Consider the following 140,601-nt stretch of genomic DNA (forward strand, 5'->3'; position numbering starts at 1 on the left):
TGAGGCGGCCATGTTTAGTCTGCCGCACGTTCGCCCGTGAAGCGTCTCAACATGAAAACGGGACATCCGACCGCCTCGCCGCGCTTCAAAATCTCATCGTGCTGCTTTAGGACGCAAATATTTCAGCATGAAATTGAAATACTTGGATTGATTTGTATCTGATTGTTGTTGTTCTAGTTTGGAATGAAAATGTGACATCTGATCCAATTCCGCAAAAATGTCATTCCGCCACAACTTGGACCTGCTTTCAGCAGCCGGCAAATTTTGTCAGTCCAGCATGATGCCAGATTCACAAACACGCCCAACTAGACTCGCACCTGCTCGGAAACAATATTTACACGTGTGCACGGCCTGCAAAAATGGAACCCGATATGAAAAAGATATTTTGCTTTCTAAGTCATTCAGCTGCAATATTATGCCGCTACAAAAGAAAAGAAAAGAAAAGAAAAACACAACAAAGCCGTTGCCCATTTGAGCCGTTTTTTTATTATTATTAAGAAACATGAATGATGCCATCACATTGACAAGAAGAAGAAACAATATATTATAAGGACACACAGTTAAAAACAAAAGTAGTTTGTGAAAAGAAGAAGCAAGCACGTATCTTAAATATGACATTTTCTCTGAGCGTTTTTCATCCTTCACTTTATTGATAAGCGATCAGTGGAGAGAGGAAAAGTCACTTTTGGACCGCAATGTGACACTTTTGCTTCAACTGGGAGCCAACACAAAACCGCCCCCCCCCCCCCCCCCCATCAGGATTGTAACGCACACACGCACATACACACACTATCAGCCCACCTGGCTAGTAGGAAATCCATAGTGCAAAGCACTGTATGTAAATTGCCCATAGTGCCCCCCCCCCTTTTAGTGACTTGCTTCACGCACGCACGCACGACCGCTCAATAAATGTTGTGGTCCGAGCCAGCTCGCTCTTAACCGGTAACAAGGCGAAAAGAAATGCGCAACTTTGTTGTTTTAAAGTCGACCGCAGTTTACGTTGCTTCCTTCCCCCAAACGTTTGACACGACAACATTTTCTTCCTTCACATTCCTCATTCCAGAATATTCCCACCCCAGAACATTTTGCCTGTCCCATAATGTTGCTTAGGCCCAAATAGTTCCAAGTTCTAATCAGGAACGGCACTTTTGCAGGACATCCGCATATTCCAAAGAGATTTCTCTTCTCAAACGTTCGTCATTCCACAATATTCCTATTCTGGAACACAACCATCCGAAGAAATTACTCGTACCAGAATGCGCTCGCGTTCCGGAACGTTTCTATTGCCAAATATTCCTTCGTATTTCAGAGCACTTCAAATTTTTCCATCCCAGAACATTCCCGTCCCCTTACATTTCCTTATTCTAGAACATTCCCAAATTCCAGTCCACTTATTCCCAAAGAATTCTTATCCCAGGACACTAAAATTCCAGAACATTCCAATGACACAACTTTTCCATGCCCCATAACATTCCTTCTTCCAGAATATTCATTTATTCCAGAACAAATTCCAGAACGTTCCTATTCTGAAAACTTCCCTGCATGCCAGAACACCCGCATATCCCATAACATCATATTCCATCCTTCCCTTATTCCAGAATAAAGCCAAAAGGGTGGCAAATGCAATGAACGTTTTTTTTGTAACATGAAGCGTGAAAACGTAACAACTGAAGCACACGTTTGCGTTTGTAACGGTTTGGACAAAGCAGAATATAAGATATATTAAATTTCATTCCCTTCATAAATAAATGCAAGTTCCCCTTTTATGCACTCACGCACGCACATTGCCGCTATTTACACTTTGTACATCGTCGTTATCATCTTCATCAAAGCGTGTAACCAGAAAGTCTCCATAGGGGGAAAGGAAAACGTGCGCTCCTTCAAAAGCATCGGCGCATTTATTCCAGATCCTTGAGAGTCCGTGCACTAGTATGCCGCACTAGTAGCCTTGGCACAAGATATGGAATAAATACTCAAAATGCTAAATACTCGTTTATTCCACACCCTCGCTAAGGAGTCGAAGGTCAACCTGTACAAATGTGATTCGAGTAGTAGAGGAAGGATTAAAAGAAAACCCGAGTGATGCCAAAGAACGTACTAGTACACAGACATGAAAATGGACGTCAAGGAGACGCGATACGGGCTCGGACGGCTTTTGCGTGGCAGTTGGCCATTTTGGGAAAGCATCCATCTTGTGTTCGATTAGGATGCGTTGAGCACGGAGCGGCTGTAGAGAGTCTGGTAGTAGGCACCAGAGTCCACGGCCGCCGGTCCGGGACTGTCGTAGATCTGCTTGGCGGCCACGGGCGAGCCGCTGGAGGCGTAGCCGTTGTACGCCATCACCTGGTCCTGGTAAGACTTGAGGTCCATCTTCTGCTCGTTGGACATGAGGTTGGTGATGGAGAAGGGGTGGTTGAAGTTGTAGTGGGGGTCCAGGGACTTGAGGGCGTCGCTCTGCAGGTCCATGTGCTGCCCCATGGTGCCGGGGAGGAGGTGGGCGGACTGGGAGTGGAAGATGGCGGCGGAGGAGGTGGGCGGGGGAGGCGGGGCGGCTGGCGGTGGCGGGCAGTCGAGTGGCACGAGCGCGGCGGTCCGGCGGGCCAGCGACTGGTCGTCGGACGAACCCGGGTGGGAGTTGTCCGAGTGGGCCGAGTCTGCTTCGTCCGAGCCGCCGCCTGCCGGGCTGCGCTCGCCCAAGGCCTCGCCCCCCTTGCCGCCCTCCTTCCCCGCCTTCCTGGACAGCTTATCGTCGATTTTGAAGCGTTTCTGGCGCCGGAGGTAGCAGCCGTTCTCAAACATGTTGCCCGACTGCGGGTGCAGAGTCCAGTAGGAGCCTTTTCCCGGTTTGTCGGGCGAGCGGGCCACCTTGACGAAGCAGTCGTTGAAGGACAGCGAGTGGCGGATGGAGTTCTGCCAACGCTGCTGGTTCTCCCGGTAGTATGGGAACAAGTCCATGATCCACTGGTAGATCTCGTTGAGCGTGAGCATCTTGCTGCCGCTCTGCTGGATGGCCATCGTGATGAGCGAAATGTACGAGTAGGGCGGCTTGGCGTGGGTCAGCGAGCGGCGGTACGGCTTGGGCGGGATCTCCTTGGGCCCGGCGCGGCTCAGGGAGGCGCCCGAGGGGTACCCCAGCTGGCTCATGGACTGGCCCATGTTGCCGTAGTGGGACAGGGAGCCCGGCGGGGCGCCGGGGCCCAGCTGGGTGAGCGAGCCCGAGCCCAGGGAGGGCGCTACCGGCGACAGCGGCATGTGGGCCGGACCCGAGCCCATGGAAGCCAGCGGGGATGTGCTGAGGCCCGAGCCGGCGTAGGCCATGTTCAGGCCGCCGCCGCCCGCCGGGTTGAGGTTGACGTAACTGTTGATGGGCCCCATGGAGCTCACGGAGGCCAGGGCCGAGTTGATGCTGCTGGGCGAGGAAAACATCTGGAAGGCAAAAACAACAGCGCTCCGTTAACCGCTCTGACATCCGTTTGCGCTTTTCCTCATGACGGACGCAAGCGCGCTCCAGCCGATGCCGGCTGGCTTCTTGACGCCAATCGGGGCACGTGCAAGCAAACAAGCAATTAAGACGGCTTTTGAAATGTACTGGACTGGTCACCAGCCCGTTTCTCGGCACAGAAAGACAATCGACTGGTCATCAGAACATCTCCTGATATGCTGATCAAACACTAGCTAAAAGAATGACAATTTATTAAACTACTTGATCTCTTTACATTTGATTTTGTTATGTTTCATGTTTTTATGTTTACATTGAATAACATGCTGCTACATTATTAACGCATTTGCTGCCCAAAGTTTATAAATCGGTTTTATTTTCAATGTTTGAAGTGCCCCTAAGATGTACAAAATGTTTGTTTTTTTGAGGATATTTTATGCTCGAGCATACAAAAGGCTTTGATGCAGCCTCTCAACTGCAAAGAACGGTTGCAGAAATGGTAGTTATTACACAAACGGAAAGCAGGTGGCAGCAGAGTATAAGAGATCAACCAGGGCCATGTTGCAACAAGCTCTTTTCCCCACTGTTTTCACCAGGAATTGTGAAAACTGATGAAAGTTAACTATATTCTAATGCTAATAATGCTAACAGAAAGAAATCTACTTTTTTTTCCGGATGAAAGAAGTGACTTGAATCTTTCTTTTGGTACGTTCCATGTTTTTAATAGAGCACAATATTGTGTGGGCCTTGCAAAATCAGCCAAAATCCAGTAAAACAGCCGGGAACGAAAGTGGGTTGCTTCAGTGAAAATAGCGGCGAGTGAATGAGTTAAGACTGTTTATGTGGGGGGGGGGGCTACCCTTCGACCCCCCCTTGCGTACCACTGTATTAAACCTTCTAGCTGCTAAAATAAAAGAAAAAAATGCATTTGATGTTTTGTGATCACTGCAATATTCGTGTGTTGGATATGTGCCTTCAATGAAGGGGGCGTGGTCTTGTAGGCGACGGCGTCAGGTTCAGCAGTTCTTGTTTTCTATTTTGCTTTCTTTGATTTCCCCAACTCCAATTCAGCCAATTCAAATGAAATATTTTATCAATTGAACGTGTGTCAAGTTGGAGTTCTTGTTGTTGTAAGTTGGGTCTTTTGGTGAGTGGCTGAATTCTCCTTCTTCTGCTTTTGCTTCTTGTCAATGCACAATGAAGCTCTCAGTGCGGCTGAATTCACACTCACTCGTCAACGTCAAAGTGCGTAAAAGCGCGTCACGCAGACTCTTTTCTTCCTTTTTCCTCACCGTGCACGGGAAAAAAAGCACTTTTTCCAAATGGGATTTGCAAAAAAAGAAAAGAAATGTGGCGATGAAATAATCGCTTCAAGGTGAGGAAATTTGAGCCTTCGGGTTAACTATTAGCAAGGTGGTAATTTCATCAGCAGTTGATGACATTAACATTAATTTCATTATCACCTCAACGTGAAGCTCTTATGCATCGGAAATGCGTTTTTGGGGTTCTGGAAATCCAACGGCGGTGACGTCACCAAATGTCCATTGGACTTCAAACAATTCTAATGTTTAATTTGTCTTTTGAAAAAAAAAATCATATCAAACACAGACTCAATTGCTCTTTTTGACGGATGAAATATTATTTGTCTTTTTGAGGGCCTGTAAAGTGAACGCATTTATTGGAGGTTCTTTCGACCTTTAAAAGATGTCAAGTCAAATGTATTCATCACAAAAAAAAGATATTGTGTAATGTTTGGCCAGTGAAATATATATTACGTATTTTATGTTTTTTGCCTTTATAGTATAAAAAAAAATACACATTTAATTGTGTGTTATGTATTTTTTTCCCTTTCTGCATATAAATACGCATTTTTATTTTTAGCCTGTGAATATGCACATTTAATTATTTTATTTGGCATGTAATGTTTCTGTTGTTTTCTGCTTTTATAACCGTATTTTAAATGGTTGAATGTGTTGTTTTGGTTTATAAAATATATGTTGAATTGAGCCTTTTTTTTTTGAATGATCTCTTTTTAGCCTTTATAATAAAATAATTTGGCTCTTATCTTGCTTTCGTAAATTTGACTACATTTTCTGATAATGAATCTATTTATTACATAAATTAGATAAGATAATATGATTTATTTATTTTTTTCCCTTAAAAAACGTAGCCTGGAATTTGCTTGACTGCGTGGAGAATAATAACAAATGTGTATGGAACCTCTCGCTGTTTCTTTTGCATTTGCGTCTTTGTTACCTCGCTGGCCTCGCTGTAGAAATTATTCCACTCAGGTAGGTCGTGCGCTTCCATCTTCACACAGCTCAACATCCCCACAAAGAAACACTTTGAGGAACCGGACGAGCTACTCGCGCCTTCGCACTTTTTCCTCCTTTGCACTTTTTCCCCTTCTTGAAAAACAAAAAACAAAAACAAAAGCAATTACAATCCTCGGTGGCACGTAAAAAAAAAAAGCTCCGTTGTGGTGAAAAGTTGTCAAGTCAGTGAACGTTCATTGGTCCATTGTTTGCCAGCTGCTTGCAGACGTGGAGGCCCGTTAACGTAACGTGACGTGACGTAACGTGACGTGACGTGACGCGAGGGCCGAGAAGGACGCAGCGCGTGTCAGGCGGACGTGAAGCGAGCGCAGGACGGATTGTGGGGACTGCCCGTGGCACCCTTTTATAAGATGCAGCCCGGACCCCGCCCACGCCCAAAGCCCCGCCCCCTTCCCAACTCCCTGCACATTTCAATATGGAGCCATCAGGAAGGAGTCTCGCGCCAAAAAGGCCAATGTGGCCCCCTGGCGTGCTGTTTATTGGCCCGGTCGGACCGGCGGCCACCCCGGCTGCGTCGAGACCCCCAAATGCCCCCCAGACTCCAAACAGAAACCACATTAACAGTTCAGATGGCACATTTACGCGCATGACATCTGAAATGAAGATAAAAAGTGAAGGGGGCGGGGCTCTGTCAGTTGGCAGCCGGAATTTTATTATTATTCTTTTTTTTAGGTCAGCTTGGAATTGTTTTCATTTCTCTTTTCTTTTTTTTAGGCCAGGTTGTAATTCATTCCCGCGGCTGGCACCTCCATGGAACCTTCAACACATTTCTTTCTTCTTTTTTTTTATGTTGTAAATTCTCCTTATAAGCGCCAGAAAATCAACAAAAGTCAGTCATGCGCGTGAATATGATTCACATTTTTGATGACGTTGACATGACTCAAATCTTAATGAACATAAAACACGCTACAGACCAATTCATGCATCGACAAACACAACCTAATAATAATAATAATAAAACCCAAAGTATTTCAAATAAAAATAAAATATAAGTGAGTGGTTTATTTCAAACTGCACATGAAAAAATTAACAATTTCGAAAAATGCAACAATTCCAATGCCGACTAAAAGCAATAAAATATATTTTTTTATTGTTTTGGGCCTGCATATATACACATGTAATGATGTTTAATTTTGTTTTGTTTTGTCTTGCTTTATATATAGTTAACTTTTTTTTCACATTTGTTTTGTTATTTTGGGTCTGTAAATATATCATTTAACAACTTTGAAATTGTTGTTTTGCTTCTTTTTAGCCTGCAACATCTGTATTGAATTATTTTTGTATTCTTTTTGCGATTTGGGGGGAAAAAAATATTCAATTGTTTTCTGTTCACTTTTGGCCTTTGAATTGAATTTCTTTTCTGATGCATATGTTGCAGTACAAATGGAATATAAATTGAAGACTGCCGCTTATCAAGGATAATCAATCAATCAATCAATCACTTCTTTCTCCCAGCATAATTCTGTCAATGCTCCGTAATATAATATCGTCGAATGTAACGTGACGTGGTCTGGTGACTTGTAACTTGTAACTTGTAACTTGTAACGTGAATGCGCATGCAGGGCCGGAATACACAAGACGGCCTGCATGCCGGCAGGCGTGTGCATGTCAATGGCTGCCAGTTGAAATGCTCAATGCTCATGTAATGAGGTCGGCGGCGGGGATTAATGTGGGGGGTCACACGCGCACACCTGCATCGAGGATCAGGGATGTGCATAATGATGTCTTTCTTTTTTTTAAAGCTGACTTCACGTAAGCCACATGGGGTCTCCCAGGCGGAGGAACGAACCCGCGCCAACCGGCACAAAAGGCACATAGTGCCGGCGTGGGTCTTCTCCGGGTACTCCGTCCGGTCTCCTCCCACGTTCCAAAAACATGCAAGGCAGGTTCATTGGGCGCTCCGAATTGTCCCGTCGGTGTGCTTTGTTTGTTCGTCTCTGTGTGCCCTGTGATTGGCTGGCACCAGTTCAGGGTGTCCTCCGCCTACTGCCCAGAGCCAGCTGAGATAGGCGCCAGCAGCCCCCGCGACCCTTGTGAGGAATAAGCGGTCAAGAAAATGGATGGATTAAATAGAAACGGGAAAAGACAAAAAATACAAACCTGTAAAAGAATAAAAGAAGTAACAAAAAATATGTAAAAAGAAAAAAAGATCGAATTTCAAAAGGTCCTCTGCGGTGAATGTAGTTTTGGCGCCCTCTTGTGGTCACGTACGTCAACAGGCCAAATTGAACTGCCACTCTCCGACTGTCAGTTATCGACAGCACGTCACAAAATGGCGAGAACGCACGTAAATGTAGTACAAAATACGTGGCAGCAAAACGGATGAGTACGTTTATTATAAAGAAGTTAAAAAACAAAAAACACCAAGACAAGCGTGACTTTTTCATCTGTTTTATTGCCACTGGGTGGTTTTGTACAAGAAGCGGCAGTCAAAAGACGAGAGAGCAGATTGGTCGTCGCCATGGCGACGCCGCGAGGAGGCGGGACACTTCTGCACAAGGCACTTAACTTGTCTTACACCGTTAGCATTAGCATATAGCCGTATAGATTGTATACACATACATTGGCTTTGGTTTGGTTCATCTGTGTGAAGAACATTCAAAGAACTTTCTGGTTCTGAGAAAAACACACACACAAAAAGCTCCAAAAACACTACAAAAGGACTTTCATTGGAAAAGAAACAAAACAAAACTAGTTTTCAAAACAAACTTGTCAGGTCTTATGAAATGACGTGTAACCGTTTTCAGTGACAGCTTGTAAAATGGAGGATTGCAATTGAAACAACCAAAAACTTTCAACATGGAGAAACACATTTGTCTTGACTGGCAGGCAGGTCACATGACACAGGTCATTTTGCATGTGTGTGCGCGCACGTGTATGTCAGTCCATTGGATCTTTGATTGTGTTCTTGTTTTTATATGTTACTGTGGCACTCGCCTTGTCATCCCTTTTTCTTTTTTGGCATTTCTTTGAAAGGACATTTTGATTGGTCATGGTGCCAAGGGGCTTCCTGGAAGTGAGTTGAGGGGCTTCATTGAAGTGCTTTGCATCTTCCAGGCAATTCGAAACCTTTTTGGGAGGGCATCAACTAATTGCAGGTGGGACGCTCATCAGCCAATTGTGGGGACGCGATTCTCATCTTTCGAACTTTGTGTGGCACATTTGTTGACATTCATTTTTTATTCGGGGGACATTTTTCCTTGTGGCATTGTGGCTGATCCAATCTGGAAAATGTTGTCGTGCTGTTCTACATTTGTGGCAACACCCTCGACATTCAACATAAGGAAACCGTGTTTGTGTTTTTTCACGTCTTTCAATCTTTGTGTGGCACCAAAATTGAGTAACTGTTCTTGTATTGTTCGTGTGGCACGACAATTTTCGTACTACACACATTTTGACTGATCCACACAAGAAAAACGTTCTTGTCGTTCTGCCACACAAACACAATTATGTGCTCATCCTATGTGTACGCTTCATAAACACATACCAAGAGATTATAAAGAGTAGTAAAAACGTGTGTCCCGCCTGCCTGCCTTTGTTCCAGGTTGCCACGGAAACCGCCATCACGTCTCCCGCTCCTTCTTGACGGCGACATCGCCGTTGGCGCCGCCGCCGGGCCCCCCGGGTCCATTGGCCCCCGCTCCGGGTGGGGCGGCCGACGGGGCGCCCGCCACGCCCGTGCCCAAGATGGTGGACACCTCACCCTGCATGAAGGCCCAGGGGGGGCTGTTGACCGACGTGTCCAGCGGGCAGCGCTCGCCGCTGGGGCAGTAAACGTCGCCGTCACCCCGCCGGCTCTGGATGTACACTCTGGTGCACGGGAAGCAGAACCTGTCCGTATATACAAGCACACATTATAGCTCGACGTAATACTCTTGCGGGCCTCATTACAATACACGAATCGATACGCAGGCGTCAGAACTGATATTGCTGATTAATTCTAAATCGGCAGTTAACGATGTGTTGCTTGCGCAGGAACAGAAGACTCTTGCAAGTGAAGGAGGAGACACGATCTCTTTACAGCTTGCATTGTACTACTTATTTAAAAAAAAAAAAAAACTCACAGCCATCTTTGAAGTTAATTGCCTTCAATTAGTGCACATGTAGGCAAAGAAAGAGACATGAGTGCCTTCGTTTGCATTGTACTTAGTATATATATATAAAAAGAAAATGTGTATGGGTGAGAAGTCTGTTTTAGAAATAGCTCACTAGTGATGGGACACTGTGTCTTGCTACGAAAAATTAAAACAGAAAGAAAATCAACATTTATTTACTTATAAAGTTAACACAGTACATGTTCCTTAACTCTTTGACTGCCAAAGACGTTTCATGCGTTTCGGTGAGTCTGTGAAAGCTTGAGTGCATACTTAGACCAGGCATGCAACCAGAAGAGCTGCTGACAAAACACATTTTTGCATCATGATACGTTTCATACATATATATATATATAATATATATATATGAATATGAATAAATCAACATTATCAACAACACTGTTGAACTTTTTCACTGAACTTAATCTAAGTTTCTGTGAATAAAAAGAAGAGGAGGAGGAGGAGGGTACCGACCTGTGTCCCGGCACAGACGGACACTGAACAAAGTGCGTGTCCTCCAGCCTCTCGTGGCACAGCGTGCACGACAAAGTGCTTCCGCTCAGGCTGCTGCTGCTGCTCGCCGAGGTGGAGCCCAACTCGGACGCCCCGCTGTGGGGCAGCGCGGCCGAGGAGGGGGTGGCGGCCTCGGACGAGCTGCCCGACGACAGCGGCTCCCCTCCGGCGCGGGCGGCGAGGGCCCGCGGCTGCCTGGCCGGCGACGACGCGGGCTTGGGGCTCGTCTGACTGACCGCGGCCGAGGCCGATGACGATGACGAGGGCGGGCCGGCGCTCTTGCCGGGGCCGGCGTGGCCCTGGGGCTGCGACTTGGGCTGGGACGAGCTGAGCTCGCGCTCGAGCTCCGGCGTGATGAAGGGCCCGATGCCCATGCTGATGCCCAGCTGGCGGCGGTTCATCTCGGCCAGCACCGGCGCCGGGAAGATCATCGGGCCGCTCATGGGGGCCGTGCGAGCGGTCAGGCCGGCCGGCATGCCCGCCAGCAAGCCGTGGGGGATCCCCGCTATGCTCTGAGTCACTAGATTCGGGGGTATGGCCGCCCCGATCATGGGTCTCCGGCCGCCGCTGGGACTGTGGCGGTTCACCTCTGGCGGCGGCTGCCCGTCGCGGTGCAGCCCGTTGGGCGGCACGCGAGCGGCGGCCACGCCGCCGCGGTCGAAGCGCTCGCCGTGCGGCCGAGCGCCGTCCGTCGCCGGCGCGGCGTGTTTGTGGGGCGAGGGTCCCGGTCCCGGTCCCGGCCCCGGCCCCGGTCCCGGCGAGCGAACATTTCCGTCCTGCATGCCGTGGCTGCGCTTCAGCTGCCGCGCGCTCGCGATCAGGAACTCGATCTGGTTGGCGCCCTCGTAGTTGACGCAGCCGCGGCACACCACCTCGCTGAAGTCCCACACGACCGTCCACGGCATCTTGGGCAGGTCGCACAGGTAACACCACTGGCGCCGCGACGACGAGGAAGGCGACGACATGACGGCCGGAGCCGGACTGCGAGCCAGCTAGCCGGCTAACCCGAGCTAGCACACCTCAGCTAACTTAAGCTATTTCTCTTAAAAGTGGCGTCAAGAGCGCTATTCGCTAACTAGCTTCACCTTCGGCTTCCTCAGGCCCGTTTGGGAGCAACCGCGAACACACCAACAATAGAAAGCGATTCAAAACTTTGGTGATTTTGGCGACGTCCCCCACAAATTCTGCTCATTTGTTTACCCACTTTGGCCTGCTCAGCCCCTGACTGCTGTCAACCCGCTCTCGCAAACAACGGTGGAGCGTTACTTAACTAGTTCAAGTGCATTATGGGCGATGTAGTTTGTTTTGTCGGACTTGGTCTAGTCATACCAATGCACCACGTATGCTCGTTGGACTACAAACAGAGTTGCCACAGCGAGCGACGCGACCAAGTGCTGTCATCCGTTCCCGCGATATTTTCGTGGCAGTTAACCCCCTTCGCGAAAACCCGCTGTAACCTTATGTAACCTGACGCTTGGAATTCTGGGTCATGTAGTTTATTTGTAGAACTCTGTCAAAACAAACCAACACACTGCGTCTGGTTGTTGAACTACAAACAAGGCCGACGCAGGAAGTACGCTACCCAAATCTCACTGTTCATTCGTGGTCATACGCACACGTGGATTTTACCTTTTCAAACAAAACGTTTAACGTACAGTTTTGAACGACTTTTAGGTAATCTTTCAACAATATTAAAATGCCTCGAGATGTTTCGTCCTCATCGAGCGAGGACGAAGCGGAAAGCTCCCTCGCGGAAACGTCGTTAAGGCCAAAGGAAATCGGTAAGTTGATCAACTTGATTATGTTTCTATCTCGAATGTAAAAACGATATGAATATATCTACTTTACTGTATTTGTTCCCGCATGCTGTTTTGGCAGAGAAGAGCAGCAAGTTTCAGTGTCCCGATGACTTTGTGTGCTTCAGCCACAAGCCTTGCAGGAGCACGTTGACTGAGAGCCTGAAGAGCAGCAAGAGCGAACTGTGGCTTATTAAAGCGCCTGCCAGCTTTGATCCACGATGGTCTGTCATTCATTTTTGGCCTACTTTGAACTCACGTTTAGGTCTAATTAAAGCTTCAAGAAAGCCTTTGTCACTGGTCCGCCATGATATCATATCTGACGTTTGGTGGCTTTGGTGGAAACGAGACACTCTCAGGACTTAAAGTGAAAGTGTTCTGGACATGCCTTTTGCCCCCTTCAAGATATTCAACACAACCGAACCGTCATATAATATTCGTCAATGGGTTTAGCTAGAATGCTCGGCAAAATAACACAAACTGACAGGACATCACACATGGACAAAGATTTGCACACTATCAATTTATGCCATTCATTCATTCATTCATTCAAATGACTGTTTGACTTGACTAAGGCTCGACCCCCCATGTTGACTACTATGAAGCATAACTGGTGTTTTTTTTGCCTTCACAGTTTGCGCGGCGCAAGCGTGAATCTTTCCGGCTTTCAAACGCTGCAACTTTGTTCTGCCGCGGGCGACGGGCGCAGCCAGCGGGTCTACAACATCTTGGCGTCCAATCACGGCATCGCCGACCTCCGCTTGCTCACCACTGATTCGTCGTCCCCGGCGTTGGGGCCCGCCTTCTCTGGCCTACTGAGCGTGGGCGAGAGTTACGGCGGCGTCTGCATGCGGCCCCGCGTCGTCCGCTCGGCCTCCGCGCCCGCCATCCCGCCCGGTCTCAAACAGAGATTCCAGCCCTTCGGAAGCAAGACGCCCACCGCCATCACCGCCACCACGGAGGCGACGCAGGACGAGGACGGGACGAGGAAAAAGAAAAAAAAGAAAGACAAGCATATTAAAAGAGAGGAGGAGGAAGTGACGATCAAACAGGAAGTTGGGCAACCCGTGCAGGAGTGTAGCAGGAAGAAGAGGAAAAAGGACAGGGAGGAGGCGGCCATTGTGGAAGTGAAACAGGAAGTGATGAGTGAAGTGGACGTGGACACTCCGCACAAAGATGTCAACTTGGCAAAGAAGAAGAAAAAGAAGAAGAAAAGCAAAACAGATGAGTAAATGTCATCAAATCACACTGAACTTTTTTTTTTTTTTTTTTTTTTTTTTTTGGATGAGCCCAAAACAAACGAACATTTTCCATCGTCTTGTCCTCATAAACAAGCATTTTTGGAATGTGGGAGAGAAAAAATAACATTCAAGCTCGACACAGGAATTGAACCCAGAACCTCTTGACCGTGAGGCACACGTGCTATATGGTAATCAGCGGTTCCAAAATGAAATGTGATAGTAGTAATAATAATAATAAAAAAGTTTGTCATATTAGCACGTCTGTGTCCTTTCTGTTAGTTCTAAATATTTGTTAAAATTATGAAACTAATATCACATTCGCAGTCAGTGTTTCCATGACTTTTGTCCTTCCAAGTTTTATTCATATACACACACACACACATATATATATATATATACAGGACTGTCTCAGAAAATGAGAATATTGTGATAAAGTCCATTATTTTCTGTAATGCAATTAAATAAGCAAAAATTCATACATTCTGCATTCATTTCAAATCAACTGAAATATTGCAAGCCTTTTATTGTTTTAATATTGCTGATTATGGCATTTAATTTGCCTTGGTCTGAGGAAATATTCCAATATTTTGAGATAGGATATTTTCTTAAGCCGTAAATCATAATCATAATATCTATAAAAACATTGGTTAACAACATTGTTTTAACGGATTTAGGACAATTTTGATGTGCAGTATAATATTGGTTTTGCTCAGTCAGACGAACTTTTTGAACTTTGGCCACATCTGTTTTTGCTATTCTGTATTTAAGTACTTTTATCAATGTCTTAATGTTTATAAAATTTGATAAACTGGAAAAGAGTCTTAAAAGAATAAAAATTTAAAAAAAACTCAGATGAGAAATATTAACAAAAATCAGTCGATGTCACAAAAGTTTACTCATACTTGTCGAATAATAATACGTGTACGTGTCCGCCCATTAACCCGTCCTGGTGTGTCCAGCAGGTGGCGCCACACTCCGCGTTTCCCCCAAGGCGGCGCTGCAGCTTCACAGCTCACAACCTTCTAGTTGACCTGGAATTCCATGAAAACAATCGTTTTGTTCACTTCTTCTTTTGATATTTCCCAAGTCAGAGTGTGTTTTTTTCTTCCCTGTGTGTTTTCAGGTGTTAAGTGGACGAGAAGATATTTGTGCCTCTCCTCTCCATCCTCCCGCCGCTTCTTGGTCGTGGCCACGTGGGCGCATCTGCAGTCTGCACCAGAGTGTCGTCCTGACTCCTAATGAGCTTCAGCATCTCCTCTTGTTCACACGGAGACCAACAGCAAACATCGACAATACGCAATACGACGCGCAGGTCAGCAACTTCTCATTGTTATGTTGCCGCCTTTTATGTCTCGTTCATAACATCTCCATCATGGTGAAGAGGTTTGTTTGGGAACTAAGGAGACCAAGAGAAAAATTGTCTCAATAAAAAAAATCACCCCAGAAGCCAGTTTGACGTTTGAACAGGAATTCAACGTGGCCATTTTGCACATTTTGGCCATTTGCAAAAGCAGAAAAGTTTGTCTCGCCATAGAAAGATGAATTCTACTGACCTGGAGTGCTTGTTTTGCGTCCCCCTTTCCGACTTTTTGTGTGTGCGTGTGCATATAGAGATGAAGGATGAATAATAAATGTCGCTTGGAAGTTTGGCTGCAACGTGTTCAGACTGCTGAGCAGACGTTGAGGCCTTTGCTGGGCTCAGCTGATGCTTGTGATGGGATGCGAGGGGGGGGGGGGGTCGTTCTCGAGGTAATGAATTGGAGAGCCCCCCCCCCCCCCCCCCCCAATCTCTTCAACCCTTGCTTCCTCCCCCATCTCCCATTCCTCCCCCTCACTTTCTTTTATTTCCAACATCGCTCCAGCTAGCCTGCGGCAACGGGAGCGTTGCTATGGCAACGAGGACCTGCCAAGGAAGGCTGATGGTGCATTTGAAAGAGGCGCTTCGGTAAACCCTAATTGGACCAAAAATCAGTATGCAGTGGATCAATATGTGCACGGATGAAGACAAACTCAAATTGTTTTCACTTTCTTGTACAAAACACAAGACACACGCAGTACTCGGTTTGTGTGTGTGTGTTTAAGCGCGAGACTGCGGCAGACATCAATAGCCGATCCTTGATGCCCCCCCCACTCTCCTCTTTATGTCTGGACACCCCCAAGACACTCACTTACTGCCTGTAATTAATATGGTCAACCAGGACACGCTTGAACACGCACGCACACGCAAAGAGGAAAAAAAGCTTACTAACGATATGGAAGATATAATAAACGTGGTCTGATGAGAAATGGTGCAAAAACCAGGACTAGGACTGGTAAATGGACCAGGATGAGGTTCTGGACAGAAATCAACACAAGATGAAGAACGGGACTCGCCTAGGAAATGGCTCAGGGGAAAGACCTGGACTAGGACATGGACCCGCATCAGGACGAGGGCCAAGATTAAGAATCCGGAAATGAAAATGGACCGGGTCAGAATACGGTTCACGAGCAGACTCAGCAAATTGACCTCGTTGTGGATCGTGACCAGGATGAGGACCCACGAGGCTCAGGACTGGAAGTGGGTCAGAATCAGAAATATTAACAGACGGCGACGAGGACAAGACCAAGAAAATGAACCGATATCAGGAATGAGGAAATTCTCTAGAAGCGCGAAATCCAAATGGACCGGGACTCTGAAGTGGCCCATGATCAAGTCCAAGACCACGTTGAGCATCAAAAATAGATGAGTGCATGTGCAAGACCAAGACCCGGATGAGGATCAGGAGTGAGTCACGTATTGCTTGCATGCAGGACTTCAGCAAGTCCTGAGGCCAAAAGAAGGAATTAAAGCCTTCAACATTTGTGATTGGCTGCACAAAAACAAAAACAAAACAAAAACCGCGTTGCCAGGTTGTGTGTGTGTGTGAATGATCAGTCAAGAGTGACATATGTTCTCCAAGCAGTTCTTTTTGCAGCTTGCTGCTGTTGCCATGGAAACCACATCCTCACCACCACCACCCCCCCCATTGTGTGTGTGTGTGTTTGTGTGTGTGTGTGTGTCCCCTTCACGTGTCCTTCATCGCAGACGCATCCGAGCAAGACTGAAGCATCTTTCATCACATTCACAGGTGCAATGAAGGTCGGCCGTCGAAGGGCTTTTCATGGGGGTCTTTGTATGCATGTATTGCACGTGTTTTCATCCACTCAGACATGCTCCTTCCTCATATTCTATATTTAATGAGCTCATTGAAACAAAGCATCACCAGTTTTGTCATTTTTTTCAAGTCAACACAATTTTCATAGATCGATCAGATGTGGTCGGATAGATAGACGTCAATCTCCTGAGAGTAATTGTAGAGACTAGTTTGGTTCACATGAAACAATACAGTCTTTGATTTTGTTTGGTTTGAATTAAAACGCATTTGCTTTAGTCTGTGTTCAAATCAAGCCAGCTTTGATTTAGGTTTCAACAGTCGCATCTTTGTTTTCGTCTAGTATACGTGAAACTTAAAACGAGGGTTCGTCATACTGTACTGTACACAGGAAAGATGTCAGATTAGATAAAGAAGAACATTTTAGACTGCCAATAATTCCATTTCGATGAATTGACCGGCCATTCAAATCATATAACGTGAGTAGAATTTTCCGAGCTGCTCCTGAACGCACCAATCACTGGCGCGCATGCACCGAAGTGTTGCTGAAGCTAGCGACACAATCGGCGCTCATTTGATGTTTTCTTCTGTCTTTGGTTTATTGTGTCCTCAGTTTAGTACCGCAGTTTAAGTAAGTCTGTCTACTTTGAGTCCACAGTATTTTACGTGGTAAACTTTCACCCGTTCATCCTACTTTAGTGTAGTTTAGGTTGAGCAACTTCAGCCTGTCTTTCATTAATCCTACTCGTGTTTTAGGTTGAGACTTCCTGCCGTGTTTTGTCCTGTTACTTTAGTCCCCGTCCCGTTTTAGGCTCTTAGGTTTAGTCCGTTTTTATGTTTTGTACGTTTAGTTTATTTTAGATTTGGACTCCTATAGTCCTGTTTTAGGTTGACTTTGTCTTGTGTTAATTCCAGGTCCCGTTTCTAGGTTTAGTCTTTCTGTCTTATATGTTTAGTCCATCTCATGTTCAGTCGTAGCCCTGTTTTAAGTTTTGTCATTTGTACTTTTACGTTTATTCTGTTTTAAATATACTCTCATATACTTTAGGTTTGCCCTACTTGTGTCTTAAGTCTAGTAACAAAATCTTGAACAAACTAGAGTCTATTTTTGTTCAAGGTTTTGTCCGTGTCCTGTCTTAGGTTTAGTCTCTTACATTTAGTTTTGAGTTGAATCTTGTCCTGTTTAAGTTTTATTCTGTAAAAGTGGAGTCAGCTTTAGCTTCATTGACATAGCATGTTGCTATCGCGCCTTCATTCAGGTCACATGACTTATTCAATGTTGATGTTATTGCTTGACGACTCCTCGGGTTGCACATGCCACCAAAGGGGGCGCCATTGTTTAACTCGGCATCATCTTACCTTCCTTCAGCACTTCTGTTTGCTGCTGCTGCTGTTGGTCTCGCCTGCATGAAGCACCCACTGGAAAAAAATATTTGATTTTTATTCTTTATTATAACAAACATTTATTAGTACATTTTTTAACCAAAAATCACAAACATTCTCACAAACTTTATTTCTTATTTTACACAACTTTAAGATCACTTTGTGAGCTTCGGTTTTAGCTGCCAATATTGATTTTATTTACAAAGGCCACCATTCAGTTTAATTTAAACATATTGCTTTTTTTTGGGGGGGGGGGTATTAAAATATCAGCATCATATCTAGTAAAAAGTGCTACACACACACAAACAGTTTTTTCAATGGTCATAACTGAATTTCTTGTGTGTTCTTTTTTGGTGGGTAGCACAAAAGTCAAGTGGCTAGCTAGCATTACTGTCTCACAGTTTTTAGGTTCAGGTAGGGTTCAAATCTTTGATTTGTCCTTCCTGTGAGTTTCCATAGCTTCGGAATTTTCCACTAGTGCGAACGTGAGTGTGAATGCTTGTCTATATGTCATTTGGCTGACGACCAGTTCAGGGTGTACCCCAGTTTTCTCGTCCGAAGTCCACTGGAATAGTTTTATTGAGATGTGAATTTGTGAACACATTTTGAACACGTTAGATCGACTTTTCAAGCCAATTGATCCCTCTTGCGCTTCGCCTCCCAGGGGCGTTTATAGGAATTCCGGCGAGCGTCTCGTCATCCTCCCTGCACGGTCTATTCTTGCAGCCTCTTAAAGGTTGGAGTCCAATCAATTTGCGTCCCCAAGCCGCTAATGGCGCTAGCAGCTGCTGGGCCCGCGTTGACAAAGTCAGATAAGCAGACGTAAAGGACGCGCTTGCACGCTTGGGAAGACCAGGCTTTAAGCTAAAGATAGTTGCCCGCAGCGCCGGGGTGACATCCGAGCGCCCCACTTTTGTGATGGGCTGCTGCTCTTCTGCAGCAAAACATTTGCTGATATAAACATTCATCTGTTTTCTGAAGTCTTTATCCTCATTCGCCTCACCGGTGAGCTGTCCTGACTATTGTTGAGAGAAGCTCGTTGGCTTGTTGCTAGTAAATGTCAAGGCACATACCGACAAAAAAAACATCAAGCTTGCGTGAATGTTTGCAGATTCAAACCCTGAAATAGGCTGTGAGGCAGATGCGCTAACCACCATTTGACTGTGTTATCCCTTTTCTTGTCAAAATGACAAAATTAGCATTAATGTGCTTGCAGAGTCAAGAAGAAGTCCAAGACCAATTCTGGAAGCAGAAACCACTCCCATGATGCACTTCAGCAGACTTTCCTGGAAAAATGTCGTTTTGGGACCAGATGAAAATAGGACCTGAAAATGCATCGCACCTCACTGTGAGTGTCAAAGAATTATTTTGCTTGTTCTTTGGCTTTTTGGTGGCACCAGTTGAGACACGTTCAAAACAGTTGAAGTACTGCATGAGCGGCGACCTTGTCACTTGTTACCAAACTTGAGATGTTAGACTGAAAACTGTTGGAACGCTTTAGTCGTTTACTATCATCAGTGATGATCTTGTATTCACTCTTGTATCTTTGTGGTTTGGCCAAAAGCAGAAGTGAAAAGTCAGTGTGTGTTCATGACGGTGTCTTGAACTATTTGTGTTGCAATGAATGCATTAGTGCTGGAAGTTACAATCTGGGAAGAAAAACTGTTTGGTGACTCGGCATCATCGTTGAAAATAAACCACTAAAACTTTTTTTGTTGTTGTTAGTCATCAGTGCATGCAATGTGAGACGAGCCCCCCACCTCTCATTTCTGGGTAAGAAAAAAAAAAAAAAAAAGTTATTTACCTAAACGTTTTGAATGAATTCATTATAGAGCTGGAATTGCAATACCATGAAACCGCAATTTACCAGCAGATGGTTAACGAATGGATGACTATCAACTTGATTAGAGAGCTTCATCAGTGGTCTAGACTTGTCCTTTTATTAGCAGAATTTCTTTTTTTAATTATTATTTATTACGCCATCCCATGAGGGCATATTGAAAACTTAAATGATCTAATAATCCCTCAAGACACTTTTTGATTTATGACAAACTTATTTTTTGCAGTGCCATCTTGATGTTTTTTTTTATTATTATTAACTTTAACCCCAAACGATCTTATTAAGATCAAAGTCAACCACCACACATTCAACCAAAAGCTGTGCCGAGCGACCTCCCTCATGCAAGGCTGGAGACAATTAGATGAAAATTGTGCAAGAATTTGTGTGACATGTTTGCCATCGGCTTATGAGCTAGACTTTGATCCTTTGGCACATCCAAAGCCATGAAGCCAAAGAACTTACTTAGCAAATATTGCCTGTTTTAGTGCTGATTTATACACGTGAGACACTCAAATGCAAGTGTTGCCTTCAATCTGTAACAAAGGCTGTGTCCACTTCATCCTCATGGACAATAACTTTGAAAATGCTATTTGCTAAAATGTTGAATACCAAAATGGCCTCTGTTAGGACGTGGTTACATTCTACAAGCGCGCCTTGTCGCCGGAGGAGCTTCTTTATCTGGCGGATGAGGAGGAAGGAGGAAGAGTGTGGGAGGAGGAAAGTGACAGGAGGTTGGTCAGACCATGCTGTGAATGAGGACTCCGTTTCCCAGGAGGCTTTGCGACAACCGCCGGAAAGAAGCCGCTCGGCCGATGGCATGGAGAGGAGGCGGAGGTGCCCGCAGGAACCCGGCGTGTTGTGGAGTCATGGCGGATGTGGCGGTGTTGGCTGATCGGATGGCTCTGGTGCACAAGGACGATTGTGGGGAGATGGATATGTGAAGAGAACAGACGGACGGACCCTTCTGCACTGATGCGTCCCCATGAGACCACCTCCACTCCACTTACCTGTGGTCACATGACTAAAGATGGCGATTTTGCTTCAATGGTTTATTGGACCATGTACAAATCAACAAAACTTGACAGCTTTGCATGGTCACACATTAGCATTCATTGGTCCACGAGCGGTCGCTGGACGGACGTCACAGAAAAAGGGTACCTTCATCATTAACGTCCAGCCCCACAGTTGCATTGCACAGCCTCACAGTCACATGCAATGGTTTCAACACAAAAAGTACATGAGCTCACGTCACAGACAAAGTAAGCGGAAAAGTTCATGGTCGGGTGACAAAGAAGCGTCCGCTCGCTTCCTCTGTCGCTTTGACATTCTTTCCACAGCGTTGTTGGTCTCGTTTTGGGTTGTAAACATTAAGTTAGTAGCGTCTCTCTGCGGAGAATCGATGCTATCAATTGACGGCTGGTTGTGAGAAAAGGGTGGACTGGTCTTTGGGTTTGGTCGGGAGGAGACACGCTAAAATAGTTTTGAACGAACTACGACACCCTGAGAATCGCCTCTGACTTGGTCTTCCTTCCTCCTGGCCTCTACCGGCGGCTGGTTGCCGTGCAACTGACTCCGCTGCCGTTGGCATGGAAACGGGTTAAGGTGGACCTCGTCGAGGAGGATGCGGCACATACACGAATATGAACACTAGTGTCGTCTGCAGCTCCGGGGGAGGACAACGCCGAACCCTGACACCTTTCCACCAAGCAGTTTAGCTTCCAATTCGGAAGAGAAACATTCTGTCTTGTGTTTCTAGGCAGGCTTTAATGACCTAAGTATCCCTAACGCAAGTCATGGTGATGGCAGCGTTCTGAGCAGGGTAACTTTGACTTCCCCTTGACCTCCTGGGGTGTTTCCAACCTCGCTGAGCGACAATTCCCTCCGGCATGTCTTAGATCTTCCCTGCGTCCTGGCAGGATATGCCTCACCTGGTAGATGACGATGAAGCATCCCAAAATAAAGCCTGATCCAGATGACCCTAACCCTCTGGAGGAGCCTCATTGCAGTCACTTGTCATTATGTCTGTGGTCTGTCCCGAGGTCTCCTCCTGGAACTCGCCACCAGCTGGGCCAGCTTTAGGGATAAATGCTTGATCTAACCCAACTGGCTCATCCCTCCCCGGATGCCCTGAAATACCTTACCACGGAAGCTAACAATAGCCACGCCAAATAAAGGCCTGATCCAAACGATCAAGGCTCACTTCGATCTTGTCTTTTTTTGGTCCCCATTCAAAGCTGGTGACCATAAGTGAGGGTTGGAACATGCACTCAATGGAGACTTTTGCCTTTTGGCTTCGCTCTTGCTTCATGACTGCACGCTACAGTGACCGCGTCACTTCCATCCATCGCAACCCGTCATCATCCGTCCCTTACTCCAGAATACGAAGTCGAGATACTAAGCCCGCATTCACACTTCTTACGTTTGGTCCCGTTAAAATGAATTCTGGTGCGATTGCTGTGCCAGCTGATGGTGTGCAGGTCACATGATCAATCCCAGACACACCTTGTATCTTTGAATACTTTGTAACTACAACTCCTCCACCTGAGGTAGGAGTAGGTGGTTTCTAACCTGCCATGAACCTCGCGGGGGCCATATCGGGGTCCGGTCTCTCGTTGCCAAATGCAGTTATTGGGACACGGATACTTTGTACTACTACACTGCTCAGTGGAAAGTCAAAACGTTGCAGTATGTAATCTTGACGTTAGTTTGCATCATCGGATACCTTGAAAGTCATCAATTGATCCGATTGTTGTCCTGAAAAGGACATAACTTGGGGCAAACTGTTGTACTTTGAGGGACTGATTGTTGTCCTTAAGGGTTATATATGGAGCTGATTGTTGTTTTCCTTTCAGGGAAATACAGACAGAGGTGATTGTTGTCCATTAAAAGGACATATACAGAGGTGATTGTTAAGTCCCGTAAAGGGACATGAATGAAAATGATTGTTGTACATTGAGACATTTTAAAGGACATACCGAACATAGAGCTGATTGTTGTCCTTAAAGGGATGTAAACGGAAGTGATATTTGTCTGTAAAGGAGCTCAGAGGCGTTTGTTGTTCTTAAAGGGGAGCTCGATCAAGCCAATTGTTGTCCTTGAATGGGCTGTACGCACGCTCTTCCCCAGACCTGCAGACACGTGAGCGCATATGGTGCCACTAGTTCTACAGTAGTATGTTATCAATGGAGAACATCACATGGTGTGCAGCAGCAGCAGCAGTGGAGGAGGACAGTGATTGGTTGATTTGGATTTGGTCAGGTGACTTGAAAGGTGGTGCGGCGGCGGTGGTGGTTGGTGGGTTGGGGGTTTTGGGGGCGGGGTTATGGACAGTCAGCTGAGTCAGATCACATGATGGTCACATGGTTGGCAGCTATAACGACGTCAGGAGCTTCCATGAGGAGATATGGAAGCCTGACTGGTTTTAGCTTGTTGGTGGACACTAAGACACGACATCCATCCATCCATGCATTCATTCATTCATTCATTCATTCATTCATTCATTCAACCCGCCTTACTTGCACACGCACACACGCTCAGCCCCTGATGTGTTAAAGTGTGATGATGCAGAGTGTGGTGGAAGGTGAAGAATAAGACAACAGAAGACAGGTGATGCTAAAATGAACATTTATAATGACTGCTGTTGCTGTGGCAAAATAAGAATCCTTAGAAAATGACCTCATATATCATTATGATAATAATAGTAGTAGTTATTATTAATATTATTGTTAGCACTAGATGGCCTTCACTTCACTGGTAATCCACAAGTCAACAAACACAAAACTCACTAGATTGTTTTTTTTTGTTTTTTGTCTCTTTACAAACACAATGCTACAGTTACATTTAATATTCAATACTTTTGTTTTTGTTTTTTGTTTTACGTCAGCTCATCAACGATGTTAAAAAGCAACCACTACTTGATACTTAAAAAAAAAAAAAAATCCAAATATTTTATCTTCCAGTCATTCCCTTTTGACTCATTTGTCATTTTTAATGAGTTAGGAAATAAATAGCTCGTATGTGTGTGAAAATGGGGCGACGGGCAGCATAAAATCAGGGGGGTGGAAGTCAGAGAGAGCCATGCGGTGAAATGAAAAATTATCATCATCACGGGCGGCGTTATTAATACTTTTGATCATGTGATGGCGTGGAGGAGGAAGATATGTGCTGATGGCTGGCTGGAAACCCGACAGTATTGCACAAAGTTAGCAGCGCCGTGAGCCAGCGAAAAACAAAACAAAACAAAAGGAGTGACGTGATATGTCTGACGATAACTGACGGGGGACTTACTAAACGAGGGGGGGATACAGCAGCTACGACCAACACCACTAACAAGAGCACAGCTAAACTCTTTATGCTGCCCCGCCCTGTACAAAAAAAGATTATTTACAATGACAACACAAAAGGTGAAGAAACAACTTTTTTGTGTTTAAATTTCCCTTCTTTTTTTTTTCTTTTTTTTGTCCCCGATGATGAGCCACAAAAATTACAGAGCTCCAGACATGACATGGGGAAAAATGTTTTCATTGTAGTCACAATGGGGAAAAATGTGGACACAAATTGCTCATTTGTGGCCACAAAGTTTGTATTACATGCGTGCAAAATACAAATTTAGTGGTCACAATTTTGCGGATACAAGTTAGCACGTTGTGCGCACTAAATACCAATCTGTGCCCACAACGTATGTATAACATGCAAACAAAAACAAAAGAATAATTAGTACAAGATTAATTTTGTGGCCACATTATTTTGTGATCACAAATGAGTATATAGTGGTTCACAATTTTGGATTTTGTGGCTATAAAAATTTGTATGTTGTGGCCACAATTGAGTCATTTGTGACCAGAATTTAGTATTTGGTGGCACCAAGTTCATATTTTGTGGCCCCATTTTAGTAATTTGTGGCCACAAATTAACATTTTGTGCGCCCGTTGTATCGATAGCAAGCCACAATCGAACCATTTGCCCCCCATGTCATGTCTGGGGTTCCATAATCAAGAAAAGAAACCAAGAAAAAACAAACAAAAAAGAGAATCATATCAGCGAGCATTGCACAGTCTCACAGAGGTGTTTTTTTTTGTTTTTTTTTGTTTTTGTTTTTGACTTATGGAATGGAGAGTTATTGTCCCGACAGCTGGAGATGAACACAGGAGGAGGAAGAGGAGGAGGAAGATCAATAATAAAGTTCATGAGCGAGCAAGGGGTGGTGGCGTGGAGGAGGAGGAGGAGGAGGAGGAGGAGGAGGTGAAAATCGGCTCCAAAAACGTCTTCGTCGTTAGGAAAAATGGGGAGTTTTCAATCTTTTTTTTTTTTTTTTTTTTTCAACAAATGGAGCGAGAGAGGAGACAGAGAGAAAGGGTGAGGAAGGGGTGACAGGTGCCCCCCGACACTATGGCACACGATCAATGAGGAGCTCCACAGCTGAAGAACAACATGAGAAGAGTTAGGAAGCAGCTGGCGGGGATGGGCAGCGACTTGGCCAGGGACGGACGGACGGACGGACGGACGGGAGTGTTAATCCTGCTGGAGGAGGAGGAGGAGGAGGTGCAAGGGTGGTGGTGGTAAAAGTTGTCATGTGATGAAAGGGGGGGGGGGGGCATGCTGGCTTCACCGGCTGTCCCGACACAAGAGCGACGCGAAGCTCGGAATGATCGGTGGCGCCCGTTTTGGGGGTGGGTGAGGATGTGTGTGGGGGCGTCCTCCGGAAGTTTGGCACTGGTGAGGAGGAAGGGGAGCAAAGTGTGCGTGTGGGCAGTGAAGTGCAAAAAAAAAAAAAGAGGGCATGGATAATGTCCCTTTCACACCAACTTTTCACTCCCCCTGCTTGCCGACTGAAAGGTAGCGACACGGAATGGAGGGCCAAAGGCAATCTGCACATTTGCGAGTCACTTTACCTGTTACTGTTGTGCCAATATACCCCTTTCACACTGCTTAGCAACGCAGTGTGTGCGCCCTCTCGATGCAGAGCATGGATGTGAGGTGGAGCTGCAAATGACCCTTTCACACTGCCTGTCAAAGCTAGCTTTTTTGTGATAAAAGGTACCAATACGGAATGGGGGTGTTGGAAGTTGACCTCCAAATTTGCCGGCTTCTCTCGCCAAAATTCAGAGCAAATCCTAAGTATCCCCTTGCACAGTGCTCATCACAGCAAACTTTTCTTGGCTTCCTGTGTGAAAGGTACCGTTACGGAAAAGGGCTGTTTCTCTCAAGTTGCCAATTTGATGGCTTCCTAAAGAGTATCTTAGTACGATGAGGAAAAAGATTTCACTTGTAATGTCCCCGATGCTTATCAAAGCAGCTTTGTGTGAAAGGTACTGACACGGAATGCGGGGTGTAAATCAACCCTCAAATTTTGTCGGCATGCTGTGTGTAAGAGGACAGCGGGAAGTTGTTGGGAGCGAGGAAAATGTTGACGAAATTGACACTAATTTTGTGAAAACTTTGTGTGAAAGGGACTTCCATATGTGTGTTTTGGTGGTAAACTGGATACACACACTCACACAAATGGCTTCTTGTTGTCAGTTAGTCGGGACACAAGTGAGCAAAATAAACCACAGAAGAAGAAACATGAAACAGTGATATGACAAATGCAATTGACACTTGCTGGTGTTTCAAAGTGGTACTTTTGAGAGGGGTGATTGAAGGCGAGTGGGGGAAGGGGATGGGGCAGATAAGGGTCCCATAATGTGTGGTGAGAGTAGAAAGTAAAAGTTGTTTTTGTCCAAGAAACGTCACAAACATTTAGTTAGCATATTAGCATGCTAGCGACAAGGTTTAGCAAGTGACTGTTGCTGGGCGCTCACGAGAGTTGTCGGTGGGAAAAAATGGCATGAAAAAAGCGAGTGGACAGAGCATGCACTACACAAACCCCGGCAACCGCTCCCCAAGCCCCCAACTCGGACCCTTGCCACACGACATTTAGTGCAAACGTCTTTTTTGTTCAAATTCGACAGGAAAAGGATACTTCATCGCAACTTCAATAACGCTTTGAATAAAAGTTTCTTGTGGTTTGATGATTTGTCAAGGCTCGCTAACCTGTGGGAAAGTTGCTGACATGGAATTGGGGGTTGAAGTTGACCACTAATTTGCCGTCATAGGCATTTGTTCTTTTCGTTTGGTTTTGGCAAATGTAAAAAGACAGTTATTGTGCCTGAAATACTGATTTAATTAAAAAAAAAAAAAAAAAGGGAAATAAGAAAAGAGGAAGCGTGTCATAGGGACGTACCGGTGGGCTGAGCGTTAAGGGATGTTAGCTTCCATGTTAGCGAACACATTTAAAAAAAAAAAAAAAAAAAAAAAAAAGCCGTGATTTGGCCCTTTTGGGGTGTGTTGTCGGGTTTTGTTCGATGCTTTCATTGATAATGAAGGACACAGTCTAAAATGTGTTTTTTTTTTTTTTTTTTTTTTTGTCCACACTTGACGTCATGCAATATATACGTGCAAAAAGGTTAATATCTATTCCCACAAAATACATCTTCACTAGAAAAAGGTTTAAGAATGCTATGGAGTCACATTATTTTTCCTCTCAGTCTTCCAGCATGGTAGCGCTAAGCTATCGCTATGTTTTATTGATTCCCTCTACTGTTGCATTGTGGGAGTGTCCAGGCTAACGCTGATGAAACGCTTCCACGCTTTTTGATAGAAAGGATATGGAATACGCTTCATTCATTTGGCACTTTTTCACATTTTTACTGGTATAAAATTACTGTACGCCTGCGATATCAAATCAAAAAAATTTGGCACAGCTTTCGACTAACTTACAAGTTTGAGAAGTATTTTTTTTCTTTAAACTTGCGCTCGATATGTTGTTGTTTTTTTTTTTCAGTTAGCATTTCTTAGCAGCAGCATTTTCCACCAATACAAGAGCAATGAAACAACCAAACTACGATTAGTCAAGGGAAAAAAGCGTTGCGACGGGAAAACGGACGGGACGAGAACACGTAATCGTTTCCGCTGCTCATCATCATGAAATCAACTCAAGGAGAAGAAGAAGAAGAAGAATGTTGTCTTCCCGCTGTGGCTAAACAACACTGCCCCCACAGGAAGTCCCCAATGTTGCATGCTAACCTGTCAAAATGCTGATCTAGCCACCACTCTGCCAAGATGGCGTCAATACAGTGAAAGGTTTATAATTGTCAAAAGATGCCACAAGATTTGTGGTAACATGCTTTTTTTTTTTTTTTGTCTAAATGTAACCTCAACTTCCTTCAACATACTTTTTTGACACCAAGATGGCAGCAAAACACTAAGTGAAACTCCTGGATGCGCTTCAACATAGTTCCTTGACACCAAAGTGTCACAAGATGGCAACAAAGCACTATTAGAGTGTAAACGGAGCTCCTCAACTCACTTCAATGAAATTGCTTTGGCCTGAGCACAAAACAAGCAAATAACAGGCTTTCATCTACAAATAGCCGAACCTGTGAATATGCATTGGTTCACCGTATTCCTACTTGGTGCATCCAAGCTAGTGGAGGCGTCCCATGGTCGCCATGACAGCAACTACAAAAAGAAGAGTGGGACCTCCCGCTTGACTCCGCAAAGATCCTCACCAGCAGCAGCAGCACAAGAAGAAGAAGAAGAAGACAACGACGACGACGAGAAGAGGAGGCATGCATCATGGCCGCCGCCCGTGGAGCGATGTGGTAGGGGACGTGGGGAGGGCGGCGTCGGGATGGGGGTTGTTTTGTGGGGGGGGTGCGTGAGGATGGCGTTAAAGATGGAGTAAAGAAGCCTCCTTACCAGAGAGCCTCGCCGGCCCAGCGACGCCTCCGAAAGACAAACTAGTGAAGAGGAAGGAGAGGAGTCCCCAGTCGGGCACGCTCGCCAGGGTGAATGAATCCAACGCACCCCCGCTGCTGACTTTTTACATTCACTTTTTTCTGAAGGTTTGTAAACAATAAGCGCCAGCGTGCTTCCGGGTGGCAGAAAAGCGAGTGGCAATTTCCCTCTTGGAAGATCATAAATGAAGCAAACATCCTCATTGAGCCACATTTGCGTGTCAAAAGAACGTCTTTACCGTTCATGACAAACAGATTCGAATAAGATGGCGGCGCTTTGGATTTTACAGCCGCAAAACTTGTAAATAGAAGATAAAGATTAAGCGTCGAATCTCGTCGGTAACGATGGCAAAAAATGCGCTGGAAAATGGACACGTTGACACACCACACACTCAAGCAGCGTTTGCATATCTATGGTATAAATAGTGTCGCGTTTTTGAGAAAAGATGTCGCAGTTCATGTAGTGAATGATAAATGCATGTGTAAAAAAAAAAAAAGCTGCTGCCAACGCATCAAGTAGCGTAAAACGGACCCTTGATCACGTTCGCTATCCCTGGAAACGAACACGTTCTACTGCTGATTATTAAAGAATGGAAAAAGCTAGAGCAAACTTTTTTTTTTTTTTCTAGTGAAAGAAGACAATCTCTTTTGTTTAGTAAGATCAATATTTTGTGGGACTTTTCAAATTCAGACAAAAAGGCGGGAGTTCTGCTTCGGAAACGGGTTACGGCGAATCAATTAATGAACCAGTCCCTCGATAGTGATATGTCTTCATTTCATTTTTCCTTACGTAACATTTTTTCTTCTTTTTTCCCCAATGGACACTTGACACATTCAAAGTGTTTCATGAAGTCAACACCGTCTTTTGCCACCCGAAAGTACGTGTGACGTCATTGGGCAAGCAAATGTCCTATTGATGAAGGGAAAATATACCCCCCCCCCCCCCCCCCCCCCCCCTCCCTCCCGGCGCTCTCACCGGACGTCCCGTCCTTTCCCAAGGACCTTCGTCTATTGACGACCGGCTCTCCGTACGCCTTTCAATGCAGAATATTCACATATATATATATATATATATATATATGTATGTATAATCATTGATATTTGATATTCGTTAGTGTTCCCTGCCATACAAAAAAGTCGTCCAGTTGCGTCCCCTCGCTTCACAGTGCATTAAACAACAATTCAGTGTACTCTGACTGTAAAAAAGCCAACAAAACAACAAAAACAGCACAACGGAACACACAAAAAGAGCACGCCAGAAACCTCTGCCAACCTCGCCGCCTCTTTTCAGTAGTTAGTCCCAAGTGCTTGTAGCCAGCAGGGACTCCATTTTATGGTTTAGCGAGCGCCAGGGAGGATAAGCCGGGTCAAAATAAGAGGTTGGGTTGTTACGCTAACGAGGAGACCTCTAACATAGGTGGCCCCTCCCCCCTGGCTTAAATAAGACATATATTACACTATGAGGCGTTAGCATTCATCTGCAGTCCAAAAACATTAAATTAAAACATTTACATTCAACTCCTCTGGATAAGAATAAATAGTGATGATGTCATCACGCCGCGCAGCACAGTATCGCTCGCTGCGTGAGGTCATCAACGTGGGACGGGAGATTTGGGGCGGAGGGAGGGGGGGGGTCAGGTATTTGGGGTTAGTGCGGTGCGTTTGTTCTGTCAGACGCACACCTTTGCAGTCACAACCCTCACAAGGGGGGCAAAAGAGGGGAAGAAAGTGGCAAATTGAACCAAGACAAACCCTGCAGGATTGGCGGGGGCGCCTCCCCTCCCTTCCCCTACTTCCTGCCATTCAGCGTGTCCACAGTACACAAACAAAACAAACATCTTAATTTACGCAACAAAAAGGAATTAAAAAGTCCATAAAGACGTTACGTAATAAAACGTATTTACATTTTACATGTTTTTTTTTCGTCATCTCAGCACTTTTTTCAGTGGGTGGGTGGGTGGGGGGGTCTGGGGTTACTGAGAAGACTACGCAGATGGGGTGGGGAAAAAAGCAAGCAAAAACCCAACGCTCTCCTCTCCTCTTCCCTCTTGCGATTCCTGGTGGGCGCGGCGGAGGGGTTAGCCCACCTTCTGGGGGTTGGTGGCGCGCACCCCCTGCTCGTAGGTGATCCTCTGGCTGATCAGGTACTGCGCCGCCTGGGTGGCCGCCTGCGATCCCGTGATGGTCACCTTCCGGTTCCGGGTTCCCGGGATGAACTCGCCCTTCTTGGAGATCTGGATGCGAGCGCCGGTCAGCTCCTGGTACTCCACCAGCGTCTTGCCGCCCTTGCCCAGGATGGCGCCCACCAGGTTCTCGGGCACGGCGATCTCCACCACCTCCTTGGCGCCCTCCGCCAGTTTCTCGGTCGCCAGCAGCGAGGACGCCACCAGGGGCGAGGCGGCGCTCAGGTAACCGTTGGTGGCGCCGGTGGCGGCGGCCAGCGACCCCAAGGAGAAGCCGCCGAGCCCCGCCGCCTGGTGGGCGGCGCTGGTGGAGGCGTCGCCGGTGTAGGACGCCAGCAAGTTGGCGGCGGCGGCGGCGGCGGGATTGGAGTTGGCGGCCACGGCGGCGAGGACCCCCGAGGCGGCGGCCGGGTTGAGCCCCAGTCCCAGAGAGTTGGTGTTGTAGCCGTAGCTGGCCAGCGTGTTGAGGGCGGACGTGATGGTGAGCAGGTCGTTGCCCGACAGGCTGGACATGGTCGTGGGGAAGGCGCCCACGCCCGCCAGCCCCGCCTGGCCCAGGAGCGAGGAGGCGGTCGCCGCCGCCGCCGCCGCCGCCGCCGGCATGACCTCGGCCGAGTTGGCGTACGGCGAGCCGGTGGGGTTGGAGTTGGCCACGGGCCCGGTGATGTTGGAGTAGGAGATGTTGAGGCAGGACGAGCTCTGCGGGTCCTCTTGGATCTTCTGCACGATGATCTCCACCGCCTTGCGGTTTTGCTCGGGCTCGCCGCTGATGGTGACCACGCGCTCCTGCAGGTTGATGCCTTCGGGCTTCTGCGACAGCTGCACCCACGCTCCCGACTGCTCCATCACCGCTTTGACGGTGGCGCCGCCCTTGCCGATGATCAGGCCCGCCGTGCTGTTGGGCACGATCAACTTGGCCTGCCGAACAGGACCACAAGCAAACATGACACGCTTGACATATGACAGGCTTTTTCTTTTTTTTTACGATCAGGGATTAGAAATGAGAAATTCTATATAATGCAAAGTTGCCATCATTTATTTATTTTTTGGAAAACATCACTACTCTTTTCTGTCTTTTTCAACTAAGCAAGTTTGTCTGACAGCCTCGAAGGCGCCTGCCACACGTGAAGTGACGTTTGAATGCAACGAGCAAGCGTGTGCGACATCGCCGAGAGTGCGCGGAGGAGATGTGGAGGACGATGCGGCGTCGCCATGGCAACAAGGTGGAAAACAAAACACTGATGATAGAGAGCAGAGGACACTGCTGAGTTGAGGGAGGGGCTTGTAAAAAGCTGCTTCAGAGCAAAAAAAAAAAAAAAAGATTCAGGGGGTCAGTGTTGCCATGGAAACAGCTCCAGTACCATATTGAGACTAGTGGCTGGTGAAAGGCAGCCGGCGTACACACACACACAAACACGCACACACATCACATTGCTTTGAGTGGAAGTGCAGTCCAGTTAATTTGAAAGGAAAATAAAATACAAGTATATAGATGACTTGAGTTTTTCAACATTCATATTTTTCTTCAAATATTTGTTCAAAAATATTTTCATTGATTTTCTTAAACAATTTTTTCATATCACATTTCTTTCTTAGTTTTTTTTTCTTTGAATTATTTTTCGGCAGAAAGTACATGTAGGCCATTATTTTTTCTTTACAATTATTATTAGTAATTCTCTGTTTAAAAATAAACAGGCAAACATTACCGTGTTTTTTTCTTTTCTTACAACTGCACATATTTTCATTTCATTTATTATACAGGTATGTGAATTTTTATAAATAAAAATATTTTTAGATACATTTTGGTTCTTCCATTTTCCCAATTTTTGAACCTGAAAAGTGTGCACATTCTTGTAATCAAGCGAGTGTGGGAGTGTCGACCTTTGCATCAACAACTTCAGCTTTGAATTGAATCAAAAGATGCCGTGCAAATGAAAAGACTTTTGGCCTTGTTGGAGGTGGAGGAGGGAGAAGAGAGGGGGCGGGGTTATCATGAGGAGAAAGGAGGCCATGGCCTTAAACTAGTGACATCTAGTGGACACAAGTGGAACATAACTTGTTTTTGACGCAACTGTGTCACATTAAGCTAAAAATGATTACTTGCATGAAAAATGTATATAAATTAAAAAAACTGTTAATTAAAATTGAAATGAATGAAAGTTTTTTTTCTGGAGTGTGGAGGACAAAGAAGCAAATGATTAAAGCAAAAAAATAATTTGAAAAAAGGCACCGAGGGAGGCTCGTGGAAAAGATTGTATCCATCCGCCTTTTTCTCCCACGCGGAAGAATAAACAGAAGTCGTGCCTGATCCCTCAGTAAGGATCAAATCCACCATCTTTGATTTGGTGCTGGTGTTCTGCGCTAATGAGCTGAGTCCTTTTTTACATCCAACTCAAAAGTTCAACCAGTGGTGGGCGCTGGATTTGCCAGCTGGGAGGATTAACGCAACCGTATCCACCTCTGAATACCATCAGCATCATCATGATGCATTTATACAGTTCTTCCATACTATACAAAACGTGCGTCTATGCCACATACATTATATATATATTCATATTTATTTGATAACATAACTTCAACATAAGTGGTAAAAAAAAATTCATCACACTCGTCTCATCTCGTTTTTATATTTGTCGTCAAGAAAAGCACACGTCTGCATCTAACGTGAGTCTGACATTTTGTGGACTTCCTGCCAGGAGAAGCAATAACAGGAAGTAGGAAACAGGTGTCCAAGGCTGAGGTCAAAGGTTATACTAACAGGAAATAGACACAGGAAGTGACCAGAGTGCAGTCTACACTTGGCTTGTGTATGTGTGTGCGTTTTAAGACTTCACAGCCAAAAATAGCCAACGTGGAAATCAGAAGCGTCAGACGCTAGTAGCTTGCCGCTAAACAACTCGCATGTTTTGGTCTACAAGTACTTCAAGGGAACAGATTATGGAAAATGGACTTTTGATGCCACTATTCAAATAGTTGTCTGCCTTTGTCCACCCTTCAAATGTGAAATGAAACAACCAAGTCGATCTATTGTTATCTGACGCGTCGAGAAAATAAATACTCATTTACATAATCCCGCCCACACACGTTTCTCACTTAAGGACTTGTAATGGAGGATGAAGCCTATTTATTCAAAATGTGGAACATAAAGTACACCTTTTTAACATGATTACACTTTCTCTACTTTGACAAGCTAATACTGTAGCTCTGCTAGTTAGCTACACGAGTCAGCAATTTGGAGCTTTTTATAGAGGGAGAAGCCTCTTGTCATTCTTGGTAATATTTGGCCCCAACGTGTGCATAATCAAATAGACATTCCTTGTCACTCGAGGTGATACGTATTTAGGCAAAACGTGTATTATAAACGACTCAACTTTAATGTTGCAAGACTTTTTTTGTTGTTGTTTACATTAGCGAGCTAATAGCTCCTCTTGTAAGCTATCGTGTGGCTTGGCACAAAAAGCAGAAGCTTATTGTCACTGGGGACTAATTGTCCATAAAGTCTCAAATGAGCGAGACTATTTTAATGTTGTTGGAAGACAGTTCGAGAGCTAATAGCTAGGCTAGTTTGTACCATTTCGCTTGTAATGGCAGGTGAAGTTCTTGTCAGTCTTGGTGCTATTTACTTACAGATCAACTGCACCATGTTAACACTAGTGTAGAACTTTTTTTTTCTCTTTCGCTGCAATATTTAGCCTGCAATGGAGGGAGAAGCCTCCTGTCACTCTAGAGACAAAAAAAAAACACTCTTGCACGCACGCACGCACGAATAATAGCGTGTGTTGAGTCTCTATCAAGTGGCGGCTCAAGTTGCTTCTCGTTCACGTCGATGCGGCGAGACGAAAGCAAAGGCGGACACTTTTTTTCCTGATGATTGACAGGCGGCGGCCGCTCTAGTTAGCCGCCAGCGTGACCAGCAGTTGGTGTTAAGTGACGTGATTTGCGAGCTGCACAAATTCCTTCACCTTGACTGCAGGGGAACAAATTGTTGACATGCGTATAAATGTAATCCAGGTGGTGTACATGTGTTTAATTGTTAGCATGTAGTTTCTCTGACGAGTTATGTTCAAACCATCGACAAACTCATTAGCTGTTAGCATGTAGTTGTGTATTTACGTTTGGTGACGTGTCTGCATGGATTCACGACACTAATTGACAAAGTGTCATTGCTAGCAGGGAAAACGCATTCCAATTATCCAATTTATGGTGAAATGAGCAAGTGGTGGCTTGGGTGTGAACATCCCCGGTGGGAGTCTCAGCGTATCCATTAACATCACAAAATGTAGCCGGATTTGTTCGAATCCAGTTAGCATCATTAGCCTCCAACCGCTAAACTGGCCTTTTAATTCTACACATGGCGTTTTTGCGAGTGTGCCTTTGGCAGACCTGACCTGTCAATAGACATTATTAGCGCCAAACTCGACTCGTCGATAAGCAGCAATCATCAAGAGAGAGAGCTAATGGTCAAGTTAGCGATCAATGAGAGTAATTGCTAACTTGAGCAGGGGCCATTTTTGTGCGTGCGTCTTGTTTTTCTGCCTCATCCTCAATCTCCTCCCTTTACAATCACTTCCTGCTTTTCCCGCCAGATTTTAGGTTTCACCCGACACACTATTTGTGGGGACAAACGGATTAGACAACACTGAAGTGGTACAGATGCAAGAGACGTAGAGCATGACAACACATTTGACTCGATCGTACACGAAGGAACAGAATCATCTCGAATAAAGCACAACGCAGTTGACTAGACAGCAGGACAATGAGATGGTCGGCCTGGCACAAACCTGTTTGATGCGGTCAGGGTTGACGGTGGTCTGCGGCTGTAAGATGCTGACGGGTTCCGACTTCTGGCTGCTTTGCGGCATCTCTCGCACTTTCTCGGCGATGAAGTCGTGGACGCCATTGAGCGCCTCCACCGTGCCCTGAACCAGACACACCCGCTCCGTGGTGCCTGCGCACACAAACGCAACAAAGACACCTTCACTGGTTTTCATGCAAAATTGGTTTGAGGCTCTAAAAAAAAAAAAATCAAAGTAGGGGCCGGTGATTCAAAAATATGAAGAATAATTAACAAAAAAAAAAAATAGGCCCCCAAAACCAGACTTAGCAACATCAATGCCCAAAAAGACACATGACGGCTGCCATTTTGGTTTGAAGCAGTTATTTTAAGCACATTTTCCAGGGTTCTTTTCAAAGACCAACTTGTCCTGTGAACGACTTGTTAGTGTGACGAAAAGGTGGTGAAGCTCATTTGTGTTGAGGATGGACGGACGGACGGACGGACGGACGGATGGACGGATGCTTCGACGGACGGAAAAAGGCCAGGCTAAAAATGAAAGCTGGAGCCGCCGCATTATTTTGGTTTCCGTCTACCTGCCGGCTTGTCGCTTCACACGACGTCAACAAACATGCGTCACCGTTTCACACGTTTCACTGACATGGCGGCCGCTGTATGTGCGTGCGTGCGTGCGTGCGTGTGTGAGGAAACTGGGCCTGGCCTCTACCCGCCAGCTGGTGCCCTCTGGGTAATCTGCTCTCGTCCAATCAGGAGCAAGGATTAGCAGGCCATTGTCTTGGCACGAGTATGCGCGGACCCTGTCGGGGGATTTGGACGCCAGCAGGCTTCAGCACAGCACAGCCGCCTGCCGCATCTTCATGCCGAAACCGAACAGCCACTAAACAAATCAAGTCATTCACATCACTACATTCAATCAATACCGAATGATTCAATCAGGTTTCGTGGCTGGATTGGCCACTGGGGGGCGCTACCTACAGACTGACACGCGCTCAAAACGTAACGCGCTTAATACGGCAACGTTGCCTTGATTTACAAGTTCAATTCAGTCGCAGTTCACTTGTATGTTGAATTCATTTTTGGGGTGCGTTATCTTCTGCTGCGTGCTCCTTGCGAGTGTTCTCATTTTTGAGAGTCACGTCGTGCGCACGGTGACCATGCGGAACATTCATCATCATCATCATCATCATCAAGGCTGCTTTTTATGAAAAACGCTTGCTCATATGACTCAGTCCTTCCTCCTCCTCCTCTTCACCTCCCCGATGACCCGAAAGCTTCACCGCTGATTGTATGGAGCGCTAATGTAATATGCTAGCACGCTAATAATAGTGAAACGCGATGCTTGATTTCGTCGTCGTTCTTATTTCAAAAAAATGTCAAGCGAGTTCTGTTTCAGGGTACAAACTGTGAGCATCGTCAAACGTTTATTAATTGCTTAGGCAAATATTTCAAGTGGCACAAAAGAAAAAAAAAAGCAAAATGAAACAAAACGACTTCATCTCGGATTAGGTAAACATTCGCGTTTGCGATTTTTCGGCTTTTTGCTAACCATGTTTCTAATCACTAACAAAAACTGGTCAAGTGGCCCACGGCAGGCAAACAACTTACAAAAAACAAACCAAAAGAGGCGCAAGCATTCCCAGCAGAAGATCCATTCAAGAACAAATTGTTTTAAGCAGCGTTGATCATTCATTATTCCTATTTATGGTTTGCGAGCACAAATCTTCATCAAAATAACAAATGTCCACGCAAGTAAGCAACGATGGCGCTAAAGAGGCGTCCGTGCCTTTAATTAAGCTCATTAATGTCGTCTCCTCAAGTGGAGGATTAGCCGGCGTTAGTTGGTTACCTTTGATGGCATCTGATGGATTAGCCGGCTGTTAGCGACGCCCGCCTGCCGCTAAACTCCGCCTCCTCCTTTCCTCGTTGCTGCCGAAAGGCTTCCCAAGATTCAGCGTGCGCGTTTGTAAATGTGAACGTCACCTTGGCTTGACGTACGTGCGAGTACGAAAGTCAACATTTCGGTTGGATGTTTCGTGCTGCTCGTCTACTTTTGCATTCGTTACATTTGGATTTTCAAGAAAAACGGAAGATTTATGAGAATGAATTGATTTCTTCCTATTTCTTGAACTATGCAAACCCATTTTCAAAATAGTGCTTTTTTTAAAAGTAATCATTTTTCTAATATTTTTCTTTTTAAAAAAAAAAAGTTTTCTGGGGTTGAATCTATATTTCCCTGTACATTTTTCCCTGAAATAAGCAAATCTTAAAAAAAAAAGAAAAAAAAAAACTTAGTTTGTTGGATTTACAGTATGTTTTTCTAATAATTTTATTTTGAAAGTTATCTACCGGCTGGGATAGGCTCCAGCACCCCCGCGACCCTTGTGAGGAGTAAAAGGTTCAGAAAATGGATGGATGGATATGACTTGTTTCTAAAAAATTATAATAATAATAATAATAATAATCCTACAAAATAAACAACTAACATCACTTATTTTTTGAAAATATGTTCACGTGCAACTTTTCTTATATACAACTTCTAGAAATCTAGAAATTATTTATTTGTTCAAGATTATATAACATTTTGATTAAAACAGACTTCGAAAGATTTGTTGTAAAATAAGAGAATTTGATAGAAAATATACACATTGAGCCATTTTCAGCAGTTCATAATTTGTCAATAATTAATGTGGTAGCTTCATTATTTTTCATGTAGAATTTAAAAAGTCATTGTTTCTACTTGCTGTCGACTGATGATGACATCACCTGTGCTAACGACCAATCATGGCTCAGTTTGCTGACCAAACCCAGAAAACAGGAATTCATCAATTGTACATGAAAAATAATGAAGTTATCACATTCATTCTGGACAAAATATGAACTTTTCACTGCTGAAATTGTTCAAGGAGTCGTGTCCCTTTAAGCAAGTCATGACATCACATGATACATGAAACCTGATTGGCCGGAGGCCGTCTGCTGCTGTAACCTTGGCGACAATGCTCAAACTGTGTCAATGTACAAATTGCGCTCGCACACACGATTTTATGCAGCTGCTGGTGATGTCATAAGAGTGCGCGTGTGCGTGCGTGCGCGATCATGTGCTGATGTAATCATGAGCAGGAAGGAAAGTTGGACGTGTTCTCGCTCAAGATGAAAATGTGATGGTTGCCTTGGAACACACACACACACACACACACACACACTTGTGGGTGGAGCTCAGGGGTCCAAATGAGGGCCAATTAGGAAAAGGCCAAAGAAAAAGTGACGTCATTTTGGTGCGAAGACGAGAGGAAGTGAAATCGTTGTTGTGCACCTGACAGCTTCCACACGTGCAATCAAGCACCCCCACTTTAGCCCCGCCCCTTCGGCTTGAATGTAAAGAATAAAGGGCAACAAAAGCAAGTGGACGAAAAGGAGAGAATTCCTCCCCACTGATGTCACCTTTGCTTCATTTGCTGCAGCTGCTGCCTCGAAAAATAAATTCACTCTCAGATACGCCAGCGACAGTACGAGAGCCCGAAAGTAGCACAAGGACCTTGGAAAACAACAGTTAACACTTGAATGGTGCCTTCATAACAATAAAGCAGATATGATGACAATAAATCAGTGAGTTCGTTCATAGTTTGTCAAGAATATCGATATCTGATATGAAGCTTTCTATTCCAGGAACAACAAATGGAATGTCATCGCAACTTTTCCCAGATGTGATATTTGCACGATTGTTTCTTTTTTTTTCCCTGCAAAAATGTGACCGACAATATTATGTTGGCAGCAGATACAATTCTGATTCCGCCACTTTCTGCTGACGCTTCCTGTCAAAGTAATCCTAAAACAACGACATATTTTGTATTTCAAAAGTGGCAAAAGTCCACAAAAGGAGGACAGATTTTGAAATGTGAATATATTTGTTATGAAACTTCAACTTGTCTCAGTCGGATGTTGACTTGTAGCGTGAGACGGTTTCCTCACTCAAGCTCCTCCTTTTCCTCACTCAAGCTCCTCCTCCTCCTCCCCGTTTGGCATCACACTCTCACAATCTCCCATGATTCCCTTGTGCTCTTTTCTTTTGGAAGGAGGATGTCTGCTGTTGCCCCGAGCAAACAACTGGAAGCCCCTCCCACTTCTTCGACTCGCCGTCACTTTCATGAAGCAACACTTGATGACCATGTTTTTGAAATATTTTGAAAGTTATTTTGAGATGTACATTTTGTATATTTGAGGGGAAACTTTGTTAAAAAAAAAAAATCCAAAACACATGTCTCTTCTTTTTTGGAATTTACTGTATCTTGCATGCCTGAAACAAAGTGAAAAGTTTGCGCTTTTCCATGCGAGTGATTTGAACGCCGCTTCAAAGACACGTTTGCTCTTTTCTTTCCCGCTCGTCCACGTTTGCTTGTTGCCGACCTTTGGCCGTTTGTGTCATCGCGTAATCCGAGTGGCTGTCTGCAGCTCGTTGAGCGTTTTCTCCCTCGTTGGTGTCGAGTGTGGCGCAACTGTAATAATGGCCTGACACCTGTCGTTCCACATGCCGACATACGTCCGTCCGTCCGTCCGTCCGTCCGTCTTGCAGCGTCTACGCTCGGGATGTCAAGCTGGACGTTCTCTTCACGTCCCTCCAAGCTGATGTGGAACGCGTGCATGCGCGTCCGTCCGTCTATCTTTGGACAGACGGACGTTTGTGGTCACATGCGCTTTTGGTGCAGACTTGGATTTGCTCCGATTGCCGTCTGGAAGGTCCCGATCGGGGATTAAAACAGCTGACGCACGCACCAACCAGCAAAGAGGAATGTTCCATTATTGACTAACCAAAACGACTTTTTTCAAAGTTGCGTTATCACATGATCATGATTGTATTTGCATGATTTATTTTCTGTGTTTTGTGTTTGTCGTTTTTCTATTCAGTATTTAAAACATGTCCAAATTCATGAATGAGCGTCCATAATTGTAATGACGTGACGCAGCATGAAATGGTTTTCATGTTGGTGTGGGAAATATGTGCCCCGCCCACAAACAACAGGCCAACTGCCTAATGAACTTATTGAAGCACTTAATGACTCCAAACTAAATATAACAAGGATCAAATATCTGGCGCACACAAACAACATTTGAACAAGTTGACACCCGTTTGAACCCGGCCGGGCCCTCCGCTGGAGCCTCGCTCCCCTAAACCGCGACATCGCGCTTTTTTACCACGTGTTGCTTCTGACAGTTTGTTAGCATTTGGCTAACATGTCAACACCGTGTGACAGACGACAGTCAATCCTTTTTTTTCCCCCTTTCTTCATTTTTTCTGTTTTCTTTTTGATACAAATTTGGAATAAGGCTGGAACATAAAATGTGTAAACAGTGAAACACTGAATTTATGTGCATATATAAAAAAGTGAGAATTTTGTTTATTTAAAAAAAAAACATTTAGTACATTTGACAAAAAATAAAGAAATAAATATTTACAGGTAAGGAAATTCTATAATTTTATGTTAAAGGCAATTTTAATACACTTTCTAAACACTTTGTTACTCTCGTAATCAGATTTTGGACAATTTTCAATTTTGCGGAATTCTTTTTCTTTAATTTAACCATTTTTATTTGAATAAAAGTTGTACATTTTGAATATATTTTTAAGAAACATTTTTTTAACCACTTCTGTTTTGACTTTCTTTTTTTTCAAATGAAACCCCTTGAATTCAAAAAATATTTTTGAAGAATACTCACGTTTTTTATTTGAATCTATTTGACAAATAATGCTTATATTTAGATGAAATCAAACAATGACACAAACACAGGCAGGCTCAAGAAAAAGCAGCAAATGGCGAAAACGAGCCGTTTCTCGTGTCTTTGTCGCTCGCTCGGCTGCTTCGACGACGTCGCAACATTTCCTCAACACGCTTTTCATGTTTGCTCCTTGACGTCATCCTGGCCAACAATCTGCTCCACATTTGGCACACGCGAGCGAGCGCGAGCATCCAACGCATAACATCACATGACCTCTCACACGTGATCTCATGTGCACCACGATTGGTTTTTGGCAAATACACAACCGAATCATTCTGAAATGCTCTCGCACGCAAAATATTGAAACTCAGGTTACGGAAATGCTTTCACACGAAAACTGCTGCTCACACATACGACGCACACAAATGAAACATTAACGAGCAGCACAACTGAAAAGCTGTCACGCACTCAAATTATTACATGGCTGCTCTCACACATTACCGAAAAACTCAAAATGCTCTTACACACTTTATGCTACAAAAAATGTCACTCAAGTCAACTACTGAAACAACTCGCACATAACTGAAACACAATCACTACCAAAAAGCTCCCACACACACTCTACTAAAATGCTCTCACATTTGCAAATACTCTCACATTGAGTAACTGAAATGCTCTCACACATAACTGAAGCACACACTCACTACCAAACGGCTCTCCACACGCTCTACGGAAATTGCTCTCACACTCACTCATGAAACACTCTCACACATACAATAACTGCACTGCTCTCACACACTACTGAAACCCTCTCATGCTTGTTAAATGCACTACAGAATTGTGTTTTGCTCACGTCCTCGACTAAACACAAAGTTGAATATGAAGCAGGTGAGAGTTTTCCTGTCATTTGTGGGAGAGCTTCTCGGTTGTAAAAGAGATCATCGTAAATGACTGGACGTCCTGCTGGCTCTTGGCGTGTGCGTGCGTGCGCGCGCGTGCTCGCGACGTGTGCGGCAGCTGCGACATTGACACACACACACTCAATGTCACAACATGCTCGCTGCTTCTTCCCTTCCAAAAAAAAAAAAAAAAAAGAAGAAAAAAAATCAAGTTGGACACGACATTGTCAATTCCAAAGCAAGAAAAACAAACAAAGTCTTTTTGCCATATTGTTTCACTTTGAGCGAGCGGACGTCGCCAGCGCAACTTTTTGGGGGATGATGTCATCGCTGCAACTCCCAACATGGACGGACGGACGCTTGTTATGATATTTTTCACATGGACTGCATGCGGCCTCGCTTCACTTGTGACGAGTTTTCATTTTCCTTGTAAATGTGTAAAAAAGTGCATCGGGGGCTGCGGCTCTCCTTGCCCACATGTGAAGGCATTTCTGTACCTTCATTGCTCCCTTTTTATTTGCAGAGTTTGACATACGCCGATTTGTAACTGGAAAAACGTGTATTTTAATAATCACTTGACAACTAACCGGTTAGCAAATTCCAACAACGGTTTGTTTTCATAATCGTCATTTTTCCAGGCATTCAAATTGAACAAATTGTCAGACTTTTGCCTCTCTGATTTCTTCATGAAATCAAATCTGTGTTTACTCAAAACCGCATTTGTACACATCTGTTTTGATTTTGGAAAACAAACGAGCAAATGAGTTATTAAATCAACGTTGGAAAGCATATCATTGTTTTTAATGACTAAACAATAGCACATATGTGATTTATGTGTTTCGAAACAGGGAAAATCTGGTTCTGTAAAAGTTATTCAATGATTCCATAAATTGATGACATAATCGATGTATGGACGTCCATTATGCAGCGGTGAAGGCCAAAGCCGACATTTCAACATCATCCATCCATCCATTTTTATATTGTATTTTCAATATGGAATACATGCTGACTGTATGTTCTATATTGAAACGTGTCTGCTGATCCCAAAAAATACCCCCCGAATGAAGATTTCCAACATGGCGCCCGCCTCGGCGACATGAGCTCACCCTGAGAATGTGCGTGCGTGAGATCATCGCTATGAATGAAAAGCACATGGAAGACGATGACGATGATTTATGTCAAGACAAACAACAACACACACAAAATAACAGACGGAAAATACTTGAAGATGTCAGCAGAAAAAAATGACTCAAAGAGGTCAACGAATGCACGTGAAGAAAACAAACAGGAAAAGGAAGGAAGAGATGAAGAAACAAATGAAGAACGGAGGAAGGGAAAGAAAAACGTCAAATGAAAAATTGAGGAAAGGATGAAAAAAAGGACAAAAGGATGGAAAGAACGAGACAAGACGATCAAATGAGTGCAAGTCAGAACCAAAGAAAGAAAATAAGACTCGTGACACAAGTGTTAAATCCCCAATGTCCTTAAACACATCACAGACACGCACACACACAATTAAAGGGACAGTCGAGTGGTCGTGACAGCTGACGGCTTTGTGGGACCCCAGACTAAAAAGTGAGGGGGGGGGGGGATTAATAAGCATGCAATTTGGTGGCTGCTGGAAGGTTTGAGCGGCTTTCACTAGGGGAGGATTACAAATAATGGAAGGAGAAGTGGGAGGGGCAGCTGTGGAAGGAGCACTATTGTCGTCTGTGTGAGTGCTAAAGGGGGTCCCCCCCCCCCCCCCAACCCCCACCACAGACGAAAAAGCATCATCAATACACCTCTTTGTTTGCCACACTCACCTTCTACTTCTCCTTCCTCCACGCTGTAAAAAGAAACAGAAAGAAAACAAAAAAAAAAAGGACCCGCTGCCCCTTTAAGAGCGCACATCTGTGGCGGGCGAGCGAGCGCAAGAGAGAAAGTCCAAAGAAGAAGAAGAAACATTACAGCCCATTTGGACCTTTTAAATGGGACCCCTTTTGTGCCAGCCGGGGGAGGTTGCCATGGCGACCGGCGACGCCGCGTGTCATTGTTGTCGAGGGCCAATCAGGACGCGGCAAATACACTCTGATGTGTGTGTGCGTGCGTGTGTGTTGGGATCGTTTTCAACATGCTGTTTTCATTTCAGTTTTTGGATCGCAGCCTTTTTCTCACACACAAACACACCAAAAGTATTTGATTGTGTTGCATTCACTTCACAGGAGAAAAAACGACGTTTGCGTTGTTTTCATCATTGCAATTACATACAAAATTATGTCGTCACGTCGTTTTTTTTGTTTGTTTGTTTTTTGACTGCACTTTTAATTTGGAGGAGCTGATGTCTTGTTCAGCAGCTGCACGTCACGCGGGGGAGGGGCTGCGGAGGGGGAGGGGCTGCGGAAGGGGGAGGGGCTGCGGAAGGCGAGCGTCTGTGGACGCGGACCAAGACGTGAAGAAAGACGTCTTTTTCTTACACCTGCTCGGGGGCTCGCGTGGGGGGGGCAGTTGGGCGATTGCTGCACGCCGGTTGTCACTTTGATTCCCGTCACCACGGCGATGGGCGTCCCACAATCCTCCGCTTTGTCCAACTGAGGCCAATGCGAGCGAGCGAGCGAGCGTCGCTGCGGAAAATCAACGCACGTCTGCGATTTACAGGAAGCTGACGTGCGCGTGAGGAAGACGCGCACGTCAGCTTGGCCAGCAGTAACGTCCGGCGCGGTCATGAGAAGTGACACATGGCGGCGGCCATCACTTGAAACTCCGCTGACTCCACGTGGCTGCACTTTTTCGCAGAGGGAGGGGGTCAGGGGTCGTTGGGGGTCGTGGAGGGTTCACGATAGCGTTTGTCACCGGGATTGAGCACGTGTACAACACATGCTTAAGAATGATCTCGTTTGAGGTTTGGATATGATGTGACTCTGGAAATCAAAATGGCCGACTTCCTGTCTCTTTTCTGTCATGGCTTCTTGAGGCTTTTTTTTTTTTTTTTTTGGGGGGGGGGGTGAGTCCACTCATAATTGACTTATTGCAAATGTCATGTTGCCAAAAAAATAAATAAATATTGAATTCCCTGGAAATGAATTTTAAAGTGATTGCTCCCAACCAAAATGATGGAAAAACGCCAGACTTCCTGTTTCTGTTCCATCATGGCTTCTTCTTCTTGAGACTTTTTTTGTGGGGCGACTCGTGACAGAGCAGCCTCCCAAATTTCAAACTATCATGTTCTCATCTTTCTTATTTGCTGTTGTGAAGCAGAATTGGAGTCTGTTGTATTGGAAGAGACTTTCTCGGTTGCACCACAGCAGATGGGGATCGCGACCCCGCCTCCTCATGACCGGGGTCAAAGGCGCTATTGTCATACGGGCAGCCCCGCCCCCTCTATTGTCCACCACAGCTGGTGGCCATTGAAGCGCCCGCAAACCTCTGCACATTCAACTTTCCTCTTTTTTTTTGCCCTTGCTGCTTCCACTGGCCGTTGCTCCTCCTCCTCATCATCATCATCATCATCATCATCATCATCATCACATGCACAGCTGGACACGAATGACGAAAAACAAAACGTGTTCATCGGCGAGTGAGAGCAGCAAAAGATACAAAACCGATTTCAACATCCAATATTCACTTTATGTTGTTTTATTTATTATATATTTTGTTATTTAATCGTCTGATTAATTGTTTATCACAATTTCTCACTGCGAACAGACAGCAACTAGTTTACAAAATGAAAGTTAGCGTTGCACAGTTTAGTGACTTTTCTGACGTCTCTGCCTCCTATTTTTATTTTATTTATTTTTTATCCAAAAAGCGACAATCAACATTCATTTCCACTGAGAAACAGACAACGTGCAAAAAATGTGAATCGAACAGTGACAGTATCGTAACAAGCGCACTGCTGATTTTTTATTTTTTTTTCTTCTGAATATCGAGCAAAAATTTTGAAATGAACACGTTGCATATGGCGACTGTAAAGAGTTCAATAGGATTTGTTGTTGCGCATTCAGCACAAGAACATCTTTTCATTTGTTTTGGATCCTTCAAACATTTGCTGGATTTTGGACTGCTGACGACGACGACGACGTGTTAAGTCCTGATCCTCACGCACACGCACACAATGCAATATGTATTTATTTGATGATTGGGTTTGGAGACGTGTGGAGAGGCGGGCTGATGTTGCATCATTCACGATTGGATCAAAGTTTTGGGCAATGATATTTAGGACATTTTTGCGACCCCGATTCCAAAAAGAAGAAAACGAGAGACAGAAAGTGAATGCAGTAAGATTATTATATTACTGTTATGGCGTTATTAAAATCTGCCAGTTTTTTTTCTACTGATAAGTGAAACCTACTCAAAGGATTGGCAACGTTTTTTTTACATATGCTAATTTGACATATTGGCATATTACTCCATCAGGCAAAGATAGGATATTATTTATAAAGAATTTAGCAGAGATTTTTTTTTAATCTCTCTTGTAAAGTTAAATAAATACTATCCAGCAAATTATTGTGAAACACTGAAATGTTCTGCCTGTAATGAAAAAAAAAATCTTTATTGCTATAAGTATTGGCAAGAGACCAAAAAAATCTATTATTCTTTTAAATTATAGATATTTTTATTAATGAACCGGTCAAAAAAAAAAAAATCAGTTGAATCTGAATTTTATTCTCCCAAATATCTAAATCAGTATCGGCCTAAAAAAAAAAAAAATCCATATAAGTCGGACCCTAATTACATTAATTATATTGCAGCAAACGGACACTTAAAAGTGTCTTTTTTTTGTTGTTGTCGTTTATTTTTAATGTGCTAATGCGCTAAAGTTGTTTTTGTCGTTTTTTTTTTTTTTAGATTTTTGCATTATTTTGTCAATTTCTGAGGATGAAGACTTGATTTTGTTTGTAAACTTATATGTTTATGCGTCAATCATTTATAATTGTTTAAAATGAGCATTTTAAAGGAAAAAAAAGTCATCATATATATTTTTTTGTTCCTCTAAATTCTCAAACGGGCTAATTTGACCTGCAGCATAACAAAAGAGTAGACTTTTTTTTTTTTTATGTATTTATTTTTTTTAAGATGAATCCAAAAACCTTTCAAGCGACTTTTAAGGACCAATTTTCAACTTGTCTTTCAGAATGAAAGTATTTTTTTCACACTTTGTTTAGTGGTTGTGGTTTTTAACAATTTCAGTTTGCCTTGGCTCAAAATCAGCGGAGATGATTTCCATGATTTCCTTCTGGGGAAATATGCGGTTTGCATACACATTGAACGTTGACAGATTCCATTTGCGCGAAATCGTGAGCGATGCATCGTGCAAGCTGCGAGTCTTCAACACGATCACGCTGCAGCTCGTCAATCGTCGTCGTCAGCTCCAACTTGCGCGTGCGTTTACGTTTGGACTTTTATTTCCAACATGTGTTGCGCTTTTCATGTGTGGCGTCGAGGACGCCCGCCGACATTTGGACGCACGCGCAGGCCAAGTTGAGCAGCGCCAGACTCGCTTTTACAGCATTACATGACACACGTTGGGCTTTTTTTGACGTCTTCATTAAAATCTTTCTGACGTTGTGTCAAAACATGCAAAGGATGAGAAGTTTTGTGGGGGCGGTTCTGTCTGGCACAAATTCAGAGATTGGCTTTTGTTAGCGTGACGATTGGTTGCAATCTGAAGAAAAACGCAAGCTGGCACCCAAATGAAGATTTTCACCGGTTGTAGCAGCACTTCATCAGCAAGCCACCCAATCGAAGTTGCTTGCTTATGTGGAAGATGCAGCGAACTCGACAGCAAGCACAAAAGCACATTGGCAACTTTGAAGTGTGTCGCTAATCGCAAGCTACATCGACAAGCTTTCAACTATTTTCATCAAGCTTGAAAGTGGCTCTGAATTATGTCAGAAATGTGGCGATCAAAATGATTATTACCACATTTGCCACTTCCAGAGCAAAACAATCTCAATCACAAAAGTTCTTTTTCAATCAACATATCCACCGAAAAGAAGCGTTATTCATTTCCATCACAATTTAAAACAACATTCTGCTGACAAATCTACAAAGGATAATGAAGATCTCTAATCAGCCATTTTCACTGCTGAAGGCGGAACTTCATGATCAAAGCATCCAATCACGTGACGCCAACACAAAATGCAACTTCGACAACTTTGACGATCCTTTCAGTCGGTGTGCCACCGAACAGAAGCGAAATTTGCAGCTCTGCTTAGCTTTACGGGTGACACCCCAAAAAAATCCGTGTTTCAGTGGTGCATGAGACGTTCAGAAATGAAGAAGAACGTTTCATTCGTATTTGAGAGGCTTTTTGTAGTGTGTGTTCATGTTTCAGTAGTGTACATTTAATAATAAACTTTTTAGTCGGGAGTATGTCAGTCGTCTTTCTGACAGTTTCAGTCGTGTGTGCGCTGTGGGGGTGATGAGAAAGGTCGGATTGCACTGGAAGACGACACGACACGCACGCACGCACACACGCACACACGCACTTCTGCAGCAGTCTCGCCGTCCGTTTACGCTCGGGCCCCTCCGGGACCCTCAACACTTCCTCATTAAAAGGCCAAACGCAACGAGCACCGAGTGGCATCCGTCATCCTTCGGCGCTCGGCTCGTCAGTCCTGAAATTTGCGACGGCGACGTGACGGTTGCGGAAGAGGAAGAGGAGGAGGAGGAAGAGGAGGAGGAAGAGGAAGAGGAGGGGCGTCCGGTCGCGACCCCGTCGGGGAGGCAGATGCTGCGCGCCGATCGATTAGTCGGGCCTGTCAGGGCGGCGCTGACTGATGTGCCTCGTCAATAAGGAGGCGCGCACCTGTCGGACATGTGGAAAGCGTGCGTGCAAAATACGTCAAAGATTCAACATTAACCACCATCGACAGTCAAGTCAATTCAAAGCATTTGCAGATCGATTCGATACCGATGGAGAGAAACAACGATATGAGACTGAAAAGATGAAAATGATTGGAGAAAGCCGACCAATCAGCTTGCGAGGCACACGACAGGGCCAGGCCAACGGCGGCCATGTTTGCTTCGCTCCGTGATGTTTTTGCGGCGCCGTAAGAAGCTTACGGAGCTGAAAAGAGCGCGTGTGCGTGTCAGGTGTGTGCGTCACGATGTTGCCGTGTGTTTGTGTTGCAATCCTGGGCGGGATTAGCGGCAATGCTCGAAAATGGCGACTGCGGCGGGAGAGAACATTTGAGCTGGTCAAAAGAACAGAAAAATTCATCTTCAAACGTTGATCACATTTGGAGGCCTTCAAATTTCAACATTTGTCACAAGTGTTATTTTTGAAGTTGGGCGCCATCTTTAATTGCTATTGCAGTATTCGGCCACAGGTGGCGATGTATCAGAAACAGCTTCAAATTCAACTGTCAAAGAAGAGCCACAAATGACACGACGTTAGTTTTCGTTCACGTGCGCAAAAATATGAAGTAGGATTTGTTTAGCAGCATTTTGATAAACTAGATGAATATTGATTGATTGTTGATCGGGAGACAAGAATAGACGTGCATCTTAAAGCCCTTCTTCAATTTGCTGGTCGACAAAGAATTAAAAAAATAAATAAAAACAAAATTCTTTGAGGGAGAACCCGTCTTATGAGTTGAAGAAGGGACAAAAATAGAACAGAAGCCGATGCAGCAAATAGAGACGACATATGGACACACAGACAAATATAGAGAATCAGACAAACGGATTGATTGATTGATTGATTGATTGATGGAACAATCAGTGAGTTGTGAGGAAAAAGCGCAATGTCAGACTGTCCCTGAAGGCAACATCAGACATCATTGCCAAATGGACACATCCGACATGTATGGAAAGATGGATGTTTTCATGTTTTTCATGTTTTCATGTTTTCATGTTTTTCATAAAGACTCGAGTGATCATCCAAATGTTTTGATGACTTAACGACATCGAGTTCAGCTCTTAAATTAAGCTGCAGCCATAAAGTATGTGCGTGCGTGTGCGCGTGTGTGTATTGGCGGGCCGTCGATACGAATTCGTTTGCTGCTTTTAGTTGCAGTTTATGACTTTGCCTCTGCATGTGTGTGCGTACAAGCACGTGTGTGGCCAATATCGGAGGAAGACGCAAGCGGTCGATTGTAATTAAAAAGGAAACAGGTGGAAGAAATAAATATTTCAAGCGGAGAGACTTCGGCTTCATTTGCGCAAAGCGATGAAGCGGCAAACGTTGCAACAAAAGGGAGAAAAATGACAAAATATGTAAAAAAAAAGAAGAAAAGATTTGCTCCTCATGCGAGTCCTGGTTCCGTTCACACGTTTGTTGCGTTTCCCAATTGTGACTGCGGTTTGTCCTTTGAGACGTTGAGACGTTACATTTGGACCAGCATCAACTCACACTCATAAAACTGTCATAAAAACGTCATAATGTGCGTGCGTGCGCGCGCGCGTGAGGATGAATGGCGGCACATCTCATGCGCTCGCACTGACGCCTTCTAATTGGACAAAGTGCTGCTGCGACACTTTTCTCCTCAAAGACGTCACGTGATGGATGAGCACGGGAAGCGGAGAAGGAAGGAAGGAAGGAAGGAAAGAAAAGAGAAGGAGCTGCAGGACGCAAGGAAGAAGATGAGGCCGAAGAATCAAAATTGGGTCTGAGGGAAGGATGGAAGAAGGTCAGGAGGGAAAAGAGGGAAAGACAGTTCAAATGGTGGTAGAAAGAGAAGGAAGGAAGGAAGGAAGAATAAAAAGCAGAGAAGGATGCCAGTCTAAAAAAAAAAAGTGTCTTTATTGAAGGAAGGCAGGAAGGATGGGAGGGAACAAAAGAAGGCTAAAAAAGCAGGACTGACGGAAGGTAAGGACAGAAGCGTATAAACGTGTCTGAGGGAAGGAAGGAAGGAAGTAATGCAAAAATGGAAAGAAAAAAAACAGAAGAGCGAATATGAGAAGGCAGGAAAATGCGTTGCAAGCAGGTGTATAAAAGTAAGCGTTGCCGTGGTAACAACACATGCGCCTCTCCTCATTGGAAGACGAGCTTATTTTCATGCTTCAACGTCTCGTTCACATCGCAGAAAAAAAAAAAAAAAAGTGGGGAAAGGAGGGAGGAGGGGGGATGTGTGTGCGTGAACGCGAGTGGGGGAGGAAAGTGACTAATGTCTTCCGAGGATCGAGAGAGGACCGAAATGAGACGCTGCCGCCGGCCAGCACGTTGCAGTCAATGCGTCCATACATTGAAGATGGATTCCATACATGTCAGATTGCAGATGAATATATGCAAAATGGCTGCAACGCTTTTGAGGGCTTGAGCGAGTGAAGGGGAGGAAGGACGACAACGTGAAAGAAAGAAAGAAAGAAACGTTTGTACGCTCGTCCCGTCTCCACTGAAGTTGCTCTGCGTGCGTGCGCGCGCGGTCACTGCTGAAGGGGGCATCTGTATGCAAATGAGGCCGAGTCCTTCCTGGGTGACAAATCAAAAGGCCCACCTGCTGCGACCGCACGCGCACACGCATCTGCCGTCGCTGGCGAGACGAATCTTGCGCGCAACAACAACGGCGCCTTGTTTGCTGCGACCAATCCATCGGCAATAACAAACAAAATGGCTGCCTACGCAAATAGCGACGTGTGTTAGCATGATGCTACGTAAAAGAGTTGCACGTGTAAACACAAACGCAAAGTCGGCTCGCCTGCGATTTGTCGACAAACGGCAGTTGCGGCACACGCCGTTGCCACGGCAACACTGCAGTGGAATCGCATGCGGCAGGAATTTGAAGCAAGGCGCAGCGAGCTCGCATTTAGTCACAAACAAACCCTGCTGTCATTTATGATCCCACTAAACGCTCATTTGAAATCATCTGAAAATTCAATATCGTTCGTCCACAAGTTCCAGAAAACTCATTTGAGCATCCGTCCATCCATCAGTTCATTATGCGTCCGTCATCTCGCTATCCAACCATCTCCTGAACCGCTTGTTCCTCACAAGGTTCGCGGGGGTGCTGGAGCCTATCTCAGCCGGCAGTAGGCGGCGACACCCTCAACTGGTCGCAGGCTATTCAAGCGTCAATCCATAATTTCAAGATGCGGTCGCTATCGAGCGTCCACAATTGCGGTTTCCCGGCAAGCATTGAAGCCGCCGAGCAAAGGCGGTTTGTTACCGGGATAGAAGTCTTTGGACTTGGAGAGTTTGATGGTGGCTCCGGTCTCCTTCTGCAGCTGGACGATGGTCTGCCCGCCCTTGCCGATGATGGAGCCCGCCGCGTAGCTGGGGATCAAAACCTTCAGGAAGTACTCGCCTTCCTCTGTGGCGGGAAAACAGGAAACAGGAAGTTAGGAGGAGGGAAACTTTCCCTTCAAGCGCTAAGCTAATTGGACAGGAGTCTGTTTGTACCTTTGTCCTCATGCCAGACAGTTTCGTTCTTGTTTTTTTTTTCAACATTAGGGATTTTTAAACTCAAATAGTATGTATTGTTTTAAGCAGTTTATTTTACAAAATTGCATGCCTTCAGTGCAGTACCATCTTGTGCCACAACATGCTTGGCAGCACTGAGCTCTACTGGAAGAGATGCAGCGTCATTAAAACACACAAAGAAGCAGAAAAGGTGAATTGTTTTCGTAGGGCGGAGAGTTCAAGCCAATTGCGTATTGCGTGTTTTGAGTAACAGCCCCGCTATTTTGGTGATTCTGTTTGTATAGTTAATATAACGGCATTGTGGCTCGTGTTTATTTTGGGTGTAATTCCACTGCCAGCCTCTAGATGGTGGCAAACTATTGTGTGACATTGTAAATTTGAAAGAAGAGTGAAAACGGGTCACAGTGTTTCCTCGCTATAATGCGGTTCACTTTTCACAGTCTTGCTGTATTGCGGATTTCTTTTTTTTGTGCAATTCTTTTTTCAAGATTTTGACAGTAATGTACCTATTATATGAAATTGATGGTTTGGACATTGAGAATGTTTAAACTAGAGAGGAATGTGAGAAAAAGTAAATGCCTCAATGAGAAAAGTGTATAAAGTGTGTGATGAGGAGTTTTAAAACATTTATGGTGAAACATAAATCTAGTCACTTTGCGGATTTCATTTATTGCGGGTATTTTTTAGAACCTAACCCCAGCGGAAAACGAGGGAACACTGCATTTCAACGGGTAATTTCAAGCTCAGCCTTGTTTTTGCTGAAGAGTACTGAATGCAAAACACTTTTCAATCCTGCTTTTTATGCCTACGGAAAGTGACAGTTGTGGGCTCATTTTATAACGCCGATCTTTTTGGCATGATGTATTTTGTGAGACGATAAATGAAATGAAGTTTGTTTGGCGAAAACAGGATTTGTTTACCATAATGTATCCACATAAATGGGAACGGTACCAAAGTTTTTGTCTTGTCAGTCGTGCCAATTTTCACTCATTGCAGGTGAAAACGGATTTTCACCAATCACAAGAAACCGTGCAGCCTGTTTGTACCTTATTCCACATGCCTGACTCTTTTTTTTTTTTTTTTTTTGTTCATCCCAATTCCATTTGATGGAAATCGAATTGCAGCAAGCTCCCGTTTGTGTGGAGAAGTCAAACGATGACCGATGGCCACCACAAGTCATTATTTCCATAATGCGAGGATTCCCCGCCGGCGTTATTACTCGCGTTTCCCGCGAAGCCTTTGAAGGCGGCGGCCTCCGCGTCGGCCCTGATCTCATTTGGGCGTCGGGCCCGAAGAATCTGGTCCTCGTCAGAGCGTTGGCACGGCGACAAGGAGCCGAGGACGAGGAGTGAGCTTCTCATCGGAGAGCTGGACGGACGGACGGACGGACGGACGACGCGTAGCTCCACGGGATCGCGCGCGTTTTGCCGTGGGAGGGTCGTCCCCCCCCCCCAAAAAAAAAACAAAACAAACAAATATTTTGTGTGGTGCCTGCAATGCAGAACGTGAGCGTGTTTGTGTTCGGCGTTGGGACAATTACAGATTTACATAAAAAACGTCTGCGAGCTGGAACTTTTGGGGGAGAAAAATGAGACTTGGAGATGATCTCGGAACGGAAACAAAACACATAAATATTTAAATAAATACATCAATTGATAAATAAACGAAGACACATGTACTTCTCTCAGCTAGTTCTTGCTTCCTTTTGACCAAAAGGATGCAAAAGTCAAGACAATTTCAGACATCATCATAATATTCAAAGAAATGAAGTTTCTCCTTTATTTAATTGGGCCAAACAAACATTTACACACTTATTAAGAGTGCTGGAATATTTGCAGCATTGATTTTGCCTAAAATGAGTTGACTTCATTTTGGATGATTCTTTCCTTTCTTTATCTCAATGAACAAGAGTAAAGTTTCAAATAATAGTACAAATAATAACATTTTTAAAAATGCAAATAATGGCAATGAAACTGTTAGGCCAACAATTTGTCTCGTTGATTGAAATTCCATTTTGTCTTTGGCCTTTTGTTCCTTGAAATTTGTCCTATAGTTTTCCACCTCGTAAATATGAATCGGCAACATAATATTACGCAACGGGGAAGTTCACACAGCAGGTGTGAAAGGAAACCCTCGAGTGGAAAAACACTCAGCTACTAAGTCATGTTGAATTGTTATTTCATATTTTGGAAAAAGATGAAGAAGCGTATCCAGTGGTGACGAAAGAGTGTTGAGGTCAGCGAGCGAGCGAGCGAGCGTATCACGTCAGATTTGAGTCCGTGTGCCATCCTCATGTTTGATAATCCGGGACACGTAACCTCGGGGGGGAGCAGATTAAAATAGGATTATGATTTCAGGGCCACACTTCCACGCAAAGGCGGGGCCGCTCTGCTCTTCCCAGTGGAGATTAACAAAAATATTCATACAGGAAGGACGTCAATGTTCAATCGTTGGCAAATGTCACGAGCGATACCTCCAAAAACGCTGAGCCATATTGTTATTTTTATCATTATCTGTCAAACCAGAAATCCTGACCTGTTCCACTCCAAGCCTGTAGGTGGCGATAATGTTTTTACAAGGTCATTTGTGGCTGAGGAAGGAGGAATTTACAAATGACTTTTTTTTTTTTTTTTTAACTACCATTTGTTTATATTATTTCATATTGTTACAACAAGGTTGCGTAATTTGTGTACTATTCTTTTTATTTCGTCTTCATATTTATTTTGTTACTTTTGAATTTGACTTATATTATACCTTTTTTTTTGTATTTTTACAATCTTAGTATGTTTTTTTGTTTTACATTTTTAAAGAATTAAGTACAAAAACATTTATTTAATTCTTAAATATTTTTTTCAAATAGTATACTTTTTTTATTTGTGTAATGCTAGACCAAAGTGTAATATTTTTCAATTTTATTTTTCAGATGTTTATGTATTTTTTTCCACTAACATTTTCCATTTTTCCCAAGTATTTTAGTATTTTTCCCAATATCAGTCTATTTTTCTTTTATATTTTTGACGAACATAATTTGCATTTTTTGTCCAACAGAACAAACTTGAATGTCATTTTGTTGTAAGTAATGTGAAAACCAAAAAGGTGGAGGTGACCAAAGTCCAGCACGGGACTTTTCTTAATTGTCCTACGACATATTGTAAAAATAAAGTCTCGTTTAATCCTGCCAGAAGCGAGACAGGACTTCAGATAGCAACTTCCTGTCTCGCCAACAAATCCGTGTGGTGACCGCTGGACAGAAATAAACAAAAGCCGGCGGCGTTCCATCGTACTGACTGCATATTAAAAAAAAAAAAAAAAAGAAAGAAACAGGCATCATTGTTTCACATACTCGATTTGACGAGCCAAACAAACGACGTGTCAACGAGCTTCTCGAGTTGCGTCAGGTCACATGAGGCAGGAAACAAGTTACGCCCCGACCGTTTTTTTTTTCCTCGACGCTCACTGACGGCGACGAAAGACAAAGAGCAGCGAGTGCATACGTGCATCACACACCGTTTGCTTTGCTTTTCTTCCACAGTCGGACTTCATTGACGCCAACATTATGCTAACATTTTCTTTCAAGTCATCTTTTAAAATGAAATATATATCGCTAAAGGCTTTTTAGCTTGAATTGATCACATTTTGAACTCAGCAAGTTTAGGAGCAAATTGTTCTGTGATGATTTTCCACACCAACAACGGGGCTATGTTGCTAATTAGCAGCTTTGTTTGTTTTTGTGTCACACTGTGACCTAATTTTTTGACGTTTAGCTGTAGCCTGATTTAAAAAAAACAAAAACAAAAAAACCTGCCGTCTTCTTACCCCCCAAACACGATGATTAGCATTTTCCCAACATTAGCGACAATTGGGCTACGTTGATAAGTAGCTGCTCGTCGTCCTGTTGGACGTCCTTCGCAAGTGTGCAAAGCAAATGACAACATGTTGGAGTCTTTGTGTCGGATGCGCGGCAGACGAGCTTGTTTTCCAAGATTGAAGCTAATACACTATTTAACTTTTGAACAGTTTTATCTGGAGACGATCATGTTTTTGAGTTGATGTTCTTCTTCACAAAATAAACAACTGTAGACCAGTTCTTTCTAATTAGCTTCTACGGCTAATGAAATCTTAGCATCCTGGACTTGTTTATGAAGCCGATTATTATTATTATTATTATTTTTTCCCACAAAAGTGATATTCGCAGGACACAAGCTTGTGTGGAGGCATTTCACCTTTTCACAACATTAGCAACAAGGCTGTATTGCTAATTAGCTGCTAACACCAGAACGGAGACGTCCCCTACATAAGTTGACTAAATGCTAACTAAATAGAAGCATGTCAGACTCTTAACGTGAAGTCAATCCTTTTTGATTTTCAGCAGATGAATTGAAATTAGCAACAACTGGTCTATGTTGCTAGTTAGCAACTCGCACCAAGACCGACTACAGCGCCTCAAAATGTCATGCCAACTTCTACACGCTTTTGGTAGTGTTGTTGAATGACTTATGTAAGAAATTCATGCGTGTTTCAAATTGCGTTTCCCATCATGCACTTGATCCTCGTCTTCTCATCGCATTGACCCACTTGTGTGCGGCGCTGACCTGCTTTCGATGGAGGTTAGTTAATTATAACCAGCCGGGGCAAACAAGGCAGGGGAAACTGGTCAATCGGAAAAAAAATACATAAATCATGCTTCCATAAAAATGTAACAATCCACTGAAACACAACTTTATTTTGACGACAAATTCCGTGTCATTTTGTGGCATTTTAATGCTCTCTCCAATCTCAAGTTATTTCTTGTCATTTTCTGACTTTATTCCTATTATTTTATGATTACAACATGTGACTTGTAATTCCAGGATTTCCTACTTGGAATGTTATGACTCGATTCTCGTTGCGTTTTGACTTTTTTTTTTTTTTTTTTGTTAATTCCAGCACTTCATTCTTGCAATTGTACGACTTGATTGTTGTATTTTATGACTTCTTTTTGGGGGACGCGCGCCGTTTGCCAGTTAAAAGCACTCGCGGCTTTCAGAGCTCGTAAATTCTGCCGCTGAGAGCTTTTCATGACAAACAAATCTTGCGTCTCAAATGGCCGCGCTCTTCTTTCCAAAACGAGCTCAATCCCGCCGCACGTGCGTTTGGCTGAAGGTCAGAACAAGGTCGTCCGGGCCCGTTAGCCTCTCGCTAACTCAAAAGTTCTGCACAAGCGGCTGCTTGACAAAAGAAAAGAGAAGCCTCCGGAATAAAGAAAAAGTGGATTTTACTTACGATATATTTTAGTCATTTATTTCTTTATTTCTTTTATTGGCAATCCCACATCTTAATTCTTGAAATGTTATTACTTTATTGTTGTCATTTTAAGACTTAGGGTTGTAAAATTATATATTTTTATCATTATACTTTCTTTGTATTAATTTGTTTTTGTTCTTATAATTTTATACTGTAACTTCATACTTGTAGTTTGTTTTTTTATTATTTTTGGAATACCATAAATTAAATATTTTTGTCTCCTATTGCAAAATTATTCTCCCTTTTCTGAACATTTTATGACTATATTTTGGTAAAATATAAATATTCTTATTTTTAATACTTTTTTGCTCATAATTTTATTATTTTTTTAGATTGTCGATTCTTTCAGACTTGATGTGTGTCTTTTCAGGACTATTCCTATAATTTTATAACATTTTTTTTTTTTTTAATTATCCTTTTCACACAAACTGAAAGCCACTCCATTAGGGGGCGCTACAGTTGGCTGCAGATGCTGAAACTCAACACCAGAACACCAGAACCTTACTCAGATTAAGGGGAAGATCCTGTATTTAAAAGTATTTGAAAAAGATGTTTTTGGCTGACGTTTGTCGCACCAAAGTCAAGATTTTGTGCCTTACGGCAGGTCAACGTATCCCCGCTGTGACGATCGTGTGCTATTTGCAGGTTTTCAACATGTGCGGGTGCTCCATCATAAATAATACGCGGTGACGGTGCGAGTAAACATTGCGATCTGTTGCTAAGGCCCCAGCGGGCCCAGAATAGGCGCCGCGTGCTGCAGGATGGAGCGCTTAAATCCCGGGGATGGATCTTGTGTCCCCGCCCGGGCCAGAGGAAGAGCGGCTCCTCTTTCTCAGAGTGGCTCCGACGCGATCGTGCTCGCGCACAAATTACAAACTTGAAGACCCTCTGAAGTGCATTCGGATAGTCCTTGTTGAATACATTTGACATGTTTATAGATCATTTATGGAAACGTGTAAAGATTGCGAACTATGTCGTGATCAGTGGTATCGGGATGATTTCAACTGTTTCCCCACCATTTTGTGATTTCTTTATTTATGTATTTCCATCTGACATATTTGGGCCCGGGTGCGAGTCGCCCCTCAACCACGACATAAGAACTAACTAGCTAGCTAGCGAGCTATGCCATCCATTTCCCAACCCAAAATGCATCATTCCTTCGAAATGTACACTGCCGTTACATCTTTAGAGCGCCACGTTGTCAACCAAGTGCATGCGCACGGAAGAGACAGAAGGCAGAAGAGCGAGGTGCTTTTTATTGATTTTTTTTTTTTTATAAGTCCAATGTGCTGTTTTAGCTTAGAAAAGAAAAGCGAGAAAATGTTGCGGTTTGAGCGCCGTAATGTCGACGGGGTTCTCGGATTACAACCGGATTAAACGTGCGCTCGTAACGCGCAAAAGCAGACGGGACAGCGCCCGTTTTATGAGCTCGTTAATGCTCGCCGCTTTGATCGGCTTTCTTAAACGCCAGTTTGGAAGTCTTGCGATATATTCGTCAACATCGCTAAGTTTAAAAAAAAACACGCACACGTTTGTCTTTGTGCGTACGTTTCGGCTGGACAACGGTGGGGGATTCTCGGGTGTGTGCGTGGCCTCTGGGGAATTCAAATATTCATCTCCTTTAAGGGAGAGGGAAGGGGGGGGGGGCGTGCTTTGTCTAACACCCCCCTGCTCCTGGGGGTCTTTTGTTGGGGGGTTGCCCACAGAGACACACAAACACGCACGCACACAAAGTGCGGTGAGGTTCCGCCAGCTGTCGACGCTCAGAAAGACGCCAAAATACACTCGAGAGCTTTTGGGAGGATTGTTTGGTGGCACGTGTGCGTTTGTCCAACTTTTGACGTGTGGACGACAATCATCGTTGTTGGGCAATCGTGCGTATATGACGGACATACATGACACATTTTGCCAATGACGTTTTCTTGTCCAGCTGAATGAAGGTTGGCTGCACACCAAAACAACAAAAGTGAACGAACGGGACAATTGCAAACTTCACGTGTTCTGATGCGCTAACAACTGAAAATCCGCATACAAAAAAAATAAACTGTACTGTATCATTTTTTCCCATTGAAGCACAAAGCATGGCACGCTTGTCAAGGAAAAAGCTCTTCAAGATATTTTTGCTATTAATTCAAATGATTTCAAGCAATGAAACACGTCATCAGACGTGGTAGAAGCTGCTATGCTAACAATGCTAACGGCCTCACGCTCTGTAGTGTGTGTGGGGGAGGTGCAAATTGCTCTTCTTTGCTTGGCTCAGCCTTTTTTTAATCGTCTCCTCTCATCTATATTCATCGCCAACCTGAACAACCAATCACGCGGCTCGCTCAGCCGCAAAGTCCCCGCCTCTTGACTTTTTTTTTTTTTTTTTTTTTTACTTTGAATGCAGTATTTTAAAAAATAAAGTAAGGTGTAGGAGGAGGAGAGGTCGAAGCGATTGGCTTCACCGCCCTGCCTGGTCGATTGGCGGCGATTGCCGGCCGATGGAGGAGGACGACGAAGAGGAGGAGGAGGGCGTGAGGGTCTGGAGCACTGCCTGATTAGAATGCATGAGGAGGACGAAGTGAAGGAGAACACAGGCCGGGAACGTCGTGTTCTCCAACGATCGCGTACGACGTTGGGCGCACCGACTCGAACGTACGCTTCTTGTTTGCCTCTTTGCAATACCAAAAAAAAAGAAAACGCTTCTCTGATTCTACTCGATGTGTGTGCGTGTATTCCTTGTCTTGACCTTCCGGGTGAGGGAAAAAATAAATAAAAAAAATGCTGCGTCAGTCCAACAATTTACAGATTGAACTGGAAGACGTCGCACGGCCGAGAGTGGAAAGTCAAGGAAAAAAAGAAAAGAAAAAGAGAAGACAAAGGGATTAAGAATGAAAAAAAAAGACATGGAAGAAAGGACAATAAATGGAAAACGGAAAGAAAGGGGCTGGAAATAACTGAAGAAGATGAAAGACAGGGAATAGAAAATGAGGGAATGAAATGTGTGAGAAAGAAAAGAAAAAGGGAAAAGGAAATGTTTGGAAGGAAAAGGCTAATAAGAGAGAGAAATAAATGTTAAAGACAGAGAATAAGAAAGAAAAAGAAAGCGACTGCTAGTGATGAAGTAAGAGAAGAAAAAACATTGAGTCAAAGAACAAATGAAAGCAAATGTAGAAAGAAATATGTAACGATACTTAGAAAAAAAAAGAAATGCTGAGAAAGTCATTGAAAAAATAAAACTGATAAAAATAAAAGATGCTCAGAAAGGTTAACGTGAAAGAAATGGAAAAGGGATTTTTTTTTTTTACAAAAAAAGGAGAAAAGGAAAATGAGTAATGAAACAAAGAAAAATGTGCAGAAAATCAAAATGCAAAGGATGAATGTAAACGGGAAGGGGAGCAAAATAGAGCTGTGATCCACTTTTGGTTGCCGTGGCAACTGAAAGTTCAGACCTTCCTCTGGAGGCCATCTTTGCTCCTCCACCGCATGCACACGAGCGAGAACAAAAACAAGAACAAGAAAAAGCCGCCTCCGCCTCATCCTCATCCTCATCATCATCATCATCATCATCATCATGGTAGCGCTTGCTAACTTGTCCAACGGCCACGACTGAGCACGCTCGCTAATGGCCGACACGCTCGTTAGCATCTCCACCGTTAGCGCAAATGTCAATCGCTCGTTGATGTCATCTTTGAACTTTAAACTTGTGCAGCTGCCCAATTGGAATCCGTCCATGATGCACTTCAGTTTGAAACAAATGCTGATTATTATTATGATTATGAATTGCGTCATGATTTAAAGGCGCCTGTTTGAAGCTAACGCCACTTTAGCTGCGTCTTGAATTGCTGTTGTGAAGAATTTGGTGAGTTTGCTTGGAGATGCATCGACAGGAAGAAATCGGAGCTGGCTTAGGACACAAGCACTTGGTGGCACATACCAAATTAATGTTAGTAGTCGCTTAAAATTATTATTATTTTTTTTTTTTTAAGTCGTAAGAGTGACTAAAAATCGCGAGGAAAATGCTAAGTTGTCACCACTGACTGCACTTTTGTAAACGAGCTGTCGGTCTCGTTTGTTCGTGTCGTCAGAGCACATCAGTGGGAAGCCGCGTTCAACGATGGAAGGATTTTGAAAATCAATCAATCAATCAATAAATAGTCTTAAGATATCCATGAATTCCAAGCCCGAGTTAGCAGCTAATTTGACGTCCTTTGGCCTCAAATGTGCCAAATGGCGTGTAAGCAAAACATTTTCAATTCCTGCTTTCCTCAGCTCGACGTGACGGTGAGTTCAGGGTCTGTGGATTAAAGCCGTGTTGGGGGGGGGGGGGGGGGGGGGGGGGTCTTGACGTGACGCGACGTGACGTGACGTGACGTTCTTGGAACGGCGGCTCCTCATTGATCTTTTCATCTTCAAGACCTTCACCTGTTTATGTGACGTTTGTCGTGATTTATGAGCTGCAGGCGGCCATTTGGATCTCGCACAAGACCACCTGACAGCGGACGAGCGCACACACGCGTTTACATACATAAGCGCACACGCACACACGTGTACAGTGACTTCATATTCCTCTCGCGTTCTCATTGAGTCTCACATAGGACTTGTTGACTTTTATGCTTTTAGTGAAGGCTGGCCAAGCATTTTTTTACTATTTCCGTCCACTGCAACTATCAAAGAAATGTTTAATATGACATATTATGAGCTTTTTTTAATTTATTATTTGGGGGATTTTTTTTTTTTTTTTTTATAACAGTTGTTTTGAAGTTTTCGTTGTGGGTTGCATATCAGCCATAATAGATCATCCATAGATCACTGATTACCATGCACTGACTTATCATTTTGTAGTTGTTTTGACAAACCTGCTTCACACTCTGAAATCGCAAAATTGTTCGGCTGCGATTAACTTTTTTTTTCTCCCCTTTTCTTTATAATTGCTAGACTTTTAACACATAACATACAGCAAGCATAATGACATTCAAAGAAAAAACAAATCAAACCAATTCATTATTTTTGGAAAGAAGAAAAAAAAAAAAAAAAGTCCTGACCATGAAATAGTCTTGAAAGATTAGCTTTAAATATGTTTCGACTTTAATATTTGAAACTTCTAACCCACATTAAAGATTTTGTAACGCGTCAGTGTACTTTCAATTCTTCACTAATTTCTTTTTTTCCAATTTAATGTTTTTTTTTCTCCTTCTTTCCACATTTTATTGATGTATTTATTTATTATATATATATATTTTTTTTTTTTATGGCTATCTTCCATGAAACCCAAAACAAAAACAAGCCTAAATGATGGCATGGCTGGCATGAGTTCAAAGGTCATGAATACTCACCAGCTTGGCAGTGTGGAGAAAAGAAACATGCATGGAATTAAAAGAAAAGAAAATGGATGTCATGGGTACAAGAGAAAGCACATTACATGCCTTGGTATGGCGTGTGTGTGTGCGTGCGTGCGTGCGTGCGTGCGTGTCTGAATCAAGTTTTGGTATCGGTAGAAAGAAGCAGTCTTACCATGGCTCTCAGTGTCTTGGTGTGGGAAAACAATGCCTTCGCTTTCAAAAAGGGGCTGCAGGAAGGCCACTACAGAGAGAGGAAGCAGAAGGGGGGGCGGGTGGCATTTTTGGTGGCGTCAACTAATTTGTTCACAGAAATCAGCAAAGAGGATGACGGCTAAGCTAAAGGCTAAAACACGGACGTTAGTCATTGCACTCCATTTAGCATTAGCATCGGACTGCGGTTGGTTGGAAAAAGGTCAACAATAAAACGACAATCTTTTGCTTTCAGTCTGCTGGCTGAGGTGGCCAAGTGGCTCCTCATCCTCCTCTTCGTCCTGCTCTTCATCATCATCACAACCTTTTCATTTGTCCAAATGGACGAGCTGCTTGCCTGCCGCATCCCCGGGGAGGGGGGAGGGGCTTTTACAGGCTGCACTCAAACGTCACCGCTTTTAAGTCCGTCGTCAAAACATCACTGATTTAAGTCTGAATATTATCAACGGTGTTACGCAATCGTCAAAAATCACAAGCAACCGATTGACCTTACCAAACACAATATCAACTTTCACTGCTACAATATTACAGATTCATTTTACTCATCAAAACATCACCGATTTACGTCCATCATCAAAACAAAACTCATTTCAATCAAGAATCCAAATATTATGGACTGATTTGACTCGCTCGGATTTAAGTCAATAATAATTTGAAAGATCGGCAAAATATTACATTTAACTCACTCAACAACACAATTTGAAGTCACTAATCCAAACATTCATTTGAACCCGATTAACAAAAGTGACTTGAGTCACTTATCAAATCATCCGAGAGTGAAGTCAGTCAAAATATGGCTGACTTGACTCCATCACTGATTGGTCAAAAAACACGTTCATCAAAACGTCACAATTCCAAATATGAATTCAACTCAACTGATTTAAGTCACTTGTCAAAATGACTTTATTCCATCGCAGCAAAGTCAAAACATCACAAACATCAAAATGAACCTTCATCACGTCACGGTTCACTATTTCAAAAAAACAAAAAACAACTTCAAACTTAACTCGCTCATCATAAATGCTAGAATCGACTTCATCGGCGCTGACGAAAACGTCACAGATTTCACTCGCACCGACTTCAATAATAAGCACTTTAAACTTCAACATCAACTGACTTAACTCGCTGACTCAAAACCTGAGCGCGTCAAATGTGCCAAACGTGGCCTCCCTCCATGAGGTTTTCGGCAAGTAGGTCACGCAGACCTTCTCGGCAAATGTTTTGATGCGGCGCAGATTTAGCGGATTTGAGACGATTTAAAGTTTGTTTGTTTTGTTTTTAAATCACAGGCCAATATAGTTTTGCCTGAAGATCTCTTCAGCCAACTGCATTAGAAAGTGCAGTACAATTTGGACTCAATAATGCTGACTTGGCAACAATCCGGAACCTTCCACTGACCTATTAACAAGCTCCCACTCGTATTTTGAGGCTCATCGTTCAAAAGGATTCGTTGAAGTGTCTGCATTAGTTGTTGTGTTTTTGTCAGTATAAACATTGCAGCAGAAACAGATTTGCACCTTTCTCACTTTCTTAGCCATACTTCAAAACACATTTGGACTCAACTGCTGACATTTTCTGACACTTGATTTCTTTCTGTTCTTAGCCGTGATTTGCATATTGTGCTTCTAGTGTCAAATGTGATCGGAAATGTGTGACTGCATGATGGTTGCTTGGAATGCTGTGATGGGATGCATGACAGCATGTAAACACAAAACCAAAACAAGAATGGAGATTGCCATGGCGACGTGCTGGCCATCTGAATAGTCTTCATCATCATCATCATAAGAGGCACTCACTGACGCACTTGCTTGTTAAATGTGGCGATGGCGGCTGATGTGTGAGATTATCTCACTCGCAAGGTCATGATGCGTTCACGCACCAGCCGCATCCGGATTTCACTTGTTTACGTCCCACTCGTTCCTAAAACTCGAGCCCGCCCGGGTGAAGGCGAGGCTGCCTCCGCATCCCCCCCACCGCCCACCGCTCGTGCCTCATTGTCTCAATTCCCGTCACGCGGCCAATAAAACGCTCCGTTAATCATAATAATAAGAATCAACGGCATGAGCATAAAGCGGCGCCATTCCGAGGGCCAGACGACAAGCGAGCCCGCGCGCGCGCATCTCTTACCTCCCGTGTTGGTGCGTTTGGTGCTGCTGGCTTCGGTGGGGGTCTCCAGGGGTCTTTTGCGCGAGTCCGGCGGGTCGGCCTCCATGTGCGGCTGCTGGCCGTGATGGTGCGGGGTGGCGAAGAGGCCGTTCTGCTGCACTGCTCCGCCGGCCATCATGTTTGCGCTCGCTCGCTCGGATGTCGCCTCGCTCCGCTTCAGTCCCCCCCGTCCCCCCTCCTCGCTTTTTTTTTTTTTTTTTCGCACCCTTTCTCTTCTTGACGCAGCGTGGCCGCGCGGGCGAGTCCTCGGGAGGGTGACGCGCGCGCGCGCGTGTCCGCACTCGACAAAAAAAAGCGGTGCGGGGCTCTCGCGCACGCGCGTAGGAGAGATGCTGCGCGCGAGGGAGTGGGTCGGAGAAGGTGGACAAGGGAGGGGAGGGGGGGAGGAGAAGAAGATTCCAGGAGAGGCTGCTGAAGCGCGTTCACGTCAGTCTTCCATCACGCGCGTGTCATTGCGACGAAACGGGTCGAATCCGCGCGAAAAAAGACAAAAAAAAGGTGGCAAAAGCTGCAGGGCATGCGCAGTGGGAAAAGAGGAGCGATCCGACGTGTGCGTGCGCGCGCGCGTGACGTCGGGAGCGCGCAGGCGGAGGAAAACGAGCGACTTGCTGCTGCTGTGCGTCGTCTCGGCCGAAGATGCTGCAGTCACTCTCGCGTTCGGAGAGCATCCCTACTCTCGCTCGAGGCGAAGAGAGGAGGGGGCGGGGCGGGGAAGGGAAGGGAAGGGAAGAAGGGGCGGTGACGTCACAGGCCCTCGCGGTGCCTTCACAGGCTCCCCGTAAACTCGGCTTTCAGGAGGAGGAACATCTTTGGGATGTTTTGACGCTTAGAATATAAGAGACATTTAAATTCGCAAATATTTTCATTAACATTACTGTATTGCATCATGAATTTATTAGATTGATCAAATATGAGTGAAATTAACACTTTTCCATTTACAGTGCTTTAACATTTAAAAAAAAATGGTGAAATGATTTATTATCCATCTGGAATCTCAGCCCCGAAACCAACCACCATCCATCCATTCGGTCGGTGAGCGAGTGGTTAGCTCGTCCGCCTCCCAGTTCTGAGGACTCGGGTTCGAGTCCAGGCTCCGCCCTTCCTGGGTGGAGTTTGCATGTTCTCCCCTGCCTGTGCCTGCGTGGGTCTTCTCCGGGTACTCCGTCCGGTCTCCTCCCACTAATTGGGTGCTCTGAATTGTCCCTGGATGGTTGTTTGTCTCTGTGTGCCCTGCGATTGGCTGGCGACCAGTCCAGGGTGTCCCCCGCCTACTGACCAAAGCCAGCTGAGATAGGCTCCAGCACCCCCGCGACCTTGTGAGGAATATGCGGTCAAGAAAATGGATGGATGAAAAATATGTGTAAAATAAACCATTTAACGTAACAGTCAATCGCGGCTCACCTGTTTTCTGCAGCTGAGCCGTGATTGGTTGTTACCTGAGCAGCTGTGATATTATTTTCAGTTGACAGCAAGTGACAAAATGGCCGCCTCTTGAGATGGAGTGGGGGGGTTGCTTCATCGTCAATATGAATCAGATGCATGTGTCGATTAGTGGGAGATTGTAAAGGAAACTGCAATTTGTCTTTACGAACACATAAGTTGAATATTGAACAAACTTTTTGTTTTTTAAATCATCTTTATGCATAATAGTCACGTTTGATTGACCCTATCAGTGAGGTATCCGTTTAGCTGTTCCTAATATTTTGAATTCATTGCAGTGACTTCGAGTTCCTTTTCACAATTTCAACCGCGCAGCTTCTCAAAACCTCAAAAACAAACATTTCCACCTGTGCAAGCTCGTACAACACGAAACACATTTGGACAGCTCAAAAGTAAAAATGAATTCCATTTGTATATTGAAGCGCATTCTATGCGCACAAATGAAAAGAAATATTGCAATCTCCATTCTTGTTGACCCGAGCAGATGTTTTGACGGACGCGGAACTTTCTGGAAGTTCCCCAAGATGTTTCTTGAGCAATGAAGCAGGATGTGATGCGACGACATGAGACGGACGTCATGTGACTTGGTCACGTGACCCACCTGAGTGCGTTGACATGTCGGCGCCGCTGTGAAGAAAAGGTGAATCTCCGGTCGCTGCTCCAATCTTCTCCTCGCTCGTCCTCGCCGTTGCTGTTTGTCAGACAGACGTCTGTCCAGCGCACGCACGCACGCACCCTCGCCGCCTCCTGTAGCTTGTAGTCAAGGTGACATTGCCTGTTTGCACACACCGACGACATAGAAGATTATATGGAGATGGGTTTTTTTGTTAACATTTTTTAATGTATATATACAGTCCCAATTCAGAGTTGCACACTTTGAGTGTTGTACCACATTTTGCCACAACATTCAGGGCAGCGCTGAGTTCTGTTGGAAGATATTGCAACGTAATTAAGAAGAAGAAGAAGAGGCGGAGCTTGTCCCCAACTACGGCGGCTCCCCCAAAACGGAGAGAAACGCAATATTCCTGTGAGTATTATTGCAATGCTGTGTTTGTATATATTGCTGCTCCATGTTTATTAAAACAGCAGTTGTTTGAACGTTAGCTATGCTAATTTGTTAGCCAGTCATATGGCACAAATGTCGCCCCCATTTTGGAAGGGGATGACTCAGCCCTGCCATGGACAGTGAAACGACATTAAAAAAAAAAAAAAGTATTTAACTAACTATTGATGCCACATGATGTTATCAAAGGACTACTTTTGTCAAAATGAAGCTCCTCAAGTCACTTTAACGTGGATCCTTGGCAGCAGTTTGCAACGAGATGGTGACGATTGACAACTTTTGTCTAAATGAAAATCCTCCATTTACTTCAAAATAGCTCCTTAGCACCAAGATGGTGGCAAGGCACTACTTTTGTCTAAACGAAGCTTCTCAACTCACACTAATTATGCTGGCAAAGTGCTGCTCCTTTCTAAATGAAGCACTTCAAGTCACTCCACCATTTTGCACCAAGATGGCACTGAAAGAACTTCTATCACTTGCTTGCATAAAAACAGCAAATTTGTGAAGCTTTCCAGAAAATAATGTAGGATGGGTTCCCAAAACTAAAATCTGCAAATAGGTCACTTTGCAGATAGCAACCCGTGAATATGCACGAGTTAGCATTAAGCTAGTGGATTTAAAAAATAAAGAAATAAATTACATATATGGTTTGGTTGACTGTTGTTTGAATAAAACATTTATTATCTTTTTGCTTGATGTGTCAGATTTACAGTAAAGTTAATTAAAAGTGACATACAGGTTGAAGCAAGCATGCTTGGCCTGTTTTATTTTTTGGGGAAAACTGCAAGCCAGAGTCTTCACTTTCTCAAAGTAATGTGATCGTCTCACATTTGACCAAAAAAATGTGTTTTATGAAGTGACTTCATTGTGATTGCGTAGTCAAACTATTGCAAAACATGTTTTGTTTTGACATGGTTTTGAGATTTCCCATGTCCAGGAAAGAATAGAAGGGACCACGTGGCAGCCGATTCGGGGCCGGCCTGGCCAATGGGCGCCATTCATTCACGTTCGTTCCCAAGCTCCGTCCAGATGTTTCAGCAGACGCTCCTGCCAGCCAACGTCGCCGCCGTGTGGAAAAAGTCAAGCCATAAAAACACACGCCGGCCAGGCCGGGCCAGACCAGGAAGTGTTTTGGGCTATTTACAAGCAGATGTGCTGCTTTTTGTCAGCTCATGTGTGACACTTGTGACGTAAAGTGAGTCCGAAAAGCACATCACTACACGAAAAATGTATTTTTTTTTTAGTGGAAATGCAAGACAGAATGTGACAAGAAGTGTTTTCATTTGGACTGGAAAAACATCTGTGCAGGTAATGTTCACTTGAAGTCTCTCTGTACTGAAGAGACTCCACTTGCATCCTTCATCCTTCCATTCATCCTCTGGCGCCATCTGTAGGTAGCGAGGCGCAACAGCAGCACTTCAGTATGGCGGTCCTCAGTTGAGAGTTTTAGCGACATAATACGAACTTTTTTTTCCCAGTTTTTCAATATTTGTGTGTTTGTCATATATATATATATATATATACACACACACATACACATTCAACCTTTAAACAACATAAAATTTTTGCATTCAAGACAGATTTTTTTTCCAATATTTTTCAACTAATATTTATTTTTTTATTTTTGTGTATTTTGTATCTCACACTTTTACATGCATTTTTTTTTTTACCATTTTTAAATATGTGGGTAATCTTTTTAAATATAGTACTGTATTATATACTGGCTTTCAAGATATTAATTGTTGTTTGTTTTCAAAAATGTTTCCAACATTAACTTTTTGTTTTATAGATCATCTTTCTCCTCTTTTTTTTCATAATAGTTTCTTTTTTGTATTATTGTATCATTTCATTTGACATTTTTTTTACGGATACTTCATATTTTAAGTATTTTAATTCATCATCATTATTTTTGTTGTTAAATAATTGAAGAAAACATCTACATTTGTACTTCCATGACTTCTTGTGCAAAATAATTTTTAATTGTTCAACAAATCAGAGGTTGACCAACATCCCAGAACGTTTCCTGTTTAACTAACTAATTGGTTCTAGTGTACATTGCAAATGCCACAAGGTTGATTTTTAGCCAGATAACATGACTGAATCATCAGCAATCTGCTTCCTCTTCCTGGTTCGGTGCAAGGAAACAACAAAAACGATAATATTCTGGTGTCATTCAGGATGGATGCTTTCCACTTTGAGAGAACAATGACCTCAAATGACTTTTCCTCTCTCAAAACAAAAGTCAACTGCTTCGTGTTTGTCCTGTGGGTGTTGCGAGCGTAAAAGCCAAATCATACGACTAAAGCAGGGAGGTGAAACTCACCGACAGCGACAGGACACTTTCTTGATCCAAGTGGAGGACATTTATGTGACGTCTGGTCTGTCCCTTCCCCCACGTCGCATTTCCATGATTGTCCTCCCTGATGTGCATTCAAAAGATCGATAGAAGAGTCGATGAGGAGGAGGAAGAGGAGGTGGTCGCACTCAGTCAGATTGAAAGGATGACATCACTTCAATTCACAAAATGACTGATGGGAAACTTAATTCAAAAACAAAACGCAGTATGTGTATATTTTAACATCAGGAATCGAATAGAATCGGGTTTTATTAGACTCCCAGTGTGGAAATTCACTTAATAGTCAGCCTATTCTCTTGAATTTTTAGCTTTCTCTTGGCTGCAGTGGCTTCAGGAAGGTACTACTTGTGGAATCTAATTTTATTTATTTTTGTACCTGTCAAATGTCACAATCTACTTCTTGCTCTGTCAATCTAATCGACCCGGAACCGTTAGTGCGGGCCCACGAAACTTCAGCTATTTTAGTGTATGTAAACTAAAATGGAGAGATAAAATACAAATAAAAAAGGTATTCATACATAAAAATAAAAACTTGTCATTTACGTTTACAAAAGGACATATATGGAGTGCAACTTGTTCCTTATCTTACCTGCCAAGAGGTCCAAGCTTTGACTTGGATATGGCGTCATGGTCGCCATGTTGAGAACTTTGTCGCTGAGTTTTATTAATCACTGAATTAATGTATTCGCATACCTGTCGGATGAAAAGTTTTACAAAGAGAAAACTAACACTCTTTAAATTAGATCAAAGGTTGGGTAAAGGCGACTAATTGCAGTTCTGTTTCTTCGTCGTTTAGCAGCTGATGTCGATAAGATGAAGTGGACAAGTTCGCGGCAAAGATGTTTGTCCGCTTTGCAAGTATCGATAAAGTTTTGTTTTTTTTTCTCCCCAAGTGCCTAGCGATAGTGACGTCATCTATAGGTGGACGACAACTGCCAATCAATGGATGCCACTTTTTTTCTTTTTGAAATAATTTCATAAATAGGATTAGGCCGTGATCTGTGCACTTTCTTTAATACATTTTTAACCCAAGTGATTCCTAATTATTTCTATTCTTTCTGTGGCATTATGTTAATCCAACACAAGATGGCGGTGTTTGACAAAATTCACTCAATTTCCGATTCGTTGGCGTTTTAAATCGAGTACACAGGAAGAACATGACATTGAAATTATTACGCACTACTTGTGACTTTTTTTTTAAGTTATTAAAATATAAGTTTATTAAAGTGTATTCAAGTGGTCAAACCAATTTCCATGGCGTTTTCTTTGTGGTAGGCAAACAGCAAAAGTCACGTCGACCAAAATATTCTTTACAGCAGCTATGGTTTGTTCAACATGAGCAAACTTTCCGTACTATGCGTGTTCAAAACGGAAACGTTCACTGACAAACAGGAAGTGACCCGTTTGATTGCTCAAGGCCCGTGTGGGGTCAAAGGTCCATTACGCCGACGTTCTCTCGACTGGCTATCGAATGTGAATGACGATTTCAGCGAATCCACTGTAATGTTGCGTTGTTGACGTTGTCTCATGCTGACACAGCTGTGAGGAAGTTGTGTTTCCCCCCCCCCCCCTATAGAGCAACCACAATAACATTCTCATGCTGGAATGGACCAGAAGCATCTCCAAGAGAACAACAACACTTGTTTAGACTCTGGGATACGTCGCAAGGTAAATCTAACGGCGTCTCATTCCGTGTTCCCCTCTTCATGCATGTCAAAACAAAAACAACGATATGGAAGTGATTTGAGGAGCTTCAGGTTGACAAACCGGTTTTTTTTACTGACGTCTTGGACAAATGGAGAAAAGAACTGCTGGAAAATCCAATAGGAATATTTTCACATGAATGTGTTTGCGGTTAGCAGTGCTGCTTTTCTGCTTTTGATCTCCAAATGGATTCTGGGTCACATTGGTCACGCTGGTAAGAGGAATAAATGGCGCCCGTTCTTTCGCCGTAACATTAAAACCGGTTTGCATTTTTCAAACATTAAGCCAAAAATGAATACAGAGTCGCTGTGCAATGACAAGCACGTGTTCGTCAAAAACATATTTCATACTGGAAGGACATGCGATTCTTGCAGGTTGCCTTCACAAATCTCACATTCCACGGACGTCATTAATTATATTTCAAAATGACAAAAACACACACAAAAATACCTCAAGTCAATATTTCACTATGTTGAGTGGAGCTGAAGGAGATATTTGATATTTGATTCTTTGCTGAATTACCGTACTGTAAAAGTGTGTGGGGGGGGGGGGGAAATCATAATTTGAAACACTGACTTCAAGTCCTCACCCTTTGGAAAAACTCTACTTTGAAGGGTTTTTTAATCTTACTTTGAAACTCTCATGCCTAATTGAAACCCGATAACTATCACTTACAAACCCTAATCCTGGTTTGAAACCAGACTTGCAAATCCTAACCCCAGTTCGAAGCCCGACTTTGAAACCTCACTAGTTGGAAATACATCGACCTGTCTAGCATACATGTCACATTCATTGGTGACATGACAGTATGCTTTATTCTGCTCACAAACAAAACAATAACTTATAAACTTGACTTTCAACATTACAAAAAACAAAAACAAACATCAAGTCGAGTGTCTCCGCGTTGTTTAAAAAGTGTGGATGTCGGCTGACGTGTTGGAAAAGTTCCAATGCACACAGGAAGGAATCCACGTCCGAAAGACGGCGAGGAAGCTTCCTGATTCCTTCCAATCAAGCGTTGGCCAATCAGCTGGCTTCCTCTACAACAGGAAGCGGCGGCTCCTCCGCCACATTTCCGTCAACAACTGCGCCGACACGTCTCCGCCGCGGCCTTTTTCGTACCCTTCGCCAAAAGACAAAATTGTGGCTCAACGTTTGGAACGTCAAAGCACTTCTTTTCTCCAGTCGAAAGCGAGTCACTCGCTGCCGGCGAGGACGCTCATCTGCAGTCGTTCCGCCTGGAGCGCCAGCGGTTCCGTTTTCTTGGCCGCCGGGGGCGTGTCCACGGTGACGGAGGCGGCGTTGAGCGCGTCGGCCCGCGACGGCGAGGACGAAGCGGAAGCGCGGCGGCGCGCCGTCAGCGCGGCCAGGGCGCGGCCCACGTCGTGCCTGGCGCCCTCGTTGACGAAGCAGTACAAAACGGGGTCGGCCACGCAGTTGAGGCTGGTGAGCGCCAGCGAGACGTGGTAGGCGGCGAACAGGCGCTCGTCGGCGCCGCAGTCGCACGGCTTCCGGAGAAACATCACGCTGCGCACCAGGAGGAGGGCGTGGTACGGCCCGAAGCACAACAAGACGATGAGGATCAGGCTGAGCGCCAGCCGCTGGATCTTGGCCTTCTCCTGCCGCTCGGTGGAGACGTTGCGGCGCACGGCGGCCAGGATGCCGCGGTAGGCCGCCAGCATGGCGCTCCACGGAGCCAGGAAGCCCAGGAAGACCCGGTACAGGTTCATGCCCGCCACCCAGTCCTGCATGGGGTACTTCTCGAAGCACAACGTGTGGTTGAAGCGGCCCTGGAAGAGCTCGTCGTGGAAAAGCGGCGCCGAGTTGGCCACCGCCTCCGTCAGCCACACGGTGGCGCTCACCGCGATTGCTGCACGGGGAGGGGACAAAAAAACAAAACCACGCCCACTTGCGTCCTTGAACGTACATCACGATATGGATTCCAAAATTGAAAATCGTGTTCCCTCATTGATCGCAAGCGTTACGTTCCAAAAACTACCTGCAGTAATGGAAATACGTCTTTTGGTTGGTTTTAATTCGATTCTTTTTTCGAGTGCTGTCAAAGTTAAAGCGTTAATCACAAAAAATGATCGCATTAATGCAGATTAATCAAACTATTAATTTTGAGCGCAGACGATCCTTTAGCTGACAGCAGCATGCTTACGTTTGAGATGATTTAGTTTGAGCCATAAACACAACTGGAACTGCGTTTAATAAATGTTTGTTAATGAATATTTGTTCATGTCAAACTATTGGGGTCATTTTTTTCCCCATTTTAAATTATGCAAGTAACGAAGTGATTAGAAAAAGAGGAGGATGAGAATGTGCAGTGGATAAACTTTTTTTTTTTTTGAAGACATCCTCGTAAAAAATGAACACATAAAAGGTGCTCTTAAATTTGGCAGTCAAAAAATGTTGATTAAAAAAAAAGCCTTTTTAATTAAGCGATTAATCAATATAAGATGCAATTAATCTGATTGAAAAATGTCATTGTTTTTTTTGCTATGATTTTTACTTTATTATGAATGACATTTCATTCATCATTGATGTTTTTTTCCCCTGAAAAGTATGTTATACAGCACAACATCTATTTTCGCCTGTCGAAAAGGTCTTGTCGAGACCAATCCACAGATGCGCGGTTGTCCCGAGTTGGACGTGGGGTTGGAGAGATTCGGCAAACCAAAACGCAAGCGTTACAAACAAACAAAAACGCAAACGGGCGAGGCGGCGATAAAGGAAGGAACACCGTCTTGGCCATTTTTGCGTACCTGTCTTGACGCGTCGCACCTTGACGAACCTGAGCGGGTAGGCCACGGCCAGGTATCGGTCGAGCGAGATGCAGCAGAGGAAGGCGATGCTGACGTAGATGTTGGTGTAGAAGATGAAGCCGAAGAGTTTGCAGCTCTCCTGGCCGTGGATCCAGTTGTCGCGCTGCAGGAAGTAATCGATCCACAGCGGCAGCGTGCCGATGTACAGCAGGTCCGCCACCGACAGGTTGATCAGGTACACGCCCAGCTCGTTGTGCTGCCGCACCTGGATGGATGCGGGACCACAAATCCAGATCGAAAAAGACCATCAAATGCTCGGAAATGCCAATCGCAATCGTTTGTTTGCATTCAAGCCATCAGCAGCCAACGAGCGTCACATCACGTTGGGATTCCGATTTCAGCTGTACAAGCTCTTCTTCTGCCCCTCCTGGGAGGCATCAGACCACCACTTCATACTTTGAGGCCACCTACGGGCGAGTGCTGGAACAGCAGGCAGCCAACAAGGACGAAAAGCTTTTGCGGAAGACAACAGAGGATCTGCGGCAGGAGTGGATTTGATTTTTAAAAAAATTTGAAATGTTTACACACCCTGGCAGAATTTAATCGATTCATCAACAACTAGTCTATCAAATTAAGTGATCATTATTTTTGACGTAAAGAATTTCAGCTTAACAGTCAACAAAATACAGTTTCTAACGTCCTCCATCTCACGCACACCGCTTATCTTTATGAGGAATGAAAATAAAACAATTGTTTTTACTTTGGAAAATAATCACCCAATTTTTTTTTGTCTATTTTCCAACATTTTACAGACCAAATCAGTAACTGAATCAGAAATAATATGTTGTGCATTTTCTACACTCAATTTGAAATCAAATGAACAAAGAAATTGAAATAAAAAACATTTTTTAAACCGATTCATCCATCAATCAACAAAATCTTCAACAGATTAATTGATTATTAAAATAATTCTTCATTGTAGCCCTACTGTAATCATAGCAAAAATGAACATTTATTTTCATCTTTGTCAATTCATTCCATACATGAGTTTTTGGGTACAGAAGATGATATGGAAATTATATTATTACATAATATAGATTATATATATTTGGAGAAAGTAAAAGTAATACTAAAACTAATAAAAACTGAACAACAGTGAAGCAGTTTTGAAACAAAAAACAACAAAATAAACCCGTTCAAAAACTACTTAAAACTGTATTAAAAAATAGATATTATGAAAAATCCAAAACTATGAGAGCCCTGCGAGGCGCGCACAATTGAAACCAAAACAAAACAAGCAGAAAGTTGAAACAATCTTTTGTCTTCAGCTGCTTTTTGCAATCCTTGCTTGTGTGTTTGCATGCTGACTTTGTGCTCACAGCAGCCCCTAGTGGCCCGGCATGCACACTGACGGCAGCGAGCGCGCTTTTTTTTAATTTATTTCTTGTGACTTTGTAGACGCTCACCTGCATGTAGGCGGCCCACAAGGCCAAGCAGTTGGTGGGCAAGCCCAGCACCATGACGATGATGTAAAGCGTGGGCTGGAAGTACTGATCCACTTTGCTGTCCACATTGCAGACGGAGATGTTGCACATTGTCCCCAGCGTGCGTGCGTGCGTGCGTGCGTGCGTCAAATCAGCCTCAGCTCTGCGGCTTCCTGCTCGTCCGCCATTTTAACAACAACATGGCGTCCTCCTCTTCCTCCTCGTCCCAACCGGCCCGAGCCCAGGCGTCCTTCCCGCGGCTTCTCATGGCGCCCGATTCCCGTCCGAGGGCCCGAAATTCGTCATCGTCCGCCGTCGGCGTGTGATTGGAGGAAGGTTGAATGGCGGCGAAACGGAAGCCGCCTTATGGCCTCGCGGGGCCCGAGTGGACCTCGTCAATCTTTTGGAGACGAGCGCTTGATGTTTTTTGCGTCTGCGGTCGCCGGCGGACGTGTGACGACTCGACGCGACTTCGTGCCTGCACGGAACACAAACATCAGCAACATCAGCAACATCAGCTACATTTTACAATATGCTTCAACATTTCAACAGCACGGCGGGGGGGAAAAAACAACAACATTTTATTTGACACATTTTAAAATATACAAGTCATATTTTAAGGCATTATTGAAAACAAACAATCAAAATAAAAGAAACTTGCCATTTTCAAATATAAAAACGTGATGTTGTAATCCATCCTTGGCTTTTAGCCGAACTGGGAAGAACCCGGAAGGTTCTCGATTGATTTTCCGATTCCGTCGACTCGGAGCGGTTATGGAAAGAGTCTAAATGATCCGTGGCTGTCATTGTATGTTTATAATAGCGTCGTTCATAAGCATGTATGATTTTGTTTGGTGAAACGTCTGATCTGAAGCCAGAGCAGCTCAAACAAAAAGAAACAAAAAGATGTCAACATGTCGTCATGTGTTCAACGGCCACAAAGCTAAACTAACAACGCAAGGGGCGGCGGCGCTCGTCTTCTTTGTATACTTTGTATCATGTTTACAACAACTGCGCCATATTTGGATCTTTCATCAACGCTAACATTTGTTCTGTATTGCAGCAGTTTAAATCGCACATATGGAAAAGTGACTTTTGTCAGGTCTTGTCTACACACAAAGAATGTCTGGAAAGTAAATCTTTGGTTATCTGCTGGAAAAAATAATAATCATGATTATTTTGCCAATAATTGAAATCACTTTATTTATTTTTTGGTACAAAACAAGCACATGTTTGAGCATTTAGAAATATTAAGACCGATTAAAAAAGCAATAGAAACACTATCATTATGTAAGATCCTTTTGGACCAAACAGAATTTATTTATTTATTTATTTATTTGTGTTGCAGTAGGATGATCTTTTTTTTTTTTTGGTACAAAACAAGAAAATGTTCAAACATAAAAAAAATATTGAGACAAAATTGTTTGAAACACGAGAATTAACAAAATGTATTAAATGAGTTATTTTAAAATGTAAAAAAGATGCAAATGTTGAAATTCTAACATCTCAAAAATGAGTATTACGATTATTCAGATTTTGTCATTGTGGAGTATGATCATTGAATTTGTAATTGATTTTTGATGAATCGCAAAGCCCTAATGTGCGTATTTGTGAAAATGGATCTGTAAAGTGAGCAATTCTGGATGTTGCCAGATTGTGACATCACAGTGGCAGATAGTTTCTCAGCCAATGAGAGGTGAGGTCAGCTTAGCTGGGGGAAAAAAAAAAAAAAAAAAAAGTCTCAGTTTGGTGACCCAAGCGCTGTCACGTCAAAGCCCAAAAGTAAACAAAGTTGCACGGATTAGCATTAGCTTATCATAATCATGTTTGTCAAAGTCGTCGACATGGTGATCGTGTTTGTGTTTGGCCAGATCGAATTCAATGACAATTGGACACTTGTCTTAAAAAGCTCGACTTTGCAGTCTTGAAGCTGCTAGCAAGACTTGAATGGAGCCTACCGGAAGTTGCATTTGATTGGACAGCGACGTCCACTTTATTGAAGACGACAATGAAAAACCAACACGCTGACCATCACGCGTGTGTTTGGACTCAGACCGCCCACTGAAACCCAAAGCGGACGTTATCAGAACCCGACAAGACACCGCTGATAATATTCCAAGCAGAGCACATTCTCAAAAATGGACATGGTTGAAAAGACGAGGAAGAAAAAACAAAAAGCATCTGGAGAGGGACGAGTCGGCTTCCGAGAAATTTGCTGTGGTGTAAATGCAAACATTATTTTCTCCTTTGAAAGAAGTCGAGAGAAGCTTTCAAGGATCAAGCATGTCAGCAATGCGCCATCTATAAATAGACGTGAGCAGACTCGGACCAGACTTGACCGGAGAGCCAAACAAAGACGGGAAGTCGGACGCGGTTGCGCAACGGCGACAGACAGGAGGTGGAACGCGACCGTCTCGCTCGCTATTCAACACAAAGAACCTGAGCTGCATTTGGGCCTCGGCGCCGCAGGTGAACCGCGCAACGTTAGCCAAGCGCTACAAAAGGCAGCAGATGCTCCAAATGAAACGGCTCCGATCAATAAAGGAAACGATATCCAAACATCACGATGCGATGAATACCACAATAGCAATCTCACAATACGATATGAAAAAGATGACAATACTGTAATAAAAACTCACAATATCGTGTAAAAAAAAAAAAAAAAAATCAATATTGTGTTTTTTGTTATCGTCATGATTTGCTCAGCAGCGCAAAGCATCATGCTCGATGTGTTGTTCACAATTTTTGCTCGTATGACTGATTTATGCGATTGATAACTACCACAGTGGCCAAAACATTCCTACTTAAAATTAAACTGCACTAATAAACTCACCACCAGAGGGTGCTAGAACTGCACAAATGGAATAATCACCTTTTTAACAGATGTGCTTCTTTTCGATGATGATGATGATGATGATATCGTGGTCATTTTAATATTGCAATATCACGATATTGCCGTTATCGTTACATTCCCCTTTTTTGAATTGAGAAACGAGACTCTACTTGTATTAGTGAAGAAATGCAAAGTATTGTAATGGTACTTGTAAGGGGACACAAATCAAGTATGTCAATATCAGCCTCGATTTGACGTGAATCAGCCACTTCAAAATGTCAATTTTGGTGTTGGTAAAGCTTTGGAAAGTATAAATATTGACGATACAAGTCAATATTGGACTTAAGGAAATGTCAAATGAAATGAGCGGTTTGTACCAACGATACGAGCCGATCATCAACATCAGTGATGATCAATTTGATCTCAATTTGATCTGTGTCACGAGCTAAATTTCAAGTCTTGATTTTGACGTAAAGACAATCAATATCGATGAGTCCAATATCAACAATAACACCATTTCCAAACTGCTGTGAGAGTGGATACTTTGCATGTGTTTATGAAATGACTGAAAAGTTATGACAGCACACGCACCTCCTTCCTTCCTTCCTTCCTTCCTTCCTTCCTTTTTGGCGGCTTACATAAATCCCGGCAAAAGCATTTGTGGAATTTCAGGTGCGGTGCCAGACGAGGAATTACAAACACGATGACATCACTCAGCTGCTTGAACGTGTCACTTCCTGTGTGGAAGTCCAAACTCTGGACAGAAAGCCAGCGAGCAAATAAATCCGTACTGAAAAGTTGTCAGGCTGATGGCACGTCATTTATTCATGAATCCCGTGAAAAACGTGCCGAAAACGTGTTTTGCAACCACTTTTGCATCCTGAGGAAAAATTGTTTAGCCCCTAAAACTCATTCAGTTGGACTCACTCACTATCGGCCTTTGAAATCCCCCGACACAAAAAGTCTCAAATTCAACAGGAAGTCGGCCATTTTGCTTCACACAAGCCATTTTGAGTGAATTCCCTCAGCAGGTGCCTGTGAAAAGGTAGAAAAAACGAGCCGACGCCACCAGTTTAACCGATGGGGACAAAATTTGGCGGACATCTCCATCATAACATGATGCATAAAAAGGTCTCAAGGACCCATGCTGGACACGTAACAGGAAGTCGGCGGCCATTTTGGTTTGAAGCGCCGACTGTAGAGATGATTTATGGGGCTCGTGCTTTGCCTGACGGCTACTAAAAATAATAATAATAATAATAATAATTACCCAAATTAGCCCCATTTGGAAGCAGGGTAAAGTAAAGTAAAAATAATAATAAATAATAAGTTTTAACTAAACGAAATTGAATTGAAATTACATTTCACCAATTGGAACAAAAATGGGCACGCATGTCTATCACAACAGAACCAAAATGTGTCAAGAAACTATGACCCAAACTGAATAGGACGTCAGCCATTTTGGTATGAAGCAGCCATTTTAATGGAACTCTTGCTTGGAATTCACACAAATGAGCATCGAATGTGACTGAATTGGCATCAAAAATAGCATCTGTGATTAAAACGAGCTCTGTTATCTTGAACTGAGTGTGATTGTAATCAAGTGTCTCGTGAGTAAATAGGTGCAAATAACGAATAATCGTTTCACGTCTGGCAAGGCCGAAAATGAACGACTTGAAGAAACGTGCACCCTCTGCTCATCGTGATCATATGAGCGCGTGTGCGTGAAATGATGTATGATACCGAGTTGGTGTCATTTTGCGTGCAGCCTGCGATTTGTGGCCGGAAAAGAGCAGCCGGCTTGCGAATAAGCGCACGCACGCACGCACGTGAGTAAAAAGATGAAGAAACGGCGCCTGGCAAGAAGCCGCACCTCAAACAAAGGACGCGAACCTGAATGGGAGGTTGCGCAATGTTTTGATACGCAACACGAGGAGAAACTTGAACTTTTTCACACAAAACTTGATGCGAGCGAGTGCAAGTGAATTTTGGGAGGCGTCACACTAACAAACCGTCCTCGTGTTGCAACGCACGCGCGATCGTGTTTGTCAGCGTGCTTCCTGTCTTTTTGTCCGATCGGTCGCTTGTGTTGCGGTTGGCATGACGAGCCGCGTTTTGACTTTCCCGTTGCAGTGCTGACGTGAGCCGACTCAACCGCAGCGACTTTACGAGCTCCGTGACGCTCGATGGCTTCTCATTTACTGGCAGTCCATTTGTGATGCCAGACGTGATGATGACACGTGTTGCTACCAGCAACAGATTCAAAGGTGCACACAGCCAAAAACACAACAGACACACAAGATGGCGGGGCACAGAAGTACCCTGTAAGGAAAGGCGTTGGTCCACAGTGAGAGGGATGAAGAGCAGCCATCTCTCCCTGTGGACGAACTCCGCCACAAGGAAACACTGGAGCTAAAAAAAACTTCAGAACTAGCAAATAAAAACATTTCAATACCAAAAGTAAACAGTTAAGTACTATAGAAATAACTCCAATTTCATGTTGAAACTGGTCTGGGGTCCGATTTTTCAAACTTTTTCAGTGGCACTAGCGAGTGTGGAAGTCGTTGTCATTGTCACCACGCAGGTCGTGACCTTCCTCACGCAAAAAGTAAGATCAACCTCTGAACTTGTGGACTTGTCTGTTTGAATGAAACAATTCAAATAATGACGTTGTTACAATTTCCTGGTGAGTCATCAAACTTTGCCATCATGCTCCGCCCGCATTCAAAGTCCAAAATTGTAACGTTTCACAATCCAGTGATTCAACTGTGGTGGCAATCAGAGAACTTCTTTTGTTTGGAAGGACCCTAAAATGGTGGCTTCCAAGCAAAATGGCTGTCTTTGTCTTTTCAGCCTTGTGATGGACATCGAGCGTTCAAACAAAATCATCAGCTGACATATTTGATGTTTTGTGGCAAGTCATCCAACTTGGCAAACACAGACAAAAAATATCCTTTGCAAAAAAGTTGTAGTAGCAGTTGGACTAAATCTTCAGGAAGTTTATCTTGGCACGACTTGCCTGGAATTGGCCCAAATGACGTTAGAATGGTCGCTTCAAAGCAAAAATGTCCTTTCGGGACCTGGAAACTTTCTGGCTGATCAGACGAACAAATTGTCACGTTCACTCACAATTTTCCAGCCTTTCAGATGCCAACAACAAAACTTAGTGAGAATTGAAACGTTCAAAGTTCTTACGTGACTGACAGCAAACAAAGATGAGTTTCCGAGCATCCCCGCCTGCGGAACACATTTATTTGTTGTAGCCGCTATAAATAAAAACCATTCAAATCATTAGTTTTGTTTCTTCAAGAGGCGCATGAAAGTTTCATTGAATCCTCATTGACGACAAAATACAAACATGAGCAGTCGGGAATTTCCCCATGCTGACTTTAACCGCATCGCGGGACTCATTAAAAGATTTCATGACTCATTTTTATAGTCCCTCAACTGTGCACTTGCGCAACTCGAGGTCAGAGTTCATTTCCATAATACATAGAAATGAGTGCGAGTCAACTTTTGAAGACCACCCAAGTCTCCTTGACTTCAACCAAAGTCGTCATATTGATGCTGTCATCGCTCGGACAACAAAGCAGACGATCAATTGCGCAATGTTATTGACGACCAACGTTTGTGCGAACCGTGAGAAAATGTCACGTTATGACAACATGTCATTCGTCATACGGGATGTAAAAACGCTCCACTTCCTTTAAAGAGGCAGTACAGGAAGTAACAGCTCCCGTTTAACGGGACAGAAAGTAACAACTTTCATCTTCTTTTATACTATAAGAGAAAGTAGAGGAAGTTATTGATCTCCTCCGATGATCGGAAGTGACGACTCCATCTAGCAAAAAAGTCACGTCTCTGCTCAAACATTACGTGGCAACGCTATTCCAACAGGAAGTAGCAAACTTCCACTTCCTCAAACAGGAACTGAAAGTGTTGTTAAGCTGGCTAACGTTGACGTTAGCCAGCTGTGCGGGCTGGCGACTTGATTAGGACTTGTAAGAAAAACATCGTCATCTTGCTGCTAACGCAAACACGCCGCGTTCGGAAATCGACGCGAGGGCACACGCACGTTGGCGCAGGATGTCACAATGCTTCAACAGGAAGTGGCATCTCTATTCTAACAGGAAGTAACAACCTTCCACTTTGTCTATCAGCAACAGAGACAGGAAACAACAGTGAAAAGAAAATAACAACAGTAAAGATTTAACAGGAAGTAACAACTATTTTTAAGAAAATAAGAGCATTCTTCCAAGACACAATGAGTGTAGCCCGTCGGCAGTATTGTGACCCGTTTTGGGCTTTTGGATGGTTCTGAGCAAGCCATTTCAAAATAAGATACTGCCTACGGGGAAGGAAAAAAAAGAAAAACGGGATATTCACCAATGCTCCTGTTAAACATGAGCCGTTTGTGGGCCATATGTGGGTGTGGATCATCATCATCATCATCATCATCAGCATTAGTGAACCACAAACGCTCTTAAGTTTACCTCGTCTCCTCATCATGACATCACTAAATGGACAAAACATCAATTATGTCTCTCCTCAATGACTCAAGCGTCAACAACAACAACATGGCGGCCATTCTGCTTGTCTCACATACACGTCGATACAACTTTGGTTGCTTTACTTTTAATTGGAGTTTTAGTGCTGTTCAAATTCAGCTTGGAGTCAATGAAGTCCAGCTTTTGCCCGCAACATCTGGATGGGATTTTTGCCGGATTGCAACAGAACAGATTTTCCACTCAACTTGCTCAATCTGAATGAAAAACGATTTGACGCAGGCCAGGGAACAAATCGGTCCTGGTGACTGACTTCCTGTCGAGGAGTCGCGGCCGGCGATGGAAGAATTGCGCAATCGGAAATCGTTTTTGCTGCTTTTATCTAATCGCCAATGAGACGTGACGTAAACACATCTGGCTGATGCTCTTCTTTTCCCATGACATCCTCACAAAAACGCTTCACTTTGATTATCTTCATGATCCATGTACACTTGAAGGCTTTTTTGGGGTTTTTTCCAGCTGGAGTCGGAGCCTGAGACAGAAGAGGCTCAAGACACACTTTTTTAGTTTGGCATTTAAATGATCTTTTTAACACTTTTTTTATTTCCCGGTTCTTTTTATCATATTGTCTTTTAGCTTCATTTTTGCCTTTTATTCGGTTTTCTTTTAGCTTTTAACTCTTTTTATTTTGTTGCCTTTTAGTTTTTAGCTGCAGTGTTTCCTGGCTGCCTTTCCTCACATGGTTTCTCTGTGCCCCGCCATGTTTTTGTTTTTTCATTTTGTTTTGTTTTTTTCCCCCAGATGGGTCTTTTGTATTTTTTTAGTTGTTTCACACCTTGAGATGCATTTTAATGTAGGAAAGGTGCTATATAAATAATCATTCATTAATTGATCGATCGATTCGAGGGAATTATGAACAGTTCCAAATTGCAAAACATTTATCTTAGTCATGTTTTTTTTTATATATATATCACACAAAGCTGGCATTTGATCAGGGGTGTGTTGACATTTTTGTTGTTTTTTTCTATGGGAGGCCATTTGTCTGTTGTCGAGTGTTCCAGTTGCAATCGGCGCAAAAAAAGAAAAGAAATCGGACCCGTCGGCCGCAGACGTCCGTCCGGCTTGGAGGTCGCAGCTCCAATTTCACAAAGCGAGAAACAAAATGCTATCAATCTACTTTTAGGTATTATTTTTTTCAACTTACTCGTCAATACTTAAAAAAAAAAGACAATTAAGCATATAAATCACATTTATTTCCCAGGCCTTATTCAACAACAGTGCTGTCATGATTGTCGTCTATTTGATTCAATGATGCGTCAACATTGATGATGATGATGATGATGATGACGAATGAGACTTACTCAACCAGGTCACAACAAGAGAAGTAAAACATGCCAACTTTACGTTACTTTAGGATGAAAACATTGTTTTGTGGTCACTCGTATTTCTTCGTGTCAAAGAAGCCGAAGCAGAAGCGAAAGGTGACGCCGATGTCGGCTGGACGACAAACAAGCAGAAGAAGATTGTCGGAATTCTGGAGGAGCGACTGAGCTCGCATTGTTGACTGTTGGGAACGTCGGGACACGTTTGGGATTAGCAGACGCGCTTGCGTTTGTCTCCCGCTTGACTTTCACGCCAAACGTGGGCCACAAGAAGAGCTCACCACCAGTGTTGACGTATTGTGATTTCCTAGGAAGGGTTGGCCAAATGTTCAATGGAAAATGTAAGCACACAGATTTATATGGTGCTACATATTCATATTCATATTCAGATCGATCGATCGATGGCTTGGGTGGATGGACAGACAGACAGGAAGCACTTTGGACAAACTGCAACAGCTTGAAGTCAATTCTTTTGGTTTTCTGAGCAGTTTGTTTGACATCTGAGTGTCGTTTGTTTGCAGTCGTGTCGCCCCGTGGCACTGGCAACAAACTATTTTGTGTTTGTTGTGTGAACAGCTTTTCTTTGAAACGCACACAAGCCGACCAGATGAGGACGATTTGAAGTCTTAAAGCCACAACACTAATCCAAGTCCCAACACAGAACTTGTCACAGAAGTCGCCTAATTGCGACCATTCAAAACAAATTTGTCTCCATCAAACACATTAGAAAGACGTTCGGTTTTGTGTAACGGCTTTGCTGTCTTTGTGTGTTTTAAAAATCCATTAAAAATGGATAAAACATCGACAGCTCTTGCTTGAACGCAAACTCCATAACAATAGTAATATTGTAAAAGAAATAGACAGAATTACAGCAGAATGTGTGGCAGCTGTATAGGATCAATAAAATGTATATATATATATATATATATATATATATGGGGCCTGGGAATGCTAAAGTGCACATGAAAGAAAAGCAATATGGAAATAATAGCAGCAACATTATTTAGCCGCAGATGAGCAAGTTTGGACTCACGTTCACTTTTTGGTCCACTTCCAAACAGGCTGCAAAAAAAAAAGCAAACAGCTCAAATCCAACACAGATTAAAAATAAAAAGTCAAACTTATTTGCCGCAGGTCAAAGTGAAAAGAATGAAGATTAACATGCACAAGAGTCAACGTGAGCTGAGTGGTGAGCGCCTGCACAGGAGAGAGCGAAAGAAGAGAGAAAACCAGAGTGAGGGAGGAGGAAGAATGAGGGAGGAGAGAAGAGGCGGAAAACAGCTGCTACACGACGCAACATCACTTCCTCTTCAGGGCTCCGACTGCATGTGCAAGAAACTTTCTTTACGTTTGATGCACACGACAAGCACGAGCACACGTTTGTCTTTCTATGGTAGTGGGGACATCTCATTGACATTCATGCATTTCCGAGCCCCTTACCAAAAACGCTAAGCCCAACCAAAATCCAATTCAAGCCTAAAACCAAGTCTTGACCCTCAAAAAGAGGTCTGAACTTTTTTCTTTTTTTTGATATTATATATTTATTATTATATTATTTTTATGAAAAAATAAATAAATACATTAATTAATTAAAAAAAAAAAAAAAAGAGGTCTGAACTTGTTGGGCCCACCAAAACGGCCCCAATGATAGACAATGATAAACCAGGAATATGGCACCATAATGTAATGGAACAAAAACAATGTAGCAAAAAGAAAAAACATATCATACACTGCTCACATACTCGCACAGTCAACAACATGCACACGATCATTTGTCCATCTTTTGAAGATGCTCGCCGACATGATAAACAATCCAAAAGGCCTTTTAATGAAAGCAATATGTGGGAATGCGAAAAAGTGTCTTCAAGTTGAACGAGTTCGTTTGTGGGCCTTTTCATTGGATGGTCCACAAGTGATGACAACTTTGCTTTTGAGTGTCGACTCCAAAAAGCATAAAGTCCATCAAACCCAATTCTGTTGTCAACTTCTTTACTCGTCAGGCAAATTTGGACTAGTTTTAACATGTGAGCTGAAGCTGGATGGTTGTCCACTAGTAAAACTTCAGTCTCTACTAGTGAGGAAAAAACATTACTAGTAGGGTTCATGTAAAGTAAGGCTGAACGATTTTGGAAAATTATTTAATTCATGTTTTTCCCCGCTCGATACTGCGATTACAATTTAATATGCAATTATTTTTTTCAAGGGCCATCTTCTCATGTATTTTTTGTTTTTTTTTGTGTGCAAACACAAGCAATAAGTTCACCTACACTACAATATTAGATTTATAATGTACTGTATAAATGTTCAAAATTGGAGCCTTTGAAAACTGCATTCGAATTGGAGCAATTTTTCAGCGAACAGACCGAAACACATGAATTTACCCATGATGCTGTGCGTGGGCGCGTGTGTGTAAAAAGAAGGTCTGAAGCCTCGGGCAACCGCAATATTCCAATTAAATGAAATTGTTTGCTGTTCCCACGACTTGTTGTAGTCTTGGGAGTTCCATTCACATAATCACACAGTGAACAAAAGTATTGGGACACTTACCGAGCGTCAAACGTCAAGAAAATGGCAGCAACAACTTGCTACTGGGATCTTGGAAAGATTGTCCAAAAGATACTGCAAAGTTCTTGTCCTGTCCCGGGCATGTCTTTTATGGAACTCGCGAGTGTAAATCACGCCCCCACCAAAAAAAGAAAACCTTAAGCCAATAAAACCGAATGTTGCAAACACTCCATTTCCGAATAACTCTTGCTACCAAAGTAGCAGCCGTGGCTAATGCTAATGCTAGCTTTGTATTGCTAGCGTTGCGATTTTTGTTGAAGCTGCTGGATATGCGTTCTCTGTGAATTTTCATAACTACCCACTTCTCATGTGCCATTACTAAAGAGAATGTTTGAGAATCATGCTTGCGCTTGTGGTCCAAGACTAGCAAATTGGGCTACAATCAAATAATTTAATTCTAGCGGTTTTACACCGTTAAAACGTCATTAGCAAGTAAATACTACAAGCGCATATGCGCCCTCTAGTGTTACATACAGTAACTGCGATATTATTTTCACCTTTGCACTTAAGTCAGAAAATGTCGTCTGTAATTTGGATGTTCTTAGCTTAACAGATGTCTCAATATGCATTTGACCTGTGCTCACATTTTGTATAATTTGTGTCTCCTCTCCAAAGAAAAGCTTAAAAAAAAAAAAAAAAAAAAAAAAAAAAAAAAAAAAAAAAAAAAAAAGCGCATTACGGGTTTTAGAAGGCTGGGGAAAAAAATATCAATTTTCTTAAGACAAAAAAAAACAAAAACAAAACCATACACAGACGTTTCGTAATTGGGTAAAAACTTTATTTCAACAAATAAGGCCAAACAGTTACACTGCCTGTTAATTATTACATGTGACACGCCCACATCAAACATTCTATTAACTTGCGCTTCATTATTAAAATAGCACGGCCACTTGGATACACTGCATTGCACATATATGTTTAATATCATTTGTATAGTGCATAATATTCAATCTATTGACCACTTCAGAAGCAACTCGCTCATGCACTTGTGGCACCGTAGCGCCACCTGGTGCACATTTTGCACTGACATGAATAGCGTGACAGCAGGTCAGAACATTTACAACAATCATTGCACCTGAAGCAGAAAGGGAAGACGAGGAGATGCAAAACGAGGTGGTGGTGGAGAAAGACGTGGAAGAGGAGGAGGATAGAAAAGGAAGAAGAGACGAAGCACATCTCTGTGGAGACGAGTGACAAGGCAGCCGGGCCGCTTTTAAAGGGACGAGAAGCTGTTTTTGTTGATTACATTCACAATTATGTGTGTCTGCGAGGTCCAGCTTCCAACACATCCATTCTTTATTTAGCATTTGCATCTACAATGTTCTAAAAGGAGACCATCATCTTATCAGTGAGTGACAACAAAACAAAGTCCACATCAGGATCACTTAATAACTTAATAATAAACGTCAACCAGGCACAGTTAGCGCGCTAATGCTATTTTTGTTACATTTCACGCCCTGAAGCTCATTTAAAACACTAAACACGATTTGAATGCACCGCAGTAAAACATTCATTGATTTCATCCAGCGTACGCGTGTGTTAACGTGCAGGCACGTGAGGAAAAGAAGAGGCTGCTGCCCCCTGGTGGACAGGAGGCCGGCGAGCAGGCGTGACCTAAGCAACCAGCCACTGCAGGATGCTGGCGTCCTTTCCTCCGGTGGAGATGAGGTGGCTGTCATCGTGCAGGAAGGCCACGCTGGTCACGTGACTGCTGTGGCCGCCGTACTCGTGGCCAGGTGCCTGGAAGACACCATTTTGTACAAAAGGGCTCAAAGGTTAACTCAGGGCTGAGCAAAAGGCAACTGGACTGTTCCTGACGTTTGAAACTACTGTAGTGTGTTCAAGTGCATACTAAGACCACACTTTCAAGCCTTTAGCGTTTCATTGAAACATCAATCAACAAATGACCACAATGTGGATGACTGAGAATCGACACAGTTCATCTAGCAAGTTAGGACAGAAAATGACTGAGAGGGAGAAAACTGACCCTGGGCTGGGAGCACGGGTACGACAGCAAGTGCACTTTGCCAAAGTCGTCGGCCGACGCCAGCAGGGAGTCGTCGTGTGACCGGCACACGCCGTTGATGTCTGTGCCGTCCGCGCCGTCCGGCCAAATGCCTTCAAACACAACAATTGAAAAAGCAGGATGACAGAAGAAGATTGCAGTCGTTTTCAACAAAATTGCCCAATCACTTTACCACAAGTCACAAGCTATTGTGTGCCGCTAATCTCGTGGTCAACATTGAAATTACACCCAGATAATATAGAGTCAAATAAAACGACAGGGGGGGGCAGCAAAATAGCAGGACCACAAAACCTCAGTGACCTGTCGTTAACCACATATTGCTAATTGCAAATTTACCAAAGGTGTTGAAGCTCAGCGTGCAGGTGGACGTGGCCCACGTGAGGTTTCGCACAGCGTCCATGTTGGTCACGTGTTTGCCACTGGGCGCCTCCCCTGGAACACGCAACAAATTTAGAGCGTGTCTTCATGTACACACAAGAAATGGAAGAGGCCACTCACAGAAGAGGATCTCATAGTCTCCCGAGTTGGTGACCAGGTGGCGGCCGTCAGTGGACCAGTCCACATGCGTCACAAAGCTGGAGTGACCCTGAAGAACACATTCACGTACAAATCATCATCATCATCAAAAGCAGAATTAAATGTTCCTAGCATTTCACCCTATTCACACAAAATGGAGGCTTTGAACCAAAATGGAAGACTTTCTGCCCACCGTTACACTTGTTGCTAGGCAGAGTTCTCTTTTTGGTACTCACGGTACATTTTCCCACGCGGCTGTACTTGCGTCCATTCTCCGTCACGCCGTAGATGTAAATGAAGTTGTCATGGGAAGACACCGCCAGGAAGTCGCCGTCTGACAATGTCCACACGCGCATTGCGGTTAGCATCAAATGCTAGCAACGTGACTGCTTGTTGGCCTTTTACCTGGAGAATATTTGACGTTGGAGATGATCTCATTGCCGTCCGTGTGCAAAGACACGAGGTCACGAGTGTCGCTGTCCAACACGAGCCATCTGAAACGCACACATAAATATCAAATTAACATACAAACACAAGTACACAATCTCACAAATACAGACACAACAACAATTGCAATTCAAGAACCTTAACATGGCTTACCTTCCAGTCATGGTGCCGACTGCCAGAACTTCTCCATTTGGATGAAAACTTGCACATCTTCCAGGATCCTGCGAGCGACAACAACTATTTTGTGACGTTGGGGAGACATTTTTAACACCCTTTCAATAGTATATATATATATTTTTTTTTTTAATGACCTCGATGCTCTTGGTCCAAATGGGCTGATGGGAGTTTGTGTCCCACAGATGAACTTGTTTGTCCTGACAGCAGGTGACAAACTGGTCCAGACGCGAATGCACCGCCAGACCCCAAAGCTCGTCCGTGTGACCCTGCGCGCAACGACACATTTGGCAAGACAAAAAACACAATTACTGTATTGTAAATTCAGCACGTTAGCATTTTAGCTACCGCTAAATGAGCAGTACAGCGTGTTAGCTGAACAATTAGTTTAGCATGTTAGCCTCTGAAATGTCAGCCGAACAGTCAGTTGAGCATGTGAACTGCCATTGAGTTAGCCTAATTAGCATTTTAGCATCTACTGCATTAGCCAAGCTATTAGTTAGCATGTTGAAAATGCCTCTAAAATGTGCAGTTTAGCATTTTCTCTTGTAATGGTGTTAAGGATGGGTTTACCTGTACAACGGGTGTCAGTGTGTCAGGGAAGGCAGCTTTGAGGATGGCATTCTTGGTGGTTCCGATGAAGAGTTCGCCCCCTTTGCCTTCCGCGATGGCTCGGACCGGACCGAACGCGTCACCCACCTGACGGACAACACAGAAAACTGAGTCAATCTATTGATGCTACGATGCGGCAACGGTAAACTAAACACGGCTTCGCCACTCATCCTGACCTCCATGTCCGCCTGCTTGCGGAAGTCGCGGTCCCACAGCGCCACCTTGCGGTCCTTCCCTCCTCCAGACACCATGGTGCCGTCCTTCAGGACGCAGATGGAGAAGATGCCGCCCTCGTGGGCCCCCGGCAACATCTGGCTGATGCGATTCCCGCCTGTTTTTCCCATCACAGCGCCATCACACGTTGCGCCATTTACGCTTGGTATCGAAATCATGCGGTGTACCTTTGGCCCAAACGTAGATGTTTCCACTGGAGTCTCCCGTGATGGCGTCTCCGTTCTCGGCAAACGTCACGCACAACACATACTTTGGTTTCTCATGTTTCTACAGTGAAAACAAGTATATGTAGACATATTTCATATTCACTTATCATCTGACCACAGCTAAAAGGAGAAAAAGTGATCTAAGACACGAGGAGTACCACAAGGCTCAGTTCTAATCCCACTGCTATTCTCATGTTACACGTTTTTGACAGCGTTTCACTTGTGTTTTAATAACGCACAACATTCACAATATTAATAACAAGTAATTTTGTTGTAGTGGTTACCTCGAAGAGTCCTTGCCTCTTGGCCAGCGTGCTTCCCTCCAGGCTCCAGAAGTTGATGTGCGATTTTCCGCAAGTGACAATCAGGTTAGCGTCCATCGGGTGGAAGACGGCGGCCAGCACCGAGTCGTTCGAGCACTGCAAAGACGTCAGGACACGTTTAGCGTTCTGAAAAGCAACATCAAGTTGGATTGGCAGACGCGCGCGAACCTTGACGTCAGCCAGTTGTTTCTCCTTCTGCCAGTTCCACATCGATAGGATGTGGTCGTTGGCGTCATCCACAGCGCAGAGGAAGCTGCCGCCGTTCTAGCGGGTCGACGTCACACTTGAGGTTTACAACTTGGACCAAAGGGAATCTGAACACGACGTGCCGCTACTCACCGACTTGGAGAAGGACACGCAGGTGACGGCTCGGTCGAACACGCCGAGACCCAGCACGTGAAGCGTATTCAGGCTCACCGAGTCCCACACTCGGACGTGAGGCGCTAGCAGCTGAAAAATACATAAACGTGTTTGGCACTAACATTAGCCTAGCCTAGCCTAGCTACCCGTTTGGCCTCCATCATGTTAAGTGAACAGTCATTTTAGCATGTTAGCCTGTAGAATGTTAGCCAAATGAGCAATTTAGCCTCAAGCATTGTTAACCACTTTAGCCTGGAGCATGTTAGCCAAATGTGCAGTTTCGTGTATTAGCTAATATGTTATACAAATGTACGATTTAGCATGTTAGCCTCTAGCATTTTAGCCAAATGGGCAGAATTTTAGTAGCTAACATGTAACCCAACAATGTAGTTCAGCATCTAGCGTTTTATAAACATTTATTTTTTAAGAGTATTAGCCTCTAGCATGTCATCCAAATGTGCACTTTAGCCTGATAGCCTAACACGCAGTTTAACGTCTATCATGTTAGCGTGAAATCAATTTTCTCATGTTAGTGTGTTGTGTCAAGTACCTTTCCGTCTTTAGTATTTCCTGCTACTTGTCCTGTTGCTATGGTAACCATGTCAGGATGCACACTCAGGCTGAGAAGACAAAAAGTTTTCATGTTAGCCCATTGTGTAGTTTAGCCTCTAGCATGTTAGCAAATCGTGCTTTTATTAGCATGTTACGGTATTTGATGTGGAAATTGCATCGATGAACATCTCGCATGTTGGCTGAATATGCGTGTTTGTGAAATGTTCATTTTTAGCACGTTAGGGTTGTCTGTGTTAGTTTAGCTTCTAGCCTGTACGGTTAGCACGTGAGATAACTTTGCAGTTTAGCATCTGACCACTTGACGTCATCATTGTGTCCCAGGTAGTGTCTCTGCTGCTGTTCTTCGGTGTTGTACAAGACCACCACGGAAGCATTGAAGTAGACTATCTCTCCAGTGGGCAGAAGGTACAAATTTGAGCGGCAGTCACGGCCGCGGTAGCCATAGCTGTAGCCGTGTCGTCAAGGGAAATAAAACGCTAGTATAGCACAGTAACAGAATCTCCATATGAAATTCCCCAGTCCAGTCTTAAATGACTGCTTATGAAGATAGCTTAGCATAGCTTCTCTGTATGAAGTTTATTTTCTAGCTTTAAGTGATAGCCTAGCCTAGCATAGGTTAGCGTCATCATTGAAGGATACACCCACTCCAGCTTGAGCTTGTGGTCCGGTAGCGCCCCCTTGTTGTCCAAGCTGTAGCCGTCTCTCAGCTGGTCGGGCACGTGCATGGTGACAGGACGGCCGCGCAGGAACATTCGCACGTAGCCGTCCTCTGACGGAGAGATAAAGATACATTTTTTAAAATATGCTTTAACCATAATACTGTCATATAAAATCATACATAACACAATGGAAGGCCTCTCACCTGCGTTATATGTGCATTCTTTGGATTTACTGAAACGAGAGGGAAAGCATGTTAGCCAAACAAGCCGTTTTAGCATGTTAGCACCAATTGTCCAGTTTAGCCTCTAGCATAAAGTTCATTTAGCATGTTAGCCTGTTATCCAAACGTACAGTTTAGCCCAAAGCAAGATGAACATGCAGTTTCAGCATGCTAGCTGCTAGCGTGTTAGCCCAACAATGTAGTCTAACAATTCGCCTCAAACTTGTTGACCAAATGTTTTTTTTCATGTGTTAGCCTCACACTTCAGTGACACTGATTGTCTTGTTTTTCTGTTCCGTGACAGGATTGGAATTAAAGTGTTTGACTTTTTTCTGGTGGTTTCCATGACAACACTGACAGGACGCCAGGCAAAGGGCAAACCACAAAAAAAAAAAAAAAGCCATCAAACACACAAAGACATGTTTTGTCTCCAACAATGTGTGTGTGCGTTCCAGTCCTCGCCGATGAGGCGAGACGTTAATGAGAGCAGTGCATGCTGGGTACTTGAGCACAGCTAAGGTCCAAATGGGCGGGACCAACACTAGCGCCGACGTGACGAGCACGTCTCACAAGCAGTCAGAGGCTCGCAATTCAGTCATGTGTGCACATCATTATCATAAGAACATAATCCCTCACTAGACAGTGACACGCACACGCACACGCACGCACACGCGCACGCACGCTTAGCGTCTCTTACAAGGTTTGTGTTGCGTTCAAGTTCTCCTCACATGTTGTTTGTCGCTGTTCTAATTCATTGGGAGAGAAAATTAGTTGTGGCTCGAGACAACATGTTGAAAAATGGGACGGACCACCATAAATTATTCCCCCTTAAATAATTTAATCCGTCAATTGGTACACGCGCACACACACATATTGATTGTGTTTGTGCTGAGCTTGCACTAAACACATTCAATTGATTAGAGCATAAATTGCTGCTCTGTTTGTTTGTTTATCGTCGTTTCTTCCCACACTGGATTCAAGCAGTTCTTTGCATGTGCATGAAATTATTCACTTTTTTTGGTTTTGATCCAATTCAGATTGGGAGGGTGTGACTGACTTGATGTTTTTCTTTTGTCGGGCCATGTGGGAATGTTAATGCGTTCTTCCTTTTGCTTCTAATGGACTCGCTCGCAAAACAACCTCACACTGCACTCAACTCGATACTTTTGCTGCGGGTCTGTCTGAGTGAGTGTGACGTCATCGTCACACAACATTGCGGTAACAAACAGCAATCCGTCCCACACAGATTGCTACAAAGCAAAAAAAACAAAACAAAGAAACAATACATACAAGGAGCACTTGAACACATCATCATCCATCCTCCTGTGTGTGCGCTCATATATTAAACTGCTTCATGATTCGATGAATAATTCATCAATTACCAAACAACACATGCAAGGAGCACTTGAACACGTCATTCGTTCATCCAAAATGTTCGATAGTGCCTTCAGACGGAAATGCCTGCTCCAATTAGTAAAGCCACAAAAGGAGAAATAAATAACGCACAACACAAAAACCTACAAAAAAGGATTCTGTGTGTATGTTGTCAGCACCCAACACCCCCCCGCCTCATCTGTCACTAAAAGTTCAAATTACACTCGACAAACGAATACAAGACCGTCAGGAACTTGAACGCAACATCCCTCACTCAAAAGGCAACTTTGCCTCGACGAGCTGCACTATATTGATTATAATGTAGATTTTCACTTCTCAAACATGGTGACGTTTACCTGCCGCTTGCCTTCTTCATGGCTGCTCGCGTCCCGTTACAAGTTGCTGTCCTGACGAAAGGCTGCCACCGAGTGCGTGCGTGCGTGCGTGCGTGCGGTGCTCAGCAACACTTTCTCACTTCCTCCTCCAGCCTGCCAACTCATATGCTCCTCTCCACCAATCAGGAGTCACTTCCTCACCTCGGCAACCCCGCCCCCTTTTTCCAAACAGAAACCTGATGCCATCAGCAGCACCATCTCATCATCATGTTCACTTTTCATGCGACATCAGGTTCATTTGTTGTTACAAATGTTTCATTGCATCACAGCCACAGCTGTTCCTAATATTCTGAACATCTTATGCAGCTATATAAACAGAATACAAGCACACGAATGAATAACACTGAGCTGCCAAATGGAACGGGAGCAGAAAGTGAGCAAGCGTGCTGCGTTCATTGACACTGGGACATGTGCCAATTGGACATGAGAATCCTGTTAAAAGATGTGTGATGCTGCACAGTGTATTGAATAATGTAAAAAAAAAAACAACATACATTCAATTGTTTGAAAATGCTGCTACGCAAGTGTAGCGTGCCATAAAAGTCATCGGCGACCTTTTCCCGCCTGCGGAGCTGCTGGATGAAGTCGTCCGACTTCGACTCTCGGCCGCCGCTGCTGCTGCTGCTTCCCTCCTGACCAGCGTGAGGCGCTCTGTCGACATGCTCTTCCTGGAGAGACACGTCACATTATATATACATCTGGATAGAAGTATCACTAAATGTACATACATATGTACCTCTTGATGGAGTTGAGCACGTCCTTCTTGGGCGAGGACGGCGATGACAGAAGACGTTTGTGTTGCACGTGTCCGTTGCTCAGCGGCTTGGAAGGAAACGTCTGAAGTAGCTGACGAACTGAACAAAGTTTTAGCGCACATGTGATGCTAATGCTAATCCAGGACGCTAGTGGCCTCCAGAGCAAGGTTATTTAGTTGACAAAAACTAACAAAAAAAAAAAAAACTAAAATTAAATAAAACAAGTTCGTTGATGAAATAAAATAAAAACAAAAATGCTTTTAAAAAAAATAAAAAAATAAATTTTGTTTACCAAACTAACAAGCCAACTATAATTATAGCGAAAATGCCCTTTGTTTTTGTCTTTGGTAATTAATTTAATACATGAGCCTTTAGGGATGATTTGAAGTCGTTTTTTTTCCACTAAGAAGCGGAATAACAAAGTTTGAAAGTGTTTCACATGTTTGTGATGTCAAGCAGCAACCAACAGATGACGTCGCTCCTCGGCGACAAATCTGCCTGCTTGACTTTTGGCTCCAATTTTCATTTAACTCAGCCGAGATGCAAGAATTCATAAATGTTGCTTTTTTCATTTTACTATGATGTTTAGTAAATATTGCGCAAAAGTAAAACGTAAAAAAATACTGAAAATAAGTCAAATTGAGCATTTTTAATAACTAAATAAGTACGTAACGAAACCACCGTGAAAAGTAATTCAAAACTAACATTAAAAAAAAACCAAAATGAATCCTGCTCGTAAGTCATTTTCAATGCCAAGTGCAAAAAAAAGGGTCATGTGCGAAGAAGCTAAGTCGCTAATTCCTACTCACCTTTGGCGGGCGGAGCCGTGCCGGGCAGAGGCCGCCTCCCGGTGGCGTGGGCGCCCCCTGGCTGTTGTTGTGAGGCCAGACTCTGCTCCTCGCAGCAGCCCAGGCGGCGCAGGGCGTCGGCCAGAGCCGCCTTCAGGAGCTGGATGTCGTCCTCCTGGAGCTGAAGCCGCTGCTCAAGGTGGGACACGCGGTCCTCCATGTCCATGTTGCTGGCTGCCGACATGTTGTCATCTGCACGCAACAAAACTCATTTTAGGTGGAAAGCGATCGGAAGTCACCAAGTTGGGAAAGCGCATGGCAAAATCAGCCTAAAATGGCCGCTTAGTTCAAACCAAAAATGGAGACTTCTAGTGTCTCTTTGGGAATGTTCATCAAACGAGAGTCGGGGATTTCATTATTTGAAGTGCTACAAAGCCAAAATGGCCGACTTCGAAACCAAATGGCAGACTGCACATTTCCTGTCTGCTCAGTTGTGATTTCGTTTTCTGAGTCTACTCATGAGAGATGTGTTTACCAAATTTCATGGTGGTAGCTATATGAAACTGCATTCTTTAAAAAAAAACAAAATAAAAATGAGCAGAGTGACTTTTGTGTGTGCTTACTCATGAAAAATATGTCGGTGCGAATGTAGGTCAGGGAGGAGGTTTGAAGTTTTCTCAAAGGTTGGAGGAACGATAATAATAAGAGCCTACAAGAAACCTGATCATGAAAAACAAAACCAAAAAAACAAAACATTTTGTTGATTACAAGCAACCTCATGTGACACTTTTATAGCACGTTTAACACGCACACTTTTCCAAAAGCGTCTTCTGAACGTTTTGGTCCAATCGCATGTCACCGATAAAGTAGACAGGAAGTAGTGGGAGCCTCTTTTGCATAAACCACATCAAGATGGTAAACGTATGAAAAGATCAGCAACGAACCAGTTTATTCAAAACATCGCAACACAATCGCTTCTACTGTTGCTTTAAATGCAAGGAACCACTTTTACAACTTTAACGGGTTCCTGGTATGAGCCAAATGTCTTACACCATGACTGCTAACATGCTAATATGCTAACATCTACTTTAATACAGTGGGCCAAAAAGTATTTGGCTAGTTTCCCACAGACTTCTTATTGGATTTTGGCCAAATACTTTGTTTTACTCCACTGTATCTACCACATCTAAATGAAAATATGAACGATAATGATTTATCAACTATAATGTGTTACTTTTGCAGCATAAACAGTCTACTAAAATGTTTTCTGGGTTTGGTCATGTGACATTCCACATAAAGCAGACATAATGCTAATTTTGGTCAACGGCAGCAACAACATGGCGGCCCGCTCAGACTGATTCTTGCAAAAATTAAATAATAATAATAATAAAATAAATTAAATGCCATTTGATTTCCATTTCAAGGAGCACCATTTTGTCAGCCATTGGAAATTGGTTCAGGTTTGCAGTGTCAACGTGTCCTTGTGAATTGTGGGCCTGTTTAAACTCTGACTTGATAGGCGGAAAAAAAAACATGCACACAAAGCTAGCAAAAATAAGTAAGAAAAAAAATGTCTTTGGAAAGGGGAATTTAATAGTTATACTTGGGACTTTCTCTGCCTCTTCATCTTGCACTTAATTCTGCTCCATTTCATCCAAGAGAGCTCAGTGCTGCCGGGCATGTGGTGGCAAAATGTGGTACTACACTGAAGGTGCGCTATGCTAAATTGGGACTTGCCTGTATACTGTAAAAACACGGGAAAAAAATTCTAAACAATTTTCAATATAACGGGGGTGCAAACGCTAAACGTCAATATATAGCGATGGAATGTTGTACATGAAGCTGCAAAAGAGGTTGGGGGGGCCGCCAATCTATAACACCTTGAAATGTCCGCACACGCAATAACGTGTAGTATCTGCTTGCTATTCATCCTGCGCCACGGATCGCACCAGGGTGAGGTGGCGAGGGAAGGTCACATGGTTAGTGTCAGGAAGCACAGAAATGAAGACAACGAGGATGAAGAGGAAGGGAGACATTAATGATGTTGATGAGGAGGAGGAGGAAGATGATGGAGAAGGCGGCGCTGGTCCGGCCTACCTGCCATCTTGCCGCTTTGCTGACTGCTGTCCATCAGTGAGTCTGCAGAGCAACAGTCAGGGAGGAGTCCCGTACACTCAGAAAAAAAAAAAAAAAAAAAAAAAAAAAAAAAAAAAAAAAAAAAAAAAAAAAAAAAAACTCGACACCCCCCCTCCTCCCATCCCATGCTCCTCAATCGACCCCCCCCCCCCCCCCCCGGACCATTTATTGACACCACGCCCACTTTCTCTTCCTCCTATCTTATTGGCCAGTTTGGCACACGTGAGCTCTCACAGATCACGAACAGATGGCACACATTTATTCACAAGCACACACTCACTCATTCAAATATGCACACGAACATTATTTACACAATCACGCACGCACATCAAGTTGACACACATCACGGGCACATACAAACTAAATAATTACAAACTCACGCACATACAATATTGTTTGTACACACGTTCTTTCATACACACACACAAAGGTTGGAGGAAGATTTTTTTTTTCCTCAACAAGTGAGAGAATATACCGCAGAGCGAAAACGAAGCAACACCGAGCCTTCCAAAATGACTGCCAGCAATGCATTGTGGGATATGCAGAAAAGGGCAAACCGCTGTCAAGACGCGATCGGTGACCCCTGCAGGATCGGTGACCCGCATGCGCAGAAGATTGGCCATCTTGGATCGCCAACTACGGCAATCACAGAGGTCCAAACACGTTCACACATGCAAAACGAAACAGACTTTGCGAAAGGTACAGAACATCACCGATCGTGCAGAGGTCAAAACAAAAAACCCAATGTAACGTTCAAGCCACGAATTTAACATTCAAAACTGTAAAGTTGTACATTAAAAAAAAAACAACTACTTTTGGAAAAAAAAACAACAACATTAAGGCAACCATGTTCAAAATCATTGCTTGTATTTTTTTGTTTTTAGGAAAACTTGTCTTAATACAACACATAATTAAAAAATAACAATAAAACCAAATGAAGAAGACCCAAATGTAACATTCAAGACAATACAGCTCTTTGACTGTAACGTTCAAAACAAAGCTTGCATACATTTTAACGATCAAACTCGTGAAATGCAACATTATGAAATGACTTTCATCCTCTTGGCTGAAACGTCGAAAAGAGCCGCACAGGTCGGTGCGACAGCGCCACCTGTTGCTTCAACATGCACGCCACAAACTGGGTGAGTTTTCAAACCAAACACGTTAAAAAAAATGAAATAAAATAAAATACTAGTTACAGCAGCAGATAGACGCGTTTAGCGAAAAAGTAAAACGTAAAGACAAATTACATTTGATGCGAATTCAACCAAACAAGATTCTTCTAGCTCATAAGAAATAAATGGACATGAAAAATATCTCCTGATTTATTGAACATTTGACACCCACAACTCCACCTATTGCCCAAACATAAAAGTATTGACCCAAACATGAAAGCATTGACCTTAAAGCAGAAAATATTTCATTGACATTTGATATCAAACGGGACATTTTAGGGGGCTCTCGTTATTTTGGTCGTTTGACGCCAATTTGAGTGTGAGAAAAAAAGGCCACCGATGTGTCAATTCCAGAAAATGTTGTATATTGTTTCGCAGTGTGTGTGTGTGTGTGCGTGCTGACCGTTATTGTTGCAGTACTGCATGAGCAGGTTGTTGCTGTCGTACAAGCTCCCGCACGAAGACATCATCTTCCTCTTGTCCAACTCTCTCTTTCCGTCCATCCTTTCGTTTTTATTTCCTTCTTTCTCCTTCTCACCTTTACCTGCTGCCGCCTTTTTCACGCTGTCCTCTCCAACTGAGTCCAAGTCAAACGGACACAAGGAGCCGCACTTCCGCCGAGGAACTTTTCAAAGTAAGAAGGGACGAAAACCTCGTTTTTATTTCATAATCAGATATGCTGTAATGTGTTCAATCTTTTCACGGGACTTCATAGCCAACATTTGAAAAAACAAACACAAGCTTGAAATCCTACTTTGAAGCTAATTTGATACCCTAATTAGAAACGTTAAAAACCTGTCTGGAACGCCTACTCAAATATTAATAATTTCTAATCTTGACATAAAAAAAACAAAAAAACTGGTAAGTATAATAAAAATATAAAGAAAGTATAATGCATGATTTAGAACGGAAATATTAATCCTAAATCTTGTTTTTTGAAATCCTAATATGTAAATTCCAACCCGATTGTAGCATTAAATAAAGCTTGATATCCTTATTTAAAACCTCACTTAAACCGAGGTCAGAAAATTTCAGTCCCACCCATTGTTTAACTGTCTTGAAAACGGAACTTTTAAAGCCCCAAACAGGACTGAAACCTTCATTTCAACCACTACTTTGAAACCCATACTGCCTTCAAATCGAAATGTGAGATTTGTAAACCTTGCTTGGCACCCGAACAAAGTAGTTTGGTTGTGTGTATCCGAATTTTCATATTTTTCATCCATGTTTCCTTTTAATTGGAAAAATCAAGCATTTTGTGGTTCCGGGGTGCTTTCCGTTAGCTTGACGAGTCTTCCTCGCGTCCATCTGCCTCGTGCAGCAGTCCTGCTGTTGCCATGGCAACAACTGCCTTCTCATGTTCACCATTTGAGAGGCAAAATGTGTCATGTGACCGAGGTTCGATTACCAACAGTTAATGTCGCGAGATCAATGTAATGACGTCACTAGTGAATAATTCACACGTGTTGCTAATTCAGCCGGAACAAATTAAAAAAAAAAAATTATATTGACCATTAATGAAGTTAAACAAACCTTATTGTTTTTACTACCTTTTCATTGTATCAGTCGACCCACATAGCAGCTCTTCAAGTGACCACGTGATGGCAGCAAACATCCTTAAAAAAAAGGGGGAAAAATCACAGTGCACAATATATATATATATATATATATATATATATATATATAATAAATAAAAACATTTATACCTGCAGAAGTCTGTCGCTGTCGTCTTTGTGTATTCGAGTCTTCCTGATGTACAGGCTTGTCATATGAACTACACATTTTGAGAAAATTGATGGACAAAAAAAATCTATTGACAGATACTTAAAAAAAAAAAAAAAAAAACGTTTCCAAAGCATAGTTTTTATTTTCTCGCAAATCCCAGTGACAACACAGGCAGGCGCTGATGACGTCACCAGCTACCAAAGTTGAACTCTTGCTCTCTCCATTTACACTTTTTTACCCATCATGACCCATCATTTCGCCCGCGATGACGTCAACACAAGGCAAGGAAGGCACTCGAACCCCCAACAGCAACACTGCTGTGAAGCTGGCAACGGAAGCAAACATTTGGGAACAAGAACCCCAGGGAACATTTATGCTCACACTGTCATGTCCTGCTTCTTAGACGCCAGCTTGTTGCTCAAAAACACAAGGAAAATATTTTCAACATGAAAGGGATGTTGTCATGTGTCTCGCATAAAACTAGTTGGTGTTAGCTGACTTACTTACTTACTAGCCAACTCACTTTTTTAGATTTTGACCTCTTTCGACACCAGGTTGTTGCACTAAACAAGAGAAAACGTTTCAACGTACAAAGGAATGTTGACGCACATGTCACAGTACGTGGTGTCAAAACTAGCTAGTTGTAGTCACCAGTGTTAGCTCACCTACTCAACGTCTGCTGCAGCCTTCTTGGATGCCATCTTGTGGCTCAAAAGCACAAGATATTTTCTACATGTGAGGAATGATGCAAAAAGAACAATCACCGAGCAAATCGAGAAAGTCGCCAGTGTTAGCTGGCCTTTTTCCGTGACATATTCGCACAGCAGGAATGAGTAGCAGACACAACTTGGACACAATCTTGCCGCCCAAAAAGAACAGAAATCATTTCGAAGGTGTGAGAAATGCTGTCGTACACGTACGTCGGAGTGTCTTTCATCTTGATGTAAAACTAGCTAGTCGCCAGTGTTAGCTAGCCTAGTCCTTTTGTCCAATATTCTGCTTTATGAAAATCATTTAGCAACTCAAAAACATTTTCAAAGCGCACGGAACATCTTTTACAAACAACAATAGTCGAAAATTTCATAAAACTACCGTAGTTAGTCGTAGTCACCAGTGATAGCTTGCCTTTCTCCGCAACATGCTAGCTCGCCATCACTGTGAGCAAGACGAAGTTAAAAGCTGTCTCATTAACTATTCACCAAGGATTTTTTTTGTCTGTATTTGTTTAAAAGAAGACAAAAGCACCCTTTGTACTTTGATTTGTACTCTAATTTTGAGGGCATAGTGTAAAAATGTTAGTGGCACAATTTAGATACACATTGAGATTTTAGGTTTCAGCTCTAAAGGATGTCTTCTTTGTTTTTAGTGTTACCGATTTCAAGTGCACCTGATTGTCGCTTCACTCGCGAGCTGTCAAACTACAAAAAATAAAAATCTTAATTGCAGACTCGCTGATTGGTTAGTGTTCTGGAGCTCAAACCTACACATGATCTAACGTTCTGTTCCAGCCAGGAAGAAAAAAAAAAAAAGACGAAGGAATGATAGGTGTGCACGCTGCCCCCTGCTGCTTGGGAGCTGAACTGGGACGTACCAACTACTGTAGTTCTGCTACATAAGCACATTTCCATGTATAAAAATAGCAACTCATATGTTCTTTACTACACGCCAAAGCCACGCTTGCCTTTGTTTGGTATCAAATCACGTTCGTCGTTGGTGTCCGGGAGGGAAAAGGAAGCACCGTTTGTAATGTTACAAATCGTCACCTCTGTATCAAATATCAGCTTCACCAATTTTTTTTTTTTTGTACAAAACTTGTGTGATCTAAAAAGTTGATTAAAAAACAGCATGTACACCCAGCAGCCACAACATGACCACCTGTGTGTCATCTTTTTTTCTTTTTTTTTGTCTCAAAGTCATTATATTGCAGTCATGTTGTGGCTTGCTTGCGTGTGTGTATGTGTGCAGCTTCTAGTGTTGACAGTGCTTGAAAAATCATCATCATCACATCAAATGAACAAACATTAAAATCAAGATCACATGATAGTGGCACTCCTCATCCGTACACAGAGAAAAGCAACAAAATCAACTCCAGTGTTTACCTCTGACTTCATGTTTTGCTTTTTTTTGTTCCCGCTGGCGTGCGTCCCTCAGTAGTCAAAAGTTCAGGTGGGAACGGGCGCAGGCCCACGCTCTCCCGTCCGCTCTCAAAATCCAAGCCGGGTCCAAATAATAATAAAAGTTCCAGGTTAGGCAGGTAACAGTACATGTTCTTGTCATTAACAGTAAGAATCACTCACACACTCAGACCCAATTATTGCTTCGTATCCAGGGGAGAACAAACGCACGTCGCAACCCCCCCCCCCCCCCCAACAGTAGAAAAGCCCAAAATGTGTACAAAGTAGTCCTCATCTGACGCGGTTGTGCCTCATGAGGGGCACGATGCAGGACGGCGGTCCGGCCTTGCTCAGGAAGCTGTGCTTCAGCAGCTCACCAGCAGAGGCGCGCTGGGACGGCTCACGCACCAACATGCGGTCCAGGAAGCCCTTCAGCACCGGCGACACCTGGAAAGCATCGTTTCATCAAAGATTATTATGTTATTCAAAATATAATAGATACAAATGATTCTAAAACGAGATAGTAAATAGATTTTGTACAGTGAATAAAAGCTTTATGATGGTGATATTTGCTGACTTTGAAGACGATTATTTCCTGTGGGAGAATTGCTCCACTATAATGGCTTCTACTAAAGAACAGATAATTCAGAGCGTCTACTTTAAAGGTTTACACGTTTATATTAGTGTATTAAAAGTAAGCCACAGCTGAATTTTGACTTGCGAGACACCCTCCTTTCCCCGCATGTCCCCTCCCGTAATTTCGCAGGGGCAGTACCTTATGCAGGTTTTTGAGTTTGGGTGGCAGATTGTCTCGGATCATCTTCATGGCTTTGAGCGGCGGCTCGTTGAAGTACGGCGGCTCCCCGTCCACCATCTCGATGACCATGATGCCCAGGGACCAGATGTCCACCTGAGATCAAAAGTGCAACGTGGGTCTTTTGGAGGTACAAAAAAAGAAAGGAAAAAAAAAAAGAGGCAGGAACGGTACCTCAGGTCCGTAAGGGAGTCGTGATATGAGCTCGGGCGCCATCCAGTACGGCGTGCCCACCAAAGACTTCCTGCGCTGCACTTCCTTCGACACCTGAGCGCAGAAACCGAAGTCGGACAGCTTCACCTGAACGCAAGCACGAGATAAGCATCAGTCACCTTCAAGAGGACGCATTAAGTGCACTTTAAAAAGTATCGTACCCGGCCGTCGTGCGTGAGCAGGATGGAGTCGCTCTTGATGTCGCGGTGGATGACGCCCTGCGTGTGCAGGACCGACAGGGCCTTCAGGACGGACAGACACACGGCCGCGATCTGTTCCTCGTTCATCCTGGACGACGACAGTTGTTTTTAACAAAATCAATCAAGTGGCAAGAACATAACAGGACGGTCAAGCACGATTCAAAAGCATACTGCCCTCTAGGTTGAACGCAATCACAATACTTGTTGCCCATTTCTTCATTCCGATTCTACAGTATAAATTCTGCCTTCACTTGCGTGGTGAACCGGATAGAAATGAAATTGATTCTTGTGAAGTCCTCAGCTCTCACCTGGTGTGCGTAACAATGTCCGTGAGCGCACCTCCCTCCAAAAACTCCATGACCACCCAGAGCTCGTCACCCACCAGGTAGCTGTTGTACATCTCCACCACGTTCTCATGGTGGTAGTCACGCATGATAACCACCTGAAATTGACACACAAAGAAAGAGAAGGTGAAGAGACGCAGACGACGGAAAAATGAAATGAATTCATTTGTCTCCACAGAATTCAACACAGAACCCGTCTTTACATGAATAAGGATTTTATTTTAATTGTTGCACGATGAATATTTTATTTTTATTGATACTGTGATATTAAATTAAAAATGAATTTGAAAAACAAAAAAATCTCAAAAACACTTTTTTTTCCCCACTTGAGAATTTTATGAAGGACCATTCCCGCGAGTAAAAGTATTTTTTATTTTTTTCCCCCACATCAGACTTCCACGTTCCTTTTTTTTTGTTTGCTACAAAATGTGAAAAAAAAAAGTGAATGTCTGCGAATATGTTCCGGATGTTACCTCATTGAAGAGCAGCTCTCTGCGCTGTTGCTTCCTCAGGTCCATCTTCTTCACCGCGACCAGCTTTCCCGTCGTCTTGACCGTGGCGATGCAAACGATGCCCGTGGACCCCTCTCCGATCTTAATGTAGTGGTCCAAGTAGGTCCGCGGGTCGCCGGGATCCACCACCATCTGCAGAGCGGTCCGGAACTGCTCGTGGGACACCCTCTGCGGCTCTCGCTGCGGGGAACGGGCATCGGGCGGTGGCGGCAGGCCGGAGGGGCCCGGCGGGCGTGGGGCCGGTACATTGGGGTGAGGGGTGTGCGGGTGCCGGCCTGCCTCGGCCGTCAGGCTTGGATGCGACGAGGTGTGGTGAGGGTGCGGGTGGCCGACGGGGGGCTTGGAGCCGGAAGACCCTCGGAGGGGGACGGAGGGGCCGTTTTGAGAGGGGGACTCGTGGGGACGCACCTGCTGGAAGGACAAAGATTGTCACAAACGTGAGGAAATAAAAGCACGGATCACGTTCCGATGATGTCCTGTCATGCTTACCGGCCCAGTGGGGCCGCGTCCCCCGTCGCTCTCTGCCCGGGGATACGTGTTGAACGGCCGCGTCGTCTGCTGCGTGGTCTTCATCACGCCGTCGGTCACCGGTAGGTTAGGTGTGCGCATGTTGGGCCCCGAGAGGGGCCTCTTTTCCCGGGGGGACTGGGGGCTGCCATCCCGCACCTGATAGCTGGACTTTGGCCTGTGTTCACCATGTGGATCGCGGCGGACAACCTGATCCTAACGTGAGCCAGTGTCAACATCAGGAAAATATTACATGGGAGAAAAAATTGAAAATATCAGAAAAATCGAAACATATTTGTGAAATGACTTTGTGACTTTTTCTAGAAAAACAGAGGGAAAACTTTAAAATATTGAAAAATATTGGGAAAAAACGTCAACAAATAGAAGAAAATACGAAATGTTAGAAAAACTTGAGGAGAATCAAAAATATTTAGCCAAAAACATATTAAACTAAAAATAATGCAAATTTACTACTCCTCTAGTTTCCCAATGGCCTAATGAAATATTAAAAGAAAAAAATGTAACAGACAAAAATACACTAATATTAGAAAAAACATTAGACAAGAATGAAAAGTATTTGAAAAATGCTTAAACATAATCTGATATTAGGGGGAAAAAAAGAATTGGGCAAAAACAACAACACAAAATGACAAGGGGTCAGGTGTGGCGTGTGTCTCTCTCTCGGGTCGAACCTGGTTCTGGTCCCGATGCGGTCTGTCTCTGTGAGGAGGTGGTGGCGGAGGACCGGAACCCGGTCTGTCTCTGTGTCCCCGGCCTGGTTCTTGGCCTCGGGGCTGTTGCTGAGGCCGAGGGTGGATCCCATCTTCCCGCTGAGAGCCTCGCTGATTGTGGCGGGGGTCACCTATGCCCGGGTGGTCTGACCCGAGGCGCTCTCTATAAAAAATAAATCAATAAAAATACACAAGTGCTCTCCTAGGATTCTTTGATGTTTTTTTATAATTCAATTTGTGGACTGGAATCCAGTGGTCCTGTTCACTGGTGCCATAAAATGGCAAACAGTAGGGCTGAATGATTTGGATTTGTTTTCCCCCCACAATATTATAATTGCGACTCAATATGTGATTTTCTTTCCAAAATCCTTCAATTTTTGCCTTGTGTGGCTCACTTGTCTGTTTGCTGGGGCTGTCGTTGGTAGGGTTCTCCGTTCTCCTGGCGAGGATGCACGGGGGGGCTGCTCCGTCGCAGTGAGTTGGAGCGAGTCACCGACATGGTATCAAACTCCTCCAGAAGCCAAGTGAGCGAGCCGTCCGCCCCCAGCTTAGTGCCACGCACGATGGTCTAAAGACAAACAAGAATTAAACATTGATGAGCCGTGTAGAAACGGGGTCTTCTGTTTATACGGGTCCCGATATACAAAGTGTTGAGGTTACAAACTAGTTTGCTAGTCAGGTCATGTGGCACACGAAGACATGCTAAGTTCGTGTTGCACGTACAAAAAATACAAGAACAGAAGAAGATTATAGTCATAAACATAGGATTATAAAAATTATTACTAAAAGATATAATAAAAGAAAAAATACAATTTAATAAAATGTTAAAAACCACAAAATAGTAGATTAAAAATCAAACTCAAGATAATTACAAAAAGGCAGAAAATAAACATGACGTAAGTACACAATTACTGGAAAAAACAAAAACCCTCAAAACAGGCCTGCATGCTCAGTGAGCACCATAATTGCTGCTTTTTGCATTTCATCATTTCATATTTACGGCCTACAAACTGAAAGTCCGTTTTTAAGCCACAACCCTCATCCCACCTTGTGCGGCTCCATGGTAGTGATTACGGTGGCGTCGATGAAAGGCTTGGGCCTCTTGGCCGTGTCCTCGATGAGCGACTGCCATTGGCGGGGCAGGCCCACGAACTTCTGCTCCTGTTCATCAAAGTCGGTGTGCACACGGTGCTCGAAGTTGGATGGCGCCGAGATCTGGATGCGTGACTTCTTCTTCTTGGTGAACATGGCGGCGGCCGGGGCGGCAAACTGCCGAGCATCAGAGCTGCGGGGAGAGAACCATGACGTCAAGGTGTGTAAATCTTTCTGCCGCAGGAGAACAACATCAGATGAATGTGTCACGCAGATGTTCAGCACATGCAGTGAAGATGAAGCACCTGCCAAATAGACTTTTTCGACTTTGGATTTATAAACAAATGTTATTCCCAAAAGAGATCCATCATTCTGGAAAATAAAATGGTTCCGTTCACAACTCCATGACAGCAGAACCCGAGGACAACAGCAAGAAGTCCATGAATGTGAAGGCGAGGACCATAAAGAAGAACACAATAGAGGCTAGGACAGTGAAAGAGAGGACCATGGAAGGAGTGGAACATGCAAGTTCAAACAATGGAGGGCAGATTCATGAAGGTCAGGACGTTAGGGAGAAGTGAAATCCAGTCCCGGATCACAAAGGAGGGGAACAGATGGGATATGATCATGAAGGTAAGGGTCATGAGGGTCATGGAGGTTCGGACCTAGACAGAGAGGAACAGGTAGGCTAAAAGTTCTTAACACTTGGACTATAAAAGCGAAGCTCATTGAGAGTCAGGAACCCGTGTGGTCAGGGCCACATGAACTCGGTTTATGAAGAGGGGCAGTAAACTCAATTCTCAGACCAAGGAGGCAGATGGAGACAGTTCATAACATTAACAAAACTAACCGGTAGGCTCGGACCATGAAAAGGAGATCCAAGAACGTGAGGACAGTAGAAGGAGTGACCTAGCAATGGTGACCAGTCAGCCACTGAGTCATACAGTGACAACATTTGAGGTTAGCAGCAAATTGATGACATAAAGCGTAAAGACCGTACTTAACCACAGGACTTCTTTAACTAATAATTGAGTCTAAAACATACCATTAGAGTTGGCAGCTCACAGTGAAAGTGTGCGGCAGCTCTGCTCTTACATGCCTCTCTGCTCAGCTAATGAGTTTGTCGACTGCTCACACGCAGGTGACAAACCTCCCTCGTTACTGCATCGTCCGCCCAGCGACCTCCATTCACCGTGAAGGCCGTTTATGGCCGGGGATACTTTCCAGACACACCCTCGGTAGGGAAACATCAGGACACCAAATTAACTGGTTGCCAGCAAATACCACGGCAGAAATAGACAAACATTCATAAACCGGAGTAGGTATGACGTTTGTTTTTCTAGACAAAGGTTTTTTTCCAATAAAGAGAAAAGTCTCTTACTTTGCCCTTAGCCATTCAGCTGTTTTTAGACACTCCACAAAACAAAGTGGTGACAGCTCTGACGAAGGCTCGAGTGACAGCCAAAACTGTCGGCAAGGTAAGAGAATTTTCTCTTTCCTGGAAAAGGTTTTGTTTGGGGAAGAAAGTTCAAACCTATTTAAAAAAAAAAAAAAAAAAAGAAGACAGAATGAACGCCATAAACGAAGAGTACCCGATAAACGCTATGCAAGCATGGGAAGAATAACTGCTATTTTAACAACATTACATTAACAACTGTTCTGTAGGAACGACTCTTACTGGAACTTAGGAGGGGACAAGCATGGGCTGGTTAACGGTTTCAAGTAGGTAGTTTGTGTACTTAACTTTCCCTTTGTAGAGGAAGGACAGCTTCCAAAACTACCTGTATAATTAGCAAAATACTGTAAATGCTTCGACTTGCTTCCTAGGCAGATAACCCGGCTAACTAGGACGGCTATCATTATCTCATTTGATGAACGATTGCGGGACAACGCTGTACTCCTCATTACCCAGAATCCCCCCTCGGCGACCACCACAGATGCCACAACTCTCGCTCTCCCAAGCGCATGTTCGCCTGGCCGAGCAGTGAGAAAGGATGTCGAAAATCATCTGAGGAGCACGCTGACCTCATTCCACTTCTATACATGGATGGATGGATCCACAAAACAACAGAAGCCCACATACTCACTGTGTTCTTACCGCAACATACTGGGGGGAAAATGCAGCATGTGTTGGACTGAGTGTGCAGTACATTTGCAATTGCAAAGTATTCACACTTTAGTTTCAAGAATGGATTCAATATTTAAGACGATCTTAACATAAGGAAAGTGAGGTGCTGTGAATAATATATGTTCCAGATGTAACGTACTTGCGAATGATCTAACAATTAGTACATGAGCTCCCTTCATTAGACTGAAGTTCGAGTGGTAAAACATTTGTCACGTTTCCTTGCTGGCAGCGAATGATTTGCAGTTGGAGGCATTTTTTTTCATAGTTCGTCTGGATGCCAGAATTGCACTCGCCTCAGCTGATAATGCCGACGTAAACAAGCCATCGCACTTGTCCTTGCTCAAACGCACTCGAGGACAAAGCCGCGACTTGACCTTCAAGACCAGACAGTCACTTGATGAAATCATGCTAGTAAATGCAGAAAATGTGATGACCGCTGCACGAAATGCAGAAATAAAATCAGCTAGACAAATGTGAGTTCACAGGGTTCCAGTAAAATCAAATTTCAACAAAAAAAAAAAAGGATATTAAGTTATTTTCTGTGAAGAGTCCACGGATTTGTGGCTTGCAACTGTTTTATGCCATCGTTATCATTTCTACCATTTGACAGAAACAACTGATGTCAGTCACGCTAAAGACAGCTGCAGTGTAAACACAAGCTCACAGTTACAAACTACTGACTGAGCTTGCATTTCTAACATAGGAATCTTTTTTTTCTCGTTCGGCTACTCCAAACTTCAAAATGGGAGCAACAAAAGGAAGAAGGACTGACTAAATGCTTCAAAACGCGTTTAAAAGCCCCTAATGCAGGAGGCTTTTTACTCTTTCAAATATGGAGAAGCAGGTAAAGGCAATGTAAACACACCCGAGGGCAGGAAGTCCAAACTACTCCCCTTGGTTAAATATCAGCAAGGACAATACTTCGGCAACTTGTCCACTACAGTGGCGCTTTTTTGACCATCTCCTTTAACTAAGAAGGTAAAATAAGAAAGTTGTCAATATGATGCAGTACAGCTGTACAAGCACAAAAATGTTAATATGATCATTTTCATACAGCAGTTGGATATTGTGAAGCTACAGTGATGTGTTTAATTAAAAAATATTCGCATAATGTCACAATAAACAAAAACTTAAACCAAGTAAATTTGAACATTTTATTTTAAATATATAAAAGAACAACAACATTTTAACTTATTAGAGTTGCAGGTCAGAGCAACTGTTTTAAAGTTTAAAACTAGAAAAAAATAGAAAGAAAAAGGTTTTCTTCTGGTCTTGTTTTTTTCTTTTCCTTTATGTTTTTCATTTTATCACATTTTGTATGATGTTTTTTGTTTTTTTTAAATATATATTTGGTGACATAACATTATTGGCACACCCAAGAAACAACACGACGGTTACATTGCATAACAGGTCAATTTAACCCGCAACATACCAGAACGGTTTTAAATGACGGCCTAATATAATCAGTAATCACATGACTGAGGCTAATGACAAGCGGCTTTTGTTTACCATTTAGAAGACACTTTTGGCAGCTAATCAGGTGAGTGTGAAAACTAGCGTGTACGCGACAACACAAACACCTCCAGCACAAGTCCATTTCCTTCCAAACAAACAAACATATTGAAGGGGAAAAAAAAAGAAAAGAATAGTCCAGGTTATCCAAAGAGCAGCCAATCAGTCGGCTTCTTTCAAACAAAAGCGTGCAGGGCCATGGCCAATGGCGGCAAGCTTCTGGTTGCGGAATGTGGGGTAGACTGTCACGCACACACATGCACACAGCTCACAAGGTTGGATGTGCTGTGAGAAAGGTTCGTTCATCTCATGCTAGCGTCATCACATGACATAGCAGAAATATTAGTGACTCATCAACCCTCAAGTAAGGCAACTTTCAATCATAATGGACTGTAGGCTGATACTAACTTCAAATCTGATTCAAACGCCGTGTCAACGTCAACGCTTAGACCGGATCCATCATGGAGACCAACCTAAGGTTGCAAAAGCGCTATATAAAACAAAGTACCGTGTACGTTACTTGGAAACTTTCCGTTGTTCCTTCCAACTGTGCTTCCCACTCCAGTTGCAGCATTCCTATAGGATTCCTTGATTCTCCTCACATACTTCTCTGGTACTCCTCGCTCTTGCGATCCTCTCTCACACCCGATCGTGGGCCTTCGCGAGGTCAATGAATGCCAGATGCAGGACTTGCTGCTCCTTCCAGCACTTTGCTGGAGTTAGCCTTTTGGGAGGATATTCCAGTCATCTCATGAACATGAACCGTTATCGGAGAATGACAACGTTCTGTTTATACTCAAGAGTAAGATAAGGAAAATGTCACAAAAGAGTTGACAGACTGACAACTGTCGTACAACCACTGAAGCCTGAAAATTGCTACGTCGACTTCATACATCCTCACCAAATGGTGGTTAAGAACACAATAGCAACAGAGGAACAAGACGATGGCTTTTACGGTGGACACTTGGCTCTTCTGATATTTACCTGCAGAAAATGAATGCTTTGAATTCATCTCTCCACTCATTGTATGTGTACAATAGCAAAAAATATGGGCAAACGCAAACTTTTACAGAAAGTATGAACAAGCGCTCCAGATGCTCTTTTTTTTTTTTTTTTTTTATGAAAATTGCAAGGTCAATTTTGGTGACGTTCACCCTGCCGATAAAATCTGACAATTTTTCCACGCACTGCTGTTCTGTATAAACTGTACCAACATGGAATGGCAATCCAAAGTCAACCCAGCAATTTTAGTATCAAGAGCCGTAACATTGACGGGCTGCTTTTGTAGCCCCTTTCACACTGCAAAAGTTCTTTTTCGCTGCATCACTGTTCTGTAGAAATAACTGATACAGTACCAACTAAAAGCATACAATGGCAGGTCGAGTTTGAGTCCTCATTGTATTTCCATACCGTCAGAACAGCGACATGATAAGCCGGAAAATTGCCAAGTCAACCTTGTCTCTCTTTTCCATGTTGTTGTTTATGCAAAAGAGCAACAGAAAAAGTCAACTTTTAACAGACAGCTTGAAATTTGCTATAAAAAAAAAGCTACTGTGCCTCTGTGACGATTCTAATACAACCTCAGAACAGAAGGCAGACCCTTTCTGACTCGACGTGACATGAGGTAATTGTCATTGTGCCAACTAATTTATGGAAAAATGAGCCCTGTAAAGCTTTGAGGCAAACATTTTTCTGCTACTAATGCTGTGGTGTACAATCACAGTCAGAAGCATGCAGAACATTCCGGTCAAAAGAAGTTCAAACAAAACCCAAAAAAAAGCAGCTCTTGTTTACTCCCACCACTGAAGCTCAAGTCAGACCAACTAGAACTTTCTCACTCCGTGTTGTGCGTTTGTTAAAAAAAAAAAAAAAGCACATCCTAACTTGCCTTTTTAGAATTGGCATTAAAACACTCTCATTTAGCGTTATTAGCACATGTGAACGTTTGGAAGGGGGAAACAAACAAACTACTGACAGCAACACGAAGGAATGCAGCGGGAGCGTTCAACGGCCTTGATAAGGGCGCCGCTTAGCTGACTCTCACAAACAATGTTTTTGTGTACCTTTTGTGTATTTTAGCCTGTGTTCCTGAACGTCCACAGTGTTGTGGGGGTGTTGATTTTGGCTCCTGTGGTCATTCCAACGAAGACCCCCCCCCTGAGCAAAAGGCAACAAACCTGGCCGTACCGCCCTGCCTTTGTGCTGCTTCCATACTCACTCAATTTTCTGTGTGTTTATTTCAACAGCTTAACTTGCCGCTTCATGCCTCGCCGGTGCTGCGGGCCACCCCTTGAACGAATCTGCGATTGGCGCGGACGCGGCACTGCTCCAACTTTCACTCAGCAACAAGTTATGAGATTTAAAAACACCAAGTAAATTCAACCTGTTCCATGGGGTATAAGGCGGTACCGCCTCCAAATAAAATCTCAGATTTTTATTCACAAAACTTTCATTTTCATCAAAGCAAATGACAATCACATTATTCAAAACAAGTCTGCCATTTTTGTATTTCTTCCCTCTGGAATTTCTTTCTGCTGATATCAAACAAGCGTTGAAACGTTTCATTAATAAAAATGCAAAATATATGTATAGATTTTTTTAGATTATGTGAAAACAAACTTTTCCTCAACCAAATGTCAGATTTAACTGGCAAAGACACTGTCTGTGTGTAACATTTAAAACTCCACACATTTATGAGGGACCGTTAATATGTCCCTGCTGTTTTGGTTAGCAACAGCAAGTGGCCACAATAGTTACAACATTTACAGTGTGCACTCAGATACTGAAACTTAATACCCGTTTTTCTCCCTGAAAAGGATATGAGGGAGGCATTACTTTGTCTTAATCACATCGGCTGGCCACTAATTGGAATACGGCATCTAATTGGAAGATTGTGAAGAGTCTGGCCTTCCGGGCACAACGCTGGACGCGGATGCTCATCATTAGTGTGCAATTTATTTAATGTACTTCTGGTTGAATATTAACAGCAGTTTTTTTTTTTTTTTATAAAAATTTGTCCAATTCTGCTGCACGACTGCCCAAGGCATTTTCAGCAGGCACTGCAAGGGACAGCTCCTGCCTTGCGGTCAAACAGCAGCTGTGTTTGCCTCAAAGCGACCCGCGGCTCACTTCACTTCACTTCAAACTGACCACAACACACAACATGCTTCCAGCAGGTTCAGTCTCCCCGCTGGGATGATCCTCATTTCTAAAGAACCCAACCCAAACGTTGATCTGCTGGAAAGTGTAAAAAAAACAACAACAACAAATTTTTAAAATTAAATAGGACCTTAAAAGACAGTGTGAACAACTTTGTGCTGTTGGTGTGTAACTGTTTGAAAATTAATAAAATTGCAAATGAAAAAAAAAAAGACAGCGTTGAAAGGGGCTTGAGAGGCGATTCCATCCCAGACTAAAGCAGACACTGCAGGAGCCTGTGACGATTGTCTCCCCATCATTTCGACTTTTATATATATATAAAAGAAGAAGAAGTTTGACAAGCCTCCAGCCACCTTCTCATCTTCATTACAGCTCCAATATGACATCAGTAGCCGTAAAATTGTGTCACCACATATATATAAAAAAAAAAAAAAAAAAAAAAAAAAAAAAAAACTATCGCGAGGTTTTCATGACTTTTTTTGACTTGCTAAGCACTCAAATATGCTATCCCTATTTCAAAACTTTATCTCATCAACATGTCAAATACAAAATTGAGTACAGTATATCTAATTGAACATGTCAAAATAAGATGGAGCGACCACCCGCTCTTCGGCGGCATCCTGGGAATGTGTGATACTCCCAACGCGCACGCGCACGCGCACGCGCACACACAGGAAGAGGAAGAGATTTTAGCATTGAGCTTCGCTTTTATCTTGATAGAAATAAAACAGCTGTAACTCTATTGGTCCGACAATTCCACCAGGAAGTGTCTCGTTCATTTTATTGAGTACACGAAACCCGCTTCAGAAGATGTAAACATCACCAATAAAACACTTTTATGACATCATATCGAAGCACAAACTCGGGAAAAGTGAGCGAGCAAAGTCTCCTCGATGGAGTAGTAGTTGTAGTAGTAGTGGTGCTGGTGGTGGTGGTGGTGGTAGGCTAACGTTAGCAACGGCTAGCAGGTAAACGGAGAAAAGCGCCACCCCCTCAACTCAAAGTCGGACACAACAAGCCGCTCAAGTTGTGCTTTTTCGAACAATACAAGGGAGCTTACTCACCACGTAAGATCCCCGGTCAACTGTCCGTGGCGCCGCAGACAGCACGAGAGAGCCCCGGGATGACTTTAAAAGAGCCGTCAACTATTAGCCCAAAGTCTCACTTTGCAGACGCCATGTTGGAAGCGTCAGGGGGGGCGGGGGAGGAGGACGAGGGAGAGGGAGAGGGAGAGGGAGACTACATCCGGGAATCTACTAGGCCGCTGCCATGGTAACCTCGCAGTGATTCGATGGGAACGACATGCGACGTTTCAAGGTTACGACGGTACACAATTACAAATAGAAAGCAACGCGAGGAAAAACAATAGACAAATATCAAAAGATACTGTGCGTGGAAAAATATTAGAAATACAAACGTACTGGAGAAAAGGAAAGTTCTAAAAAATAAATAAACTAAAGTGCAGATATTGGCAAAAAAAAATACTCATTACATAAAGAAAAAAAAATCTGTTCCTGATTTTTTTTTTCTTTATGTAATGAGTAAAATATAGCATTAGAAAAAGATACTAAAATATTGGGTAAAAATCAAAATTTGACACTCTGACACTATATTATAAGAATCCACAAGAAAAGGAAAATAGAGATTATACACACACAAAAAAATATTCAATTAAGAGGGATCAACCGTTGCATGCAATTGATCCTTATTCCGTGTTTATGGCGACTCTATGAAAAATGAAAAATCCCGAATGTTTCTTTTTGAGATTGAGCTCACTAAAATCACGCAAGATTTGGAAATTGGCTTTGGTTGCAATCTTGTTCCAGCAGGCTTATTATTATATAAGGCAGACTTGCAGATGAAAAAAACAAAACAAAACATCAAGAGCACAAGAAACAAACACATAATTACTTTACAATGGGCGGCAAAAGAGACTCAACATGATTTTGTTTCATTTGCAATGTAACTTTTTTTTTTTTTGTCTGGTGAAAATCTTGCTGATGTTGACATATTTTTCACGAGGCAGGCATCACATTTTCTTCTTTCTGAGCTATAGCTACAGCAAAAATAGATACATTATTTTAATTTTATGATAATGCAAGGGTTATATAATAGTTGCATATCATATTTGTGAGATTATGTTTCCATTTGAAGTATTTCATTTTTCCCACGGTGAAACACCACCACACTGTGTTCAAAACTTGTACTGCATGATTGAGTCGTATTTGGAGTTGATCTGATCCAAATTCCAAAGTAATAAACGTCCCTCCATCATCACTTCTGGATTTGCGGTCTCACACGTTGGCAGATGTTTTTTTTTATTTTTATTTTTGTCTGCTAAAAATAATATGTTAGTGTAACCGGGAACTAATTGACGTGTAAATCCACTGCCAACCACTTGATGGCGGCACACTACAATTTTTTTGAAAGAACAAAAAGCAGAAAGTACTTCTGCAGATCCTCGTTTTTGTTGAAAATGATGATGAAAATGATCCTGCTCTAGTTTCATCGTTCAAATAATATATTTTAATCAAGTACGGTGTTGTTATATACCTTTCCAGCGTTTAAAAAGGACATACGGTAAAAAGAACATAAAAAACGTTTTTGGATGGTTGAGTGCCCCCAAAAATGAACTCGAACAAGCTGAATGACTTCAACTTTTTCTCGTACATTTCATCCTGAATAAAACAATATATCATCAGCAAATACTGGGAAATTATATTTTCCAAAAAAGTCATCAATTTAGAATATAAACAAGTTTTGATTTTGATTTTTCATTTCCATGTATCATGAGTGAATGTGTGATTTCTTCATTTTTCACATCTTTTGGTGGCCAATATGGTGCTAATTCACTAATTCATTTGCATTTTCCTTTCTTTGACCCCAAGAGAGGGAGAAGACCAAGCCAAAATGCCAGCGCCGATTTTTTTTGGTGCCAGTTCAGTCCTGATTACAGTGGACCCCCCCCCCCCAATCGAGCCTGGCCACCGACAGCCAAAATCAGGCCAAAAAAAAAAAGACTAATTTAAAAAAAATCTGCAAAAAAAACAAAAGAATGTGGGATGGGGTATAAACCAAGCAAGGGGCAAGAAAACAATACCAGGTATCGGTATCACGCCGATACCAGCCTCATTTCAAGGTATCACGTACTCGTCAAGGCTGCTGATACTGACCACTGATACTAAAGGCAAAAAAAATATGACATCGAGTTAGTGCTCCTCACCAGTAGTTGGCGAAAGGTGCAATAATAATAGCTTCTTCCCAAATAATCAGCAAACAGGCGAATATGCGGTTGTATAAACACCTGCAAGCTCATTCCTGATTGGTTCAGTGTTGTTTAGGAGGCCCTACAGGCATCACGGCGACGTCACAATAAACACACGCACATTGGAATAAATGCATAGTTTATCATCATCATCATCATCATCATCATCATCGCAATCAACAAAACAGTCACTCCGAGCACGGGCAGTGCTGTCACATGGTACAGTCAAGCTCCGTCCACAGCTTTTGCGCAACCCGCCTGAACTACAAAGATACGAGATTATACTGAGGCTACGCGTTCTGCTACACTGGACACATGACCTGAATAGGACGACCGACACGTCAGTGCACAGAGTGAGACGTCGGCTCACGAGTGACAAGCTATGTTCCAAAAGGGTTCCGCTACCAAAGGTCAAAGGTCCCTTACGAAACGGCGGTTTAGGCGTCGGCAAGGTCACAAAGGTTGGATTATTTGAAGCCACCTGTATTCACTTGAAGACATTATATGAATAAAGTGTCATCCAAATGTGTGAAATAGAACCTAAAATATGGAAATGGTTTATTATGGTTGCTCATCACGTTCAAAAATCTTTTGCCGGCCGACCAAATCAAATTCAGGTCTTCTTTAGTAGTGCCCGAGTGATTTAAAAAAAATTTTTTTAGGTCAATGTCGTTACCAGTATTTGGCAGAGTAAAAATTGGATCACCGATTAATTTGAAAAATATATAATAAAAAAATAAAAATAATTAGAGTTGTTTTACAGCACTTTGTCCGTTCGTATTTGTTTCACGTTGGGAAAAAAAATGAATCAACCGATTTTTGTCAATCTTAAAAGAGCTAATATCAGAATTGAACGATTATATTGGCAGCCGATTAATTGTTTGGCGATTTTTGGTCAAATGATTGACGTCACTTGAAGAAAATGTGTGGTGACTCCCATTGCGTAGTTCTGCCAAATCTGAATTTGTCAAGCAAATGTGAAGCAGTCAAATTGAAAAACCCTGAAAAGTGAATTCAAGACATTTGTTGTTGTTTTTTTCCTCAAATATGGTCCGTTTGAAGATAATTGCTGACATTGCTAACATCTACTCACGATTTCGCTGTTTTTGACCGTTTCTTTTTTGCTACATGAGTCCCGTAACGATGTACAGCATCGTTCCAATTTGAGCATCTTCGCTCGCCTCAGCAATTATCTGACACAATTGCGTCAAGCAGTTAGCTTGCTAGCTCTGCTGCTGTGGTGGCTTTAGAGCGCCTCGTTGTCAGTGGTAAGTGTGCACACGTCAAAGAAAAATGTCTCGCTAACAACACTTGTTCTCTAAATGCGAATATTTTCACTTGACACAGATTTGAAGGACCTTTCTGGATTTTGTAAAACGCCAATTTGGATCAAATTTGGAGGTCGTCGTAAAAAGAAAAGAAAAAGTCTTTGATCAACTTTGTGGCGGAAGATGAGGGAATATTGGTTCCTCAATTGTGATTTATAAAGAGAAACATCGGTCTTGGATATCTTTTAGGGTATAAATAAAGTGTTGAACAAGCTTTAAGTGAGCTACATGCTTGCAAGTCAGACTGCGTAAATATGAAAAGTGCATCGGCAATCTGGAGGTCCTTCAAGGACAGTAGAAGGTTCAGGGCACTTTCTTGGCTAATCTTCCATCAGATTATAATGATTTACATATTCATCAACTCCCCCCACTAAACGCTATACTATAGGAGAGGGGTGGGGGGGGGTCAATTAAAAAAAATAAAGCTACAGGAGGTAGTAGTAAGGGTTTATGGGGGAGGTCCTTCAAGGTAAACAAAAGTGTTTAACTACCTTTAAAAGATGGTTGTGGGGTACAAAGTTGCTGAAACAGGATTTGCCCAGCCTGAAGGTCTTTCAAGGTAAATACGTCGTTTAACGAGTTTTCGGGGGATGGCTACATAGCTGCTGAGTCCGAATTTTTGAAATAAGAGAAACCTTTCCTGGAGGTCCTTCAAGGTAAATAAAGTGTTGAACTAGCTTGACTGCAAGGTCAACGTTCATCGTGGACGGCGTTCAAGGACAGCAAAAGGTTGAGAGGGCACTTCGGGGTCATTTTGATGCAATCTTCATCATCATCATCATCATCATCATCATCTTCCTCGGCTCGCGCTCCTGCCGCAGCCTCCTCACCTGCACGCAAAGCCCGCTCGGTCATCCGAATTTGGGCGCGCAGTCGGTGCGGTTGTGCGGCTCCGCGACGCCGTTGCCGGTGCTGTTGATGTTGTTGATGTTGTTGTTGTTGTTGTGCGGGCCCGGCTTCCAGAAGAAGACGTAGAAGATGACCAGGACGAAGGCGGCCACGGACACGCACAGGAAATAGGCGATGGCCATGGCCACTTTGACCCACACCTTGGCGGACATGCTGGCGTGCTTGGCGCGCGGTTCTCCCGGGTAGCTGGGCCTCCGCTTGGGGTCGCCGTTCAGCTTGTCCACGGTGATGCTGGCCCCTCCGTCGGCTGCCTTCATCTCGCGAGTGGAGACACTTCCCCCACCGGCGTGGAGCTCATCTGACGCGGGACGGCTACGCGGAGCCGAGAGACGCCTTCCCTCGGTTCCTCGATGTCCAAGCAACGGGCCGGGAGGCAGGCAGGCAGGCGGCGTGGGGAAAAGGCTCGACTGCCGACTGCCGACGGCTCCGGCGATGCTGCTTCGGTCGCTCGTCCTCTGCGCGGTGCGGGACAAGTGAACTCGAGGAGGCTCTCATCCGCGGGACGGGACGGGACGGCTGTCGAGCCCGCCCGAAGATGGTCGGCCGTTTCCGGGAGGTCGTTTCAAAATAAAAGCAATGGCGGAAATGAAAGACAAAGGCTCCAGAAGCACAAACCATCTCACGATTGAGACGTTATACGCTTATGGTTATGAACAACACTTTCATTTTTCCGTTTAGTTGTTGGCGTGGAAGTGTGTCCATGTTCCACAAATTACTTTCGTTGTCTTGGGCACTGGGTTGTTTTCCATAGGCTCTGCTTCCACTCCTACTTGTATTACAGTGGTTCTCAAACGTGCCCCACCAAGCAGGCCTACGCCCTAATTAAAAAAAAAAAAAAAAAAAAGTGCAACGGCCGGGTCCCAATTTTGTCCCACAGCTTTTGTTGTAAAACGTGCACCACAACATAACACAAGTGGAGGCTGTAATAAAAACAAAAATAAACATTCTCGTACTGATGAGTCACTTGCTTTGTTTCAGTTTTGCAAGGTCAAATTGGTCCACTGACAGCAGCTTTAAACGTGTCAGCGTGATGGATGGATGGATGAACAACGGTGGCTTGGAGGCAACAAACAAAAAACGTTGCCATTTCACCATTTGGATCAGATCGACATTTTAATTGAAGGCATGAGACGACAAAGCAGCTTCTTTTCATGAATGGCTCCTTAAACATATATATGACATAAAAGCAATTTCTATGTATGCATATCTTGCATTATAAACAAAAGTTCATGATTCGCCAACTTACATGATCCATTCTGAGTGGCAATTATTGATTGCAGTGATATGGGCGGTGCAGCAAACATTAACAAAATAAAAATAGTCTTTTCGGACGGCAAACCTGATCAAAGTCTTTTTGTTACATTTTCAGATATGACGACAAAGCGGTCATACGTTGGAAAACTGATCGCAATATTTGCTTAAAAGTGATAAAAATTGGTATAAAAGTGTGTTGAAACAAGTGAAGCCTATTAAAGGGTCTCTGCAAATCAAAGCTCACGACAGACTGATTGGCCTCTGCAGCCCTGTGATTGGTTGATCTCAGGTGGGGGCGTCGTTGGATTCAGCTGATTCCAGCAGCTCCATTTCATGATTTTTTTTTTCTCTTCCCGCCACTGATGTGGGGTAAAACAACGATGGTGAGATCATCATCCTCCCGCCCTTCTTCCTTAGAAACGTGTGACATCACTCCAGCGATGATGTCATCTTCAGACTGTTGACACAAAGAAAAGAATGGAAAATTTAGGAGTGGGAATTGTTATTTGATTATTATACATAGTTGTTTTTTTTAAAGAACATACTCTAAATGTGAAAGCTTCATTTTGGACATGTAACCATCTCAATACTTGCGGGCCTCAAAATTTCGTTTCCGTTCAGCTTGATAGGACTGTCACATGTATTTTGGTTCTTGTGTGACTTCATTGAGTGGCAACGTGGTCTGCTAAATTAGCCATAGTGAGCAATTTCACTTTTTTATGTTAAGGAAGGTTACATTGTTTCCAACGCACCAACATTCGACTTGTGCAATCATGTCAAGAATACGACTTCAACATTGCCGGTGTAGTTCACCAATTACGGTCTTCTAAATACAACTGATCTTCAATGGAAATGTTGTTGAAGTCAACCAATCAAATTTCCTGATCGTTCTGCATTGTATCAAGAAGAATGTAAACAATAGTTACACAAATGAAAGTCTGCTGTAATTTTGCAATCATCCATCTTGCGACTTCATCCAATCACGCTTCAGCACTTTGCTCATTTCCTGGCAAAAACCTAATTGTGGCTCTCATCTCAGCAATTGTCTGGTTTCCTGTTCCCCGCCCGGAGCCGGCGCAACAAAAACAACGACGACGAGGAGGAGGAGGAGGCACCACAATAAGGTCTTGTGACTCGTCAATCAAACGAGGGCTTTTAAAGCTAGCAAAAGACACCACAAGGTCCCACCGGCAAGCACATTCTGTTAGATGTCAATCGGTCAGTCAGCAAATCAATCGTGTAGCATGAATGCTGCTGCGACAACTTCTCAACTTGGCCATTAGCTCAAGCGATGCCGCCGCAGCCGCAAGCCGAGTGCGATCAGCGGCGCTCGCTAATGGTCGTCCCAATGGGCCGGAAAAAAAAACCCAAAACGCATTATGCAACTCAAGTGACGTTACTTTGCCACTTTTGATTCCTGACAAATGTGACTGGACATATTCATTTATTCATTCTTCAAAATGGAGTTCGAGGGCAGTCCTGAGTTGAACTTCAATTATTATCACTTGTTTGTCTTTGTCTTGTCTTTCAATTTTTTGTTGCCGGTTCATCTTCAAAGAAATTTTGGACAATTCGATGCTTCAGATTTTGTGGGGCCACTTTGGAAAAGATTTTTTTTGTGTGTGTGCCAGAATTCAGTGTGGAAGAATATACCCACCAAGCAAGATGGCAAGATAAAAAAATAAAATAAAATAAATACACATTGACTTTGACTTCCAGGTGGCGGTTATGGTAATTGAGTCGGCATTGAATTGATGATTAACGGTGGCTTGAAGAAACTGCCGCAAAACGCAAAAGAATCCGATGCTCCTCCCTTATCGCACGCCATTAAGTCAGCAGTAGCAAACCTGCGGAGGGCTGCTGGTTGGACGCCTCGGCTGTGGTAACGGCGCCCGTGTCGACGTCGTCCGTGTTGTCGTCTTTGCCATCTTGGTCGTCTTTCTCTCTTTCTTCTACTTCCGTCGTGCTTTCTGCTCGGGTGGGCTCGCTGACCAGGTCGGTGGGTGCTGATGGACTTTCTGCTTCATCTACAAACAAATGAACGATTATGAAAAATCATCTGATTGGGATTCATTTTTCAACGTCCCTTTTCTGTGTATTTTGTAAACCACAGAAGCAATAAATCAGTCCGTATTACAACAAACAATATCCCATTTATTTTCCATAAGTTTTTTGGTCTTGTTGACGCTTTCCAACAATCCTACGTTCAATTAAGGCCAACAATCTCCACATTTTTATTTTTGGAAGTAAATTGCCAACACGCTTCCACAGACATAAAAGATTTGCTTAACTTAATTTTGCTGACTTGACTTTCCAGCCACGGTCCTCCTTTGGATCTTCGTTGTTCAGATGTGTGTGTATGTGATATGTGACGGTGTTGTGTGCACAAGGTCATTCAATCCAAAACACTAGAATCAAAAATAAAGTGTGGCCTCTAAATCAAAAAGTTAATCAGCCTGTAGGTGCAAAGTCGCTGCACTTGTGCTCCTAATCAGCACACCTGGTTCAATCAAGTAGAGGCCTGTTGACGAGGCTGCAATATGGCTATAAAGGGCGACGTTTTAAACACACCTGGCCACTAGGTGGCATGATGCACATTTCAAAAGGCCAAACTATATTCAACAAATATTGGCTCCAACCCTTATGCTAAAATGAATACCAACTATGAATTCGAATGAAATAAATTTATCTCCTTCAATTCGCGTTGTTAACGAAATACTTTGACTTGCAATCTTTTAAGCGTGCAAAACAGCTTCACAAAATTCTACTAAGCGAGTGCAGCGCAAACAAAAAGTCAGTAAATCAAGTCAGATGATATGCAAAAAAAAAAAAAAAAAAAAAGGTGGCTTTTTCCACTTTTCATAAAATAATCATGTGGACTGCATGTCTAGACATTGTAACTAACTTAAAATAAATACATCAATTAATATATATATATACACACGCACATTTTTTTTCCCTCCCAACCCACGGAAATGAAATATTATATTTTCCCAAATTGCAGCTTTTGCGATTTGAAAGCTGCATTCTGCTACATTGCGATGTCGATTTGAATTTGTCTGAATGGTTCATCCCTCGTCCGACTGATGCCGCTTAACAACACACGCACGTGAGTAATTGATGACCTTGCGAGTGCGCGTCAAGCGCATCTTGACGGTCTTCAGCGCCGTCCGGGCCGGTGGCGTCGGACACGGACACATCCGATGGAGCGTGTTCCGACGGCGATGCCTCCGACGCCAGTACGGGAGCAGCCTCCGGCTCCGACGCCGCCACGACAACTTCTGTCGTTTCCGGAGCCGATGGAACTACTGCGGTGGCAGAGGGAACTGAAAAGACGAGTTGAAAGGAATTACAAGACGGTATTGGAAGCCCTTCCAAAAGTTAATGATTAAATCTTAAATCCCTTTGACACAAGTCGTTTTTAATGAAATATTAGGTGTTTTGCTGGTCCATTTTGTAACGCGGAAGTCACATGCCCGCTTCCGTAAAACCCCGCCCCTCCCCTTGTGGGCACCTTATGATGTCATAAAGTGAGCACTCTCTCGCTTTCTCAGGTTGGGAGGGGCTGGTGCTTGGAGAGCAGAATGACCTAGAATTTTTCTGTTTTGTTTGTGGTGAGGAATTAGCATTTAAACACAGCTAAAAGCTCCAAAAAGTCGATTTTGTAAGTTACTGTCACTTTAAAATAATGCATTTACATGAGGTGTAAAAAAAAACACACACAAAAAACAACTCAATGACTGCTTATGTCATGGGGAGTATCTGGCCACTATTCTGCTATCATATTGTTCACTTCTCTTACTTGGTGAACCTTTTTCAGGCTTTTGTGCATCCCACTGTAGTCACTTTGTTACTTCTATTCCTATTGTCACTCTGCGATTCTCTTTCCAGACTCAAAATTGGAATATTCAGGCGTGTATCAGGAGTACCTGTGTTCTCCTCGATGGGTTGGGCCGTCTCCCCCTGCTCCTTCTTTTGTGGAGGTTTCACGGGGTTCTCCCCTCCCATGCTGCTCCGTGGCGACAGCATCTCCATCTCCTCCCCCCAGTCCGACACAGGCTGGTGTCCGTCCAGCAGCTGGAAGGGGCTGATGGGCTTCCCCGCCTCTGGGGGATTCCGTGAGCTTGCCTGTGGTGAGGGGATGTGGACCTTGGGTCTTGGCGCACGCTGCTCCTGAGGACTTTCGGCAGACGACGGCTGGGAGCGAGGCGAGGGGGGCGCAGGGGGGGCGCGGCGGTCCTTGTCGGCTTCCTCCTTCCCTGCGTCTTTCTTCTCGTCTTCGTCGGACGCTTCTTCCTCATCCTCACTGGTGTCCTCCCACTGGTCGTCGTCCTGCTCTTCGTCTTCTGCCTGCTCCACCTGAGAAAAGACGCAGGAAGTCATAACGCCAACATGTAATCCCTCCCTTCCTGCTGCCCACCTTCTGTGTTGGCTCAGTTGTAGACTTCTCCTTTTTATCGCGCTTGGCTTTGTCTTTTTTCTCCTTCTCCTCATCTTCCTTCTCTCCTTCCCAGCGATTGTCATGCATACTGTAATAAAAAAAAACAAAAAAAAACGCCACCAGAGGGTGTTAAGACCTGCACAAATGGAAATCAACCCGACATTTTGAACAGATGTGCTGCTTATTTACTGATAAAATGCTTGATAGCGACACTAGAACAGATCAATTGTTTTGAAAATCAATCTAGGATGAATGCATTGTGTTTAAAATGGGTGTTTGCACCTGTAGCTTGGCTTCCATCCTCTCCCTTTCCCTCGGCTCCGCTCCCCTCCAGGCCCCTGGGACCTGCCGTGGGACAGGAAGTCGCCGAATGTGGGCACCTTGGGGGGACGCTTGCCATCATCTGCTGGGGGGAAAACATTGTCGCAAAATGTAAAATACAAAAGTACATGTCGTGTCGTACGAGACGTCACACTCGCATGCAACGTAAATACTACATGGTGAAAGTTTGTTTATATCATGGGTGGGCCATATTCCAGTTTTAAAATGGGAAGTTGAAGCAGCTCATTTGTAGGAGTGAAAAACAAAACAAACCGAGTACATAAATGGTTTATTTTAATGTTAAAATAATTCATTCCAATTTTAGAATTGTCCATCCATTCTCTGAACTTACTGTCATTAAATTGTTAAAAAAATAAAATTTGATTTTCTTTATTAATATTAATTTTAGTAGTTACAATAAAATCAACCAATTATTCAATAAAATAAATACTGAATAAGACCTCAGACGGAGAGGCATAGACACAATGAATTAATTGATGCAGAAACGGTTTCATTCAATATGGCACTTTACTGGTTCTTTAATTTATTTAATTCAATCTCCGGTGTTACAACCTTATTTATTGATTGAATTATTATTATTTTTTTTTCCCGGGATTTGTCTTTTCTGACAAAAGGATGGTAGGAAATGGTCATCTTAACCAAGAAATGAAAAAAAAAAATGGACATAAAGAAAAGTCTAAAGCAAAGAAGTGTGAGGTGAGGATGAGCAGCCGAGAGGAAGGTCGCAGCCTGAAAGCTTTGCAGGGATGGCGGAGGAGAGGAGAGGAGAGGCGAGGCGGGATAAAGCGCTTGAAGAGCGAGGCGGGAGGTGAGGAAAAGGTTACAAAGAGAAGGCGGGAAGAGGGATCAGCGCGGGCGAGCTAAAAGTCCCAAAGAGACGAGAGATGAGGACACCGGAGTCATTCGGCCAATTAAGAGGCAGTGAGTGATGTAATACAGATGCCACTTCTTCCACTTAAGAGTCTGGCAAACGCTCAGAAAGGCAAGTGGCGCTAAAAATAATTTGCAGCTTTGAACCTTCACACCCGTCATGGCTGACGCCGACCACGCTTCACCCACATCCCGCGTGCGAGAAAAAGACTTGTTAACAAATAGTGACCACTCCGGCACAAGCCCCCACCTCGCCTCTGGCCTTCTACCAACTGCCTACGAGCTGTACGCGTCTCATCTGTACGTATTCCGTATAGTTTCACGGATGATTTTGACGTCAGGCCTGTGTAATACCGCTTGTCTCCTCACAAGGCATCAACGAGTCAGCGTTGCGTTTAGGTGGAACGCAATTACAGCTGAGACGGTAAACATGAGCACCACCAGTTCCATTTGGCTGCTCGGATGGAAACGGCACCCTCGAGTAATGACAAATTCTGGTGATGTGCTGCCCCCTTTTGGACTGGGGTGTGAAATGAGGCGACACAATGGAGGAAAAAAAACATAGGTTTGGTGATGCATGCACAACACGAACACGCATTCAAAACATAACACGCACGATGCACCAGCCACAAACGCACCACCGTGCACACCATAAAATACATGCAAGCACGCACACACACTCGCCACAGCGCAAGTGTCAGCGGGCCACGCTGGGGGTCTAACCTGAGCCTCTGCCCCGAGGCCCGCTGCCAAAGTGACGCCCTCGGACTGCAGAGAGGACGACACATGTAAGACACCGCCTCATCACTCAGCGGGGGAAATGACATCACAGATGCATTGTGGGTCAGAGGTCATTACTCAGTATGGACCCAGGACCCTTAGGAGGTCTCCCAGGTGATCTCAAGGCCACTCTGGGGAAATACAGCCTGCCACTTAGCTTATGAGCTTAATGATCGGCCGCTCACATGGCTGTGACTGTGGTAGGAGAGACCAAAAAAAAAAAAAAAAAAGTTGGGATGCCGACTGACACTGAAAATGGTGAAAAGTTTGATGCAGAGGGAACACGAGCAGTGAGTGAAGTATGTGTATAAGGAAGTGAGAGAGTGAATGGGAATGAATGGGACTCAGAGTGGGTGAGAGCAAGCATAAGAGTGAGTGAGTGAGTGAGTGATAGGAAGTGAGAGTGAGTGAATGAGAATGAGTGAGTGCATGGGGCTCAATGAGACTAAGTGAGTGAGTGAGAGTGAGTGAATGAGTGAGTGAGAAATACGTGAGTGAGTGAGTGAGACAGCAAGTATAAGCATGACTGTTACAGTGAATGAAAGAGTGAGTGAAATAGAAAGCATAAGAATGACTGTCACAGTGAGTGAGTGAGACAGCATCTGCATGATGAAGTGATTCATGCGTGATTGTGTATGGATGAATGAGTGTTTGACAGAAAGCCTGAGTGTGTGTGTGTGTGTGTGTGTGTGTGTGTGAGCATGAATGAACATGTAACATTGTTTCAGTGAGAACAAGTGAATGTGAAAAAAGCAACGATGAATACGTGAGAGAGCTCAAAGAGAGAGTTATTGAGTGGGCGTCCAGGAACACAAATTGTTATAAAAAGATCCAAATGACATTTAACCCACAGATGCTTGTCATGTGATGAAAACTAAAAAGGCTCCAATTGGAAAACAGCCCTCAATTTTAAGCACACCCCCATACTTCTTCCCCTGAAGTCAAATGACGCGTTGCGTTACCACGACAACGATTCCATACCTCTTCTGCCAGCCTGCTCTGGCGTGCCGCCCTCTGCCGCCACATTTGCTTCCTCCTTGAACCTGCCGACGGAAAAAAAAAAAGAAAAAAAAAAAAGACGTGGTCCGTACGCAGATGTAACGAGCACGCGTGTCCGTAGAGGCCGCCAGCCCTGCTTCGTGTCTTACATGTTGTCCGTCTTCTGTGCGTCCCACTCGCGCCTCCACTGCCCCGTGGCGTTGCGATGGCGCGCCAGTCGCTCCTCGTCGATCTGCTCGCGCTCCTTCTTCCAGCGCAGGTACTCGGTTCGCTCGCGGCCCGTCATGGACATGGTCATGTCCATGGAACCTTTGGGGCCAGGACGCCGACTCTGTAGCGGGAAGGACCGGCACAACATTTACGTGTTTGGACTCAGTTGAATTTCAGCTCCGTTCGTAATCGCATGTGGATTTGGTTTTGTTAAATGGCGTCCCAGCGGGCTGAAACGTGATATAATTTCCATTTTTGCATGCATCTCCACGTTTGACTCACAGTCCACTCTTTCTCCAGGTCACCGCTGGTCTTGACATTGTCAAAGTCCAGCCCACCCCAGTTGCGCATGTGTCTCCTGCTGCCCTCCTTGCGGTCCACGTCGGGGGCCGGACCAGAGCGACGCGGGTCGTCTAGGAAGTTGCGGAGGGGCTTATCGCCGTCTGCCTGAGGACAATAAATGTCAGCACTGTAAATATACAAAGCGGGCCAGACTTTTTTTTTTTTTTTTTTTAAACAGATGTGTGCATTTAAATATGAACATGACGACGATATTGTGGAAATTTTATTATCACAATATGGCGCTTATCGTTACATCCCTACTTTCATAAGCTCCGTTTGCAGCCATGTTGTTAGAGTCAGCGGTTCGGATCAGCAGAGGCTCTTTGAACTACACAAGCTACTAAAAAATAATAATAATAATAATAAAATAAAAAAATTGTCCCAACAGGACGAATTAGCTGATAAAATGGATGAATCATTCAACACTAGCAGAAATGAAAACATATGTCATGCAAATGTGGTCGTTACCCGCTGTCCTCTCTCATACTCCGCTATTCTCTCCATTTCTTCATTCATCTTTTCAATGTTCTGTCGCCTCTTCTTCTCCCATTCCTGCGTAGAATGAAGGAAATGTGTCACAACTGGTCCAAAAAAGTATTACAATTTGATAAAAAGTAGATTTACCTTGGTCTTTCTGTCCCCGCCGCCAGGTGTCCCTCCTGCGTCTCCTCCACCTCCACCTCCACCTCCACCTCCACCTCCACCTCCACCTCCACCTGGTCCTCCCCTTCCCCTCCTTCCTCTTCGTCCCCCTGCTTCACCTGGCTCTCCATCTCTGGGTATGCGCGGTTCCCACGCTCGCCTCTCTTGACGGGCCCCGCCTCCTCCTCCTCCTCCTCCGAGGGTCCCCCCCCTTGGCATCCGGCCGGAGCCCGTCCTCCTGGGGGGGCTGTGGCCGTCGCTGGGCCCTCGGGGGCCGTCATTCCCCTCAGACGCTCTGCGGCCGCGGGGCGTGGCGGCCTTCCAGTCGTCCACCACTCGCTTGTCCTGCGGCAAAGGAGATGCGCTTTGGCCTTTTAGTGCCATTAGCGAGGTCGTCGAGTGGCGTTTTGAAATATTTGAATGAGAAAGCAGAACTAATCCTCCCTCGGTGCCTTTTAATGAGCTCTTCTGTCTGTGAGATGGATTATGCAAAAACGCAATGTGATATTGGGGAGATCAAACGCTCATGAAATATTGCTGAACATTTTAGCACACACACTTGCATTACCATTTTTTTATTTTAAAACTATTTCCCTTCCACCTTGATCTTCTGTCATTTTATGAATGACACGCGCGCGCTCATGGCCAACAACAAGGCGCTCTAAAGCAGTCACAGCAGCAGACTATCTGAAGGGTAGAGTGGCTGTCTTTCAAAGGCCAACTTGTCCTCGACATTTGATTTGATTTCCTTGAAACGCTGTCCACATGCATGACGCACAAGCTGTCCATGACATATAATCAATGCGATTGCTCCTCCTACCAGCTATGAACGATAACTGCAACCTTGAATGATATAAATAAACAACGTACGAGGCAAGTTGTAGTTGTGCATATCAAAGTGATGGCAAAAATAGTTGTGTTGCAATGTGGAGGAGTCTAGTGCCATTTTTCTTCATAAACACATTTTTATATTGATATGCAGACCACAATTGTTCCACCCTTCATGAAGGTCTGCACTCAATCGTTTCTAGTCTCAACCTTCGCCTCAATTAACAAAGCTCATTTTCTTTAAAGGTACTGTTGTATACTTTGTAAACGTGAAACATAAAATACATTTGATGAATGGAAGCGTTTTAAACAAGGGCCCGGATTTCTGGAGGCTCAACACCCAAACCCAAACCGGCGACCAAAATTGAAACGTGGTCTACCTTCGGGCGAGCATGTGACACAAACGGAACGGAACATAAAAGCGAGATGTAAACAGATTACAGCGCGTATGTGGATTTTATAGCGTTATGTTGATGCCGCTGCCGGGGAAGGTCGTTCGTTCCATCTTGTTTATCTCTTTGCAAGGCACGCTGACAGCCTGACAAGAACACAGGCTCGGCCCTCCGTGAAGCCAACGGCAAATCTACTCTCATGCCAGGCAACCTGATTTAGAAATTGTTTGATGCACTGCACTAGACAATGACTGATTTCATGTTTCCACCCGTTTACAAATTCCGCAGTCGGTCCGACACTGTCTGTGGCTCGTCTTCATTAAAAACAATGATCAGGTGTGTTTTTTTTTTGGGGGGGGGGGGGGGGGGGGGGGGGGGGTTTGTGCACTGATTAGAAGCAACTGTAACTGTAGAAAGTTGAAACAAAATCTGTGACATGACAATTTTCCCATCACTAATGAATTAATTAATTAGGGAAAATTGAAATGGCATCAATACGCAGCCCAGGAAATATCTGTCATGAGTGTGTTTGTGTGAATGGCGGACGGTTATGATGAGTAAAAGACGACTGAAGTAATGACAACGTAAACAGCAATGATTCCAGGAAAAGAACATCCCGGGTTCTACATCGTTACCCCCTCTGCCGGCGACTTGGACAGGTCGACCGTGACTGTGAAGTTTTCTTTCTCCAGCCTCCTACGGTACGGCTCTGCCGGTTCGTGGGCCCGGGGCTTCCGTGGCGTGGTGATGGCGATGCCCTCCTGCTCTGCCTTCTTCTTGTCTTCTTCTATTTCCTGTTGGCAACAAGAACGCAGCAGGCCGGCGAGTCAACATTAAATGGGCCCCTGGCATCCATTTTGTCTCCAACAGGATGGAACATCTGTGAGAGTCGGCCACGTACTTGATAGCGCTTGACCAGAGCTTCGTTCTTCTTTCTCAGCGCTTCGATCCTTCGGTCCAACTCGGCGTCCTTCTCCTCCTTGGTTTTGAGGTCCACTGCTGAAGACTGACACACAAGAAGAATAAGAAAGTGATTCAATAAGAAAACAAAACAAAACTGCAAAACGAAATAAGATAGAAAACAGACAAACACACATGAGGTTTGTAGACTAGAAAGGATGTAAAAGCAAGACAGAGGAAAAGAGAAAAAGAAGACGACAGATTATGAAGATAGCATAAGAAAGAGAAGATGACAAGAAAAAAAAGGCAAAAAAAAAACAGACTAAGATAGAAGACAAGAAGAAAGAGAGGAGAAAAAAAGAATAAGAAAAGAAAAAGTATAATCACAAACACTGATTCATTCGAAACGTGTCACTAGTGCAACAGCACTGACTAGTGGACGGGAAATGCTGTGCATCAGATATGCCCCATGGCAGTGAAAGGTCCCATGCCCCAAATAGACAACACCCATTTCACAACAGGAAAAATAAAACTAGTACAAAATTGAATGACCTCAACTCATAGAACCTTATCAATCACGAAGAGACCTTTTCGAAACCCTTTGCCAATTAACGGTAGCATGAAAGGCAGTCTGATGATAAATTCAACTGTGGTAGTACTTGGGCCAATTTTTGCCGATTGCCCTTTCCTGCATGTTACACTCTCCTGCTTCTTTTCTCTACTTCAGCCAGCTGTCCTGTTCATTAAAAGGCAAAAATACTTGGAAGAAAGGGCCAACTCACCATGGCTGCTTCTGTCTTGATGTCATACACGAACGATGGGGGGCAGGCCGTCTCTGAAATAATGCACTGAAAAAGACAACATGTTTTATGTTATGTTTGTTTTGTTGTGTTGTGTTGCTGTAAATCGCTTTGTGACAGCTATGGCTGTTTGTAAGCGCTCTATAAATAAAGATGACTTGACTTGTCTGTTAAAATACAACAAATATGACTTTTCGTCACGTTCTGCTATCACTACCAAACTTTATTTGTTTAGCTAGCAATTAATGACGTTTCACATTGACGCAGTAGTCACGCTGTCTGCTTTATGATGGAAGTGGCGAGAACATGTGAAGCTATTTTAAATCAAGCTAAACTAATCAGAGCTCAGGTGAGGTTAAGACAGACACATTCGCGCATGCGTGGAGGCAAATCCTTCACGAGGACCCGCGGCCAGACAACCGAAGTAGGGCGAATACGAGTCTCCAAATACACATTTTATTTACTTCCATAATTTTACACCATTTCAAACACAATTTAAACAGCCACATGTTTGAGAAACATCGTCGTTTGCACAGAGCGCTTTCCCGCTCTTTCGCAGACGCTTCATAAGACGAATGTCTGACTATAACGTAACGCAAGCACGAAGAGCCATGACACAAAAGCGAGCCACGCGAACCGAGCCACAACGGCGATACGGACAACGCGCAGGCAAACAAGAGAGTTGAACGACAACGCTGGCGGATTTCAAGTCGTGCTTTTTACAAAATAATTACCTTGTGTAGACGTGCTGACGGCGAGTTTGTACGAGCAGCTCCTTGCCACTTTCGGCACCCAAGAATGCCCACGTTATTTGGATTCCGGTGAGGTAAACTTCACTTCCTGCCAAAAAGTGAGGCATGCTCGGCGGATTTAAAGGGACAGTGGCGATAGTCTTGACCAAGCCTGAGCGCTGAGATAGTTACATATTATTTACATTTTAGCTGTGATGTGATGCAAGGTTTCATATTTAATCACTCTTGTGTTTTTCATTGATTATTATTATGTTTTTACTGTCTCTGATAAGCAAAAGTTGACGTGAGAAAGCATTTAAGGAACCCCATGAAGTGCGGGTATTTTCCAACGGATGGCGCTAGATGTCTACAAAGCCTCTTGTCTGTCTGTCTGTCCGTCCGTCCGTCCGTCTGTCCGTCCGTCCGTCTGTCTGTCCGTCCGTCTGTCTGTCCGTCCGTCCGTCTCTCTTCCTCTCTCACACACAAACTCAAGATGCTGCGTTCAGGCACAATCTGAAATCACAATAATTTACGTTGAAAAACTTAAATGAAATTTTTTTTTTTTAATGATTCAATATGTGTCTTCATATGACACTGTCTTTGTGCATAATTTACGTCGAAAAGCTTAAATGACATTTTTTTTTTTAATGATTCCATATGTGTCTTCATATGACACTGTCTTTGTGCATCAGAATGTCAGTAAAGGTCTATCATTGCTGGTTTGTATAGCATGTTTTCCCTGGTGGGTCATACAAAGGTGACACCATGATGGCACATGATTTTAAATGGCATACCATCAGGTGATCAATATGATATAATATGTAGTAGCTGAACATAATAACATGTTTGCAAGAGTCAGTGGTCATCCATTTATGTCAGTCATGCTCATCACTTCCCTGTTGACGGAGGGGAACGAAGTTTTTTTTTTTTTTTTTTTTTTTTTTGGTGGTGGTAGTGGTGGTTGTTTGATGCTGGGCGATGATCTCATTGTTGAAAGAGCCAAACAAGCTCCCGGGAGACAACACCGGAGCCCTTGAGGTTGTGATCACGGAGAGATGACACCAACGCCGGCCACTTTTGTTTATACACAAGAGCGTCTCCAGGGTGGATGGTAATGGAAATGGCTGTAGTGTGGGTCTCCGGGCAGTTTACAGACGCAATAGCCAAGAGCACGAACATTTCCTCCAGCGTAAGCCACCTAGTGTCAAGTTTTTGGCTTTTTAATAAGACTCCCATTTCCACACACACCTGCAAAAAATGACAAAAATGTTGTAAAAATGTATTTCAGGCACATGTTGGCAATGAACTTGCTACACGGCTGTGCCGTCCATTTGTATAACCTGAATAAGACTTACCGTCGAAGCAGCTGGAATCGGTGTTAAGATTCTAATATGAATCATTGAACCATTTATTATGTCTCTGCTGAAATGATGGCATTTTTCGGTTAATAATGACCAACAGTCCAAACGTCCACATATGAACTATTCAGAAAAAAGTCAAACTACATGTTGTTGCCTGAATATTACTTCAGTGCTGTATCTCAAAATACACATGAATTCATACCTGATATTTTTGTGACACTGCTCTCAATTTTTAAATGGCCCCCGCAAATCTTCTTCGGTGGTTTGGCGTTACTTCACCACAAAGTATGTGTGTGTTCTTCCATGGACTTAAAAAAAAAAAAGTCTACAGAATGAAAGGAGACTTGTGCATTTTCAAATGAATATTTTCAATCTAATTCCTTAGCCTAGTTCCTCAGGTGGTGAACAATGTTCTGATTCTCACAGCAACATTGATCTGGTAGCCACAGTTGACTTCTGTTTTTTAGTACAATCACGAAAAGTGCAACTAGTTTCCTCACAGCATAACGCATTCAAAAATACAATAGGGGGTGATAATAAAATAAAAAAATAAAATAAAATGAGCCTCTCTGGGAAAGGAAAGCTGCAAGTATCTAATGGCTCACTGCGTTACTCGGCGTCTGACAGGAAGTTGTGCCCATAATCGTTTTAACATCAGAGCTCCCAGGAGTAAGGTGGATATTGCAGTTTTAAAAGTAACACCTCCTGTTGTTGATGGGACAGTCAGTCAGACTCAGCTTGGTAACTTTTGCTCTTTTTGAAAAAAATGGTCTCTTCTGAAAAATGTTCCGGTGCCACGGCTTGGTAGAAGAAAGATATGCAAAACACGCTTTCGAAGCATGAGGCGACATTACATTTATGAGAGCGCCACCCATCATTCTTCAACAAGTGTAAAGCAACGATAACATATTACTATTTTGAAATTAATGTAAGTAAACTGCAGCTACCAGCATTGGGGAAATAAATACTACAGACTTGCTACTTGGCTGCCAACTCGCTAATCTCGCATGGCTAACATCAGCTCTGACTTCAAAAGCAGAGAAGGATCTTTACTCTTTCAAACTACTTGATTTTGATTTTAGTTAGAACAATTCAATTGTTTATTGCATCCTACATATACTAATGTTGTCTATTCATTCCTGCACTTTAACTTACAATTGTAATTGTAATAGTTGCATTTAGGTAACAACGGGATAAATTGGAACAGGGTCAATTATTCCATTTATTTGGATCCACAATGCAGTCACCAATTTCACATGATTTTGTTTCTTTGCATGAAATGATGGTAGACGATACTCGTCCGGGCATGTATCTGACTGAAGATCAGCACCCCCCCCCCCCACCCCAAAACCCCCCAATTCAGCAGCCCGAGTATGGTGCGTGGGGAGGTAGCGGTTGGGGTGGGGTGGTGGGGGCGGTAGGGGTTCATTTCCAGCTGATTAGACCGCCTTTAACCCTGCAACAACCCACCCCCTTTCTGCCCCCTCTGCCCTGCAGCTGGGGTAGACAATGTGAGCGGGGTTAAAGGTTGCCCGGCGGGGGTGTCACTAGTCATTTGTGATGCTAATGCTATTCTGTGATGTCACTGTAAACACGACTACTACTACTACTGCTCCAAGTGACATCATGTTTTTCCTGCCTTGCAGCACACATGTGCAGTACAAACAACACAGGAAAAAAAAAGTAGGCTGTGGCTAAAGTTATGCAGCCGTCTGCATAGTCATTTGAAGCTGCTAATTAGCTTAGCAACCGTAAGTAAGCAAAAGCTCAATTAGATTGAAGTCACGCTATATGTGAGTTTCTTGTCCAGTCACATGAAGTCTGACATGACTGCTCCAGGCCACAACAAGCACATGGTGGAAGGATGGAAATTAATCCGCATGGTTGGTCATATGGGAGCCTATTTCTAACAAAACAAAAAGTTACGTTATATAATACATGTACTGTTGAAAAGATGTCATGTGATTGTACAGTATCTCTCGCCAGTTATTATACAATGAACCTCCACTTTTTACGGAGATTCCGGATGACGCCCTGACACCAACAGTGAGAATCTGCAAGTACTGTAATTGAAGGCCTAAGCAGTGTGCAGTCATTAGGCCCTTCGAAACCGAAAGCATTACACTGCCAGCGTACGCCGAGATGATATCTGGGGACACTTCATGCGTGCAGCAGGCATGTCCGGGATTCCCATTTTCTATGAGTGACATCACGTTACACTTGTTTATGCACTGTGATCCCCGTGTGCCTTTCTGCTTTCTGATTACGGCCTTAAATTGAGCCTCAAGTACAGACGGCAATTGATTATTTTCATACGCCAAACTTGCGCGGCACAACACCGAGAAACCTGACACCCAAGGTTGACTCATTGTTAGGAAGTGGAGGGGAAAGTCAGCTGGGGGGGGTTGGGGGTTTAAAACTCAGCATGGGTGAAGGTTTGTTTACATGCCGAAGAAGAAACCAACTGTTAAAATGCAAGTCCCTGCAGGTCCTGTTTCATGACAGTGACAGTTTGAAATGCAATGAGTTGAGTTAGTGACATGCAAGTGTGAGTAAATACAAAGAATGTGTAAAAAACCAAACAAAAAAAACCTGTGAATGAGGACTGCAAGTGAAGAGGGGGCGGAGACAGCAGCTGGTGTCAGGGAGCATGTCAGCACTTGTTGTGGACCAGGAGAGACCAAACAACGGAAGTCAAGACCATGCTCCGTCAAAGTTAAAGCATCGCCATACTACTACATACTAACTATACCACTTTTAAAATCTGACAATTATGTTACTTTATTCTGTAAAGTATACAATTTTACTGTATTCTCATAGTATTCTCATCATTTTTGTCTTCTTTTCAGTTTGGCCCTAAAACAGTAGTCACAACAACTAGTTGCAAGCTCTTGTTTGAAAATAGAATAATTCAATCATTTGGGCTTTTTGGTGAATTACTGCCACTGTTATTGACATTTTAGTGTTGTCTTAAGCTTGAATTAAAATGCAAACCACCACAATATTTAATCAGTCACAAAGTCACCAGTCAAGTTATTCTTTTATTTTGAAACCTCAAACCGGATGTTGCTGCCAAGTATAAAACTAAAGAAAACCCCGCTCGGCGGCAAAAGACTCGAAAAGGACGAAGACCAGTAAACATGTTACGCTCTCGTCGGTAGCGGCCAAACAGATGGACTCGTAACACATTTCTTCGACTAGTCATCAAAGTCGTCGGGCGAAGTCGTCTGACATGAAGTGACACTCGTGGAACGACCGCATGACACTTTTTCCCCCCCCCTCAACAGCCCACTTCTGATGTGCCCGGCTTTGCGCCTCTTTACTCACCGGCCCGAAGAACAACTCATCACGGAAAAACACCACATAGCGGTAAGACAAAAAGATGCACTGCATTTCGCGCAATACGAATAATTCAATTCGTATTTTAACATGCTAACCGTGCTACTAACTAGCACTTTACAATTGTCAATGGCCTGTTATCTCCATTCTACCCACGTGCAAATGCAGTGGTGAATTTGCTAAATGTACATGTGTGGGCTAGAGTGAGTGGGTTCATTATTATTATTAGTAATATCATTGTTATTATTTTAAAAGGAATTGTTCAAATGATGCGCGTGCATTTTGTTGACAAACACTGGAATCAAAATGGCACATGTGCTGCCTCCTGGCGACCGATGAAGGAATGTAGGTCAAACTTGCAACGGAAGTGCATTGCATGAAAAATCCTCGGCAGTGTTGCACTTTTTCTGCCACTTGGAACCCTTAATTCAGTTAAGTCACTGATTCTTTTACCTTTTATACCAAGAATCACGGGAATAAAATGACCTAATTTTAACATTAAAATGCAGTAGTGTAGAAGGCCATGGTGTCCATCAAAAACGGTCAACTCTTTAATAAAAACAAAAAAGTCATATTATTGTAAGCCACTGTAATATTTTGCAGTTTTAATGGTACAACATTTCAATATAGCAAAATAAAAAATATAGGGCAATCAAATCCATTTACTCAACTCAACTAAAGTTTATTTATATAGTGCTTTCAAACAGCCTGAACTGTCACAAAAAAAAACCCAAACATAACATAAAACATGAACACCAATACAATAAAATCACAACAAATCAACATTCTTCCATCCCTACATACGCTTTGACGTTTGAAGCACTTTTTAGATGAAAGAGGACATAATCGGTCTCCTTTCAGCAGTTGATCAAAGACGTGATGACGTCACACACGTTTGCTACGAGCTAAGTTTTTTTATAAGCTAGCTCATAAACATTAAATGATTCCATTAGAATGGATTTCACATAATGAATAAATAAAAAAAATACTATATCTACATATATAAAATCTACTGTTCTTAAAGATGAAATGCTCTTAAAAGTTCGATGCAAATAAAACTGAATTGTACTTGGTTAGTCATGCTTTTGCATCCCACTCGTGGGACGTCCTCAACTTCGCACCACTGGGTTAGGCTTTATATTTAGGTGTTTTTGGTTTATAACTAAATATGACCGTCATTTACAGCAGAAATGTATTTTGATAAGTTGGTATCTCCGATAAATTTTTAGTTAAATTGGTGCTGTTGAAAGTGTTGTTTTTAGAAAAAAAAAGCTAGCAT

The 140,601-nt window shown here is 43.6% G+C and overlaps 9 protein-coding genes and 1 long non-coding RNA gene across 26 annotated transcripts in view; 2 read left to right on the forward strand and 8 right to left on the reverse strand.

Annotated features, from left to right (window-relative positions):
* Positions 1-812: 812 nt before the first annotated feature.
* On the reverse strand, positions 813-6,079 carry foxa3 (forkhead box A3). The gene is made up of 2 exons (XM_077542070.1): positions 5,696-6,079; positions 813-3,426 (listed from the first exon to the last, which is right to left on the reverse strand). Exons 1-2 carry the CDS (start codon positions 5,765-5,767, stop codon positions 2,203-2,205), a joined length of 1,296 nt encoding a protein of 431 aa, XP_077398196.1. The 5' UTR covers positions 5,768-6,079; the 3' UTR covers positions 813-2,202.
* Positions 6,080-8,150: 2,071 nt separating this feature from the next.
* Positions 8,151-12,733, reverse strand: irf2bp1 (interferon regulatory factor 2 binding protein 1). The gene is made up of 2 exons (XM_077541936.1): positions 10,344-12,733; positions 8,151-9,606 (listed from the first exon to the last, which is right to left on the reverse strand). The coding sequence occupies exons 1-2, from the start codon at positions 11,345-11,347 to the stop codon at positions 9,339-9,341; spliced, it is 1,272 nt and encodes a 423-aa protein (XP_077398062.1). The 5' UTR covers positions 11,348-12,733; the 3' UTR covers positions 8,151-9,338.
* polr1g (RNA polymerase I subunit G) lies at positions 10,438-39,756 on the forward strand. 4 transcript variants are annotated; one of them, XM_077541943.1, is made up of 6 exons: positions 10,438-12,163; positions 12,261-12,402; positions 12,813-13,406; positions 14,543-14,731; positions 19,150-19,281; positions 39,599-39,756. In XM_077541943.1, the coding sequence occupies exons 1-4, from the start codon at positions 12,079-12,081 to the stop codon at positions 14,547-14,549; spliced, it is 828 nt and encodes a 275-aa protein (XP_077398069.1). In that variant the 5' UTR covers positions 10,438-12,078; the 3' UTR covers positions 14,550-14,731; positions 19,150-19,281; positions 39,599-39,756. The 4 variants fall into 4 exon arrangements, with proteins under 4 accessions (XP_077398069.1, XP_077398070.1, XP_077398068.1 ...); XM_077541944.1 differs by lacking the exon at positions 39,599-39,756 and adding an exon at positions 16,484-16,526 and having other exon boundaries at positions 19,150-19,643; XM_077541942.1 differs by lacking the exon at positions 39,599-39,756 and having other exon boundaries at positions 19,150-19,643.
* nova2 (NOVA alternative splicing regulator 2) lies at positions 29,507-67,674 on the reverse strand. Of its 3 annotated transcripts, none has more exons than XM_077541930.1 (5): positions 67,506-67,674; positions 63,261-63,329; positions 52,228-52,371; positions 35,515-35,681; positions 29,507-31,651 (listed from the first exon to the last, which is right to left on the reverse strand). In XM_077541930.1, exons 1-5 carry the CDS (start codon positions 67,519-67,521, stop codon positions 30,629-30,631), a joined length of 1,419 nt encoding a protein of 472 aa, XP_077398056.1. In that variant the 5' UTR covers positions 67,522-67,674; the 3' UTR covers positions 29,507-30,628. The 3 variants fall into 3 exon arrangements, with proteins under 3 accessions (XP_077398056.1, XP_077398054.1, XP_077398055.1); XM_077541928.1 differs by lacking the exon at positions 67,506-67,674 and adding an exon at positions 65,426-66,182; XM_077541929.1 differs by lacking the exons at positions 63,261-63,329; positions 67,506-67,674 and adding an exon at positions 65,426-66,181.
* A 5,125-nt stretch (positions 67,675-72,799) lies between these two features.
* Positions 72,800-87,970, reverse strand: gpr4 (G protein-coupled receptor 4). 4 transcript variants are annotated; one of them, XM_077541939.1, is made up of 5 exons: positions 87,547-87,970; positions 86,033-86,061; positions 76,262-76,757; positions 74,796-75,060; positions 72,800-73,897 (listed from the first exon to the last, which is right to left on the reverse strand). In XM_077541939.1, exons 3-5 carry the CDS (start codon positions 76,388-76,390, stop codon positions 73,224-73,226), a joined length of 1,068 nt encoding a protein of 355 aa, XP_077398065.1. In that variant the 5' UTR covers positions 76,391-76,757; positions 86,033-86,061; positions 87,547-87,970; the 3' UTR covers positions 72,800-73,223. The 4 variants fall into 4 exon arrangements, with proteins under 4 accessions (XP_077398065.1, XP_077398064.1, XP_077398063.1 ...); XM_077541938.1 differs by lacking the exon at positions 86,033-86,061; XM_077541937.1 differs by lacking the exon at positions 87,547-87,970 and having other exon boundaries at positions 86,033-86,161.
* A 350-nt stretch (positions 87,971-88,320) lies between these two features.
* eml2 (EMAP like 2) lies at positions 88,321-104,619 on the reverse strand. Of its 3 annotated transcripts, XM_077540406.1 has the most exons (25): positions 102,929-104,619; positions 102,245-102,826; positions 102,089-102,154; positions 100,942-101,163; positions 97,249-97,479; positions 96,421-96,538; positions 96,239-96,352; positions 93,898-93,926; positions 93,675-93,804; positions 93,331-93,480; positions 93,013-93,082; positions 92,442-92,552; positions 92,271-92,366; positions 92,064-92,198; positions 91,741-91,840; positions 91,516-91,670; positions 91,301-91,426; positions 90,865-90,996; positions 90,707-90,774; positions 90,512-90,600; positions 90,343-90,440; positions 90,089-90,176; positions 89,927-90,022; positions 89,552-89,682; positions 88,321-89,304 (listed from the first exon to the last, which is right to left on the reverse strand). In XM_077540406.1, exons 4-25 carry the CDS (start codon positions 101,039-101,041, stop codon positions 89,179-89,181), a joined length of 2,493 nt encoding a protein of 830 aa, XP_077396532.1. In that variant the 5' UTR covers positions 101,042-101,163; positions 102,089-102,154; positions 102,245-102,826; positions 102,929-104,619; the 3' UTR covers positions 88,321-89,178. The 3 variants fall into 3 exon arrangements, with proteins under 3 accessions (XP_077396532.1, XP_077396533.1, XP_077396534.1); XM_077540407.1 differs by lacking the exons at positions 100,942-101,163; positions 102,089-102,154; positions 102,245-102,826; positions 102,929-104,619 and adding an exon at positions 99,325-99,414; XM_077540408.1 differs by lacking the exons at positions 96,239-96,352; positions 96,421-96,538; positions 97,249-97,479; ... (2 more) ...; positions 102,245-102,826; positions 102,929-104,619 and adding an exon at positions 95,646-95,809.
* pak4 (p21 protein (Cdc42/Rac)-activated kinase 4) lies at positions 102,510-116,810 on the reverse strand. Of its 3 annotated transcripts, none has more exons than XM_077540411.1 (11): positions 116,654-116,810; positions 108,746-108,983; positions 108,094-108,266; positions 107,660-107,861; positions 106,950-107,183; positions 106,422-106,868; positions 105,913-106,046; positions 105,566-105,692; positions 105,366-105,491; positions 105,153-105,287; positions 102,510-104,824 (listed from the first exon to the last, which is right to left on the reverse strand). In XM_077540411.1, the coding sequence occupies exons 2-11, from the start codon at positions 108,944-108,946 to the stop codon at positions 104,669-104,671; spliced, it is 1,935 nt and encodes a 644-aa protein (XP_077396537.1). In that variant the 5' UTR covers positions 108,947-108,983; positions 116,654-116,810; the 3' UTR covers positions 102,510-104,668. The 3 variants fall into 3 exon arrangements, with proteins under 3 accessions (XP_077396537.1, XP_077396535.1, XP_077396536.1); XM_077540409.1 differs by having other exon boundaries at positions 106,422-106,871; XM_077540410.1 differs by lacking the exon at positions 116,654-116,810 and adding an exon at positions 109,836-109,979 and having other exon boundaries at positions 106,422-106,871.
* A 5,375-nt stretch (positions 116,811-122,185) lies between these two features.
* On the reverse strand, positions 122,186-135,019 carry ccdc9 (coiled-coil domain containing 9). 5 transcript variants are annotated; one of them, XM_077541468.1, is made up of 16 exons: positions 134,626-134,764; positions 133,874-133,939; positions 133,093-133,197; positions 132,827-132,985; positions 130,954-131,316; positions 130,798-130,881; positions 130,270-130,434; positions 129,927-130,108; positions 129,760-129,821; positions 128,722-128,766; positions 127,069-127,189; positions 126,766-126,874; positions 126,275-126,704; positions 125,471-125,671; positions 124,193-124,372; positions 122,186-122,802 (listed from the first exon to the last, which is right to left on the reverse strand). In XM_077541468.1, the coding sequence occupies exons 2-16, from the start codon at positions 133,874-133,876 to the stop codon at positions 122,798-122,800; spliced, it is 2,214 nt and encodes a 737-aa protein (XP_077397594.1). In that variant the 5' UTR covers positions 133,877-133,939; positions 134,626-134,764; the 3' UTR covers positions 122,186-122,797. The 5 variants fall into 5 exon arrangements, with proteins under 5 accessions (XP_077397594.1, XP_077397593.1, XP_077397596.1 ...); XM_077541467.1 differs by having other exon boundaries at positions 127,069-127,192; XM_077541470.1 differs by lacking the exon at positions 128,722-128,766.
* A 575-nt stretch (positions 135,020-135,594) lies between these two features.
* Positions 135,595-136,367, reverse strand: LOC144032818 (uncharacterized). Its single transcript, XR_013287803.1, has 3 exons — positions 136,186-136,367; positions 135,978-136,044; positions 135,595-135,870 (listed from the first exon to the last, which is right to left on the reverse strand). It is a non-coding gene; the product is annotated as an uncharacterized LOC144032818 (long non-coding RNA).
* Positions 136,368-139,055: 2,688 nt separating this feature from the next.
* The window catches only part of bbc3 (BCL2 binding component 3), a 6,380-nt gene continuing 4,834 nt past the window's right edge, over positions 139,056-140,601 (forward strand). Inside the window, exon 1 of the mRNA XM_077541189.1 lies at positions 139,056-139,352. Coding sequence (XP_077397315.1) covers positions 139,281-139,352 — 72 coding nt within the window. The 5' untranslated portion in view covers positions 139,056-139,280. The remainder of the gene's footprint in view (positions 139,353-140,601) is intronic.

The sequence above is a fragment of the Festucalex cinctus genome, chromosome 13 (genome assembly GCF_051991245.1).
Source record: "Festucalex cinctus isolate MCC-2025b chromosome 13, RoL_Fcin_1.0, whole genome shotgun sequence".
Taxonomy (NCBI): Eukaryota; Metazoa; Chordata; class Actinopteri; order Syngnathiformes; family Syngnathidae; genus Festucalex; species Festucalex cinctus.

What these genes read in the sequence shown, in the direction of transcription:
- irf2bp1 (XM_077541936.1), bottom strand. Translation starts at nt 11,347, where the DNA reads ATGTCGTCGCCTTCCTCGTCGTCGCGGCGCCAGTGGTGTTACCTGTGC. An exon ending in CCGTCTGTGCCGGGACACAG is followed by an intron (nt 9,607 to 10,343) that starts GTCGGTACCCTC and finishes ATATACGGACAG; the next exon opens with GTTCTGCTTCCCGTGCACCA.
- ccdc9 (XM_077541467.1), bottom strand. An exon ending in CTCTGGTCAAGCGCTATCAA is followed by an intron (nt 132,986 to 133,092) that starts GTACGTGGCCGA and finishes TGTTGCCAACAG; the next exon opens with GAAATAGAAGAAGACAAGAA. An exon ending in ACCCATCGAGGAGAACACAG is followed by an intron (nt 125,672 to 126,274) that starts GTACTCCTGATA and finishes TCGTCTTTTCAG; the next exon opens with TTCCCTCTGCCACCGCAGTA.
- nova2 (XM_077541928.1), bottom strand. Translation starts at nt 65,582, where the DNA reads ATGATGGCCGGCGGAGCAGTGCAGCAGAACGGCCTCTTCGCCACCCCG. An exon ending in CAAACGCACCAACACGGGAG is followed by an intron (nt 63,330 to 65,425) that starts GTAAGAGATGCG and finishes CTCTCTCTGTAG; the next exon opens with TGGCCTTCCTGCAGCCCCTT. An exon ending in GTCCAAAGACTTCTATCCCG is followed by an intron (nt 35,682 to 52,227) that starts GTAACAAACCGC and finishes TTGTGTGCGCAG; the next exon opens with GCACCACGGAGCGGGTGTGT.
- foxa3 (XM_077542070.1), bottom strand. Translation starts at nt 5,767, where the DNA reads ATGTTGAGCTGTGTGAAGATGGAAGCGCACGACCTACCTGAGTGGAAT. An exon ending in TCTACAGCGAGGCCAGCGAG is followed by an intron (nt 3,427 to 5,695) that starts GTAACAAAGACG and finishes TTTGCCTTCCAG; the next exon opens with ATGTTTTCCTCGCCCAGCAG.
- polr1g (XM_077541943.1), top strand. Translation starts at nt 12,079, where the DNA reads ATGCCTCGAGATGTTTCGTCCTCATCGAGCGAGGACGAAGCGGAAAGC. An exon ending in GTTAAGGCCAAAGGAAATCG is followed by an intron (nt 12,164 to 12,260) that starts GTAAGTTGATCA and finishes CTGTTTTGGCAG; the next exon opens with AGAAGAGCAGCAAGTTTCAG. An exon ending in GCCAGCTTTGATCCACGATG is followed by an intron (nt 12,403 to 12,812) that starts GTCTGTCATTCA and finishes TTGCCTTCACAG; the next exon opens with TTTGCGCGGCGCAAGCGTGA.
- gpr4 (XM_077541938.1), bottom strand. Translation starts at nt 76,390, where the DNA reads ATGTGCAACATCTCCGTCTGCAATGTGGACAGCAAAGTGGATCAGTAC. An exon ending in TGTGGGCCGCCTACATGCAG is followed by an intron (nt 75,061 to 76,261) that starts GTGAGCGTCTAC and finishes GCATCCATCCAG; the next exon opens with GTGCGGCAGCACAACGAGCT. An exon ending in GGTGCGACGCGTCAAGACAG is followed by an intron (nt 73,898 to 74,795) that starts GTACGCAAAAAT and finishes CTCCCCGTGCAG; the next exon opens with CAATCGCGGTGAGCGCCACC.
- eml2 (XM_077540406.1), bottom strand. Translation starts at nt 101,041, where the DNA reads ATGGACGGAAAGAGAGAGTTGGACAAGAGGAAGATGATGTCTTCGTGC. An exon ending in AGCTCCGCAGGCGGGAAAAG is followed by an intron (nt 93,927 to 96,238) that starts GTCGCCGATGAC and finishes CTCTCGTTTCAG; the next exon opens with TAAATCCAAAGAATGCACAT. An exon ending in AACAACTGGCTGACGTCAAG is followed by an intron (nt 92,199 to 92,270) that starts GTTCGCGCGCGT and finishes ACGTCTTTGCAG; the next exon opens with TGCTCGAACGACTCGGTGCT.
- pak4 (XM_077540409.1), bottom strand. Translation starts at nt 108,946, where the DNA reads ATGTTCACCAAGAAGAAGAAGTCACGCATCCAGATCTCGGCGCCATCC. An exon ending in GACATTGTTACGCACACCAG is followed by an intron (nt 105,693 to 105,912) that starts GTGAGAGCTGAG and finishes GTCGTCGTCCAG; the next exon opens with GATGAACGAGGAACAGATCG. An exon ending in GACTCCCTTACGGACCTGAG is followed by an intron (nt 105,288 to 105,365) that starts GTACCGTTCCTG and finishes TTTTGATCTCAG; the next exon opens with GTGGACATCTGGTCCCTGGG.